At 32.8% G+C, this 138,595-nt stretch overlaps 9 protein-coding genes across 14 annotated transcripts in view; 4 read left to right on the top strand and 5 right to left on the bottom strand.

Annotated features, from left to right (window-relative positions):
• Positions 1–5,134, bottom strand: part of LOC108328885 (transcription elongation factor SPT6 homolog) — a 9,368-nt gene extending 4,234 nt beyond the window's left edge. The window contains exons 1-12 of the mRNA XM_017562769.2: positions 4,961–5,134; positions 4,767–4,865; positions 3,715–3,841; positions 3,230–3,302; positions 2,961–3,114; positions 2,443–2,578; positions 2,119–2,365; positions 1,822–2,031; positions 1,619–1,732; positions 1,136–1,522; positions 957–1,061; positions 103–882 (exon numbers count right to left, since the gene is read on the bottom strand). Coding sequence (XP_017418258.1) covers positions 103–882; positions 957–1,061; positions 1,136–1,522; positions 1,619–1,732; positions 1,822–2,031; positions 2,119–2,365; positions 2,443–2,578; positions 2,961–3,114; positions 3,230–3,302; positions 3,715–3,841; positions 4,767–4,865; positions 4,961–4,991 — 2,463 coding nt within the window. The 5' untranslated portion in view covers positions 4,992–5,134. The remainder of the gene's footprint in view (positions 1–102; positions 883–956; positions 1,062–1,135; positions 1,523–1,618; positions 1,733–1,821; positions 2,032–2,118; positions 2,366–2,442; positions 2,579–2,960; positions 3,115–3,229; positions 3,303–3,714; positions 3,842–4,766; positions 4,866–4,960) is intronic.
• Positions 5,135–20,847: 15,713 nt separating this feature from the next.
• On the top strand, positions 20,848–25,809 carry LOC108329502 (uncharacterized). Of its 2 annotated transcripts, none has more exons than XM_052873337.1 (5): positions 20,848–21,525; positions 23,065–23,177; positions 23,267–23,641; positions 23,956–24,799; positions 25,336–25,809. In XM_052873337.1, exons 1-5 carry the CDS (start codon positions 21,375–21,377, stop codon positions 25,404–25,406), a joined length of 1,554 nt encoding a protein of 517 aa, XP_052729297.1. In that variant the 5' UTR covers positions 20,848–21,374; the 3' UTR covers positions 25,407–25,809. The 2 variants fall into 2 exon arrangements, with proteins under 2 accessions (XP_052729297.1, XP_017419219.1); XM_017563730.2 differs by having other exon boundaries at positions 20,849–21,490.
• Positions 25,810–33,840: 8,031 nt separating this feature from the next.
• Positions 33,841–57,148, top strand: LOC108327535 (4-alpha-glucanotransferase DPE2). 3 transcript variants are annotated; one of them, XM_052872373.1, is made up of 25 exons: positions 33,841–34,113; positions 34,541–34,896; positions 35,521–35,635; positions 35,753–35,811; positions 35,953–36,080; positions 36,199–36,325; positions 36,414–36,610; positions 40,961–41,039; positions 41,132–41,170; positions 41,974–42,093; positions 42,438–42,539; positions 42,621–42,704; positions 42,801–43,043; positions 43,142–43,267; positions 43,404–43,478; positions 43,618–43,689; positions 48,971–49,036; positions 49,158–49,211; positions 54,110–54,229; positions 54,623–54,720; positions 54,899–55,058; positions 55,153–55,251; positions 56,202–56,399; positions 56,515–56,608; positions 56,715–57,148. In XM_052872373.1, the coding sequence occupies exons 2-25, from the start codon at positions 34,543–34,545 to the stop codon at positions 56,948–56,950; spliced, it is 3,045 nt and encodes a 1,014-aa protein (XP_052728333.1). In that variant the 5' UTR covers positions 33,841–34,113; positions 34,541–34,542; the 3' UTR covers positions 56,951–57,148. The 3 variants fall into 3 exon arrangements, with proteins under 3 accessions (XP_052728333.1, XP_052728332.1, XP_052728334.1); XM_052872372.1 differs by having other exon boundaries at positions 33,842–34,174; XM_052872374.1 differs by lacking the exons at positions 48,971–49,036; positions 49,158–49,211 and having other exon boundaries at positions 33,857–34,174.
• Positions 57,149–59,185: 2,037 nt separating this feature from the next.
• Positions 59,186–61,997, top strand: LOC108345159 (phosphatidylinositol 4-kinase gamma 1). Of its 2 annotated transcripts, XM_017583738.2 has the most exons (3): positions 59,186–59,406; positions 59,680–59,800; positions 60,222–61,997. In XM_017583738.2, the coding sequence occupies exon 3, from the start codon at positions 60,311–60,313 to the stop codon at positions 61,679–61,681; it is 1,371 nt and encodes a 456-aa protein (XP_017439227.1). In that variant the 5' UTR covers positions 59,186–59,406; positions 59,680–59,800; positions 60,222–60,310; the 3' UTR covers positions 61,682–61,997. The 2 variants fall into 2 exon arrangements, with proteins under 2 accessions (XP_017439227.1, XP_052729184.1); XM_052873224.1 differs by having other exon boundaries at positions 59,680–61,997.
• Positions 61,998–62,304: 307 nt separating this feature from the next.
• On the bottom strand, positions 62,305–66,032 carry LOC108346061 (cytochrome P450 98A2). The gene is made up of 3 exons (XM_017585004.2): positions 65,336–66,032; positions 63,206–63,603; positions 62,305–63,114 (listed from the first exon to the last, which is right to left on the bottom strand). The coding sequence occupies exons 1-3, from the start codon at positions 65,820–65,822 to the stop codon at positions 62,470–62,472; spliced, it is 1,530 nt and encodes a 509-aa protein (XP_017440493.1). The 5' UTR covers positions 65,823–66,032; the 3' UTR covers positions 62,305–62,469.
• A 4,594-nt stretch (positions 66,033–70,626) lies between these two features.
• Positions 70,627–74,469, bottom strand: LOC108344954 (70 kDa peptidyl-prolyl isomerase). Of its 2 annotated transcripts, none has more exons than XM_017583496.2 (12): positions 74,233–74,469; positions 74,055–74,141; positions 73,611–73,871; positions 73,351–73,428; positions 72,975–73,055; positions 72,688–72,885; positions 72,256–72,342; positions 71,953–72,119; positions 71,456–71,578; positions 71,189–71,335; positions 70,970–71,097; positions 70,627–70,854 (listed from the first exon to the last, which is right to left on the bottom strand). In XM_017583496.2, the coding sequence occupies exons 1-12, from the start codon at positions 74,393–74,395 to the stop codon at positions 70,755–70,757; spliced, it is 1,620 nt and encodes a 539-aa protein (XP_017438985.1). In that variant the 5' UTR covers positions 74,396–74,469; the 3' UTR covers positions 70,627–70,754. The 2 variants fall into 2 exon arrangements, with proteins under 2 accessions (XP_017438985.1, XP_017438984.1); XM_017583495.2 differs by having other exon boundaries at positions 72,975–73,067.
• A 6,713-nt stretch (positions 74,470–81,182) lies between these two features.
• Positions 81,183–83,590, bottom strand: LOC108344637 (WAT1-related protein At5g07050). The gene is made up of 7 exons (XM_052873873.1): positions 83,269–83,590; positions 83,110–83,172; positions 82,895–83,011; positions 82,531–82,787; positions 82,266–82,420; positions 81,943–82,094; positions 81,183–81,651 (listed from the first exon to the last, which is right to left on the bottom strand). The coding sequence occupies exons 1-7, from the start codon at positions 83,469–83,471 to the stop codon at positions 81,417–81,419; spliced, it is 1,182 nt and encodes a 393-aa protein (XP_052729833.1). The 5' UTR covers positions 83,472–83,590; the 3' UTR covers positions 81,183–81,416.
• A 36,799-nt stretch (positions 83,591–120,389) lies between these two features.
• Positions 120,390–122,411, top strand: LOC108344817 (cytochrome P450 CYP94D108). The gene has a single exon (XM_017583319.2). It carries the CDS (start codon positions 120,673–120,675, stop codon positions 122,191–122,193), a length of 1,521 nt encoding a protein of 506 aa, XP_017438808.1. The 5' UTR covers positions 120,390–120,672; the 3' UTR covers positions 122,194–122,411.
• A 12,514-nt stretch (positions 122,412–134,925) lies between these two features.
• Positions 134,926–136,605, bottom strand: LOC108345416 (cytochrome P450 CYP94D108). The gene has a single exon (XM_017584016.2). The coding sequence runs from the start codon at positions 136,596–136,598 to the stop codon at positions 135,111–135,113; it is 1,488 nt and encodes a 495-aa protein (XP_017439505.1). The 5' UTR covers positions 136,599–136,605; the 3' UTR covers positions 134,926–135,110.
• Between the last annotated feature and the right edge of the window lie 1,990 nt (positions 136,606–138,595).

Consider the following 138,595-nt stretch of genomic DNA (forward strand, 5'->3'; position numbering starts at 1 on the left):
TAAAATGAAAAGGTACAAGAATTTAAACAAAGCAGGGAAAGGTATTAATCCTACAAATAATTTCATCAACACACGCATAGACATAGAAACCAAGATGCTAACCTCATATATATCTTCCTTCAAACGGGTGCAAGACAAGTTAACTGCTCCTAAAACAACAACATGTGGTTGGTGATCTGTCATAAACTTCAACACTCGCTCCTGGTCATTCTTCTTCCGTTGTTGGTCACTAACATTCTGTGACCTAAAAGTAAGGGACCCAGTGTAAAGCACATCTAACACTTCTCCCGATGAATCTAACATTACAAAAGTTGTTTGTGGCTTTCCCGGGCCCCAACAGCATGCCATAACCCTTGGAGCGGCCTCCTCATCTGAGCCAAGATCATTTTCCTTCTGTTGATAAGGTCCAACAGAAACCTTATTCCATAATGCCTTCCCATACTCCATAAGTAACCAATTCTTTGCTTTACTTGCCAATACACCTCTTGCCTCTTTTTCCATTGATGGTAAAAGGAATCGAAAAATGGCATCATGCAGTATCAACTTCCTCTGTTCGTTCCACAGTTGAGCAGATCTGCTAACGCTGTCACTGATATAATATTCATTGAATTGGTCTATCAACTTATTAAGATACTCCTCAGGCAACTTAATAGTAACTTGAATGAGTTTCTCCTCTTCTGCCTTCTGAATAAGGAGCCATTGCACATCTTCAAACTTAGACAATGGCTTCTCCCGCAGCCACTTCACCCCAGAAAATTGATGGAAAGAATCTATTGCTGTATTCCCATCAGCAGTAGGACATGTTGACACAACCGCATGGTCAAGAAAGTGGGTACGAACATGTTTCCTAATGCTAGGCTCACAACTTATCTCAACAGCTGCCTGGAACAAAGTAACCAAAAAGATCAAACAAGATCTCCCTTATAATGATTAAGAACAAAGTTACAGATACATACCATGTGCCTGGCACATTTAAGTACTTCTTCAGGAGTATCATACATAGCACACGTGAAGTTAGAAGCCATCTCCTCAGGTGTTTCCTTTGGATCTTCCAACTCTTGCTACAGGGCATGGAGAACAAAATCTTTAGTATAGGGTCAAAACAAACAGCAGTTCCAAATCAAAGCATACTTACTAGGTTCACATCAGTTAGACAAAATCCAAGTTGCTCAGGACTACACCCGAACCTGCTCGCAACCTCCCATAGACCTGCCTTACTGAAAGTGCTATACATTGACTTCCTTTTTGGCCTCTTGTATTGCCCTTCATCAACACCAGCTTCACCTGGTGGGAAATGCAAGTTGAACTTGGAGTCAACATCATCAACCTCCCTCTCGGACTCTGCTTCCTTCAGAGATCTCATGACTGACTCAAACAATTGACTATTCAAGTTTAGTCTCGTTTCATCATACACACGACGCGACTCCTCTTCAAATCGTTTATTATAATATAACTTGAGGGCACTCTTCCTCTTCTGAAGAAGCAACCACTTCTTGTCCAAGTCCTGAAGAGCCCAGAGAACCTACACAGTGCACAATAAATCCATTAGAAAAATTTGAAAAAATTACCAAGGACGCATAATAGCAATAAAAGACTACCAAAATCAAAGTTCACAGACCTTGTGCCATTTCAGAGTAGGTGTCTTGTCATTCTCGTCAACAGCTTCAGGTTGCTCCAGGTCTTTTAATAGGCTTAAGCATTCCTCCTTCCGATACATAGCAATAAAAGGGATCTAAAGACAGAAATTTTCACCTTACGAAAATGAAGATATCATAAAACTAACAATAGATGCAAAAAACTGATGGATGATATATTACTGACATCTAACTTTTGCACGTGATGCAATTCCAAAAATCTGTTAATATCATCCTTGTTTATCGGTAGGTCATCCTTTTCATTATTTTGGGAGTTTGGCACCTTCTTGTAAATCCAAGGGACAGCTCCATTACCAAGTTGATTAACTATCCATTGACTCTCTTCTTCTATACTACTTCTATCCGATGGTGGGGCACCAGTACTTTCATCTGATATCTAAAAAATAAAATAAAAAAATGGTTCATAATAAGTACTTTTCATTAATCAGGAAATTTTGATCTATGTCCAGAGATCCAAGATGACCTGCATTCTCTCTGGAATATCAAGCTCCCTAATTTGGTCATCCTGCTCTGTCATATATTTCTCAGACAGAACAATAGGCTCAAATTCATCTTCAAGTCTGGTCTCTCTGTATTCACTCATTTCAAGATTTTTCTGGCGATTCAGAATCAACTCATCTGGATCACCAAATAATTCTTGAGCTTCTTGTAGAGCTGAGGAAGAAACTCCTGGAGCCTGCCTAGTTTTCTTCTTCTTCAGCTTCCTCTGCCTGTATAGAGAGCCATAACAGATCCTTAGATCAGATAATTGGTTCTTAATTTTAAAAAACTATAAAAATTAAAATACCTCATAGGAGCTCCGTTCTCATCAACTTCTTCTTCATCCACAATGAAGTCAGCCATTTCATCATCTTCTCCAATGTCAGCATCCTCTTCTTCCTCTCCTTGTTCCTCCTCTTCAGCAATGTCTTCAAGTGGAGCTCCTGTGATTCATGTAAGGCATAGTAAGCTAGTACTTGGTTATTGGAGCATGTATGAATGAGCATGAATTACCTTTGGCATACAAAATGTAATTCCATAAGAGGTGTTAGAATGTATTATACCAACTACAATGCCAAAAGCATACATTGAGAAACCAGAAAACATCAAGACAAATATTTTTTTGTAAAATGTACAATTTTCTATTTTGTCGCCACTAACATCTGAGGAAATTTTCAAATAACTTCAATACTATTTGAGTAATTTTAGTTTCAAAAAACATTTTAATTGCTCTTCAAAGTTAAAATTGCTTTTCAAAGTTAAAATCTTTATGATCTGTGAAAAGTAATCTTCCAACAACAACAAAGTACTATCACCAGAGCATACCTTCATCATCACCAAATAAACTGCGTTTAAGCTTCTCCTCAGCAGTTCGCCCAACTTTACCACTTCCAACAAACTCCTCCTCATCAGACAGCCCAGAAGGCTCCTCTTCCGTATCCCTCCGGCCTTTTTTCAGTCGCTTAAACTTTTTGCTTTCCTTAGGAATTATAAAAAAATTGTTAATTCAATTTGCACATAAAATAGAGCAATAATCCACTAAATTCAAACATTCATGAAAAGATTGAAATACATATGAACAAAAAATTCAAAACCTTCCGACGATGAATATTTATATTGTTGTCCTCCAGCAACTCATAATCATCTTCATCAAGCACATACTCTTCCCTAAAATAGTGACATTAATTCGTTACATATGTATAATGAAATAAAAGTACTAGCATCATTGATTTTTAAATTTTAAACAATAAATACAGACAATCAATTTTTTTCAATCATTTGCCTATCTCCCACCAAAGGGGTACAGAATGAAATAAGCGGTAGCAGGGGAAAAAGGCAGAAACCAGCCCATGTGCATGGAACTTTTAAAAAATGCATGACTTGTGTAGTTTAAAAAAGTCGGAAAAAGTTTTGTAAGAGGAAAATCAATCAGCTGCTCATGCAAGAGTGATTATCAAATATATCCAATTTATAAAAAATATTCATCTATTATCAGACATTCTGTTTGCTTCTCTAAACATACAAATACATCAACTTCGACCACAAGCAAGCGTTAAAAAAATGAGGACGGAAAACTGACTTTTTCTTCCTCTTTTTCTTCCTCTGTCGCTCATCATCACTGTCTGCTCTCTCTTCTTCATCTTGCTCCTCTTCGTCCTCAATGTCATCCACAATAAATCCATCATTTTCATACTCATCTTGCCCTTCTGAAGTGAGGAGGTAAAGAAAGTGTATTAGAAAAATAAGATATAATGCCCATCAAAGAATAAACCTATACACATGATTAGCTCCATAAAATAAGACAGCATCGGAGATCACATTCATATATCAAGCAAAAACAAAAGTGAAGAACATCAAAAACAAGAACAAAGCTAAACTCTCAACTGACCATTAAATGGCACCACAAAAGGGACTAAACCATAAAATTCTGATATCGTTTGAACAATCAAGCAAACAAAATCTAAAATAAGTATCACTCTTCCTAATGGAGACCACTGAACAACACTCAGAAGTCTGTCTACCACACCTTAGCTCATACAAACATTCTCCCTAGCCAAGACAAAACTTCGAAAAATGTGAGGGAAGAACACGCCTAAAGGATATAACACGAGTAGAATATAAAGACTTATGATTGACAAGGCTAACCAGAATTACACGCTCTCAAACATCGGAATACGAAAAAAAACTTAAAAAACTATTTCCTACGTTTCCCACGAATTGCCAAACCGAATTTTTAACATGCACGAGAATTTATACATCTCAAGTTTCATGCTCCAGCCAGATGACCAATTTAATTCTCAGAGAAATCCAAAACTCGTTTTGTTTACTTTGGCTTCTATCATGAAAAGATCATCAAGGCTGAAACTTTCCAAACATACAATATCAACCTTAGTACCTAAACAAAAGTGGCTTTCTCCATTTACCACATGCAACCAGTTCTTACTCCCATCGAACAGCACAACAAAAAGCAAACCCTAATTTGAAAACGGAACGTTCTAACAAACCCAAAAGCGCCACCACCACTGAAGAAATTTGCATACAAATAAAAAACTGAAAAAAAAAAGTAAAACAAAAAAAATAACATACACACAACGCATAGTTCAGAAATATCGACCCAATCAAAGAATATACCCTCTTCTTCGTCTTCATCTTCGTTATCCACATCCCGCCCCTCTTCCAATTCGTCCCCGTCAATGGGTTCCCTCTCTTCTTCGTCGAGCTCGACGTCGTCTGCGCGTATTGAACAACCAAAGGAACCGAAAATGTTAGAAACTTCGAAGGGAAATGAAAATGCCAAGAGGAATTAGGGAGTTTCTAGGGTTCACCTTCTTCGTCTGAGATTACGCCTTTGGCCATGATTGAAGGGCTAAGAACGCAACGAATAAACAATAACGATAGAGAAAACGAAACCGAAGGAAAGCAACTGCTATCAAATACGAACGAATCAAAATAAGAGAATGGAGAGAGTTGAGTTTGGAAGTGAAGAATGAAAGAGGAGGGTGTTCTCTTTATATTTATAATATTTCTTTATATTACAGGTGTGTTTGTTAGTACAATAAAAATTAGATCTTCATTTTCCAAAATGTAAATTTGAAAATATAATATTTTAATTATTAGATAGCAAATATAATATTTTAGTGTTTATTAGCATTAGGATTGCAAAATGGGTATGAACCGGCGAGTGGCCATAGCAAAATATGGTCCGTTAAATTTTCAACCCCTTAAACTGGTAGGTTAAAGGCGTGACCTGTGTAATTGGTGGATTAAAGGTGGAACGTAATGGCTTGGGTTGTTAATCTTTTTCTAATAGAAATAGAATTAAAAAATAATTTAAAGATTAATTTTGTGTTTTATATTATGAAAAAAATACTGATATATAATAAGATTGTAATTTAAATTATTAACACCTTAAAATTAAATTTTAATTATTAATTATAAGGTAATAATTTAACATGTATAATTAACCGAATTTTAAAAAATTAAAACTAAAAACTAAAATAAATTAAATTAAAATAAAAAATTTACGCGTTAATCAAATTTTGTATCAGTTTGCAGTTTAACAAGTTAATTAGATGGACAAGTTCAGCCTGACTCATTTTTAGTATGATGAGTCAAAGCCACTGGTAATTATCATGTGTTTGGAAGGTTCAAAAGAGGCGTGGAGGTAAGAAAAGTAAAAGGTTGTAAAAAATCTTCTCTATATAAAAATGCAAATAACAAATTGAACAACATAAAAAAGTAAAAATATATTATTCTATGTTTTCATTTATTCATATGCAAAATTAGAAAAATTAATAATACTACAAAAGAATTATTAATTATACATTTAGTATGATTAATTGTTTTTATTTAACACTAATATTACCTACAAAAATAAGTATATTGTTTAAGTTATCATATTATATATTATATATGTGACAAAACAAAGTTGCTTAATTAATTAGCATTGAAAATGTTTTTATATCTTTCTATTACATAGACTAAGATCATTTTTCACATAACTCTAATATATGTGCATTTTGGTTTACTCAAATGGTTTATACCATAGAGTGGGTCAACTTGGTCTTTATTTTTTATTTTATGTCAATTTTATCTCCGAATTCATTAATATGCATCAATCAAGTTATTTTTTTTTTACGTTATTTAAATTATTAACGTTGACTGATTAAGCATGTTTTTCATGACAATCTATGTTGACGTCACACATAAAGATTTTGCAATGCGGAAATTTGGATAGGTAAGAAAAATCTAAAAACGAAAATATTGGTGACTTCAACATACATACCTATCTTAAGTCGTGCACCACATAATTAGCTGAGGCGTTGAGAGGTCGACAAGACAGCCCAAGAGCTTGGCTAAGCACATGGAGAACTCAAACAGCTCAGCAAGACATCCAGAAAGCTTGATTAATTGCATGGAGAACTCGAACAGTTCAACAAGACCTATGTAGAGCTTGGTCAAGTGCTTGGAGAACTAAAATAACTCAGATAGACATATAAAGAGCTCAGTAAAGTGCATGGACAAGTCAGATAGCTAGGAAAAACATCCTTAAAGTTCAATAAGGTGCATAAAAAAGGTGGATGGATAACTCAGATAGTTCAGTAAGAAGTGCAGATAGCTTGGTCTAACTTGTCGAGCTTTCTCAATATCTGGTTGAGCTATTTGACTTTTTTATTCACTTTACTGAGTTGTCCATATGTCTTGTCGAGCTATTTGAGTTCTCAATACACTTAGATGAGCTATCTGGATGTCTTGTCGAGTTGTTTGTGTTCTCCATACTCTTAGCCAAACTCTTTGGATGTCTTACGAACCTCTCAACTTCTCCATTATACAAATACAAATTTTTACACATGCACGTTGTGATTTTCCATATCACCACACTCTTAACACCGTTATGAAAAACTAATAACAAGGACTTGATTGATGCACATTAATGAAATTGGGGATGAAATTGACACAATATTATAAGTGACGACCAAGTGGACACACTGGCAAAACAAAATTACTTAATTAATTAACATTGAAGATTTTTTTTATATCTTACTCATTATTATGTAGATGAAGATAATTTTCAATGTAACTTTAAGATATGCTCATTTATTTGTTTGGAAATAAAGTAAAAGTCTTTATAGTATGATATTGAAAAATAAAAGTAATTTGTTAGTAGTAGAGCTGTCGAAACGGGTAACCCGGCCCGACCCGACCCGACCCACCACGGGTTGACCACTTAGTGAGTCAACCCAACCCGGCTCATTTATTAGCGAGCCAAAAAAATTCGAACCCGACCCAACCCACCACGGGTTGGTGGGTTAAACGGGTTGGCTCATTGGTTCACTTAAGTAACTTTTTTTTCACCTTCTTCTTCTCAGATTCTTATAACATGTTACTTTGATCGATCAAATTAAAACAGTAATAATTGAACCAATTGATATAAAAGAAAATGAAACAAAAGAAATATATTGTTATATATATTCTAAGCTATGAAGCGTAAAATTTTGCCAATTTAATTTAGTGAGACATAGAAGAAACTACATATAGACGTTAACAAAAATATATAGCACAAGATAAAATTGTCATGCTTGTAGATAGGTCTAAAAACAAGATAAAACAAATGATATATTCCCGAATTATCCAATCTATAATATTATCCATCTATTAAATTGGAGTCCTGAATGGATAAATTCACAATATTATGCTCTCTTGAAACATCTTCTTCTTTATCTCCATCTATAATATTACCCAATCTATAATCTTAGGGTTTTATTTACGAAGGGGAACTTTTGGAAAGACAGCAACGCGAAATGCTCTATCGCTAAGTAAAGGTTGTGCATTTTGAATAATTAATTTAATTAATTTGATTTCAATAAAAAAATAGGTGGGTTGGTGAGCCAATCCGACCCACCACGGGTTCAACCCGTGTGAGCCGGGTTATTAGTGAGCCGGGTCAAAATTGGCTCGCATAAAAAAATTTGCATTTTTTTCCAACCCAACCCGGTTCAAACCCGTGGTGAGCCGGGTTGGCTCACGGGTTTCAACCCATTTTGACGGCACTAGTTAGTAGAAAGGTTGAGTTTGATTAAATCTCTATATTCATATAAAGTTTTAAGAGACATTGAGAGAAGCATTTTGAGAGTCAAAGGCTAAGAAGCATGTTGTCACATTTCTCATTCCACTTTAGATAAATAGTGCTTAAGTGGAGCAATGAGCACAATCTACTCTCTAATAAATTATTCTCAATCTATAGCCATTAAGTTCAAGACTCAAGTTAAGATGTGGTTGGCCAAGCCTGTTACTCACTCAAGCATTGAAGTTGTTTAAGATTCTTACTTACTACCATTAGATGAAGGGAAACTTGATCACAAGTCCAAGAAGGTAGTGTTAATGGCTATGAGAGGGGTCAAAGACTTTAAAGTATAGCCATTGTTTAATAAATCAGAAACAGACATTGAGTTTGATAATGTCTTTGTGATTTATACAAAGTTTAAGGATGTAAGACCCGTATGAAAATAAAAATATACTTGCATGGTGCACATATTTTTGGTGGGCAGAGGGAAAGGAATGTCCTTCTCTTGCATGCTTTATTTTGTGTTGTTTTCGAAGAGAGAGAAGAACTTTAAAAATGTGGTTATTTTGTGAACTAAGGGGAGTAAGAGTGTACCATAGCATCCCCTACATGTTTCATTTTTTTCCCCTTTCTTTGGGCTTTGAGGAAAGCATTTAACTGAGACTTTGTGTTATTCTAAGAGGGCTTTATTCCTCTTATTTTCCATTTTAACCACTTAACGTTGGGCACCTTCATTACCTTACAAAGCACAAATTATCATTAAAAGTAGAGTTTATTTTAGGAAGCTGGAATAGGTTAAAAAAGGAAATATTTGGTGGGGTTTTAACACAAAATATTTTGAGTAATGGGGAAGATCTTTTTTAGACCATATTAGATATTAGAGTGTGTGGGTTTTAGGGTGTATTTAGGGTAAACGTTGGTGAGGTTGGAGAGGAGCCACGTGAGAGACAAAGTAACCCTAAAGCACCTTTAACAAGAACTTAAGTAAGCGTTGTGAGAGAGATGGAATAACAAACTTAGGAGCTCCATCAAGGACAAGGCCGTGAGTGTGGAGCAAGGGAAAGAAGAAGAATTTGAGATTAATGTTGGGGACAAAAAATGCTGAGAGCTTGTTGGGAATCATGAACCTTTAGAAAACCCTATGGAGAACAAGGTAAAGGGAGAAACCTGATTTATGTGTTTGCGTATGATGGGGCTCTAGTATTATTGTATGATGTTGTGGTTGTTTTCGCATTGTTGCATGGGTTTCGTTACTTATTGTATATGAAAAGTGAGTAACCACGTTGTTTCATGGGAGGTGTGGTTTATGATGAAGGCATGTTGATTATAATGGTTACATTGGTTTCAATTGATATTGTGAGTATAACGCATTTGTTCTTGTAGAATTAATCGTTTTCCTTTTATTCCTTTGAACCGTTCCCTTTTCGCAAAAAAATGGTGATCAACGTGGGTACTTTACTACCCTCTATCACCCAAGAGTGTTGGGGTGAGGGGCTTGAGTTCTCTTCCTGTTAAAGGAAGAGAAAGGAGTGTAGAATTAGATCAAACACTTAATGGTCAGGAGAGTTCAAACTTGAGGTGAAAATGAGAGAATCAGGAAGGAGAAATATTTTTTTTGGTGAAGGGAAGAATGAGGGTATAATGGGTATTAAGTAAGAGAGAAAGAACAAAGAAAAGAAAATAAGTGGAGGGAAAAGGGGGAGAAGGCTTCAGTTTTGGTGGCAAAGTGAAAACGAGAGAAAAGTGAGTTGTTGGTACGGTAGTTGGGAGAGGAAGAAGAACGAACAAAGGTTTTGTTTCGGGTAAGTGAGAGTTGTGATCTTGATGAAAGAAATGAGAGATATGTTATATGTGAAAGAGGAAGATAAATGTTTATATGAGAAAAGAGATGAAGTGGGTGTGGGTGAGTGTAACCCATAATGAAGAATAGTGAGAGATGGAGAATTGGGAGGAAGTATTGGGTAGCAGGGGAAGAAGAAAGAATGGAGGGAGAAGTGGTGGTAGGCTCAGTCTGTAAGGGGGAAGAAACTAAATTCTTTGGAGTGTAATGGGTATTGTGTTTACATGAGGAATGGTGTGAATATTTTGCATGGGGGAGGAGTACATGTACAGGGAGCACTGGGAGAGAGAATAACGAAATTGAAAACATGAGGGAGATGGGTTTCGGCGTTTGTAAAATGGAAGAAAATTAAATTAAAAGAGAGGAAGAGAGAGGAGTTCGAGTTACATGAATAGAAAGAAAGATGATAAGTGAAAGTTTCTGTAATAGGTGGCCCACGTGGGTCGTCTTTCGTGTGTGAATGAGAAGATGGAAATGAAATATGAACGTGACTCAAGGTGCAAGGCTGAATTGGTCACTGTTTTTGTAATATGATAGTCCATTCTTGTGGTGTTATCCGTAGTTTCGAAGGGATGGTATGAGGTTTCTTTTAAAAGAAAAATGTTTCAAGGATGTTTTTCGATCCATGTTGACTGTTGGGTCTCGTGAGATGCAACTTGGTGATTTTGGTAGGCCAAGTGAGTCCACTTGCACGATCTTGATAAAAAATATTTTAAGTTTTATTTAATAAAAGAAAATAATTATCGTTGTGCTTTAAACCTTGTGCTTGGGTTGTTAATGTATGTTAAGGAGAATATGTTTAGAATTTGTGATGTGAACATGAATGATGTTATTTCCTTGTAATATTGTTGGTTGAGTGAGCTTTTCGGTTACTCACCCTTGCATGTTTGAGGTTGTGGTTTCCACCTATGATGATCATACTTGTAAGGAAGTAGATGATGTTGCAGATAAATTCGGTTTGAAGTAGTTGACGAGAGATAGGGAATGTTCATTCCGGGAGTGGTTTTATTTAGATTTCACTCAAATGTTTCAGACTTGGTGTTTTTGTAAAAGATCCTTATTGAGTTTCTTTTTGTATAGACGCAATTTAAAGTTGTGATTTTGCTTCCAAGATATACTTACTAAAGATTTTGATATATGAAGAAAATGTTTTATACTTTTGACGTTGAATTTTTTTTATACTCATGACATCTCATTAGGAGTGTTACAAAGGAGGTATAAGGAGAAATGCCTAGATATTCAAAGGATAAGGGGTATTATAACACCCTAATTTCTAGGGTATCACGGGTTATTCAAAAATCCTATATTTCAACTTTCTATCACATTGCATAAACTTATTTTGCAAAACCATAACATTCAAACATGCATAATTTATTCAAAGTATATGAGTTTTAAAAGACTTGTCCAATTACACTATTCAAATAATGGGAAAAATGAATGTATTAAAATAACTCCAACTACATTGTCTTAAACTAAACGAAAATAACTTTTATTAAAAATCCAAGGTCTGTTTTACGTCACCTCTTGAATCTATCATGTCTCAACACTATCTATAACATCATATGCTCACGTATAATACATTATACGATCACCGTCGATAATTTTATTCACAACACACAAACACAAACACGTATAGGGTAAGCTACCGATCAAACAATCATAATAATAACAAGATATCAACACACTGAATATATATATCAACCATAAACCACTGCATACCCAACAATAATAATAATTAGAGTCTTAATCCTTTAACATGACAACTTAATCACTATGAATTACTCAATTCTCGATTTCTGATCCTTGATCTTCGATTCTCGATTCTTGATGTCATTACTAACATTTCACACTCATAGACTATTGGTCTATCCACTCATTAGTACTTACGCTAATACTTACTATAACCGTTATAGGGACACCACTATCAACATAGCGTTACCTAAAGCATCTCCTATACTACGATCGTCATTATAAATACATCACCATCATGACTATCACAGTCATGAATAACACCATGAACATCACCGTACCATGAACACCATAGTGGAAAGAGTCAGTCTCACTCTTGTACCTTACCTTACCCGCTTGTAGTCGTTCCTACAGACCAATATGTAGCATCCCCTACTAATATGTTCGAGTAGTCCCGCAATCCAGCTAAGGAACATGTAATCTTGCCACACAAGGACAACAAAAACACCATCACCCCCACACAAGGAAGGTTTAATACCCTAACAACCCTTCCTATGCACAAAAGGCAAAAGGAAACACCAATTCGCAAACAGAACCAAGATTTTACTAGATACAACTAGTAGACTTATCCTTCACTCTCATGCTCATAAACCATATACTCACTACACCCTAATACTCACTCATGCTCTAACCTTAACCACAAGTCAAAACTGACCCTAAACATAACCATTAATCTCATTATCTGATTATTATCACGTTTTACAGCTCCTCAAGTTTGATCCACGTTCATTCTTCATCAAAACACGTTTTTCTAGTAAAACTACACTACAATAATCGATTATTCCCGAAACGTTTACATTTACACAAGATACCTTATGATAATTGATTATCACTTAAGATAATTGGTTATCTCAGTGGTTTTGACACAACAAATTATTAGATTCATAACATATGAAGGGATAATCAATTATCATCCTACATAATCGATTCCCGATACAAAACTCAAAGCGAATGCACAAATAATCGATTATTGCCGAATCGAAATGCATCTTGAACATAATTCAAGTGTTCAAAACACACATACATCAATCCTAGATTACGAGAAAAGATACCCAATACATCATGCATGCTTTCACGCCTCAGATACCTTATGAACAGACTTTAATGCATACATTACATTACTTGAATCATCCAAAACCCATCATTATGCAGATTACAACCTAAACAAACCCAACATATTGCATATGATAATCATATCATTCTTTACAATATATATTTGCATGGTAAAGACCTCAATCAACATACATTTGTCCTCCCTTAGTATCAATACATATTATCATGGGATAACCCATTAAAACTGTTGAGGCTTCGGCAAGTGTACCGAATCGTTCAAGTAATAAACCGGTAAGACCGGGTATCGTTTTCCCAAGAGACTCGTAATACTAGAGAATTGTGCGATTAACAACTCATATAGACTTAAGAACAAAACATCAATTTACAGAACAAGTGCAGAAATGTAAATTGATACATAATTACAAGGTTGGACTTTGGTATTGAAGGCACTTGGAAATGGAAAAGACTAGAAATGGTATGAAATGACATTGCTAAGACTAGTTTTCACCAATGCACTCTTGTGTATAACCACTTTCATCTCCTCTCTATCAATTTACTAAAGTCAATCCACTAAAACACTCTAGCCTCAATCCCTTAAGTGAAAGAGCCTAGGTTTTCCCTATTAAACTCCAATTCCTTGGACAATCTAACAAGCAAACCCGCATTAAAGAGCTAGGATCTTAAGACAACATGTGAATCATCTTCCATCCCTAGAATCAATGACCACAAGGACTCTTGTTTCAGTTCTAGGTTCCATCTTACGTCCCCATAATCCATGAAACCCCAAATTCAAGTCATGAACATTCCTATTACATGCAAGCTTTAAGATTGGAAACAAGAATACTAGCAATTGATAGAAAAGGCATATATATAATCAAATCAATCATCCATTACACAAGAATCCATAGGCTACAGCAATCCCTAACAAAACGAATCTGGTTCTCCACTTCCATGGAGAACCCTAAAGCTTACAAAGTGGAAGATGGAAGAAGAAGGAGACCCAAAGGTAGAGAAGTAGAGGAACCCAGCAGCTCCTCACGCCCTCCATGAGCTCCAGTAGAAGAATCGGACCTCCAAAGAACCAAAGACCCCAAGCCCTTCGCGTTCCAGGGTTAAATAAAGCGTTTCTGCCACATCACCAAAAAGTCGCGCCCGGCGGCCCGACAGACCGGCGCCCGGCGCGCCATGGGTCAGCTACCTCACGCCCGGCGCCGCCCAGGTCAGTAGGCGCCCGGCGTGAGTCTCTGCAGCAGCATTGTGTTTTCTTCTATTTTGTGCAGATCTGCTTGCTTCTGTGGTTAGTTCAGCTTTATACTTTTCGTGGAGGTTCTTCCAATCATTGTATTACTACAAAATAAAGGGATTATAGATGAAATCTCATCAATATAGCCTAAAACACATTTATTCATGAAACTAAGATAAAAGAGAGGATTTAGCGAGTTCCAAGCTAGAAAGGAGTTGATTTTGCTCTTAAATTCATGCTTAGATAATGGTAAGAATTAGCATTATCAAACTCCCCCAAACTTACAACTTTGCTTGTCCTCAAGCAAAAGTACTTCACCTAGCAAATAATTCAATCACAATGTTCTAGCAACTTTAAGCACACTTTCAATCAATTAAACAAAATCAATCATGCTTGCTCAACTTATAAATCACATTCAAGAGACAATATAGTCTTAGCAAGCTAAACTTCAATCATGGTGCTCACAAATTAAAAGTCACAAGATAGATGCAAATGATAGATCAATAAACATGGCAAGTTGTTTTCAATGAGTGCATGGAACCAATCCTCACCAAGGAAAGTGTTTCACTCAAGCACAATGGTGTATAAGGATGTGTGTCTAACTCTCAACTATCACAATGTTACACAAATCAACTTTGCCTTTCGTTTCAACAATTTCAAACACATTTACAAGCAAGTTACATCACAAGGACTTTGATTGGCTTGTATTGTGGCTGGGCTAAGAAGAAAAATTGGTTTTTCTGGACAACAAAGCACCTTGAGATAAGAGAACAAACAATTTCATTCATGATATAGCTTAGTATCTCTTTTTCTCCAAAATTGAATAACCCACTTCTCAACCTATTTCCCAACTCTTTTTCATTGAATTCATGTTTTTGTCTTTCTTCTTCTTTCTTCTTTTTCTTTCTTTTTAGCTCAACTTATTGTTTTTCTCAATGCTCCCCTTTTGATAAGAACTCCCCCAAACTTAAACCATTCTCCTCATTCTAACATATATGTTCATCTCAACTCAAGGTAAGGAGGTTAAGGATTTTTCAATAGGCTTAAGGTTTCGGAAATGAGAAAGTTTTCTTTAAGGTTCAAAGGTTATACATTGGCTTTTAGGCTCAAAATGTAGAAGAGGTGGAAGAACAAGATGGCCTTGATCATTTGTAACATGCAAGTAACTAGTTCAAATAGAGAAACTCAGGCAAAATCAACTGTGATTCCAAAGTAATAACATTCATCAATAAACTCTGAGGCACAACATCTCACAGGTTTACTCCGGTTCCAAAATTTGATAAACATCATGCCAAGAATATTGATCACAATTAAAGCTAAGCATCTATCTAAACATATACAAGCAACCACAATCTCTGTTCAACAGGCTCAACCACATAATCTCAATTAGATTTTCAAAACAATTCTCATGGATAAAGAGCAAGCACAACAGATTTGTATTCAATTCAAGCATAGAAAATGATTCACTCAAATCACCAGACCAATTGCACAAGAACTATCCATTAGGCAAGTCAAAAAGAAATCAAAAACACATAAGCTGAAAACAGATAAAACAAGAAATTAAAACTGAAAAACCGATTAAAATGGACTCCTTGCAGCTCCAGCAGTATAGGACACTAGCTTCACTTTCATCTGCAACATCTTCCTCCAACAGTAGCGTATACTCCGCAACTGCTCCACCTCCCCCATCAGTAGGGGCCTGGCCCCCAGGCCATGGTACACGAGCAGCAAATCTTCAAGTCATAGGGTGCTCAGCTCACACTTGGCTCAAAGGTTGGCCAGTGGTGGTTTTGACTCTTTAATTCCTAAGGAAGATCTTATCATGTAACAAGAAAGCTCAAAGCAAAATTAGTATCCCATAGTCAACAACTGGAGAGAAGAATCCATAAAACAAACTAAAAGAAATATGCAAAAGAAAGTAGCAAAACAATCAAAAACCAAAAACAAGCAAAAAAAAAATTTGTGCTTAAACCAGTGCTGCTGGGGCCGGGCGCCTACCGAGCAGGAGGCGCCGGGCGTGAACCGAGCCAGGTGCTACTTGAGCCGGGCGCCTGCTGAGCAGAGGTCTGCTTGAGCCGGGCGCCAACTGAGCCAGGTGCTGCTTGCGCCGGGCGCCTATTGATCAGAAGGCGCCGCGCGTGAATTATGCAGAAAACTGCAGAATTCTGCAGTTTTCGAAATTAAGCTTCCCAACTTGTGATTTTTGGTATATGACCCTTATTCACACTCAAATCAATCCAGAATATCATGTTTTCATCATTGAAACTTGTCTAAACTATAAGGAATGAAATTGAATGCATGAATGGGTGAATTGAATGCACATTTCCAAAGCTTTTTACTCTACAACTCAAAACTGTACTTATGCATCCAAATCATATTTAAGAACTTAAGATCACACCAAAACATCCTAGAACACACTGTAACATGTCATAACAGATTTAAGCACTTGAAAACACACCAAACAAACCACAAAAACACATTACAACTCAAAAATCACAACAATGCAAAACTACACAAACATGCAAAACATAAGCCAAAAATGCAAATAACACAAAAATCACACAAACACAAGTAAAATAGGTAATAAAACTGGGTTGCCTCCCAAAAGCGCTTGTTTAACGTCATTAGCTTGACGGATTACTCAATGAAGTGCAAACTTTGTTGTTGGTGTGCTCCTTCCACCAACTCCTCTTGAACCACATTCTAGCCACCAAATCAACTCTCATAGCTTGAATTCTTTATTTTTGCCCTTCCACTACCTTGACATCTTCAAACACTCAATCCTCTTGATCAAATTTTGCTTGCTAGGCTTGAGTTCTTTGTCTCTCATCCAAGGGTGGTGGTGACTAGTCTTTCTCTTTTCCTTCTCCCTTTCTTCTTCATCTTTCACTTAGCACTTGGAGCATCTTCAAGGGAGGAAGAATTTGGGGCAGCTTGTGATGCTCAACATAGTTGTCTCCTTGTGTCCTATAATTCCTTCAATCTCAGGGTCTTCATGATGCTTTTGAGGCTGCAGTCCTCCTTGTATGAACATCTCCCTGCATATACACTTAGACACAGCTAGGCTAAAGCCACAAATTAGCCCAAACAAAACTGAAAATCTATTTACAACAAAAGAGTTAGTTCTATATACAAAATCAAGTCTACATAAGTTAGAAACCTCACAAAAGTCTAGTATTGACACGAGTCCCCGGCAGCGGCGCCAAAAACTTGTTGAGACTTCGGCAAGTGTACCGAATCGTTCAAGTAATAAACCGGTAAGACCGGGTATCGTTTTCCCAAGAGACTCGTAATACTAGAGAATTGTGCGATTAACAACTCATATAGACTTAAGAACAAAACATCAATTTACAGAACAAGTGCAGAAATGTAAATTGATACATAATTACAAGGTTGGACTTTGGTATTGAAGGCACTTGGAAATGGAAAAGACTAGAAATGGTATGAAATGACATTGCTAAGACTAGTTTTCACCAATGCACTCTTGTGTATAACCACTTTCATCTCCTCTCTATCAATTTACTAAAGTCAATCCACTAAAACACTCTAGCCTCAATCCCTTAAGTGAAAGAGCCTAGGTTTTCCCTATTAAACTCCAATTCCTTGGACAATCTAACAAGCAAACCCGCATTAAAGAGCTAGGATCTTAAGACAACATGTGAATCATCTTCCATCCCTAGAATCAATGACCACAAGGACTCTTGTTTCAGTTCTAGGTTCCATCTTACGTCCCCATAATCCATGAAACCCCAAATTCAAGTCATGAACATTCCTATTACATGCAAGCTTTAAGATTGGAAACAAGAATACTAGCAATTGATAGAAAAGGCATATATATAATCAAATCAATCATCCATTACACAAGAATCCATAGGCTACAGCAATCCCTAACAAAACGAATCTGGTTCTCCACTTCCATGGAGAACCCTAAAGCTTACAAAGTGGAAGATGGAAGAAGAAGGAGACCCAAAGGTAGAGAAGTAGAGGAACCCAGCAGCTCCTCACGCCCTCCATGAGCTCCAGTAGAAGAATCGGACCTCCAAAGAACCAAAGACCCCAAGCCCTTCGCGTTCCAGGGTTAAATAAAGCGTTTCTGCCACATCACCAAAAAGTCGCGCCCGGCGGCCCGACAGACCGGCGCCCGGCGCGCCATGGGTCAGCTACCTCACGCCCGGCGCCGCCCAGGTCAGTAGGCGCCCGGCGTGAGTCTCTGCAGCAGCATTGTGTTTTCTTCTATTTTGTGCAGATCTGCTTGCTTCTGTGGTTAGTTCAGCTTTATACTTTTCGTGGAGGTTCTTCCAATCATTGTATTACTACAAAATAAAGGGATTATAGATGAAATCTCATCAATATAGCCTAAAACACATTTATTCATGAAACTAAGATAAAAGAGAGGATTTAGCGAGTTCCAAGCTAGAAAGGAGTTGATTTTGCTCTTAAATTCATGCTTAGATAATGGTAAGAATTAGCATTATCAAAAACATACATACTTTCATAGGGAAAACCCAACACAAATATGACATAAACCCTATCATTATGCATACACAAACCATTGTCCAACAACAACAACAGATAATCATAATCATATAATCATGTATCAACACAAAAATTTCGATACAAGAAAATCATAATGCATAACATACAACTAACAAAGGTAAACTTCTCCATATCTTGGCCAATACCAGGGCTTTATTTATACTCCAAAAACACCATTAATCTTCCCTTATATTTTTCGCAACTCTTCCCTTTCTCTCCTAGAAAACGTCTCTTCTCTTCCTTATCTTTTTTTTTTTCGTTTTTAAACTTAGAGTAATAATGTGCAGACCGTTGTTTCCCCTTCTCCTTTTTAACTTCTTTCACTCTATCTCTATCTTTTAGGTTAAAACAAGATCTCTCACTTTATCTCTAAGATTCACCAAGATTTCCACTCATATTTTTCTCAATCACTTTTTAAAATATCAATGACTACTAAATATTACTACTATTCAAGTAATCTCCTTTTTTTCATTTTTTATTTTATTTTGCATACCTTTACTTTCTACACCCCCTTAACATAATTTCTGCACCATTTACTAAAGGTAAAAAGACCATTTTACCCATAGTCCAAAAATACAATTTAAATCTAAGTTTCTATTAAAGTTTTCTCCTTAGGATCTGAACTTCATCCATTCAATCCTAAGCCATATCTTTATAAATAAACCAACACATTACATCAGTAATGTTACACACACATATGGAAGTTTAATCTTGTATAAAAGCAAAAACCACAATTAAACCATACTCTACGAAACCTTAAATCAATTCATTAAAATTCTCAATCTAGGAAACCACACTCTATAATATCTCACCATTTACATAACAATCTACGAAACCTTAAATCAATTCATTAAAATTCTCAATCATTCTTATCATTGAATTACATACAACAGTGTATACTTTAATAAGTACTCACCCACAAAAATCAAATTGCACATAATATTACTTGAAACTCTTAAACCAATTCACCAAGATAGACTATATCCTCAAAGTCATCTAATATTGGATTGTACAATATGTTGATCTAAAACCATGGATGCGTTTGAAAATTAAAAAACGAACATTGATATACTTATATACTTATCCAAACACCTAACCATCTCAAAAATCAAATTGCACATAATATTACTTAAAACTCTTAAACCAATTCACCAAGATGGACTCTATCCTAAAAGTCATCTAATATGTTGGATTGTACAATACATTGATCTCAAACCATGGACGTGTTTGAAAATTAAAAAACGAACGTTAATATACTTATATACTTATCCAAACATCTACCCATCTCAAAGCTTCATAATATATTGATCTCTAATTGATTGGTGTGCCAAAACTTAATGTCAAACTAGCAAGTGCTTCCAACGAAGAAGAAAAAACTAAATAAGAAAGGATAAAGGGATATATTTTTTTAAAATAAGGGTGCAAAAAGAAGTTACGGGAAGTGCAGAAAACAATTATCTTAGTTGAGCTTAAACCATTTTGTGTTGGGCGAATCTCAATATAGTAAAAAATGGTTTTCAAAACACATTTTGGTTCAGTTAAGTTGAATTCTATATCAGCTAAGTTCTCTTTAATTATTTATATCTTTTAACTTGGCTTATGAAATGCTTACAAAATTTTCCAATTTTCTTCTTTCTCAAATCCTTTAGTAAAAAGAGTTAACATAAATTGAAAAGGTTAAAAAAATACCAAATAAACGCATGTTCTTTTAAAATTAAGAACAATAAACACTTATCAGTATTTTTATGATTTGGTGAAACATTAGAAGTGCTAACAACAAAATGCATCTTGCATAGTCTTGAGGAAAGTTGTTTTAATTTGCTTGCATGCCTAACTTTTGAAGAAAAGTTGAATTTAATCCAATCTTCATTCAAGAAGTTCGAAGGAAGTCAATAGGTATAAACTGATATGAATAGAAGTATCAATATGATCACATCAAAATAAGTGATGTTCTAAGCTTGTTTTTACTAAAAACAAGTCTTAAAAAAAAGAAAATTTAGAGATTAATTTTTACCAATTAATGAAAAAAGTGATAGTTAAAAAAATATCACAGAAGACAATTAACAAGCGTGAATTAAGTTGAGTGTCTTAAAACAGACGTATAGTAATAAAAAAATTGAATAGAGTTTTTGGTTTTAAAATCCTTATCTGTTTTCACGAGCAAAGCATGAGAGAGAAGAAAACGTGGCGGATATTAAGTTGGAAGAGTCAAACCTTACCTCACTGCCCCCCCAAATGCTTTCTTCCTCGGCACAGCTTACCCCATCTTTCTAATTTCTCCCTCGATAGTGCTACCTCAGTGCGTAATTTTTAACAATTAAAAAAAAATGAACGCATTTTCTTTTCCTCTTTGCTTCCACTTCAATTTTTCAAAAATATAAAAAACAAAACCACACCATCTCTCTCCAAAGCAGAAAATGACACTAGCTGTCCATTTTGCTGCACAAGTTATTACTTCACTAATAATCACTATTTCTTCTTCTTCGTCTTCTTCCACTCCAACCCTTCTCCCTCAAACCCTAAAAAGCTTCTAATCTTCCCAACCCCACCTACCCTCTTGAAAAAAGATCCCATTTTCGAACTTAGCTTCCCAATGGGTGTACCCAATGCGAATGGGTTGTAACCCTCTTCCGGTTCTTCTGCAATGGGAAAGGGCGAAGAAGAACGGCAGCCTCTGCCTCCGTCCGAGGATCCTCCGAGGAATGCGGAGTGTCGGTGCCACTGTTCTCGGATTCGGACGTTTGTCGGCGCCAGATGCATCATCATACTGGTCCTGTCGGTCGCGTTGTTCCTATCTGCGGCGTTTTGGTTGCCCCCTTTTATGAGCCTCGCAGATCGGAGGAGCCTGCATGGAGGTTCCAGATTCAAAGGTGGGGTCTTGTGGCTGGCGGCATTGTTTCATGGGGTTAGATCTGTTTCTGCTTTTGGTTTCGGGGGAAATGGGGTTTTAGGTTTTCCGATTTGGGAGCATGTTGGAGAAATGCGGGTGAAAGGAGTTTAATTTTTAGCTTTGGGTTAGATTTTATCAGTGAAGGTGTGGAAAAATGACAAGGGGTTGGTACAGTTTAACTAGTTTTATGGTCTTATAGGTTTCAGCAAGATGGTCTACCATGGAAGAACGAAAAAGGAAAATTTAATTAGAGATTTTTAGTGGATGATTAATGTCTCAACGGGAAATAAATTCAGTTATTTTGTTAGTTATTTAATTTGGGTGTTTTAATTGGCTATTTCGTTTCCTAATTATGGCGGGTTTGTTAATTGGCCAATTGAAGGGATTTGGAAATTGTGGGAAAGAGAGCTTGTTTGTCGGATCGTGTTTTCTTCGTTTTGGGAAGTTACTTTAATTTTAGCTATTTCAAGTAAGGTTTTAGGAATTTTTCGAGCTTGTTTAGTTGCTTTTTTTTTTCTAAATGGTTTTGGAGATTTTTAGTTGTGTGGCTTTATTTTATTTTTTCTTTACATGCTATATTTGGTGTTTGTGTATTTTGCTGTTTTATTCACAATTCACAAACTAGGTATTTTTATTGTTTTTAGATGTTCACAAACGAATTATGGTTGTAAATTATACAATATAGAAAGGGATTTTCTTTCATAGTGAAGGGTATGCATTAAACAATTTTGCTGTCTCAGGCTTTGTGACGCTAGTTTTATGAAGACTTCTGTTGATGTCGGTTGAATGACTTGGTCTATCCAAGAATTGTATGCGTTGCAATGACTGAGATAGACATATGGCAATAAACTTTATTTGCTATTTTTTCGTAGTTTTCGTTTGTAATCTTGAAAAGTTGAAATTGTGAAATTTTTGCTTGAATTTGGGTAATTTAGTTACAATAGCCGTAGTATTATTACTATGGCACTGTGACACCATGTCCCCAGCCGCTATACGTCATTTCAAAATTCCACCTCATTATGTAGCCAATGTGCTCAGCATATTTTCCACCATAAGAGATTCTAAGTGTTCAATTGCCACGGATATTTTCTTACTAATGGAGGAGTGAATGAATAGCATAACATATAAGTGATTACCTGAAGAATAAGAAGGTCGTTTATTGGGGGATGAAGTAGCGACAAGTTGTGTAATACGAGGAAGTTTATTGTTTGGCTGGTTAAGTATTTTGGCTTTTGGAAATTGTTGTTCTAAATGTTTTGTCCTTCGTAATAATTATAATATACACGGTGTATTACCTTTGCTTAAGGTGGTTCATCAAATCTCGTTATTCAATTTCTATTCCTTTCTCTTGCGAAATTATAATAAGCATCTCCACACTCTTCACCAGCTTAGCGTGCTTCATTGGATTTTCCTCATGCATGTGTATGCTTCAATTTATGGATAGATTTTGAGAAGTTGCTGCCATACTCAGAGATTTACTATCAACAGCTACCTGAAAAGACTCTTTTAATGTTGTAAGCTCACTTTGCTTAATGGCAATGTTTACTTTTGCAGATCATGATATTGTTGCCAGCTTTATCGTCAATAAATCTGTTTCTTTGCTAGAAGATTACAAGTTCCAGCTTGCAGATGAAATTTTTGATGAGATTGATGCTCCCTCTAGCAAAGTACCACTCTTCATATTTCCCTTCCACATCCTTTATTAATGTTTACATGCTAATACTTTCTCTCTTCTTTTTTTGTTAAAATAATCCAGGTAGCTGTCGTTTCTCTAGAATCCTTACCTGGGCCAAACAAGACAAGAGTTGTTTTTGCAGTTGATTCTGAAGATAAAGGCACAGAAATGTCCTATCCTGTCATCAGTTTGATAAGAGCATCATTTACATCCCTGGTTATACGCCAATCAATTCTGCAGCTTACTTCTTCATCCTTGTTTGGAGATCCCTACTCTTTTGAAGTGCTGAAACTGAAGGGAGGAATTACTATAATTCCACAACAGAATGCATTTCCTCTACAGAAAGGGCAAGCAAAGTTTAGCTTTAAATTGAATTTTCCCATTTATCAAATACAATCCAATTTTAAGGAGCTCACCAGTCAGTTAAAGTCTGGATTATATTTGACATCCTTTGAGGTTGGTCCTTTTTTACTGTTTATGGTTATTATTTTGTATGGTTTTTGTTTGAGGTCAACTTTCAGTTCTTATTATGTGTTATGTGTCAATGATCACCACACTGTTCTTGTGTATTGATAAAATGAGGAAGCTTGTTTGCTAGTATGAGTATTGTCTTTATTGGTGTTGCAGAAAACTGTCCTATATGGGGGAATCCCTATACATAATAAATACAATTTACTATCCTCAGTACCTGTTGAAGATTCTTGAATGATGAAATACTAGTCATAGGATGTGTCATGCTGATTTTCATTGGGTTTTCTCGGTGGTTGCAGAACTTGTACATCAGCTTATCAAATTCTGATGGTTCAACAGTCGATGCTCCTACTCTTGTCCAGTCAACAGTTCTACTTGCAGTTGGGATTACTTCAAAAGAGAGGCTAAAGAAACTGGCACAAACCATCATGGGACCACATAATCTGGGCTTGAATCACACTGAATTTGGTAGGGTTAAGCAGGTCCAACTTTCATCCGTCTTGCAACACTCCCTTCATGGAAATGATGGTAGTGGCTCTGCGTGGTCACCTTCTCCTGCTCCTCTGGCACATCCTCCACACCACCACCACCATCGACACCGGCATCATCATCATCATCATCACCATGAGACCCATCTTTCTCCTGAAATTTCTCCTATACCCTCATCAACACCAGTACCGGCACCAGCACCAGCATCAGCACCAACACCTACACCAACACCTACAGCTAGACATGCACATACTCATGCACATTCACCCACACCTATGCCTGTATCTACACCCAGGAAGGGTGTGCCTCCACCCAAGGTTGGTTCTCCTACCGCAGCAAAAGTTGCACCTGCACCATGGAAAAATTCTCAATCTCAGCCTCCTAATTGTCGATTTGGTTTTAGAAAAAGGTCTACCCATAATTCTGGGAAGCATGCTCATCCTCCAACACCTGCAGTTGCCCCTATTATTAACACACATCATCCTGTTCCTGTTGCATCACCAAAATCGCATATCGATCCCCCTACACACGTCTCTCATTCAGAACCTGCATTGAGTCCTTTGCCGAATGTAGCTTTTGCTCATGCTGAGCCCCCTCCTAAGAATGAACTTGCCCCAGAACATTATTACACGCATTTTCCTGGGCTTTCATCATGTAAGTATGCTCAGTAATATGGCAATAGTTTGATAGTTTAAAGATTGCAATGGGTGTCAAATTTGTTTGTGTTGGAGCACATCTTTCTTGATTGCTTGAACCTTGGAAGTTGAATATCATATTTTCCTTGGATCATACATGTGTGCAACTCTTTTTTGGATATTTCTCGTATCCAAATTCTGCAATGTTTTGCATCTAATTCCAGGTTAACAAGCAAGCAGGATAACTTTTTAATTCTTCGGAATTGTTTTGATAATTTTCTCTAGAAGCTCAAAAGGGAAAAATCTAAGTAGGAAAAACAAAAAGAGAATGTTCTCTACAAGCTATTTGTAGTAGTCTGTCTTCTCGAATTAGTTTAATTCGAAAAGATGATTTTTAATTTATGCACAAGTTAATTTAGTTCATGGAGAATTTTTTTTATTCCTTCTATTGTTCTCTTTTCCTAAAAGTGTTCCTGAAGTAACTTATTCAACATATATGGCTATAAATCCATATTAAAGTATTGTTTCTTGTGTACTAATATTCTGTTTTTGCAGCTTCTGCAGGTTGTCTTGGAACTGCTAAATGGTCAATTTTAATGCTTATAGTACTTGTGTTACGGGTATAACATAGTACTGGAATTGTATCACTCGGCCAAACAAACTAGAGTACTACAAATATGAGCTGCGCAAAAGGCGAGCTTCTGCACAGCCCATCTAAGTGGATATAAGCTGTCATCATCATGCGTGTAAATAGTTTATTAAAGAGATCCACATGCTGTAAGTGTTTTCAGGTCAAAGTCCACAAGTGGCAGGCCTTGATCACACAAATTACTGCTCTTTTGTGATGTAAGATGAAAAAAAAAATGAAAGAAAAAAAAGAAGAAAGTAACGATTTTCTTTTGTTTCTCACCACCCCTTGCAATAAATTCTGTGTATGCTTCTGTAAGCCAGCCAAAGGCTACGTTGGCCGAGCATGACCAGGAAAAATGTTCAACCCATGATGGCAATGTAACACGGTTTTGATGTTAAGATTCTCTCTCTCCCCTTCATATCCTATTATCTCTGCACGAGCCAAATAGCTTACAACAGCAACAAAATATGCTTGTATACTGTTCCCACTACAAGTTTACAACAAATCTGAATAGCGGTGGCAGATATTAAATGTCAAAAACATAATCTGGGGTGCATGTGTTTTTAGTTAAGGGATGTGGTTGATCTGTTAAATTTTCTTTTTTTTTTGGGAAGCTCATGAGCCTTCAAATTGAATCGGTGACTACTATTTTGTATTTGATGCAATTAATAAGTTGCACATGATTCTTGTTCATAAAGTTAAAAGAAAATCATAAAATATATCCTTGTGCATACGGTTGCAAAGATAAGACAACAAGGCAAAAGATACTATCATGTGAATTGCCTTTGACTTTTTGGATTGATGAATGAAACCGACTTTTCAAAACATTGTAACAGGATGATCTTAAAGGGTGTTGAGTACCTCATCTTTATCTTCTTTGTTTTGGTATTTCTGATTTCTGAAAATTGGCTAATGTCTGATCAGCAAGTGTGTAGAATATTGATCGTCCAGAATATATTGTTCCAAACGTCTTTGTTTAAATATTCATCTGTCAAAAGTCTTGTCATTGCTTTTTACTAAAAAGAAACAGGCTCTCCAATAGATAAAATGCACTAGTTCAAAAAGTTATAGTTTTTTGTTTCTCAATCTACGCATCCGTGACTTTTTCATTATAGTTACTGAAATACATTGGAGACTATCGAAGTCAAGCTTTAATAATAAACTATTATATCATATTTATTGAAGACTAATATTCTGTTAATTATACTTTTTATCTTTAATATTTCAATTCGAAAAGTTGTTTATGGATAAACTCAACTTCATTCTAACTAATGTAATGTTACAAACTTTCCTTTACTTATTTTTTACTTTTCTAAAATCGAATTATTGAAAATGATAAAATTATTGTGTATCATTGAATTATTTATTCGGTTTTTATATTAGTTTATCTCTAAATTGAGTTATTTTCAATTATTGTCATCATTATTTGGGTTATAAAAAGTACGCTAATCACTTTTAACTATATCTTATTTATATTTTTCTAAATAAAAAATAAGTCTTTTTTAACATTGTTTGTTAACACTTATCATTCTTTACTTTCAACGAGTATTTTATAAATTCTATATTGGTTACAATAATAGAGTTGTATGATAATTTACAAGCAAACCTTTCTTATAAGAGGATATACAAATAAGAATTCCTTGTCAAGAGAATATACTTCATGGAATGAAGGTTTTGCAAAGGAAGAAACACTCTTTATTATTCTGTTAGATTTTTTTTATTGCATTTGACACAAGCACATGCATAATAATTTTTTTTTCATATATCATTAATATGTTTTGTGAGTTAAATGCTCCGTTTTAATCATCTTGAACCAAAATAGTAAAGCTTCCATGTAAATCTTTATTTTTTCCCTCAATGTTTTATTAATGGTTGTTATTTAACTAACACTTTTTTTTTTTATCGTAGTCAACTTGTTATGAAAATGACAACTTTTTTTCTAAACGAGATCTAAAACCTTAAATTAAACATATAATTAGGATAAATTGATTTATTTTGTTAGAATCAATGTTAGAGTGCGTGGCATCATATTGGTGAAAAGTAGATGATTTTGCAAATTTAATTTATGTCTTGCATTAGATATATCTACAACTTTTACTTATTGACATCTTTTAATGTTTATTATATAGTCGTTTGTATGTCGTCTAAGTGTTCTTATTTTTGAAGAGTATGATAACCTTTGCATGACCTCAACTTATTTTTTAATATAAAAGTTATTTTTTTTTCTTGATACACACACTTAGATAATATATGATCAAATCACCAAAAACTTAATAACATTTGTTATGATAAAAAACTATGGGTAATTTTAACAAAACCATATTGATTTATTAGGATTACAATTTTTATTGTATATCTTCTACCTATTATTAAAAGTTGATGCCTAAACAAGTATAATTGATCTAGAAGTTTAATAAATAACAATATCAATTACAAAAGATCAAAATGAGTGTTTCGTTAAAGGAGTAAGGTGTGTAGGCACCACTCCTAAATATTATCATACACATAGCGAGACATGTTATGAAGATACAAGAAGAAAAAAAACACTTTTGTTGATTTCTTTTTCTCCATTAGTGAGGTTATTTATGAAATTACTGAAGAACAAACTTTGATGACATTATAACTAAATTTGTAACTTCATGATGAAATCCATATTCAATAAGTTGTTGTTGAAGATACAACTCTTTGGATTGCAGATGAACGAGATTATGCCACTTAAGGTTCATCTTGGTAAGCTCAATTCAATTTCGATGAAGCTTTGAGACATAGATGCAAAAGTAGAAGATTAATATGCAATGATGATGTGATAGCCTTTTTTCCTTATTTTATGAGAGCTTGGTGAGCTATTTGAGCATAAGAATGAATTCCATTACGATTGAAGAGGTTAAGTCTAGGCTTTTTGAAAGAGTTTCTCCATAGGGCACATGGGGATAAAGATTCCAAATTAGCAGTCTTCAAGAAGACAAGAAAATTGAAAAGTATAAAAAGAATAAGGGTAATTCAAAAAACAAATGAATTTTCTACAAGAAAATAAGACACTAGAGGAAAGATCGTCCAATATTGGTTAATCAAGATCATGTTGAAAATATTGTTTAAAGGAAGGCCTTATCAAAGTTTGACTTAATACTCATTATTGTTTCTAAAAAACAATTATCTAATTAATGAATGGTTAGTTATGATTTCTCCTTTTATCAATTTCAGATGGATCTATTAACCACATTTGAAGATTTCATTTGTGGTAACATGTTAATGGCAAATAACTCTTCATTTAAAACAATTTCTATAAGATCTATTCATATATGGATGTTTAATGACATAGCTTGGACTCTAACCAATGTCAAATGTAATCCAAAGTTGAATAAAAACATTAAATCCAAATATGAAAGGTTATTTGTGTCATGTTGAAGGTGGATTGATGCATGTCATGAGGAGAAAGTGATGTAGGAAACTAAAGAAGAAAATTAAAAGGTTGTTTGTAGCGTTGCCTACTACAAGCATCAAATTTAAAGAGACTTTTACATAACATACATAATTATCATACATAGATCTTTTTAAGACATAGACAATTTATACAATATTAGACAAAAGTCCATATATGAATATTTGTCCACCTTATCACCAGAGGTTTTGATAATAATAAATAATACCAAATTTTGGTTTATTTATTAAATTCGCTAAGTATGAACCAAATGAAGGTTCTTTAAGCACAAAAAAATTAAGAAAAAAAATGTAATTTTTCAAACCACTAGAATAAATAGAACTCATAATAAGATATATTATGCTTAAACCACTAGACAAGTGAAGAAGAGATGATTTGACAACTAACACAAGAGGTGATGTGCTACTATGCCAAAGTGTAGACAACCATGCAAAATAATGTAGACACTCATGTCTTCAAACACATTGTCTAAAAGACCATGCATCACATCTTTCAAACTAGACCTGGACACATGCATAACCTATATCTCTAAGTGTTTTAAGCTCATTTCAGTTTCTTGGATACAAATAAAATAACTACTAAATTAAAGTAATTATTTTTATTAATAGAAAAATTGGATAACAATGTGCATCCACTCATAATTATTTATTTCCTTAAAAGCGTTTAAGTGCTTATAGTGTTGTCTTCTAGATAACATAGATAGGGACAATGATTTTGCTTGTAAATATTTCACATGTGTGAACTTATCTCTTAGAATATGAGGGCTTGCATTTCATATCCACTCATTTGAGTTTGAAACCTATAAACAATATTCTTCTTTTTTAGCTCGGAGATGCTTTGTATGGTCATGCCATACCTCAAGGGAGTTTAAGTGACAATTGAATAGACTTTATGTACTTGTTGTAAGTCGTAGTAAGAACTTGTAAGTATTTGATTATTCAATGAAACTATTTGTCATTTCCATTGGATAACTAGACGTAACCTTATGTAGCAAAAAAATATTTCTTAGATATTTGTTCTCTGCTTTGTTTATATTAAAATAAAAAATAATATCTATTAATGACTATTTATTGTTAGCAAACAAAAAGTCAATCCACTAAATAGATCCTCATTTCATTGAGTGGATCATTGAAAATCCTAATCCCATTTCCTTAAAAAAGTATAGTAGGAAAAAGTTTAGAGATGAGAAAATTTCTTGGTAAAATTGAACGAACAAAAAAAGAAAAGAATAACTAAAGATATTAATTTTTTAACTATCTAAATTTGGTAGTTCTTCCTACTTATTTCACACTTTAATAATAATAAAAAGCTCTTAATGAAGTTACATGTTAGCTTTATAATGGGAGGAAGGGTTACATATGGTTGTTTAAAAATACTTGCGAGAAACTTTTGTAGGTGACCTATTTGACATAAAGGGTTGTTTGATGGTTTTATAAATATTTTTCCTAAGATATTTTAAAAGGAGATACACAAGTAAGAAATACTTAGTAATAATACATAAATTATATTGATTTATCCAAACAAGGCTATATCTAGTTTTGTAAAGCTAATCAACAATGAGTTTTCCATTCAAAGTGTATTACAAGTATTATTGCTATCACTTGTGTCTTCAACAAGTACATAAAATCACTCTTAGTTATTTAAGTACATACTATGAGCATGCAAATATGATCATTTGTAGACGATAAGATTGTTTAACATTTTCTTTCTTCTTTATAGCATATTACTGTTAGTTATTGTTCACTTTGTAGTCTATCTAATACTTCTTGAAAGCTTTATCTAAGTATATAGCACTTGTCTATTATATTGTGGAATTATTCTTCATGGACTCACTCTTTTGTTATGATCAAGTGTTGCTTTAAGCTTATTCTTTTAAGCTTGTTTCACGTTAGTTAAACCATTAGACATAACAAAAATGTCTTGTTTATTATCATAGAAAAATCATGTGTTAAAAGTAAGACCTAAGGATATCTAAAACTTTTATCTTGTATGAACTTAACACATAATCACTTTAACACTTAATCATCATCATCATACTATTAATTAGTCATTCAATTGTCTTTCCTTTTTATATCTTATTCTAATGTAGTGTTTGGATGAAACAATTTCAGAGTAGTTCATTTATTCAGAAAATTTGAAATTCTCTAAAGTAAAATAACTTGTTTGGATGAAGAAATTAAAAGGAAATTGAAATTGAGAAATTTTAAGAAGGTATTTCGAACTTCGACCAGGATTGACTTGTCTTGATTTTCGATCAGGGTTAACTCGTCTTGAGCTTTGGCTAGGCCGACTCAGCTCGACCTTTTACCCACGTCGATGTGACCTTCGACGCGGATCGATATGGTTAAGCCTTTGGCTCGGGTGACTTAGGTTGACTTTCGACTCCGATCAACTCGACTTGACCATTGGCTCGGCCTAATCAACTCAACCTTTGACTTTAACCTACTCGTCCAGACATCGGCCTGTGCTAACTCGCTTTGGACTTCAACCATAATCGACTCATTTAGACCTTTAGCCTGGCTAACTCGTCTCGAGCTTCAGCTAGGGCCAACTCGTGTCGACCTTCTATCAATACCTATTTGTCTCAAACTTCAGTCAAGGGTGATTGGTCTCAACGTTCAAATGGGCCAAATTGGCTAGACCTTTGCCTGAGTCAAATTGTCTTGGCCTAAGGCTCGACCTTTAACCCCTGCCTAATCGGATTGACCTTCGGTCTAGATTGACTATTTTTGAATTTCGACCTAGTTGGACTTATCTCGATAATCGACTCATCTTGATCTCCGGGCAAAACCAACTTGTCTCAACCTTCGGTGAGGTTGAGTATTCCCGACCTTCGATTAGGACTGATTAGCCTCAACCTTTGGCTAGAGTCAACTAGTCTCGACCTTTGGCTAAGGCCGACTCGACTAGACCTTCCGTCCGAGTTGACTCGACTCGATTTTCGATGGATTTAACTCGACACGAGCTTTTGTCATAATTGACTTGGCTTGACCCTTCAACTCAGACTAACTTAGCTCAACCTTTGGTATTATAGGTTGAGTTGATTCAGCCCGAGGCAAAAGTTGAGCGAAGTTAACTATGGTTAGAAGTCTAGACTAATTTACTTCGATCGAAAGTCGAGATGAATCGATCTAGACCGAAAATTAGACCGAATGAGTCCAATCCAAATACTTACTGAGAAGTTTTGACATATATTTTTTATCGGATTTTCTTAAACTTAGAATGTTTTCATTAAATAAACTTGTAGCATATATTTCTCTGTCGGATTCTCTTAAACTTATTGAGAAATTTTTGTTAAACTTACTAATATATTATATTATTTTTACTTAACTATATTTCAAAATTTTTTATTGAAGAATTTATTTTTCTTCATTTAAGATTTCTTATTTTTATTACTAAAAGAGCAATTTTAATGTATACTTTTTTTAAAAATGAAAATGGGAAATTTATCGCATAATATCTCTTAAATGTAGGGGTGGGCAAAGTATACTGCACTGCACTATACTATAAAAATTTGCAGTTAACTATAAAACAGTTCTCCTAAACTAAACTGAACTGCACTGGTTTTTAGTCCACTCATAGTACAGTGCAGTTCAGTAAACTAATTTATATTACACTTTTATAAGGACACATGGCCCCCTTTTCTTACTTTTGTTGTCTGGAAAATAAAATAATATAAGGACACATGGCCCCCTTTTCTTACTTTTGTTGATTAAAGAATTTGTAAACGACAAACACATGGGAACTCATGCTGAAAGGAAGAAAAGAACACGGAGCAAAGAGGAGTGATGTCTCGTCCTATGGGATCCATCCACCCAAGAAAGTGATCTTTTTCATTGGAAAAGCCAGCCAGCATGTTCACGGAGGAGAAGAAACTTCACGTAAATTGCAGCTGGAAGAAGTGGATGCATGGATGGCTGTCCAAGGACCTTCACGGTCCAGCAACAAGAAGAAGACGTCCAGCAACAAGAAGAAGACGTCCAGCACCTTGAAGAAGACCTTCACGGTCCAGCAGCAGAGAAGATTGACATGGTGATTGGAGAGCTGGAAGAAGATCCCAGACAGATAAAAACACGGCTGCCACATGAAGAAGCACACAGCAGCCCTAATCCTTTCGAACTCTAGCTTCAAGGGTTTTCAACTTGGGGGTGAAATTCTCAGTTAGGGAGAAACTGTGGTTCACAGTTAACTGCACTTAAATTATGTAGAGTTCAGTTTGTTTTAACTGAACTGTAAAATAGTTTAATTAATTTTAGTTAAAATAAGTTTAGTTTTTTTAAGTATAATATAATTTAGTTAATTGTAGTTTCAGTACAGTTTGGTGAATTATGCTCAGCCTTACTTAAATGGTCAATTTCCTCTAGTATTTGAATTTTTAAGGTTAAAAAAACCATTAAAAAACTATAAATGGAGACGTCCTTAGACATTTGAGTGTTTATGTGTGGTTTAATATATGTTCAACATTAAATGGAGTGATGTAGTTAATGTTCAACATTTTATGGAGTGATATGATCAATATTCAACATCAAATATTAAATAAAGGTAATTGAACTCTAATTATATACTGTCAATGATTTTACGTGTGCTGATTATGCTTGCGCTTGACTATCATATATTTTTTCTTTATCTACGTTAAGTCATAAATTTTAGGGAACAATTTACATTTTATAACAAACATAGGAACTAAATAAGAGTATTAGTATTTTCATGGAATAAATTCATATTAAATGATCATTTACTCACTCAGTAATTCAGTGAACAAGAAATGATTTTAGAATCCAATTATTTATCTTCATTATTATTTTTTAATAAAGAATCGTTATAAACTACATAAATAGTAGTTTTCTCTATTTGTATTTTGAGAGAAAAAGAGAAACGTTTTCGTTTTTCACCGTTAATTCCTGAAGTCTATCATAGAACGAGGATTAGGGAGATTCAGCTGCCGAATTACTACACATCACATCACATCACATCAGTGATGAAACTCTGATGATGATTGCAATTAGCAACCCATTCTTGACAGCACTCATATCAAGAAATAAATATCACAACATCGTGTCTCTCTATCACACATAAACTACGTATCAATCCTCTCTAAGCTAGTAGCGTCTTTCTTCACTTCGCACGTTCTACTTTTCTATCAAATATCTCCCCACATTGTTTCTCTGTCGAACAAGACAAACGCTTCTCAAACACTTCCATTTTAAATATTTATATTCCCTTTTGAAGACCCGCAATATCATATCTTCAGCTTGAAGAAAAGGTGTGTTCTATCCCGCTCTCCCTCTGTTTCTCTCTCCACCCATCTTTGATTTCACATAAAGGTTAGATTTTTATTAAACTAATTTTTCATGGCGTGGCTTTCTTTTTCTGGAATTCTGTTAAATTTAATTATGTTCAATGGGCATGTGGTGTTCGATTCAGAATCCAAGGCAATAACATGTTATGAACGAAGTGAAGCATTTCATAATAATGCTAAAAGTTGTGGAACTTGAGTTTTGCCTAATCATTTCATTTCCTTTTCTTTCTGGTGAATCCCATAGAATGTGGGCTTAGTTCCCAGAACTGGCAATTTGATTCTGATCTTTCAGCAGCACTGATAGTTGCACTTGTTTTTTTTTTTCATTAAAAAAAACAATTTTTGGTCAGAAATTGAGTTGTTTTTGCTCTGTCATTATTGGTTTTCGAAGATATGGTGAATCCAGGATTGTTTTCTGGGAATAAGTCCGTGAATTCAGTGAAAGTAAGCTTCCGGATACCGTATTTTACCCAATGGGGTCAGAGCTTGCTGGTGTGTGGCTCTGTTCCAGTGCTTGGTGCCTGGAATGTGAAGAGGGGTGTGTTGCTCAGTGTTGTTCATCAAGGGAGTGAGCTCATCTGGGGTGGAAGCATCACAGTGCCAAGAGGGTTCCAATGCCAGTATAGCTATTATGTTGTAGATGATAAGAAAAATGTACTGAGATGCGAGATGGGGAAGAAGCGCGAACTGATACTACCCGAAGGTGTTCAAAGTGGACAGGAGGTCGAGTTCCGTGATCTTTGGCAGGTGCTGCCTTTCTCTCCTTCTACTTTTCTGTGCCACCATTTCAAGTAATTCTTTCTAAGGTTATTTTTTGTTGCTTCTGTAGGGATATGTCCTATTTTTACTGCCATTCCTGTTATAAATTTAGATTCAATTTTGTTAAATGATGTTACCCTGTAATAGACCTTTCAGTGTGTTCTTTACCCGGAAGCTATAAGAATGAAAGATATATTTTTAACAAAAATAACATTAAAACAATATACTCAACAAACAACAAATATCACTTAGAATAGTTCTAACCTAGCTCTAATATCATGTTAAGAAATAAATTTTAAGTCTAACTTAATTTCACAAAACCAACAACTTGTAAAGTGAGATTTGTAGCTACTTATATACTTTAAAGTAACCTAGAGACTTCCAACAATAATAAAATAATTCATTGATAAGCTATTATTCCTCGATCTTTTTGCTCTGAGTTTTGCCAAAATATTTCACTGGGCGCAATCTTTCAAAGTTAGTGCATAAATTACTTCTGGAAGTTATTAGTTGTCATTTGTAGTATAATTCAATAATTTTTTGTTAGAATAACAGTATTAGTTTCTAAAACTATATTCTCAAGATGTTTACGTTTTTTATTGTCATGTCCAGGCTGCCTCAGATTCCCTCCCTTTCAGAAGTGCTTTCAAAGATGTCATTTTTAGGCAAAGCTGGGATTTGAGCGAAGCAACTGTAGGAGACAACCACATTAATTTTGAACCAGAAAGTAAATGTTTTCAAATTAAATTTTCAATCTCTTGTTGGGACTTTTAGGTTGTGAATGTGTGTAGAGTGTTGGTTTATTATTTTTCTGTTAACTCCTTTTTTTTTTTCTGATGACTAGGAGAAGCTGTCTTGGTCCAATTCAAAATTTCCTGCCCTAATGTTGAGAAAGACTCATCAGTGAGACCTTTTTATCCCAAATGCCTAATGTTGTTTATCTGCATGCAGTGTAAATTCATTGAAAGCATGTATTATGTATATGTTACACGGATACATCTACCACTTACCTTGAATTAGTGACCTTTCTTTTAACTTTTGCAGATATATGTCATTGGTAGCAACACAAAGTTGGGTCAGTGGAAAGCTGAAAAGGGACTAAAACTCAGCTATTTTGGCGAATCTGTCTGGAAAGCTGAATGTGTGATGCAAAGGAGTGATTTTCCAATAAGATATCCATTTTGAAATTTTCATCATAAACTATATGAAGAAATTATGGTGTTATTAGTTTCATATGTTACAGCCACTAGTTTCATCGAGCTTTATATTTGTCCTTAACAGTAAATCCACATATAGATATGGAAAATATGATAGGAGTGGTAACTTTTCTGTAGAGAGTGGTTCGAACCGAGAAGTTTCTACCAACTCCACAAGGAATGATGTGAAATATATTTTTCTCTCAGATGGCATGCTGCGGGTAAGTTGCTGAAATTACATATTGTATGGAGATTATGCTTTTTTGTTTTTGGATTTTATAGCTTTAAACTGTTGGTTTTCTTTGATAGGAAACACCTTGGCGTGGTGCTGGCGTAGCTATCCCTATGTTTTCTGTTAGGTCGGAATCTGATCTGGGTGTTGGAGAGTTTCTCGACCTTAAGTTGCTAGTTGACTGGGCTGTAGCATCTGGTTTCCATTTAGTTCAACTTTTACCTATCAATGATACATCTGTGCATGGGATGTGGTGGGATTCTTATCCATACAGGTATGGCTGCTTCAAAATCATTGTAGAGATCAGATAATAATGTTGGTACTTTTTAAGTATCATTATAACTGGCATTTTGCAAACATGGATTTTACTCTTCACTAAATAGAGATATACAAAATTGATAAAACATTAGAACTTGGTCTTCCACTAAAAAAAAATGGAGACTAGTTTCTTAATTCAGAATTAGCCCAATTTAATAGAGTGAAATAACAATAAAACACCAATAGAGAAAAAAAATACTCCTGCTCCCCAATACCAAGAGTACTGCGTGGATTTTAGTTGATGGGTCCAGTAAAGACAACTCGGAACTTTGAAAATGGGAGGCTGAAGATGCGAGGATCACTTGAACCACATATGGTGGGCAATCTGAGATCACTCTCTACTGCGGAAGAAATATGGGAATATTTGAAACTGACTCATAATTAGGTCTAGGGCAACAGCGCATGTCTTTTCCAATTGGAATTGGAGACTGTAAATTTCAGCCAAGGAAATTTGCCTTTTGACCAGTACTATTCAGGCTTCCTGAATTTGTGAAGTGAATATTCTGATATTACCAATGCAAAAGTACCTAAGATGGCACTACCAACAACTCAAGCTGCTCAAGAGGAGAGAAAACGTGATCAATTTTTGATGAAGCTAGGACCATAATTGGAGACTACACAGGCTGGACTTAAACTGAAATCCTATCCCTTCTCTGGATATTTGTGTTGGTGTGTTGCTGTAATATCAGAAGCTATACTCACTCTCAGCTAACAAGCCACAGAGGAAAACACTCGTAAAATTGTATTATTGATGTCCCATGAATTGCACAAGGGTGTTTATTTATAACCGTTGATCCCCCAAAAGACCCTAGCTTCTTATTTTAAGAAGCTAATTACAAATTGACAACAAAGAACTTCTGTTTTTCTCTAAAACTAACTTTACTAACAGACCCTAGTACAACTTATTAAAATTATCCCTCACATCCAAAAGGACTTGTCCTGAAGGCCTTGTAGCACTGCAATGAAAATCTAGAATTTGGTGTTGCATAGCGTGTACCTCCGGCCAGAATGCATCTTTAGGTTGGCATGCTGCCATTAAATGAGCACCCAGTAACCACTTGATTTCCCTTTTCCATTTCTGAATGGCCTGGACTTTTCCTGGATCTGGTTGCACCTATTTAGAATAAATCAGATGGCCCAAATAATCAATTTTTGTTGTGCCAAAAGTGCACTTGTAGTTGAGAACCGGATTGTGTTGGTGCAATATTTGAAAGGTAACACGTAAGCAGTGCAAGTGATCAGACCTTTCCAGATAATCCAACAAAGTCCTTTCTTGCTTCAATCTTGCTAAACCAGTGATAGGATCATCAATAGCACCGAAATCAAATTGGCTCTCGTATCCTTAAGGATCTGTTGCCAATATTTCCCTTTAATATTAATATTTTGCATGCAATGCCTTTGCCAAGCAAAATCTTTCCATTCATGAACCATAGCAGCAAATGACTTCTTTGAGTTTCAAGGGTTCCCTCTAGTTCAAAAAACTGTTTTACCTTAGCTTTCTAGTCCTGAAAATTTGATCCATCAAATGAAGGAAACGGAATGTATGCCCATTTCAGTGGTGAAACAGCTGTGTCTATCGACTCAGCATGCATCTCATTCTCTGTTATAGTTTTCTTGGTTATCTTGAAAGCTGCAAATGCTGCTATGAGGCCTTCAATTGACAATTTTACCATCTCCAAAGCTTGGCGCACTGATTCTTGAAGATCGGAGAGGTTCTTCTCATAAGAATCCATGAATCTCAAGCTCCCTTGTTGTCACCATCATCACCCAGCAAAACTGATATCAATTGCAATATCAGAAGCTATACAAGCCACAGAGGAAAACACTATTTAAATCGTATTACTGATGCCCCATGAATTACACAAGGGAGTCTAATTATAACCCTTGACCCCCAGAAAGGTCCTAGCTTCTTATTTTAAGAAGCTAATTACAAATTGACAAATAACAACTACTGTTTTTCTCTAAAACTAACTTTACTAACAGACCCTCAATACCACTTACTACAGGTGCTGCAAGAATAACAACTTTTAGTTATTCATGCTGGGATGGATCCAGATCAAGTGAATTCAAAAGCAATAAATGTTGCTTATGTGGCACAAAGAAGTGGAAAATAGAAAGGATCCGTATAGTATTATTAGTGCAAGGATTTTGGTCACATTGCAACCAATTGTCCAAATCTTACACCTATCCAACCACCCAATACCAGTCAAGCCAGTCTCACACTTGAGATGGCTCAACAAATGATAATTGCAACACTTTTTGCCTTTGGTATTCAAGGTAATGATAAGAAAATTGTTCTTAGATTTTTTATTCAAGGGCTTCTAGTCACATGACCTGTAAATCAGAATTGTTACAAAATATTTGGTGTAACAGAGGTCCTCAGTATATTCAAATTGCTAATGGAAGTTATCTTCGTTTTCATGTTGTCGGGATATTGGATCTTCTTTTCATCTCAGAATGTGTTTGTTACCTGAATTACCTACTGATTTGATTTCATGCGGACAGCTCTTATATAATAGTTGTAACATCTCTTTCTCTAAAATAGGTGTCTTGTACAGAATCAAGTGTCACGGAAAGTGATCACTAAGGGACCTAAAGTGCAAAGACTGTTTCCTCTGTAATTTTGTATTCTTATAACTTTCTCTTTGACTTGTAGTACCATCACTAATCAGAGTGAGGTGTGGCATAAGAGATTACCTAACTCTCAAATTTGAAATCTTTTTGTTTCAACATGGCTTTCTTAGAAATAAAGATTAGACTTATGACTAAATTGTCTATTAATTGTATGCAAACTTGGCAAAAGCAAGATTTTACCTTACCTTCTTTACATGGTAATCGGGCTACCGAATGTTTTTATATAGTTCATTGCGATATATGGGGTATTATGTTGGTTTCTTCTCATTGTAATTATAAGTTTTTGTGACATTCATTGATAACTATAGTCGATTCACATGGGTGTACTTTCTTTGCTATAAGGACGTCTATTTCATATATTTTAGGGTTATATTTCTTATGTTGAAAAACAGTTTTCTAAATGTGAAGAAGTTTTCCAATCTAATAATTGTGGTGAATATGTTTCATTAATTTCAAGAATTTTTGAAAAGGGATCATTCTCAACGTTGCCTTTATTTGCCTCAACATGATGAAATTGGTTGAGTAAAAGAATTGCAATCTTTTCGATGTTACTCATACTTTGCTTCTTGAGTCCTTAATGCCTTCTAATTTCTGGGTGGTAGCCATATAAAATTCTATTCTCGAGGTTACACGAGTACACAAACCACTACTAGTTACCCTTCTTAATCTTCCCTTGAGATTAAAAACTCTCAATCACAGAAAAAACACCCCAGAGAAAGTATATCTTAAGCTCACTTAGAAAAACTTCATAGTGTGAAGGATTTACAAGATGTCTCAACACCCACAAAGAACAGAAAGATTACAATGATAGTTAGAAAGATTTGGTTCTAATGTGCGTTCTTCAACACACCCTTTCGTGCCATGGATTGAACATCTCGAGTGTGAGACTGAATATTTGAGAATAATCCAATAACAACTCAAGAGTGACTGATACGATATGTCCACCAAACCTTGCTAGAACAAGGTCTGATATCATCTTAGAAAGTGTACTTTAAGCTTAATTCAATCAATCTTACAAAACTGACCTGTAAGATGAGGATTGTACCAACTTAAATAATATAATTTGGCCATATCTCTAATTAACATGGGATCTCCAACACTAACCGTACTAGCACTGTTCAACTTGTTGCCGATCCCATGTTTCATGAATGTAGCTAACACATTGAGGTTGTTTGTCACTTTACTTGTGATGCTACCTCATTTGTCTTCTTCATGTATCTTCAGATTGTTTATGTCTTTACTAAGACCCTGTCTCGATCTAACTATCAATTTCTAGTTGGCAAATTGATGCTTCAAGATTCACTAACATCAGTTTGAGGGGGATGCCAATGGGATTAGCTAAATCCTTGATTAATTTTTTCGTTATTGTTCCCCTATAATTTATATACAGTATTGTTTGCTGATTTACTTGCTGTCTTATCTCATTAATCATTATTGAAAACTTTGAATAGCTGTAAATTAGTCATGAATTAAACTAAGTTTTCTTGTATAGCTATTGGCAAACTTTCCTTGTATAAAGCTAAAGATTCTTAAATGTGATTCTCAATGATAAGAGGCATTCAGTCCAATTTGATATTCATGATGATTTATTTTAGTGACTAATTGTTGTTTCAGACATTTCATACTAGCTATCGAGACTTGATTGATTGATATTGTTTTTGTTTCTTTTCAGTTCACTATCGGTCTTTGCATTGCATCCATTGTACCTAAGAGTACAGGCTCTTTCCAAGAACATACCGGAGGAGATCAAGGTTATGTTTAGGATATTTATTCTCTATTAAGTAGCAATGGTAACAATTTCAAAATGCTGATATTTGAAATGCTTTGCGGCTCCTTTAAACAGAAAGAGATTGAAAAGGCCAAACAGCAATTAGATCAGAAGGTAATGCCATCAAATCTTTATAGGACAGGATTCTCTAATTTATGAAATGCATCATTGAATGGCTGTTACAAAGTCTAAATAATTTGTCTTCTTAGTCACTCCTTATGTTTTAAATGAATTTCAGTTATTAGCAAACACCACTATATCCTGATTATTGACATAATAAAAAGGTTGTTCCTTTCTGCAGGTTTAATGATTGGTGGTAAAATAATTTCAGTCTTCAATGGAACCCCACTCTTGATTTTTTTTTTAAAGTGCAATAACACTACAAAACCTTTAGATGTAATTATTATCAGTTTTTTCTTTGAAAATCCAATTCCTGCCGTTAGTTGAATAGAATACATTTTTGATTCAATTCAAGGGTTGAAATAAAAGAAACCCAAAGCACATCCTTTTACAAACAATTATGAGATGTTGCAATCTTTACTTTTACCTGTATAAATAAACTTAGTACTTACGGAAATTGAGATAACTGTCTAAGTAAACTTCTACTATAGTCCCTGAAATTGTAAGGGTGGTCACTTGCTTCCCAACTTTTCAAATTCTCATTTTACTCACCAACTTCACCAACTTTTTGAGCAAAAAGTGCTAAAGTGAATATGGCATTTTGTTAAATCAAATATTGAAGTGAGAATTTTGTGAAGTCGGGGACAAAATTGACTGATACTTGGATTTTTAGGGAGTAAATTGGAACTGTACTTCTGGTTCATTTATTGCAAATATGTTGTTACTTTTGTCATTCTTTATACACAAAACATATTGGTAAATGACACTTCCTTGTGGTTGATATTTTCTCCCTACAGGATGTTGATTATGAAGCTACAATGGCCACTAAACTCTCAATTGCGAAGAAAGTTTTTGCTCAAGAGAAAGATTTGATACTCAATTCAAGTTCCTTCCAGCAGTTCTTTTGTGAGAATGAGGTATTACTACTGCATTGGGTTCCTGTTTAATATGTTGGCAAAAGATGCTTTATATGTTTTATCTTTTTGTATCTTGTACATTTTTTCCCTCTCTTCTATAGTAAACTTTCCATGATCAATTATTTCTTGCAGAAACTACAAAATGACAGCCTTTTACCTTTTCCTCACTAGGCAGGGTTAATTTCATGAATTAAACAACATCATTAATATTACGAATCACATCATATCTATTGAAAAACATTAATCTCTGAATTTTTGGTGGGTAGTTTTTTTGGATCTCCCTCTGCTTCTAGTGATAGAGGCCAACCTTCCATCGGGCTCAGCTTTTATCTTGATGTTAACAGGGTTGGTTGAAACCCTATGCTGCTTTCTGTTTCCTGCGAGACTTCTTTGAAACATCAGATCGTAGTCAATGGGGTCGTTTTGCCCATTATTCAGACGATAAGGTATATGCCATAGTGTAGTTTTTATTCTCTTTTCTTTTTACACGGTTATATTTGAGGTTTTATGTTTCCTTTTGTTTACAGCTAGAAAAGCTTGTATCGAAGGACAGCCTGCACTATGAGATAATTTGCTTCCACTACTATGTTCAATATCATTTACATTTACAAGTAAATTAAATTGAACCCTATCCTCTTTAAGTTCTTCATGACAATCATATTACAAACAAATAAAATCTTACCATTTACTTCTCATTCTGACCACAGTTATCAGAAGCTGCATTGTATGCGAGAAAGAAGGGAGTAATATTAAAGGGAGACCTTCCTATTGGAGTTGACAAAAACAGTGTGGACACCTGGGTCTATCCAAATTTGTTTCGAATGAACACTTCTACCGGAGCACCTCCAGATTATTTTGATAAAAATGGCCAGAATTGGGGTTTCCCTACTTATAATTGGGAAGAAATGTCAAAGGACAATTATGGCTGGTGGCGAGGTCGATTGACGCAGGTTTTGGTTTTGACTTCTTGATCTTATCTTTAAGTGGACAATATCTTCCAACTTAAATATATAGGCTGAAGATATTCTTTTCTTAAAATCCTTTCTAGATGGCAAAATATTTTACGGCTTACAGGATTGATCACATATTGGGATTCTTTCGAATATGGGAACTTCCGGATCATGCTATGACTGGTCTAGTTGGAAAATTCCGGCCATCTATACCTCTTAGTCAGGTATCCTCATGTTCTCTTAAATTTAAAGGGCGCTTGATGCCATGAATGTGTGCTGAGCTACTTTAACTTGCTTAAGAAACTTCTTTTTCTTGCTCTGCTTTTAGTTAATTTATATTTCTTGTCTTATTTTCTGTAGGAAGAACTTGAAAGAGAAGGGATATGGGACTTTAATCGCTTGAGTCGCCCATATATTAAGCGGGAACTATTAGAGGTTAGTAGTCTACCATTGTAGGCTATTACAACTGCATTTTTATGTACTAAATTTACCTCCAGGCTGGATTTCTGTAATGTGTTGCAGTCTTGTAAATGTGTTTCTCAAGGTAAGCTACATTATATTCATTGTTGTTCAGGAAAAATTTGGAGCTGCTTGGACATTTGTTGCAACAACTTTTCTCAATGAATTCGACAAGAACATCTATGAGGTGATAATCCTTTTTTGTATAGTTTTCTGTATAGTATTTATTGATTTCTGTTTGATCATAAACTTCCACATAGCTCATGCCTTTAGATTTGATCGTATAATTACATGAATGGACTTTCCTTGGTGCAGTCTAAACTAAGGTGGAACCTAATTCCAACAAAAAAACATGAATTACACATGATTGATTTTTCTAGTGTGTAATGTGCTTTGTCTTTTTTTAGTACTTTTTGTTGTTATTATTTTCCTGTCTTTTTTTTTGCTGTTTCTGTTCAATTTATTTAAGTGTGTTACTGATGCTTAGCTGTTTGAGGTAGAAAGAAATGAGAGTGGAAGTTAATGGTTGGGTGAATTTCAAAATAATGTTCATGTTTGTGGAGAAGCATGATATCCACTCTCTTCATGGGATTAAAAAGAAAACAGACTATTTTCTTTGAATTCTAAAGAATGTGAGTTCTGACCCAACAAGAAAGTTGTGCCTTGGTGACTGGTTGGTTGGGCTTTAAATTATGAAACAACCTCTTTGCATATGCAAGGGTAAAACGGTGTATAATGACTCTCGCATACATTTGAATATTTCGTAGTGGCAGATCTTGACCATTAATGTTGGGAGGCCAAAATAAGATACTCAAACTAAGTGTAATTTTAATGTCTAGTCTCCACGCAAAGCTACTAAAGTTCATTCTCTACAGATCACAAAGTAACATGGACAAACTTCTCTAATGACATCATCCTTAACCTTACGCGTAAACAATTAATATGTAATAATTGTACCTTCTTTAATCACAAACAACACTGACCCCTGACTCTACAGTCGGAGAAAATATTTCGAAAATGGTAGATTTGACGATAGAGTTGGGGTGTCATGGCTACCCTTGTCCTTTATAAACTCTGCCATTGGCCATTGGCTTTTGGCATGAAGCTATTTTATTTATTTAATTAATTTAGCGTATGAAACTTAAACCCATAGTTTCTTTCCTTAGAATATTGCAAACCTAGAAAGAAATGTATCCTTAGTGTAACACTGGAAGTTAACATTTTTCAAATAAATCTATTAATAATAGGTTTAATAGTCTTTTTTATCCCAATTTTTGTCAGATTTATTTAATGCGGTCCCTTAATTACTTTTCGCCTCAATGTAGTCATCATTTTTGTTAAAAAAAGTAAATGTTGTGGTAAAATTTTGTTAACACCGTTCAAAGGATGATGATGTGGCAGTATAAATGACCTGTGGCAATGTGTAAGCCTAGCCAGATGGGAGCCAAACCACCTTGATTTTTTATCAGGGGCATAAATTGCATAACAATAGAAAAAGTCATGTTAACCTTGTAAAATCATCAATAAAGGTGATAAACCACTAGTCCTTGAAATATTAAGAACATTACAGGGATCCTACTCATTTGTATGAATAAGATAAAAGGGAGAAGTACTGATTTTATTAATCATAGAAAAAGGTACACATTTGTGGTTTGCCAACTCAAACACCTCACAGTGAAGACTCTAGATTTAAATTTTTGAACAATGAAGGAAACAATAACATTATAACACGAAATGATGTTTTAAACGACAATGATACAACTAATTTTTTTTGGTGTTGGTACTGTCCGTCATCAAATTCAATTGCTATATAAAGAGTTGCTATATAAATCAACATTACATGAGAGATCCTGGGTAAATTTTTGTATATATTTCAGGTTTGTGAACAATTTAGGCACATGTTTAACATTTTTTAGAATTATGGTTGGGTTTATTTGGTAATTTCCATGACCAATTACAATTATCATGTTTCCGTTGTGGAAATTTTCTTGCTAGGATATGGGGAGTATGTAGAAAAGTATTTAGGGAGGGGTGTCACATGATTTGTTGCATGGAAGTCTAAAATCCAATAGTGGGTAAAGGGTGTATTTGAGACATTAAATCCAACAAAAAATGATAATCTACCAAAATATGTCAATGAACACATACCTGTGTATTTTTCTAGTTTACTAAGGAAGGACCTTGCTCTTTCTAGCTTCTCATGGTTGAGTTGGACAAATCCTCCTTGATTTTCAGGAATAGTAACAACATGGGAAACAACACAACATGAACTATTTGAACCTCTCTCTTTGAAGGACCTCCTTTGTATATGCAATCTTTGTTGGGTTTTCTATGCAACTTGTTGGTTTTTAGAGAATAAAAACAGATGAATATTGGCTGGCTGAAGTTTTTATCTTATTAAATGCAACTTAATTTAAATACATTTAGAAATAACTAACTAAAATATCACATCTCGTGATTCTAGCAACCACTACTAATGACTTGGCTGAAAAATAGGAAATAACTAACCCACTAACAGCCATTGACTAATTTAAAAAAATAAATCTGAAATCTTCCTAAATTCATGCAACTAACAAGGCAGTTCTCAACACTCCTCCTTGCCTTGGAGGGTGCAAGCTCCTAGCTTATTCCTTAGGAATTCGAACCTGTTGAGTGAAAAAGATTTGGTAAATATGTCATCAGCTTGGTCTTCCGAGCAACAGTAAACTAAACATGCCTTGCCACTTTCTTGAACTTCTCTTAAGTGAAACAACTTCACATTAAAATGTTTGGTCTTCCCATGAAATATAGGATTATGTGAGATTGAAATTGCTGCTTGATTATCAACAAAAACTTTTGTGCATTTATCTTGCTTCATACCTAAATCTGTTAAAATATTCCTCAACCAAATAACTTGATTCACAGCAGCTACAGCTGAAATGAACTCAGTTTCTGTTGTTGACTGAGCTACAACCTCTTGCTTCTTGGAGCACCAAGAGAAAACACCTGAACCCATACTAAAACAGTACCCTGAAGTACTTTTCATATCATCTAAGCTACTAGCCTAATCACCGTTAGAGAAACCAAATAATTTAAAGTTTTGTACCTTGTAATACTTAACTCCATAATTGACAGTTCCTTTGATGTATCTTACAACTCTCTTTGCTGCCTTTAAGTGCAGTTCACTAGCACAATGCATAAATCTTGACAGCAAGCTAACTGGGAATAAGATGTCAGGCCTTGTGGATGTAAGATACATTAGACACCCAATCAAACTTCTAGAATAAGCTTCATCAACTTTATTTGTTCCATCCTCCTTGATAAGCTTCTCTTTTTGATTCATTGGAGTGTTCACTAGTTTGCATTCACCAAGGTGAAATTTCTTTAGAATCTCCTTTGCATATTTTTTCTAGCAGATAAAAATCTCATTCTTCTTTTGAGTGATCTCCATGCCCAGAAAATAAGTCATAAGACCAAGATCTGTCATCTCAAAGACCTTTTCCATTTCTTGCTTGAATTCTTCAATTAGTGCTAGGTTGCTTCCTGTTATCAAGAGATCATCAACGTATAATGAAATAATTAAAGTATCAGCACCATCATGTTTGATATAAAGTGTAGTTTCAGATACACTCTTTTGAAAGCCCAAGTGCAGTAAATGATCATTAATTCTGCTGTACCACACTCTTGGGGCTTGCTTCAAACCATATAAAGCCTTTTTTAGCAAGTAGACTTTATCTTCTTGTCCTTTGATAGCAAAACCATCTGGTTGTTCAACATAAATCTCCTCCTGCAGAAAACCATTAAGGATGCTGACTTGGCATCCATATGAAACACTTGCCACCCCTTTTGTGCTATAATGGCAAGTAGTAACCTAATTGTATCATGTCTTGCTACTGGAGCAAAAGTATCTGAATAATCTATCCCAAATATTTGAGAATAACCTTTTACAACAAGCCTTGCTTTGTGCTTGTTTACAGAACCATCAGGGTTGGATTTTGTTCTAAACACCCATTTCACCCCAATGACATTTTTGTCATAAGGTCTTGGAACTAGCTCCCAGGTTTGATTTTTCTCAATCATGGACAGCTCCTCCTGCATTGCAGATAACCATTTCTCCTCCATAGCAGCTTCTTCAAAACTGGCAGGTTCACAAATAGTTATATTGCACAGTGATACATTGCTTTTTTGATAGATATCAGAGAGTAACCTTGTGCCTCTAATAGGTGGATCATCTACAGTGTCTTCAACCTCCAATTCAGTGTTCTGACTTTTCTTTGAATCACTCCAGCACCAGTTTTCATCTTCCATGAAAGGCACATCTCTGCTTATTAGAATTTTTCCAGTTTGAGGTTGAAAAATCCTATAAGCTTTAGAAATTGTGCTGTAGCCAATAAATAATCCCGCTTCAGCCCTTTTATCAAGCTTATCACATTTAATCTGAGGTATATGTGAATAACACAAGCAACCAAATACTTTAAAAAAGTCCAAAGAAGGTTTAAAACCAAACCAGGCTTGAAAAGGAGTTTGATTTTGCAAGGCTCGTGTCGGAAGCCTATTCTGGATGAACACAGCTGTATTTGCAGCTTCAGCCCAAACCTTCTTTGGTAATTCCTTTTGAAGAAGCATGCACCTGGCCATCTCCATGATTGATCTATTTTTCCTTTCACTCACTCCATTTTGTGAGAAGTGTAAGGAGCTGTTAATTGATGCTAAATCCTAGCTTCAACACAAAATTGTTGAAATTGATTTGCTATGTACTCTTTTCCATTGTCTGACCTCAAGATATGAATATGGCAATTGCTTTGATTTTCAACAAATGCTTTAAATTTCCAGAACACTGCAGCTACTTCTGATTTGTATTTAAGAAAGAAAATCCAGCACATTCTTGTTAGGTCATCAATAAAAATAATATAATAAAGACTTCCTTTTATGGATGGAGTTCTTTATGGTCCAGCAACATTAGTCTGAACTAGCTGCAATTTTTTACTAGCCCTCCAACTACTTTTAGGAAATGGTTTCCTTGTTTGCTTTCCGAATCTACAAGCCTCACATTCAGCTGGAACTCCACAAACTAATTGATTTTTCAGCATGTAGTTCATTCCCAAATAATGGAAATGACCCAACCTTTTGTGCCAAAGATTGACTGAGCTTGCTGTTACTGGAAATTCAATCTGCTCGTCCTTCATTGGATTAAATGAGAAACTCTTTCTCCTCATCTTGACTTTAAACATTTCAAGGCCTGTTGGATCTTTAATGGTGCAAACTTTATCTTCAAAGATAACTTTGAACCCTTTCTCTAGTAACTGTCCGACACTAAGCAAGTTTTGACTAATATTAGGTACATATAAGACATCAGGGAGGGTTTTTGTACCTGTGTAAGTTGTTATAGCTATTGAACCTTGCCTTTTACTGGAATTTGTTCATCGTTTCTAATTCTGACCCATTTGACTTCGGTCATGTCCAAACACTTGAACAATTCTTTGTCATAGGTCATGTGGTTTGTGCAACCGCTATCAATCAACCAAGATTCATTTGAACTGCTACTGGAGAAACAGGTAGCAGCAAAGAGTTGGTCTTCATTTTCTTGCGCATTTTGTGCATCAGCTTGTTGGACATTTGCTTTGCAAATTACAACTTCATGACCGATCCTATTGCACCTACTGCACTTTGCATCAGGTCTTTTCCAGCAAAGAAATAGTGGATGACCCATTTTTCCGCAATGTTGACAAGGTGGATAATTTTTCTTTTTACCCTTACCTTGTTTTTGATTAAATACACTATTTTCACTGCTTGCTGGTTGGAACCTTTTGAAATTTTTCTTTTTATTGGTTCCGACATTATGATGCTTGACAGGGAGTGCACCTTCAACCACACGATCTTCTCTCATTAGCCTTCGCTGTTCTTGGGCTTGCAAAGCGTGTAACACTTCTGCCAAAGTAATCTTGGATAGATTCTTTGTATTCTCCAATGAGGCAATAGACGCTTCATACCTTTCTGGCACTGTCACAAGGATTTCCTCGACAATTCTTGAGTCCGCAAAGTCGCTGCCCAACAACTTTATTTTGTTGGCAATGCCCAATAATGTGTTTGAGTACTCCTTGATTGTCTCTGACTCTTTCATCCTTTGCAGCTCAAATTCCCTCCTTAGGTTCAACACTTGCATGCTTCTTATTCTGTCATCTCCTTCATATTCTTCCTTCAAAAAATCCCAAATTTTTTTTGGTGATTTAAGAGTCATAATTTTGGTGAAGATCAATGTTGTAACACCAGAAAACAAGGACGACTTTGCCTTTGCCTTCTTTGTTTTTTGTTCCTTGTGATTTTTGATTTGGGCCATGGTAGGATTCTCCGGCAGCGGTTGAACAGAGTAATCCTCTTCCACAGCTTCCCACTGCATTTTTACAGCCCACATATCATAGTCTTCCCCATTAAAGATGGGAAGTGCTACTGGAAAGGAAGTTGACTCTCCTTTCATTCTACAGGTCCCTTAAGAAAAAGCTGCTCTAGATACCAATTGTTGGTTTTTAGAGAATAAAAACAAATGAATATTGGCTGGCTGAAGTTTTTATATTATTAAATGCAACTTAATTTAAATACATTTAGAAATAACTAACTAAAATATCACATCTTGTGATTCTAGCAACCACTACTAATAACTTGGCTGAAAAATAGGAAATAACTAACCCACTAACAGCCATTGACTAATTAAAAATAAAAATCTGAAATCTTCCTAAATTCATGCAACTAACAAGGCAGTTCTCAACATAACTTACAACGTTTATCTCTTGTGTGGCCTGGCTTGTTGCAATAAGTACATCACACTCCTTCATTTTTCCTCTCCATCCTTTTAAAAGAGCCCCATGTATCCATGGTTGTTGTTCCTTCAACAATCATTGTTGGATTTTCTGCAATAGGAGTCTCTAGCATTAGACTCCTACTTTCTTTACTCTGAATGATGGTCATGACTTCATTGAGTCCTAGAGTCTTCTCCTTTCCAAATATTTGAACCTTGACTTGATAATATTCTTGTTTTAGACCTACTAAGAAATCATACACTAGATCTTGTTCAATGTACTCTCTAAAAAAATTTAAATCCACATAACACTTGGTCTTAGTGACCTTGTAGTGAGAGAATTCCACCCACAAAGCATTAAGCGGATTAGCATACTTAGTAAAAATTTTGGTGCTCTATTCGGCTGTCATGGTTTTTACCTTCACATTATAATTATGTGCAACATCTTTTGCCTTTGAATACATTTGATTTATTGCAATCACATGGATTTTGCTGAATTGAAAAACATACATGTGTCACTGATTTCTAAAACCGTTGAGTTCCATAACCAAGCCATGACCATGGAGTCTTCTTCATCCCATGACTTGAAAGTAGGATCATCTTCAACTAGAGCATCATCATTTAAAGGACCAGCCTTTCCTTTTCCTTTCCAAATGATCTTAACGAGTTGAGACCATCTTAGATAATTTTTTCCATTCAACAGAGAAGTTGAATGAGGACTATAATTCTCATGTATTGAGGCTTGTCACCATTTTCCATTTCATCCATTACAATTTTGTGCAACTAAGGCACAGAGAAATAAATTGATAAGAGACGCACCCCATAGCTAGACCATAGGGGCACAACAATGAAGGCTGTAACATGCTTCAAGGTAGGGCAGCAATAAAGGCTGCAATAGGGGCTACAGAGGCAACAAGGAAGGCTGTAATCTACTTCAAGGTGGGGTGACAATGAAGGTTGCAATAGGGACCAAAGAGGTCATCAAGGAAGGCTGCATTTTTAGGGTTTACACAACAATAAAGTCTGCAATTAAACCACATGATCAGAGGCTCCGAAGGATAACGAGCTATGGTACCATCTCAAAACTAGAAGAAAATAATTTCTGTTATTCCGTCTCATTACAAACATTTCACACACACATATATATGTGTGTGTGTCTATATATATATATATATATATATATATATATATATATTGATTGGATAATTTAAGAAACAAGCACAACCTACTTTAGGAAACAAAATCCTAAGATTTTGGGATTGATATGCTAGTAAGAAAACCGAGATACAATCAATATACATAGTTAAAACCAAGAGGAATAAAATCTGAAACTTCCTAAAATATATTGGACAAATAAAATCTAAAACTTCCTGAAACATCTAGACATGTATCATCATATGGTCTAGTCACTAGTCCTGCAGATTTGGGATTTTTGTTCATCTCTACTCTTCTCCTTTAGCTTCAGTTTCAGTGCTAGTACTCTCTTGAGTTTTTGTTCCTACATTTTCTTCAATTGTTGGTCCAAAATACAAATTTGCTAATACCAAAGGATCATCATCTTCCTCTCTTAAACTCTCCCCTTGAATAACTTACTTTCTAATTAAAAGTACCATCTTTTGACACAATTTTTTGGAAGGAGCATAGAAACACTTATAACATTTTTGTGTGCCAGAGGACCCTTAAAAAACACATTTTATTGCCTCTGGGTGTAGTTTTCCCCTTTCATTTTTGTGCACATGGATAAAGGAGACACCCAAAAGATAACATAGGATGAACCTATGAGGTTATATTATGACAATAAATACGCAATCCATATAACTCAACCTAGTACAGCATGATAAAACTAAAGATATTGAAGTGGACAAACATTTTATTAAAGAAAACCTTGACAATGGCATGATTTGCACTTCATATGTGTCTATTCAAGGACAACTTGCAGCAGACATACTCACCAAGGGACTGAGAAGTAGTAACTTGTAGATAATTATATCCAAGTTGGGATTGGAGAACACCTATGCACCAACTTGAGAGAGAGTGTCAAAATATATTTTAGGAAGTTTCACATATTATCCCTATGGTTTTTGTTGAATATAGTGAAAAATAGGTATCGGAGTAAACTCCCTTATGTAGAAAATACACATAAGATACTATATTTATAATAAAGAGAATATGGGCTAAGTCTAAATTATAAATAATGATAAAAAGAAATAATAACAAAAAAACAAAAGATAAAAAAGATAAGGTATAAGATATCTAATATATCTAACAATTTTTAATTATGTGTATCTGTTGTAACATGTTTTTATTACTAGCATAACAATCCTGCAATCTATTGATTTGTTCCCTAGAATAGGTCGTTCTTATTTCCAAAATTATCCAACAAATGAATGTATATATATTAGATATATGTAATGAGATATAATAAGAAAAAAGAAATCATATCTTCTAAACTTGAGACCCTTCAAAATTTGAAGTCAAGTATAAGAAGGAAATTATTGTTCAAAAGGAATGAAAAATAAAAAATGGAAGTGTATACTGTGCATATTATGTAAGAGTTGTCACAGATAGGGAATCCACCTTAGTATATTGTATGTTTGTGGGTGAAAATTCGGTGACTTGGAGAAGTAAGAAACAAAAAGCTGTTGGAAGGTCTAGTGTAGAGGTTGAATTCTAAGTTTGGCACATGTGGTGTGTGAACTTATGGCTAAGAATTTTTCTAAATGATCTTGAAGTCATATGTCAAGAGTCTATGCCTCTTTACTGTGATAATAAATCAATTATTAGCGTTACTTGCAATCCAAATCAGCATGATAGGACCAAGCATGTTGAGATAAATAGACACTATTAAAGAAAAACTAAATAGTGGCCGTATTACCACTTCTTATGTTGCATCTGGGCTTCAGTTAGCATATTTATTTGCAAAAGGTCTTTCCACTAAACGATTTTATGATCTCAATGCAAGCTGGCAATGATAGATAAGTGATGATTCATAAGAAAATATAGTTAATAAGCTAAGTAGGATATTAAGTGTGTTATTAGAAGCTGTTAACAGATTCTAGAGATTTCTTGGTAATCTTTACTTTAGGCTTAAAGTTCTCTCTCTATATATAGAGGCTGATGTTCTATTTCAAATAAATAAATTGAATACAATTTTTTCTTATTCATATTAATCTTTTTCAAGTTAATATATTAGTTGGTTAAGCTTTATGAGCCAAGCAACATGTCTTTAGTGAATGATCTAAACAGCCTGAAAATCCACTACAACATTCCCTCCCAGTATTTAATTCAGCTTTATCAAACACTATACGTCTTGGAATGTACTAGGAAGACAACTTCTACAAAGTGCTATTGCTATGTATCAATCCTTATTGCATTAGAGATTAATCAGCTTTGAAATGGAATTCACAATTTGCATAAAATTCGGTTTTGGAAATCCAGTGGGTAGTATATCTTAACAAAACATAAACATGTTTGATGTTCTTTATTGAAGTGATAGAACAATATAGGTTGCATGGTTACTTATTTGTTAAGCAAGAGTGTGTTGACATTCAAGATTGAAGTTATATGTCTGTACCTGTGGGCAAACCTCATGCTATATTTTTGTAAAGAAGTGTAATCAATGTAATATGTAGGATTCAGTGGCACCAATCTGGGGGGTTTATAGATTGTCATGTATGATGTGATAATATATAATGTCTAGATTTATTGGTTAATTCTAAATATGCCATTCAATGACTACATTTGCTGTCTACTATTTTGCAACCATTCTATGTTCTATCCGAGTGTTGAAGTGTCTTGTTCCGTAATTTATTTTATTTTCAATAAATGGATTTAGTTCAAGGAGGATAGCAACACAGAGAAAAAAATTGCTTCCAAACTGAAAACTTGTGCAGAAAGTTCTGTATTGTTGGAGAGTGAAGAGAAACTGCGGCGCAATCTCTTTGATCTTTCACAGGTAGCTTCATCAAATTTGCTTCCTGGTTCATATTCCGCTTCTGTCTGTGTTTATATTTACTAGGAAATATAAAACTAATTAAGATTTATTTTGATTTTGACTTACAGACTTGTTAAGAGTTTTACTCTATCCGGTAAACCACATGGTTCTGTTGTTTTTAATCTACTTTTTCACTGAACTGAAAGCCAAAACCTTAGTTACTCCAATGATGTGCCACTTTCTTAATAATTAATTAGTAGCATAAAATATTTTACATTGATGGTAAATTAATTTTTACATTCTTCAATCTTAAATTTGTTTTTTTAATATATTTGAATTTTTATTCTGTCTTGTTATCTGTGTTCTTTTTGGTATTGCAAGTGCTACATTATGTTCTACGCTATTGGCTTGCAGAATATAGTTTTAATCCGTGATCCAGAGAATCCAAGAAAATTTTATCCTCGTTTCAACCTTGAAGATACCTCAAGTTTCCAGGATTTGGATGATCATAGGTACCTTAATAATCCGTGACTCGTGGGCGCTGTCTACTAGGATGGTTCCTACAATTATGCCACTTTTAATCCAAGTTCTATGCTGAAAACTGTTCTTCATCTACCACAACTATTTTTTTCACATTCTTCATGGAAATATCTACTCACTAGATCTGTTATTGCTTGTCATATAATACAGCAAGAATGTTCTTAAAAGATTATACAATGACTACTATTTCTGTCGTCAAGAGAATCTTTGGAGGCAAAATGCATTGAAGACCCTGCCTGTACTTCTAAATTCATCAGACATGCTGGCCTGTGGTGAAGATTTAGGCCTCATTCCATCTTGTGTCCATCCTGTATGCCCTTTATGACTTATCCAAAAGATCTTGAGAAAATTATATTTTTATTTTGGGCACATTAAAAGGATCTGTCTATAAATTTGTAATGCAGGTTATGCAAGAATTGGGATTAGTTGGGTTGCGCATTCAGCGTATGCCCAGTGAAGCTGATCTGGAATTTGGTATTCCTTCTCAGTACAGCTACATGACGGTAAGGCTTCCATTTAAGTAGTGAAAGACTGGATATAGGGTTAATTCCCTTTGTGTAAAAAATACACAGAGGGTGATATATTTATAATGAAGAATAATGAAGAAAATATGGACTAAGCCCATATAAGATATGTGCTATTGCTTGTCTTTGTCCTTTTTTCATTTCTGTGCTCTTGATTGAACTAATGGAAACATACTAGTTTTCTATTTTTATTGAGACTTCACGGTTGCATTTTGAAAAAAATAATAATACAAAACCATCCATAGGTTGGCAGGATGATGAATCTTAGAGAGTATTTGGAAAATTATCAGAATATACGAAGAACATCTAATATCTAGATTGTATCTTGAATAATTAATAATGTCTCTGATTATCTCATAGTTTCTATAAATAGGGCTAGTGCTTTGTGTTTTACATCATACTGTAACACATCATCAAATCATCAGAATATTCACTCTATTCTATCATTTTTTACTTCTCAAATGAAAGTTTATGTTGTTCAGAAGGCATGTGATTAGATAAGCAAAACAAAATGGTCAATTTGGTCTCAAAAAGTGTATAGCAGTTTGAAGATAATCCCTGAATTTTGTGTATTTCACACCTGTCCTTAGTTTAGATAGATTCTTTTATTTCATAATTAAAATGCAACTTAGTAGCTTTTAAAATAGTAATATATAAGGAGCATTTTAATGATAACATTCAAGAACTCATCTAAAAAACTAAGGATAAAATTGAAAAAAAGAAAACTACTTTCAGGGATTATTTTTAGTTTATCAACATTCAGGGACTAAAGCTTAGGGACCAAATTAGCTATTCTACCAATTAGATATTCAAGGTTTCCTTGTTATGATATGGTAAATCTAAATTCATCTTTATATAGAGATAACTTTTTCAACTTAGAGTGCTTTTGCTAGATAGCCATTTGATTGGATGACTTGGGCAATGTGCAGGTATGTGCCCCATCATGTCATGATTGTTCTACCTTGCGTGCTTGGTGGGAAGAAGATGAAGATAGAAGACTCCGGTTTTTCAAGAATGTGATGGAGTCCAATGAACTGCCGCCAGATCAATGTGTTCCAGAAGTTGCACATTTTATTATAAGGCAACATTTTGAAGCTCCATCAATGTGGGCAATCTTCCCTCTTCAGGTATTCTCACAGTCATGTTGATATAAAAGGGTGAAAGAAAACTTTGATTTATGGCTATCTGGACCCATTTTCTATTTGAAATTCATGCCCTTAATCTGGTGGAGCATGTGGACAGGACTTGTTAGCATTAAAAGAAGAATATACAACACGCCCTGCAACAGAGGAGACAATCAATGACCCTACAAATCCCAAGCACTATTGGAGATACCGTAAGTCCTAAGCTTTGCCCTAAGTTAACTCTGCTAGATAATCTGTGATTATTGAACTGCCTTTTGTAAAATTATGATCTAAGTGTGTGCTTTGGATTGTTGTCAGGTGTGCATGTGAGTTTGGAATCATTGATTAAGGATATTGACCTTCAAACCAATATCAAAGATCTTGTACGTTGGAGTGGAAGATCACTCCCTAAGGAAGAAGCTTCAGGAGTAGATGCCAGCGTAGTGGCAGCATTGTCAGTAGCAGAAGCTGTTACTGTGTTGTCAGTAGCAGAAGCTGTTTCTGAGAAACAGAAGTTTTCCAGTGCCACGGAAAAGCCTGTTCTTGTCAAATAAAAATTGTGGATGATGTTCAGCCCTTCAAATCATGTCCCATAACCTGCTAAGATGGAGTTAGTAATAAGGAGCATATGTGTTATGTTTTCATCTGTTCCTGTTATGTTTCTTAAAGAACAATGCAAATAAATCTCGAAGCATGTATTATTATCTCTAAGTTTTAGCTATTAAGAGAAATGATAGAAATACATTCTCTTATCAAGCTTAGAAATACCTCCATAAATTTTACTCTAACTTTTTTTAAAACAAAAATTTATAGACATAATGAAAGTCACATTGTTTTATAATTATAATAAGGCATAATTATTAGCTTGATTTTCTTGGTTACAAAGTTTTAAGTTGGTTCTTCTCTTTTTAATAATTGTGTTATAACTGTTGAAGTGTTTTAATTAGGTAATTTTTTTTAAATACTAACGATATTAATGATATATTACGAGTCAATTTATAACTATTTTTCTTTTAACTTTTTGGAAAAATATTTGATATAATAAATGTTATTGTTTTAATTTTAATTTAATTTTTTCTTTGATTCAATTATTTTTTAAATAGAATAATATTGTTTCTTTTTAAATTAAAATTAAATTTATTATTAGTATAAATATTATATTGATATTTTTTATTTAAAATATTTTTTTAATATATTAATTTATTTTATATTATTAATCCATATTTTTTTAATATGTATTTTTTTATAAGATTAAAACTAAACATAAGTATCTTGTTTTAAAAATTATTTATAAAAGTAATAAATTTGGTTTTTTTAATTGGAATTAAATTTATTATTTATATAAATGCTCTAATATTTATATTAAAACTTAATAGTGAAAATCATAGATTAATAATATATAATAATATAATATGTTAAAAATTTATTTTTAATAAAAATATTAGTATATATAAATAATAAATTTGGTCTTAGAAAGAAAAATAATATTGTTTCACTGTAAAAAAAGAATAAATTGAATAAAAAAATATAAATTAAATTAAAGTCAAAACAATAATAGTTAACACTGAATTTACACATGACAATGTGCTACTAAGTGACAAAATTATTGCAAAAGAAATTAAACAAAATCACATAATAATATGTGACACGCCTTTACGCCTTTGGTAATTTTTTTTTAAAAGATCTAATTAAAGTATTTTTTAAATTGAGACACAATTTAAACTTTTTCAAAAACAAAAATCAACTTAATTAGTACTTTCCAACTAAAGTAAAAACTAAATGAGTAATTAAGATTATTTGCTAATTTCATGATTAGTTTTTTAAAGCTCTGATAAAAGCATCTTTGGAAGAAATTAAAACCAAGTATTGACTTTATATAATAATATATGGCTGGAGAGTTTTCTCTTCTTTACCACAAAGACATCACATGGAAATATTTGAAAATACCATTAGAGGAAAGCCTTATCATAATTTCATCTTTCGAAGTCATATGATTGACACTAACATTGTTCGAAATACCCAAAATAATAGCAAAGAATTGGTCCAGACACCAAGCATCTTTCCAAAAGACATGATTTAGAATGTTGCAATGTCTTTCCTCAAATTTATTTTGATTCTTAAGTTACAGATTTTCACTTGAGCGAAAATGGCCAATTTGTCAAAAATATCTCCTTAAAATAAATAAATAATATTTATGGTATAAATTTCAAAAAGTTTTAAAAGTGTTATACGTGACCTTAAAATAAAAAACTAGTTTATTTTACAGAACTAAAAATATTTAGCCTATAATGTAAGTTTAAAAAACAATTGACTAAACTAAGTTTTGTGTCATAGCTAGCTGTCAATTTTGTTTTGTTTTCATTCCGTTTAATTTTGTTTTTGCGTGTTATGTTGAGAAAGATACATTGTTGTTTTTTGATTGTCTGAAATTAAACAACTCGAATTTGGCACAAAAATGAAGGTTAGAGAATCTGATTGTGAGGCAGTTTTTTGAGCGAAAGAAATAAAGAAGAAAATGCAGGGAGAAACAAGAAACCTGCGCTGCGGAGAGCCGTTTAACAGCCACAAACCAATAAAAGCAAAATGGCAGCATGCAACGTAACAAACTGACCACAACGTATTTTTGGGTTAATGTCAGATGTCACGTCGTGAAAGGGCCACGCAGGAAGCAAGAAGCCGTTACAGTTTAAGGTTGTTAGTTAAATAGTAAATTAAGAGGTTTGATATAACATAAAAAATACTATAGAATTTGTGAGGGAAAAAGATGCCAAGTGTCGGGAAAAATAGCGAGGTTGGGAAGGAAAAAGAGGAAAACGAAGTTAAAAAGAGGAAAAGGATGAAAAGGTGAGAGAAGGGGTTCGTGCTCAGAGGCGGGGAATATTAACGTCAGGAGTGGGAGTGGGAGTGGGAGTGAAAGTGGAGTTTTATTTCGATATTACTCCGGCGACGGTTTGATTCTCTCGCCCTCCCGTTGCTTCTCGTTTCCCTGAATACCTTCAGAGTGTTCAGGGTATAAACATCGTAAATATTCCTTTTTCTACTTTTCACACCAATTTTAGACATATACTTTCTCTTTCAAAATGCACCTTATAATCTTACCATGATTGTCATATGTCATTTTTTTTCATTGTGTTTCCTGATTTTCAATCATAAATGGTTTTAAAAATGGTGGCATTTTGGATGCGAGGGATGAATTTTGTTTGTTATATGACATGCTATATGTACGGTTCCTAATTTCGTTTCAGCCTTCTTTTTTACATTTTTCTGATTGGGAAATTTGCAGGTTATTAGGGATTCAAGAAAAAAATGTGCAGGTTAGCCAGCTTTTCTGCTAGTATGTTATCCAGAGTTTAAGCGATGACTTCACCATTTGAAAAATTTCCCATAAATTAAGCCAATACACGGTAAGAAATTTGGTTTTGCGTTTTCAATTGTTATATAATTTGTTACACTCAGAGACTCCCTTTTCATGCATAGATTCTGCACCAATGTTTTCCTCTTTTAAAAGCAACGGCAATTGTAGAGTCATTTTCATAACAAAATTTTCATCTGGTTTATCGTCTTTATTTCTTGTTCCATCAATGCTACGTGCATGTTATATTCTCACCGTAGCCATCTAAAACAGCATTGTAAGGAATTTTCGCGTGGAAAGATTCTAATTTGCATTGCCTGCACGAATTTTGTTTGTCTTCCATGGCATTCATCTGGTTAACGTAACTTTTAAAATAATAATTAAAAAATTGTATGATGCTATCTTACATGACAATCGATTTACGTAGATATTGCATGTGATTTGAAATTAGAAGCATGGTGTTTGTGATGAAGGTGCAGACGCCATCGTCTTGAGAAAAGTAGTTTGGTGAGAAGAAGAGTGTCCCTTGGAATGCAGAGCAGCAGCCATTCTCAAAATCTGAATGAGATTTATCAAAATGGCTGTGACGATTGACAGACATGAGGGGTTTGGGCCGTTTAGCCGATCCCAGAGATGCAAACTCCAATCTTACGGTCACCTTGATCCGAACGTTGTCGAACATAGCAAAAGTGGTGGTACTTTTTCACACTCCATTGAACTAGCATTTGAAGCCTATAATATTCACCGCAGTTTCTCCACTCCATGCCTCCCCCTGACCACACTGGTAGGGGAAGAGCTCACTTGTCACCCTCCAAGGATTGAGATTGTTCGTGGAAGTGGAGCTCCAGTACATGCTCTAGTTGTTGAGGTTGCCATAGCTTTGGCCTCAGGTATCAAACCAATACCCATCCCGAGTGGCCTAGGTGGTGCCTATGCTTTCCGCAACCAAAATGGCACCAACATCGCTGTAGCAAAGCCAGTAGATGAAGAGCCTTTCGCCTTCAACAACCCAAAAGGCTTAGGGGGTCAAATGCTCGGCCAACCTGGCCTCAAGAAATCTATTCGCATTGGTGAAACTGGTATCCGAGAGTTAGCTGCTTATCTTCTTGATCATGGAGGCCTTGCTGCCGTGCCTCCTACGGCTTTAGTCAAATTTTCTAATGCTGCATTCTTTGTCACTTCCAATGCAGCACCATCTGCTCTTCCAATGCCTAAAGTTGCCTCTCTCCAACGCTTTGTTGGTCATGGTTTTGATGCAGGAGAGTTGGGTCCTTCTTTCTTCTCAGTTGCTTCAGTCCACAACATAGGGATCCTTGACATTAGGATCATGAACCTTGATAGACATGCAGGGAATATGCTTGTGGCCGAGCATGACTCTAACAATGCTAGCTATGGTGGTACTGTTGCTGACCTTGTTCCCATCGACCATGGCTTTTGCCTCCCTGAGTGGCTGGATGATCCATATTTTGAGTGGCTACATTGGCCACAAGCCTCTATTCCTTTCTCTGACTATGAACTTGACTACATTTCCAAACTCGATCCCTTCAAAGATGCAGAGGTTTTAAGAACTACCATTCCTTTACTCGGGGAATCCGCAATACGTGTTCTTATTGTTTGCACCGTTTTATTGAAGCAAGCTGCTGCTGCTGGCCTTTGCCTTGCTGAAATAGGCCAAATGATAACTAGGAAATTTCGTGAAGGTCAAGAGTTACCGAGTGAAATGGAAAACATCTGCTTAAAAGTCAAGGCTAGCATCCACACCAAAAACCGCACAGAACAAGGGTCTAAATGTGAACGTGCTGAAATTTCCTTCGGAGACCTCAACCAAGTCCAGTGGGAAGCGTTCTTGGAGCATTTTGGTGAGCTTTTGCACAGTGTTTTTGAGGACAGGAAGTGCAACGCCAAAAAATTGGAACATCTTGGAAGTTACTGAATATTAGGAGGATAGGTTGCCAAAGCGAGACACCAATTACTGTCGCTTGTAGCTGTACATTAACACCATTCATAGTGTAGCTTTCAACTAATTCCATTCTGCAACTTTCTTTATCTTTTTTTTTTCCTTCAAACCATATATATATATTTACCCTTTGTCAAGTAGACCTGTATCCTATATTTCACCTGTGATTATGTAATTAATTACTTTTGTATTTTTATTTTCCCCATTCAAAATGTAATCAAGCATTCGTTATATTGGTCCTTCCCAATATAATGTAATGTTGCTTGTGTAACTGTTGCGCCCTTCAATTTTATAAGTTAAAAAATAAAAATAAAAAATATAATTCAAATATTAATATTTTTATTATTTGGCGTTTTCTCAAGGGTGTCACACTATCATTTTTTTTTTCCATTTCTGTGGTGCATGCATGCTTCAGGTACATAGTTGAAAAAGACACATGAAAAGAAGAAAATGAAGAAAGAATATAGGTATGACTACTGTGAATCCAACATATGATTTTGGGTTCAAATTGCATGGATGTTGCACTTTGAATATTAATTTTTCTCATTATTTTATTACAGGGTTAAAAAAATGATTTGTTAGAAAATGAATTTTTGATATATGGCAAAATATACTCATATATATGATGGGAAGAATTTCAACATTGAAAGTATGAAGAGAAATCGAAAGTGAGTCTTCCCTTAGCTGATTAAACTCTGATGGAAACAGTGGGAGAAGGGAAATTTGTGAATGCAACAGAGTGTGGAAGGGAAAGAAAAGAAAGATCAAATGTCGGCAGGCAGACGTTTGTACAAGTGTGAGGGGAGCCTGGGAGAAGGCACACCTTTTAGTGGTGTCCTCATGTATGTGACCAACCCAGGATTCTCACCCATGTCAATCTCTTCGGGCTTCACTCCCTCCGCCGGATTCCAACTGAAATGGTGCAAAAGGTGGCCCAACATGGAAGTCACCAAGTTGATTCCAAGTTGAGCACCGGGGCAAACCCGACGACCCGCCCCGAACGGAAGTAGTCTAAAGTCATGCCCTTTCATGTCCACATCCTCCTCCAGAAACCTCTCGGGTCGGAACTCCAACGGGTCCTTCCACACGGCCGGGTCACGGGCCACGGCCCACACGTTGACATGCACGTTGGAGCCTTTGGGGATGTCATAGCCTCCAACTTTGACATTGGCATTGGCCCTGTGTGGGAGCATGAGTGGGGTTGGTGGGTGGAGCCTCAACGACTCCTTCGCCACACATTGTAGGTATGGCAGGCTCAAGAAGTCTGCTTCGGTCATCACCCTTTCAAGCCCAATCACTCTGTCTAGCTCCTCTTGGGCCTTCTGCTGCACTCTTGGGTTTCTTATTAACTCCGCCATGGCCCATTCTACAGAAATTGCAGAGGTATCCGTCCCTGCCGTGATCATGTCCTGTGAAATTAAGAAAATATGAGCTCACTGTTTACACTTTTGAAACTAAAAAAATAGATAAAATTGAAAGAGTGTTAGAAGAAGGAGGTACCCAGAGGAGGCCAATGATGGTGTCTTCACTGAGGTCATATTTGTCTTGCAATGTGAGTAGGGCATCGACAAAATGTTGTTTGGCACCACCGGATTTCTTCCGTGCTTGGGTGTGCTCTTCCATGATCGCTCTGGTGAGTCTATCACGGCGAGCTCCGTGCTTGGCAAAAGCCTCTTCTTCCAGAGGGAACATCCACCGCAGCCAAGGGATGTGTTCCGCCATGGCCAGAGATGCTCCTAGCTTTAACCCATTTTCCACAACGCCCTTGAATTCCACTCCTTGTTCCTCTAATACACCTTCCGAGTTCACAAATCTTTTCCCAAATGCCAATCTCGTTATGTTGTTGAATGCCACTTCCCCCAAGAACTTCCTCACCAATATTCCCTTCCCCAAATTCTCTGCTCAATTACACATCACAAAAACCACTTATTTTTATTTTATTTTATTTTATTTTCACACAAATATAATATTATTCTTTTTCATTTTTTACTCTTTTTTTTAAATATAAAAAATTACTTTTTCATAATCATTTTATCTTTAGAATGTCAAATACACTTATTCTTTTTCCTGCCTTACTACACTACCGAGAAATTAGGTGGGAAGCAACAACTATATAAATTTTTGCACTGTTTGGGTGGGTAAAACTTTAGAGTTCCTTACAAAATAATCAACATAGCAACCACCCTACCAAACCATTAATTATTACGCAAAGCTTTTTGAAAGAAACAAGAAAGTTTTTCAATTCAATTTCAATCTTTTATTTTTAATCCTTATAAAACTTAATTATTTTTTTACTTTTTCAAAATTATATCATTTTAATCTATTACTAATGTGGTGACATATTAAAAAAATGCATGACATAACTTGTTAGTGGCTGAATTTGTTGAACTAACGTTATCCATAGATATATGTGGACCTAAATTCTTAAGGAAGGTACCTTTTTTTCTTTGCACACGAAATAGGTTCACTTCACCAACCACATCTACATAACCATAATTCATCGCATCGCATTTACGCCTTCACCACCTAATTTGTTGATTGATTGTTACTAATGTCCTAACAGATTTATATAATCAGCATACCAATTTGAAATTGTGTCTAAAAGTTATATATACGTAGTTTAAGATGAAAGGAAAATATGCTTGTTATGAAATCCATTTATTAAGCATTTAGAGGGTTTTTTTTTTTTCCTTTTATTTTCTATCCTTGGTTACCATTATAGTCTATTTCCTTTTCTTTCTTCCACTACTCTTTCCCATCACTCGAATTGTCTTGTATTTATGATTGCAAATACTTCATTTGGGGAATTATCAAGTTGCTCAATGCCAATAAATAAATAAATAAATGTAAATCAATGGAAAAGCGAAAACCACATGAGTCAAAGCCCAAATCTCGTGATTATATATGCAGAGAAAATAGTTGTTCATCTGTATTTTACTTATAAGTCATAATGATGTAGACATGGGAATCATACTAAAAGACTAAGTGAATTAAAATTATAATCACTACTATTTACTTTTATTCTACTTATGTGGATTTAAACTAACTGACATCTATATTTGTAACAAACTTTTTTTTGTCGTGACTTTTAATGAAGAAGATTATATATAACGTAAAAATAAGCATGTGTAAATATTAAACCCGATTTTAAAATAAACGCAAACCAATTTATAAAGAAAAAGAATGTGTTCCAACCAATTTTTTTCTAGTTTATCTTTTAATAATTTTAAATAAGATTGTGTTTCCTAAAAAAATAAAAATATCTTTTTTTTTTGTTAATAACTCGCGGGAGTCATGACGCGTGTCAAGAAATAGGAAAACAAATGAAAAATAGTATTCCCAGCAATGGATACTAAAGTGATTTTTCTTGCGTGGATGTAATAATAAAATTGAACTTTATAAAAAAAAAAACTAAATTGACCTCTCGCAAGTTCATAGAGGTAATCAGAGTGAAACTCTCTACCATCAGAACAATCCTGCTAGGTTGTTGTTGGAAAACTGTGTAAGAGATCATGTGTATGATTTCATGAAGTTCTTTGTTCTCGTGTTTTTTAATTTCAATAAGTTTATCATTCAACTAATATTGCCAAAGCAGAACAATATTGTAATTTTCGAGAAGGAGAAACGTACCAGTAGTGGTGCAGTGGTGGAAAATGGATTCAACCATGGCGGTGACCTCGTCTTCTCTAATGGGCCTGAGGGCCTCGAGACGTTTGGGGGAGAAGAGCTCTAGCGTGCACACCTTCCTCACTTTCACGTAGTGGGGTCCGTAATCGGCCCAGATGAGATCCTTGCCGTCGCGGCTGAACTTCGCCGCCGAGCGGCTGCGGTGGCGGTCAGCGAGGTGCTGGTCCTGCTCTTTCAGCACCTCCTTCGCCAGCTCGGAGTTCGAAACGATGACGTTCAGCGTGGAGCCGAACCACACCGATATGATAGGCCCGTATGACTGTGCCCACTCCGCGAAGCAGCGGAAGCGGACCGGCTTTATGTCGTAGAGGTTACCGACTACCGGCCAGGGCCGTGGACCCGGAGGCAGTTTGAAACTTAGCCTCTGGTACAGCGTGTAAGCTACCCAGACGGTGATCAGTGATAAGGGTAGAATGAGAAGAAGAGCCATTGCAGAAGAAAAAATTGAAAACGAAGTAAAGAAAAATATTGATTAATGGTGGAGCCTGTGCGGTTCCTGAAAGAGTAGGGGGAAGGTTGATCTTGATTTATATTCCATAACATCGACAGGGAGTTGGTGAAAATTGGATGTATGTGTGATGAAACGTTTCGTTTAATACATGCTAAGCATGCATAATGTTTTCAACTTCTGTTTAATTTCCGTTTCTTTATTTTATTTATGTGGCTATATATATATAGTTACCCATAATTTATTTGAAATTATCACGCCCACTATGCAAAGCTGTAAAGATAAAGCATGTGAAATTGGTTTTCGAAAAATTGGAATTAGGTCGATGTGTCTAATAATGAGGTGGGCTGAAACATGTTAATTCCTTTTGACTTTTGCACCAAACATATATATATTATAAAGTTTGGCATTTAATTTGAAAAAACGAAAATAGAGTTTGTGGATAGTAATTTTTTGTAATTGGGTTGATGGAAAATGATTAAATTTAGGTGTTTGAAGAGTTATATTATGATAAAAAAAATGAAAAATGAAGTGTGGTGGGTGAATGAAAGTTGGTATTTGGTGAGAAGATAATCGAAATTGAATGGGTTGATGTGAGGATGAGGATGTAGTGACGGTTGCAGTGAAGCACTGGACTATGCTTTTTGGGATGTTGCGGTTGGTGAGGTGAGTGGCTTTTGTGATTTAAAATTGAGGTATCCGAGTTGAACCCTTGAAAATTTTTCTTTATAGGTTAAAATAAAGCATGATTTAATTTATCAAAAATGATTGTGCAGGTCTTGAGCTTTAGATTGTGGAAGAATCAAAGGTTGGTGATGATGTAGACCCCTCCCTACTGTGCAGCCCACAGACATCTCAGAAGTGGAATTTTTCAATTTCGAGTGGAACTGGTGCTTATGTTTCAGTTTGAAGTTGGTCTAACCTCGATCACAACTTTCTATCCATCATCATCGATAAATATATATATATATATATATATATATATATATATATATATATATATATATATATATATATATATATATATATATATATATATATATATATATATTAGAAAAATAGTATTATAACACATTTTTATATTCACATTTTTATATTCACTTACACAGTATAAGGGAAGTAAAATGGTTATATAAAGTATATTTCTTTTAACAGAGAATTAAAAATATGAAAAGATAGTATTCATGTAAAAAATTTGAGTAGGTCAAACAATCATTTTTTATATATTTATTATAAAGCATGCCAATTTAGTTTTATAATTTTTAAGTTTAAAAAATTATATAATATCTAAATAACAGGGATAACTTCTGAGAAAGTATATCAATATCTATGTTTTTTAAAGGAGGTAGTTAAATGAACAAAAAGGTTAATATTGTGTTGTTTAACAATTAAGAAAGGTATAGGTAAGGATGGAGAACATTTATGTAATTTAATACAACTTCTATGATGATTAGTGTATTTGATTCTAATATAATGTATTTTAATAAGTGGCTTGGACTGTTTTAAAATTGATATTCTTGGACCTCCTTTGTCATAAATACACTCATTCTTTTTCAAGGGATTGGGTTGTACATAAAAACACCCCCAGAAAAAAATACTATTTATTTATTCATCCAGCGTTGTACAAAAAAAACACCCCCAGATATATATACTTTACAAGTGTCAAAACAAGTTTTACTCGCAAAATCATGTACTGCACGAAAATTAAATTATAAGACTGCAACAATGTTTACAGCATGTCACAATTTTCTATGATGGTTGTGAAAATAACCTATGGAGCAAACAAACTTACGTATTTATGACGATATATTCTAATCCACCGAAAAGATTACTAAACAATTTTTAATAATTTTTATATTGTCGAATATATGTCATTGGAATGGAGATTCTGTATAAATCGATACAAAAGTTTATGTTTTAGCTCACTTATTAATAATAAGATAATACTATTTAAAGTAATACTTTTATTTAAGAATGACAAACATATTTTTTTATAACAGTTCGAATTATTAGTATTTACGGATATTTAGTGAATATTTTTATATTCGTTTATAAATTAGTTAAGTGTTATATGATTATTTATTATTTATAAAATTTAAATTATATTTTATTAAATTTAATTTAATTAAAATTAAAATTAATTTATATTTAATTAAGTTAAATTTAATTAAAATTAATTTTTAATGTATATCTAATTTAATTTATATCATATTTTATAACTTTTTTTTGTAATTTTATTTAGATTTTATTTTAAAAATTAATAGAATATTTTTTATAGAAAATATTTGTGGTGCGGATATTCGTAGATTTTAAAATACTCACTATATTTTTTAAACATGCATCTCACAGATAATGTAGTAGATAATGGATAAATTTTTTTTATTGTGAATTGATAGCGAATTAACACTATCTGTGTTCGACTTGACTCATGTAGAGTTGCAACACAGGATACCTGTTGACGAGATCCAAAATAGTATAATCTTTCGGCTTCGTATCCTTCTCGAATCTATCTCCCTAAGCCATGTTTTTATATAACAAAATATTTTGAATCAAAAGTTAGTAAACAATTTAACATTTTGGTTAGCTAGCTTAAGGAAATTAAATTAAAGGACAATTAGAGATAAAAAACACAAATTTCAAATTTAGAAAGGGAGACAAGGATACTTGATTGACTCTCTTTGATCAAGTTTTACAATTATTTATAAGGGTGATGAAATGAGGTTTTCCTTTAAAGGAAAGGGTTAAGAATAAAGAGGTATTACCATATATGTGATTAGAACCACATCAATTATATATGATTTTTTACCTTCCATAGATTGAGAAATGCAAGATGTGGATGTACTTGGAGATTGAGATGTTTATGCCAAACTGTTAGACTTTAACAGTAGATACTTTTGATACTCTTCCTTAGTGAACTTAGAGTTAATAGGGTAGTTTCAGCCTTATTGGTTGTTTGTGAATGAAAATCATGCAAGGAGTAGCAATTTTCTTGAGTGTGACTCACCCTTTTGTAGTATGTGCACTACGGACGCCCCCGACCTCCATGTCCTCCTCTTCTAGTACCACGCCCTCATCTTTCTCGTGTGTGGTAACCATGACAGATGGTTCCCTTGGTTCATAAACTTCTTAATATTGAGACATCGGGACACGAAGAAGGCGTGTGGTCAAGGTTTTCATGGAAGGGACCTCATGACTGGTCAGAAGTTGATATCTTATATGATCAAAGTCTGGATGTAGAGCACGAAGGATCATCACCATAATATTTGAAGCTTCTTCTTGATGTCCTCCAAAGATTTGACTTCCAAGAACACTCTCAGCTCTTCCACAGCTTCTTGGACTTCAGTCATGAAAGAAACCATATCATGGTTTTCCATTTTGAGACATGCAAGCTTGTTTGTCATATCATAGAGACGCTGAATGTCGTTAGCATATATGTTTTGAGCTTTCTTCCAAAAAGAGTGACATGTTTTGAAAGCTATAAGAGATATCAGAAGCTGAGGTTCCATAGATTGCCACAATAGAGCACACAATTGAAAATTTGCTTGTTTTCATTGTTCAACTTTTTCAACAAGCACCTAACTTCCATCTTACTCAAGGTGGTCTTAATGTCCTTGGCCAAGAAACCATATTTCAATGGTAGTACATCAAAATATATAATTTTTTTCATTTAACTTCTTCGAAAGTAATTGAGGGACTTTCAAAGAATGAAAGAACACTTCCAAATGCCATTTATAAAAAAAAAAGTTGTGATGAAAAACTGCAACAACAAGGAACTAGAAAACCCTAAGAGTTTTCTTCAAGAGGAGCTTCTGAACTTCATCAAAGTAAAATTTTGAGTGTCAGAAGAGAGATAGGATCGACGACATTTATAAAAGTGGCATAGTAGTGTTCCGACAAACAGAAGGCGATGCATGAACAATAAATATTGAAAGAAAAGAGGTGAATAATAAACAACAACATGAAAGTGTTGAAAGGGAAGTTCAAAAGATGGAGGAGGATAAGATAAGGAAGGAAAGCAGGTTGAAAAACCTTACCTTATCTAAAAACAATTCTCACAGTTTATGGATCTCTTCAAGAACTAAGCATTACCATTCCTTTCTATGAAACTCTTCAACAAATACTTTCATATGGAAATTTACGAAGAAGTTTCTTACAAAGAAAAATAAATACCTTTTATAAAAAAAGACTTTAAAAATAGTACTTTTTTTAAGTTGAGTATTCGTGTAAAACTAAAGAAAGTTCGATAACAGGTAATAGTCGACAAAGATTTGATATCATTTTAAAAATTAGATTTTAAAGTTTAATTTAATATCATTAAAGATGAGATTTATATTTAAATATTTATTATTTATATTTTACTCATATTTTTAGTTTATATGACATTTTCAATATTTTTAGGTTTGTGCGAGTATCTACTAGTTTAAGATTTTAAATATATCTCTGTTCCTTAATATTTAAAATACATCTAAAGTAAAAAATTTTCAGTTCTCCAAATTTGGAAATAATTTTTAATTATATAATTTGAAAAATTACTTTTAAACTGGTTTTCCAAACAGTTTTGAGGAAAGATAAAATAAACACGTGGTAGGATATTTATTAATATAAATGTAAAATCAAAATGGGTTGCCATTAAAAAATATTATACTCAATAGTTTAAATAAAATATTAGCTTAAATATATATTTAATCCCCGTAAACATTAACGAATTATATTTTAGTTTCTAAAAAATAAATATTTTCCATCGCTATAAATTTTGGAACATTTTTTAAGTTTTTATAAAAATGTATGAATATTAACTTTAGTTCTTATATAATATTTTTCTTTGAATTTTACTCTTCTGAAATTTCAAATAACTATTTGAAGTCTCTAGTATCATTTTAAGACATAAATACTGTTTATTTTAAAAATTCTAAACTAGCTCATTCTTGAAACCATTGTGCTGAAGATGCCAGCTTCATATGCATTGTATTCCTTTTGCTTAACTTTGAGCTCTTTGTACTCAAGTTTAATGTCTCTGTTAATAAGCCAGGAGAACAAATAATCATTCATTTATCCAAGACAAAATAAAAATTGTCAACAGCAGATAATGAACAATAGAGCTTGAAAATGCAATGGATAGTGCTTGATACCTGTTATTTGGATCAATGGTCAAAGCTCTTTTAATGTCAGCCTCAGCTTTCTCCAAGTCTGATGTTTTCATGTATGCTTGGCATCTTCTATAAAGAGCCTTGATATTTGAAGGGTCTTCTTGTAGGACCTATGTATTTATCAAAAATAGGATTAATTTGAAGCATTCAACCTGTTGAAAATTATTGCCAAGCCAATATCTATATATGATCACAGAGAACCTTTGTGCATAGTCTTGAAGCTTCAATATACTCTCCCAATTTAAGTTTGCAGGCAGCATTGTTCAAGTTGCAGGATAAACGTAAGTTATTAGAACGATGCTTCTCATCTTCACCGAATGAGTGATCAAACTCAATGTACTTTACAGCCTACAATGTCAGTGAAGTTCATTCTGTTATACACCAAATCAAGTGCCATTGAGATCCTTCTACAAGAATACTCAATATAATCATTAGAATTAGCATGTAATTTAAAACAAATAACTCAACCTTTTCATATTTCTTAGATGCGTGCATGAAATTTTCAGCTTTGAACAGCAGATTTCCTTCATGCTTCTTTCTCTCACAGGCTTCTATTTTCTCTTCTGTGTTCATTTTCCAAAATGGTTTTTCCTGTTCACAACAGAATCATTTGAGAATATTATAACTCTACATAAATGTCGTTACTGGCTTCAAGTTTCAGGTTGTGTTATTCAAAACTAATTACAAGTCAAAGGGTGCACTTGCCACAGCCAGAACAATAGTTGTTCTACTGTTTCCAACTCTTGTCCAACGTAATCAAGTTTAAGAACATTGAGAAAGGCTTTACCTTGAGACGAGTAATCATTATTTTCTTCTTGGTCAGTTGATAGTCAGAAAATCTTCAATATATCGGCAAAGGAATGAGAAAAATGATTTGACCAAATGTGTGCTTAGAAAACCTCTGGTCATATTTCCCCTCGTATTTTTAATAAACTAATATTTTGAAACACATAGGAGCTACTAACCTTGACAAAATCAACCAACTCAACTTCATAATAAAGGACTTTATTATTTGCTGTGTTTCCCTGTGAATTATTAGAGCCGCACAAATATTCTGCATGGACGATTACAAGAGCTTGTTCTGCTTTTTTCATTGTCATTATTGCTCTTTCTAGACCCTCGGGTACTTGTTCTGAAAATGCATAGAGGAAAGCAGTACAAAGATTGAAAGCAGATGATAAAAAGGAGAACACATGCTGCCAAAGGTTCTTGACATTTTGCATTTAAATATTCATGATCCATGATCATAAACAACAGCAATTTTTTACCTTCTTGAGTTGTAAACTCAAAAGGTTCTTCCTCTGATCCTTTCCTCTCAATAATTATATCATCTTCCCCTTTGCACAAATATATCACTGCAGGAAGTGAAAACATTAGTTCAGAACCACAGGAAGCATTTGGTTCAATGTTTACTTGACATGTTTTCTGTTTAGGACAAAGTACACTATTCTTCTATGATTTCTTGAAATTTCTAATGATACTATTTTTTTTTTAACGCTAAGACTAAACTCTCTTAGTTGTTTGAAACACATTACACACCCTTGTTATCCATGTGTACCTGTAAAGAGAGTTAAAGCAGGCGTTAAGAGTGTGAAATTTCAAGAAACTACAAGAGTTTCAGTGTAATTTCCTCTCTAGTGTATGATTGAGAAAACAATTTCGTCTTGTTTTCAACATCATGTTCTTGAGATACAGTTTACCTTTCACTTGTGATCCCTCGTTAGGACGATCAAACCCCTCACCCACTTTCTTAATCTTTTTCAGTATCTTCTTGTCTCCTGTGACATCTGTAACAACTTTCCATGATACCAGTTCAAGCTTGATGCTAGTTAAATTAGAATCTGGTGGAGAAACACCATCTAGCTGAGTGGTCATATTTGAATTTTTACTCTGCCCGTCTGCAAGTTATGTCCTGATATTATTACATGGTTCGAATTATGGCAATACATAAATGTTTCATTCGAAATAAAAAGTGACTTTAACTTACAAAATAATCTCACTGCTAGTTCTGCCACTTCGCCCTTTCTCATTGTCTTTACTGCTATACTCATAGCAGGACATAGATAGCCTGTTCCAAAAACTATCCTTAAGCATTCCATAAATGCATTAGTTTTTTATGATTTTTTAAGGATAGTGATCTTAGTGTTATTCTCCCATAAAAATTGGGCTTTCACCTGACATAATGTAAACTTTTATCATAGAAATTACTTAGATGAAACTTTTAATTTTGATTGGATAATAAAACTACAAATTCTTGAAGAACTGCAACTTATTTTTTAAACACCTATGAAAACTTTTCAGAAGTTATGGATAATATTAGTGATAGTAAGTGCTGAAAGTATGTTCAACTTTTACTAACGTACCATAACTTACATTAAACTCCACTCCCTCCTCAGACTTTGAGACAAGCATCCCATTCTCCAGCCGTGCTTCATATTTCACTGCAAATTTCGATGTGCAATATCAATGATATATTTGCAAGTGGCCAGAGTTTATTTAGAGAACAGCATGTTTAGTTTACAGCAAACACACTTAAATATATGAATGATATTACCTAGCATTGTTATTATAGTGTAATTACCTAGAATTTATATAAAATCACGATTATTACTAGTGTTATTACCTAGCACCTCGTCATCTTCTCTGGGAGTGGCCCATCCTTCTCCCTCTCTTATTAGCTTTTTCATGATTCCTCCATCGCCAGTCAAATCCCTTATGGTGCTCCAAGACAGCATTTCAATTTCATAAATGAGAGTTGCATTGGGAGGAACCAATGGAGGAGAACCTTGTTCCCCATATGCCAAGTTAGGTGGTATTTTGAAGATTGCTCTCTCCCCTTTCTTCATGGTGGCAACTCCTTCATCCCATCCTTTGATAACTTCACCTGGAAGGAAATGAAAATAAACGTGCTCTGACTAATGGCACTTTTCCTCTCTACTCATGGATTGAACAGTAATAATAGCTAGCCATGCCAATTTCCTTTCATCAACCACATTGTACACATACTAGTTTATGATTTAATGGCCCTTTTTTCCCATTCAGTAATTAACGCAAACGAAGTGCTTACACTGGCCTAATTTGAAACGAAACGTGAACCCTTTATCATAACTGGATTCAAGAGATGCTCCATTCTCAACATGTCCTCTGAAATGAACTGAAAGGTTAAAACAAAAGGGTTGTGTTAGAATTCAGAGAGATACCATAAGCATGTGGCAGAGTTTGAGGGTGGTACTATGCTTTCGAACCTTCCACTTCATCTCCAGAGAATGGAGTTTGCCAAGAGACTCCTTTTCTGAGAATCCGCTTTGTGAGACCTTCATTTCCAATTTCCTTGAAAAAGAATTGTGAGTCTTCAGTTTTCAGTTGATTTTGATGAGAGTGGCTCAGATGAGAAACTGCCATTGGCATCACAGAAACAGCAAAAAAGAGAGCTTCAAGTTTCCAAAACAGGATAAGCCGTTATTGGTTTCCCTCCTTTGGAGCTTTCGGTTGAGAAGCCTTTCCTTATCATCATTTTTAATTTCCATAATTTCATGTTATTTTTTTATATAATTAAATTCATGATAATTTATTATTTTTAAATGTGTAAAATGTGTTTTGAATTTATAATAAATAATTTCAATTCTAATACAAAGTTACTTTTAAGTATTGTCAATTTTAGAAAATCTACTGGAATTAACGTTATAAATACACAGAGTACACTAAAAAGGAAGACAAACTGTTAAAAAAGTCAAATATACAATAGATAAGCAGAAAGGATAATTTATAATTATTGAAGATATTTTTTAGGAATTATGGAAGTCATTTATAAAATCAATATTATGTAATGTAAAGACGGTGGTGTGTCTAGCAGATCCATCAATTTGTAATTAAGTTGGTAGGATAAATTGACTTTTCTCAATCTGTTAATATATATCAATCAGAAAATAGTTTTTTTATATGATTAAAAATAATAATTATTCTGTTTAAATTAAAAAGTACTAAATATGCATTTAATATATATATATATATATATATATATATATATATATTAAAATAAAAAAATATCAAAATATTAAAAAAAACTCACATGTTTAGTTTGTTTTTGAAGTAACATATGATTTTAGAATCACAATATAGGACAAGTCATAGCATGGGACAAGCAGAGTATTTTTAGTCTCTTGTCACCTTATTTTAGTCTATTGTCACATTACTTAAATTTTTTAAAATCTAAATAGTTCTAGCAAACATGTTGTGTCTATTTCTTATATGTAAACTTGTTTATTCACTTTCTTTCTCTGTCTCTCCAAAAGTAATTTGCTTATTTGTATCTAATCTATCAAAAATATAGTTTCTTTATTCATATTTTTTCTTTTGTTTTGTTAATCTCAAAATTATTTCTATTTTCCATTGTACTTAAAATATAGGGTTAAATATGTTTTTAATCCCTTAAGTATCACACGATTTTGGATTTAGTCCCTACTTGAAACTTTGATGGTTTTTAGTGCTCATAGTTTTGAAACTATTATAAATAGTCCCTAATTTTGGATGGCGTTAACTTTTGTTTGACGTGGCTAACGACCAGCCCACGTCTGATACCAGGTATGAGTTTATTCTCTGCCACGTTTTCTGAATCTGGGATTGAGAGCAGTAATCCAGATCAAGTTCGAACAGCTTTTGATCCTTCTCTGGAGAATAATTCAAGGCTATCAAACACAGATGTTTCTGATCCAGGTACTTTGCCTGAAGAAATTGCTCTTACTGGGTGTTTAAATCTTCCAGAACAACCATCCACACATTCTGCTGAGGCTAATAATGGTGGCCAAATATGCTATGGTGACTTCAACTCTATGCAGACTATTCAAAAAGGTGGAATTCAGCAGTGTAGTAGCCATTACCTGGTGAAGTGGAAGCGCCACCGACATCTCCTTCAAATCGCGCCGTCATCGTCGAGAGAGAAAACCAGAGCCACCAGATGGCGGTTTCATCTTCATCGGACCACCTCGTGCAAGCCAACGCATCAACCTCCAACAACCTGCAGGAATCAAACCAAGAAGCCAGAGACACAAAAAACCCATCATGAAGCCACTATCCCCATTCTTGCAAGTCACAAAAAACCCTAATTTTAATGTTCCTTCTGAAGTGTAAACATTGAAGAAATTAGGGACTTGTGTGCAAATTTGGAATAAAAAGATTCAGAAAACGTGGCAAAGAATAAACTCATACCTGGCATTAGACGTGGGCTGGCCATTAGCCACCTCAAACAAAAGTTAACACCATCCAAAATTAGGGACTATTTATAATAGTTTCAAAACTATGAGGACTAAAAGTCATCAAAGTTTCAAGTAGGGACTAAATCCAAAATCGTGTGATACTTAAGGGACTAAAAACATATTTAATCCTAAAATATATAAATTACAAATTAAGAATATTACTTATTTTAATAAATGAGTCTATATAAATTATTATTTTTATTAATTTAATAAAATAAAAATAAAATTATTAAAAGTTTTATATAATGATTGATCACAAACTTGCAGGTCAAACGTCATGTAAGGTGAATTAGAAAAATTAATTTGCATTTTTTTATGGGAGGCAAGTTAGTATGCTTTTCATCACCAATCGAATGTTTAAAAGAGGAAAGATCGATCCACGTTACTAATGCTAAACGACATGACATATGGTCGTTTTGTCCATCCCCAAACTAAAACTGCTAGTAGTATTCTTAATTTTGAAATTTATATTTAATTTTTGTAATATTTTAAAATCGCCATGTGCTTGATTCACTTTATATTTCACTTAGGTATTTTAAAGCAATAATTCATGTAATACGAAAATGGTAGGATTAAATGGGACGGGTAAGGCCTAAAAATGGGGCCAGAAAAAAACTCTTAAATGCATCACTTGTGTGGGCCTTTGCATTAACACATTGTTATTCAAACCCTCTGAAACATTATTTACACTTCCTATAGTTAGTGATATACATGTATTTTGTATTTTACTCCTAAAAATACCCGTCCACCGAATACTTTTCGGGAGTGCTGCACAAATATTATTTTTTAAAGTGTTAACAAATTTAACATTAATTAGTTAAAACTCCAATTTCTGGAAGTCACTTATTAGGAAAAAAAGTTAGACACAATTATGTTTTAAGTTGTTACTTGTTTGCTGTTTATATTATAAGTTTATTATTTCTTAAATATTAATTTTGCACACATTTTTTTCTTATCCTTTAAGTAAATTTCAGAGATATAAACAAAAATATCTTACACTGTGGTTTCATTATGTATGTCGGCAAAATATAAAAGAAAATACAAGTTTTTATAAAGTGTAAGAATTTCTCTTAACAAAAAAGGTTTCCTTTGTATATAATTAACGTACAATTTTTTTTTATTTATGTGCTTTGGTTTTAATTTGGTTTTACAAAATTTCAAGTAGAATAATTTGAGTTGCGTATACATTTATTTTCTAATTTTATTTTTTAAAACTAAAATAGTTATTTTATTATTTTATTTTTTTAAATAACTGTCATTTTGAATTTGGACACTTTTTTAAGTTTAAGAAACTTTTTAATTATATTTACATAATAAATAAAAATTATTTATATTTAATTTTATAATAATAATAATTTTATTATTTTAATTATCTTTTAGAAAAATACCATACACATACCACATGGTTTTCATTATTATTTATAAAAAAACTTTCACGAAATATCTTCCCCTCTGAGTTTCTAGCCACAAGAATGAATCAATATTGGTTTATGACCTCAAAAATAAAAAGAATATAACACAAAAAGCAAAACTACATTTATCCACGGATGACCGTTTCTTCAGGTGACGCCAGTGACGTGTACAAGGTCTTGTCGCATGATTTAATTATTGCAGTTTTATTTTCAAAGAAAATATAAAAGTATAATTCCATCATATAAATTTACTTGGGCATAAATAGTTTTTTAAAGATGAAAAACAATAAAGAACTAAGTTTCTTCCATTCTATTTTTTATGTGAAATTAAACTTTTGACCTAGGATGATGTTTTTATTATGTCTAATAATTTCACATAAGAATGAAGACTTAAAATATTTTAAAAAAATTTTCATTTGGACCAATATCACAGAAAATAATTTTGTATAATAAAGTTGAACTCATTGCTGTTGTGGAAGCTCCAATTATAAGAATCATATTTTATTAATTTGTCGCCATATATTTGATAATTGATTGGGAAATATAAATCTAGGATGACATAGGCAGCATGATTATAAAAGTGAAGATGATTGGGTGAGACAAGGAGAAGAAAAATATATAATATAATAATTAATAGAGAAAAATAATAAATAAAATGAGAAGTGGTGGTGGGTGTAAATGTTAAGACTGTAGGGTGAGTCTCGTTAGTGTCTCCCGGATAGGGTTCTCTGGTGCTTTAAAAAAGAGCAAGTAGATATTAAAGAAAGAATATGTGGAAAATAGATGTTGCACAAATACTTCATTCCATTAATAACATATACAGTAACAATTAATTTCCAATATTACTCTAAAACATGTGAACAACTTTTATAGTGGTTGTGATGGATGATTTTTGATGAATGATTAGTATATCCATTGAAGTAGTGTGTGGTGCACTAGGGAATGAAACAGTGCTTTAACATGGCTCCCCACTCGTCTAATTATTTCATGGATCATTGTTGGTCAGATCGGCTTAAGCTAGGTTTTCTGAATGATTGATTATTTTAAGTCTTTCATAATTAGTGAAAATCTTGAGAAAAGAAAACACCCTTTTTACCCTTCTCCGTGTACAAAAGTGGATACACAATCATGTTGCAATACGTAGTGGACGTTGCATCAGATGTCTAATGCTAATTGGCCATCACACATCTCTCAAATAATTCAACATTTTGTTTTCATCTATGTTTTTATATTCATATTCATGTATAATGTATTCACCCTCAAGTTGTTAGAAGAATGATGCAATTATAATCATATATATATATATATATATATATATATATATATATATATATATATATATATATATATATATATATTTGTTAGATATATTATTTTATTTTTAATTAATTTATTATTATTTTTATTTATATTTTGGATTTATATTATTATATAAAAAATTTTAGTTTCATGTTGAAAGTCTCACGTTAATTAAAAATGATCAATTTAAAATATGTAAACTTCACTTTATAAACATGTTTTATAAAATTAGATAAGTTTAAAATTCATTTCATAACCTTTTTAAGACGAGATTTGCATAATTTATACAATGTAAATTTGTTTTGTTTCTAATAGATTCGATGTAGATAAACCAATCCTATGTGATCAATTAAATTTGTTATTTAAACATCTACTTATTCTTGACTTGATACCACTTAATTAATGTAACAAAATAGTATGATTCCTTTGGATTACAGACTATGGTTCATACATTCTCGAAGAATTTCAATGCTCGTTAATACGTATGATTTGAAACTATTATTTAGATATTTGATCTATGGATTCTTACGGCGATGGTACGTTTCTTTTTTTTTCAATGACTTTCTCAAAACACTAGCAAGATATTAGGTATGAAAATTTTGCATCGATTCATCTTAAGAAACTAGGTTAAAGTGCTGATTTGAGGCTTTAAATTAGGATTATTTTTAAAAAGAAAACTCTGTTTTTCTCCTTATCTGCTCTAAGTGATTACTTGGCGAAGATGTCTAAAATATTCAGATTCGTTTTTTTTTTCTCTTGAAGTGAGATTTTAATTAAATATCTATATTTTTTTTTGTTTATTTTTAGTGGGTGCTAGCATATAGGTCCATTATACAAAGTTATAATCATCCATTTATTTTTTGTATCTCTGTCATACTCTTTCTGTTGTAGATGAGAGCAAACATATTCTGAATCTACCACCAATAAAATAATGCTGCCTAATCATCCACTAATGTCCATTTCTTAGTTAAAGTTTCAAAACAGTTAATTAATCCAAGAGCAAACAAACTTCATCAAAATTTGTTTGGCAAATTCTCATTTTCCCTGTGCCTTTCAAGGTTGAATTAAATATAGTTCTAACTCTAAACAAAGAAATTGAGAATAACTTTGTCAACCAAGTTTAAACAAGTTCATCTACATTACCAAAAGAAAAACACAATGCTAATCTTCCACAAGAATCAAAGTTAGAACAAAACGAGACATAGTGGAAGTGTATCTAACATTTCACATTTCCTCCAATTTGGCCATTTAATTGACACATGATGGTGACAGAACCATGGTTTTGCATTTTTAAAGAAGTTTTGAGAATCAGAATGTTTTGTGCAAGCACTTTATGGAATTGTAAATCTGCATCTCATGATGTTCTCACACTTAATCTCACGGTTGCATCACTTGGAATCAGTGATGCAATTGCTCCTCCCTAGTAGATATTCAGTGAGTGAGGAAATGTTGTATCACATTCACATAATTGGATTCTCATTCATAAACAGATAGGAGAGAATCTGTTCTTGAAAAGAAGAGTGAAATATTTTTACTAATCTCAATTCATGATATAATCTTTTCACTAATCTTAAATATTAATTTAGAATAAAATCTTTCAGCTGGTCCACTGAAGGTAGAACATTCCTGATTTCCTGTCCCAGTTCTTCTTAGTTCTAGCTAAGTTGATTATTTTTTGGAAACTAAACTTTGATTATCTGGAACCAAAGGTTGACTAATCCCAAAAGGTTGATTAGTAATTGTAACATTGTGAAATCTCAGCCAGAAAATCTTGTAAACTTATGGGAAATGAGCATTGCCTTATGCAGAAAGCATTGTCTTTTCTTCGTATTCCTAAGCACGATTATACATCTAATGTTAAAACAACAAATTCAATGAATGATACAAAAGTGCATTTGCTTTTAAGTTGCCTAAATTTGATTCTGGTATAATTAAATTCGAGCCGTTAGATTGCTTAGATTGCTTTCTTTCAAGCATTCGCATGTAATCTTGAGGTTACTTTACTTTGTTCTTGTAATATTCTGCCAAACGAGGATCAGGGAACTTGTGTCTTGTAGGATTAGATAAGTTTCAGCTTCAATTAATCAATAAATTAATTAAGAAGGTAAAAGAAGCAGCATCTAATGCTTAAATTATAGAAATCTTTCATGTAGATTAGACCGTTTATGCCTGCAATTAGATGTCAGCAATTATCATTCTGCGAATTATTCTGAGAAAGGGAAAGAGGAAGAATTCTGCAATGTCAATTTTCCTTTTCACCAAAGTGTGCAAAATTTAAGTTACATTATGGACAGTAAGGTCCAGACAGAAGGTCCCAAAAAAGAAAACTCTAGTTAATTTTCCGAAAAAGATGGTGAGTACACAAAACAAAAACCCCTCGTAATTTCTCTGCTCTCCTCAGTTAACGACCCTTTTTCATTGCAGCCTCTATTATTCATTCCTCCATTTCTGATTATCACTACCACTTTAAACTTTTGGAACAACAATGGCTACCCTTAAATCTCTCGACGTTTCTTCACCCTTTTGCATCTCGATATCGTTGTTTGCTTCGGCTTCTTCCACCACAGTCTCCAACCTCCCATTTTCTGAACAACACTTCATCCCCTCAATGGTTATCTCCGCTTCTTTCTCCTTGTTCTCCTTGTATTTTCCCCACAGAACTGCGTAAAGTCCCATTACTATGAGAATAGCTCCCATGACCCTGAAATCACAAGTAGATGATTCCACATCAGTTATTGGATTAGCACCAAAAACATGTCCACCACTGTTTCAAAGTGTGAGCCTTTTATGATTACGATGTTTCGACTTTCATGTAATAAATACATAGCTTTTAGTTTATGATAAAGTGAACTGGCTCCGTTAAGACCAACTTATAAGCTGTGAGACGAAACCGCATGAAAGCGAAGTTTCTCTGTGGCTAAAAGCATGAACCGTTCAGTGGGAATGGGAACAGTGACTGGATGTGAAATTGTGAATGAGTAGGAGTACTTACCCTCCAAGATATATTTTTTCTGCAAGGATGAAAGCACCCATGATGGCTACGATAATCATCATCAAAGGGCTGAAGGCAGTTACAAAAACAGGCCCTTTCTTTTGCATGACAATCCCTTGAACATAGTAGGTGATTCCTGATGATATTATTCCCTGTTCAGCAAAGTATACGTCTATTTAGACTCTCGTATGGTTCACCTATACCCACCAAAATAGAAAAAAAAATGATTGTATTGTCTGAAACTACTGTGTCTATGCTCTTTATTTGAGCCACATGATTTCAGACAGTACAATAATTTCTCAGACAAAGTGAGAGAGACTTACAGCATAGGCTGCTGCAAGAAGGTTCATATCCCAGCCAATGCTCCAAACAGATGTCTTGTGTTCCATGACAAAGGTAACTGCAATCGACTGCAGTGTACCTAAGGCACACACAAGTGCTGTGAGAGAGAGCTGAGCAGGGTATTTCCTTAGTGTGACTGCCTGCATTAACCACAGCATAATGTAACAAGTCAGTCGCATGAATAAGAATCAAAGAGGTGGGTAAGCTACTCTCTCCCCACAGTTTGAGTTAAAAACACTTGATTACTTGCCTGAAGGATGAAGAAAGAAGCCCAAGCAAGGGTGGCAATTATGAGAAGAATAGAGCCCTTAAACCAATCCTTTTCCCCAGAATCAGTGGTGTTTTCTGGAACATAATTTCTGGGGTGATGCATGTACTGAGAACCCAAGAAACTGATGACTTGCCCTTTGTACAGTGTCATCAACATGGCCCCAGCAACCGTTACTATAGTTCCTATCACTTTTGCTTGGCATCTAAGTTTTCTCATGTCCAACTTTTCCATTCTAATTCATCCCAAGCAGAGAAAAAAAGCATGTCAGGTCAAGCAATACAAAAATTGTAATAACAGATGAAGAGAATTAATATTCACTGATAGTGTGCTTTAATATACCTGAAAATAGCAGCCATCACAAACGTCATTGCAGGGAGCATGTTGCTTATTGCACATGAGTAGGTAGGGGAAGTGAATTTCAACCCCGCATAGTATAAGTTCTGATCAATCACAGGCCTATAACAACAGAACAAAAAGGGAAAATTTTAGAACATGTTTTTCTGGATGCACCGATCATAATGAACATGGGTGTCTAGAGCAACAAAAATAGTTACCCAAGTAGACCCAACACGAATATTTGCATGAACATAAGAAATGTAATCTTGGGCCTCACTTTCCTGCCAATGACAAACAAAAGAAGATGAGAAGGTTGATCAGAAAACGATTCAAAACAACGAAGCGAATACTTTTCTATTTTCTTCTGTCATAGGTACCTCTCAAGAACAAGAGCAAAAGGAGCAATAGCCGCAGTAGCAAAGGCGTGTCTATAAACCACAAGCACATAGTGGCTCATCCCACGGTTGAGGGAGACCTTAGTGATTATGTTCATACCCGCAAACCCAAATTGCAGAGAAATCATAGCTATGTAAGGCTTGCACCTCTGAAAGAAACTCCCACAATAACCCTCTCCTTCCATTTTTTTTTTTTCTCTCTGATATGTGTACGAGGTAAAGGACGGTACTCTGAACTAGGAACAGGGTTGTGTACAGAGGAAGAACACTTGATGTTGCTTGTGTCTCCTAAGTGAAAAACGTTGCACCCACTATGGTATTTATAGCTTCTAAACCCTCCTCGTAGAAGTTGTGTGGCATAACGGTACTGAGAACTAACTATGGTTGAAAGTTTGTAACAAAGATAATTTTGATGTCTTTTTTTATATTTTGAAGCGTGTAAGAATCTCACCATGGAGCTCACACGTGACCCTGCTTTAGCACTAGGTATAATACGTAAGCCACAGGATATTCTTAATTGTTGTGTGTGCATACAAGAAACATTATGGATTCCACGTAGCGATGATTGGGTTGTTTTATTTACTGATAAAATTTAGGTAAATGGCAATCATTCTTTTAATGGAAGAAAATGTTTTTTTAAGGTTGCTTTCATGTTTAAATAATGTTCTTAAAATAAATTTAAGAAACAATTAGAAATATTTTTTTACCATATTCTCTTATCATCTTTTTAACATTTTAACTTAATTACACTTTTAGTGTTTTAAGTATTATAATTGTGCGATTTTACTAACTGAGATCCCGATTATATCAATTGGGTACTCAACATTCTGATGATTAGATTATTAAAATTGTACAAGTGTGATATATGAAACCTCCATACTGAGATTACAGATTTTGTTATTGAGCAATTTCATCAACACAATTAAAAACCCAAAAAAGTAAAATACCATAATTATAGTACTAAGTGAAGAAAAGACAATTAAGCTTAACATTTTTATATGTTTTCTAGGAAAAGATACTAACATATATTAGCAATTTAGAACAATGGAATAATGATATAATAAAAAAATGCTATTGGAATAGCAATCACAGTGGATTCCACTTATTTTAAGAAATAATAGTGCTTGTGTTTGATGATGGCATTAAGGTGGTGAAATTATAGGGGCGAATGGACAGGTCCCTCTCGAAGCTTCTCTGCCTGAGTTTGACGACGCAGCGAGTTTCTTTCACACCTTATCCATCGGAACGATAGGAACTAAACATAGACATCGATTTCTTGTATTTAATTTGTTTTGTCTTTCATTTTCACACTCGTGCATGCATGGTTAAAATTATTATTCTGGAATCCCAATGCAGAACTCAATTATTGAGAAAGCAAGTCTAATGTTGTATTGACATTATAAAATCATATCTTTTTTCATGTTTTTTTGGTTGGTTGTGAGCCATTACACTTCGCCAACTTATAAGTAGATTTTTTAATCACCCTCTCAACTGCTCTTACACACGTAGCACATGCGAAGTTTTAAATCATTGAGACGAGTTTAGTTCATGAAATAAACAAATTCTTTTCAAGTCTATGGTTCACAAAAAGCCAATAGATATATGAACCATGAGTTCAAGTAAAACTGTGCAAGGGCTTCATCGTCGGTTGTGGCAACGTGTCTATGTTGCGGCAAGCATAAAGGAAGTTCGTTTTAGAAAAAAAAAAAAAGAGAGTCAGAAATTAGAAGTGTCAGAACCCTTAAAACCCCAACTTAATAGATTACATGTGTAAGTGCAAGGGTGACTGAAATTCAGAAAGTGAAAGACAGATGTGTGATGCAGATTGGACGAACTTTTGACGGTAGGAGTAAAACTTAAGCTTTCAAATTTCGTGCCACTTTCTGCATGCACCCTTCATCTTCAACCTTCTGAATCTCCTTCTTCTCTCTACCATCTCCACCTTCTCTCTAAGGATTCTCATCCTTTTCTTCTTCCGATCACCACTCAGGCACCGTTTGAACTCTCTTGGCGTCAAGGGCTTTCATTTAAACCGATCGAGTTGTGGTTCTAAGTCGATGAGTTACTTTCTCCCTAGAATGTTCGTTTCCTTTCACATGCAAACCCAAATTTCTGGTTGCATGAGTGTATTATCTCATTCTGATAGAAACTTTGGTCTTGAATTTGGTTTAGTTTTAAATCGGTGGGCTCTAAGTGTATAAGACTGGTAGAGGTGAACCCTATTCTGCATCTGTGAGCGTTCGACTATGTTTAGAGGTAAGGGAAGCTTATATAATTTGATTAAGATTCTTGTTCTGAATGGTTGTATGTTTGTATGATACTTTGTTTGATTATTTGATGAATATGAAATATTCGTATTACTGCATGCTTGGATGTGTGGGTGGATGATTGATAAATGGTGTGAACTGAGTTGAAATAGGGTTTGATCTTCAAACTGCAGTATTATGAGTAAATTCTATAATTGTGGTCGAGCGTCATTCGTGATCGTTTGATTCTTCATGGAAATGTAGGGTCTTAACTGAATTCTCATGCTTTAGGGATATTGTCTGAGAGTCATTCTATAATACTCTGCAGAATTATGTAAACTGTAACCGAGAGTCAGTATTGACCATTCGGTTTTCCTTTGAGCGTCCGTCTAAACTAAATTCTTCTTCTGGAGAGAATTTAGTTAATGACGATCGTTTTATATTACTAGATATATGTAAATGAGTGTTCGGTCTAAGTATAGTTCTCTTTATATTTCCTAAACAGTTTAGTTAATGTATTCTATAATACGTAAAGTCGTAGATGATATCGTTATTTTTCATTAAAAATAAGTGTGACGTAATTGTATATATATATATTCCTTCATTTTATTTAAGTTTAGTAGTGCTCAGTCTTGGACCAAGTGTTTGGTTTCAATAGCGCTCGTTCTTGATAAGTGCTTGGTCTTGGACCAGCGCTCGTTCAATAGTGTTCGGTTTCTACAATGCTCGGTCTTAAACCAAGCGTTCGGTCTCGTCTCAATAGTCTATCATTACCGTTTTTAAAATAAGAGTGTTCGTCCAAACTCAATAGTGTTCGTTTCTTCATAGTATCTCGTCAGTTATTAGTATTTGGTGTCGAACAATATCAGTCTCTAAATGGTGTTTGGCCTAGAGTCTTAGTACTCGGCCTAGGCTTCGTGACGTTCGGTTTGAACTCTTAAGGGTCAGTGCATTGAAGCGGATCCATTTGTAAATAGCGCTCTGTCATGTTAGTTTCTAAGGAGTGTTATTCCATTCGGACTTGTGCTATGATGAGAAAGTGTGATCTGATTTCAGTTGAATATATTGATGATGAAGTATAAGGGAATTTGAAATGTGATATGAATGAAATAGTTTGGTTATGAAAGAGTATTCCAGGGAGGAATATCTCAGAAAGTGATTAATTGAATGGTAAAGTATGAATGTGGGCAAAGCTTAGCTGGCGTTTATCCTGATATTCCGTGATTACTCATTCTCACGTAGAGAGGAGTAAGTCATGTGTGGGAATGACAGGAAGTCCTAGTCCATAAGGTTAACTTGGACGGAACGGATTAACCTCGGGTGGGAGCTGTTGAGGGTATCACAGTTACTACATCACCCGGGTGCACGAATGTCGTAGCTACACAGAATTCATACAGTCTGGACAGTCAGAGTCAAGTAGTCGTTCTTTGCATGCCAGGATGTATGAATTATGATTTGGTTATTGTTTGATTTAATCATGAAAATTGTATGTTTTATTGAATTAATTAAATTACATAGGCTTACCCTATTTATTGTCTTGTTTGTGTTGTCTGTTTGATTGTTTATCCTGTTGCAATAATCATCCGTGTGGATGTGAGCAGAAGGAGAAGAGTTGCTGGAAGAAGCACTGAAAGAGGTGGAAGTGAAAGCCGAACCTTAGGAACGTTCGGTTATTATTGCTACTTATGTTCTGTAGAACCGTTCGTTATTGGTGTTTTTGGAAACCGTTCGTTTTAGGCGATAGAATTTTGTAAAGTTTTAAATTCTGTAGTATTTTGTAAGGTCGTTCGGCCATAACTGTGTTTCCGATCTTTTGTAAGACTGATCTGTAATATTATTAAAATGTGATTATTCTCTTATATAATTTATACTGTATTTTTGGGATGTTACAATAAGACATAAGTGTTAAATATGATAAGTATTTGATTTATGTAATAAATTACTTTAGTATGAAATAAATATTTTAAATAAATAATCATATTAATATTAAATCAACAAGTAAGTTAAGACGAACTCAAATATACATAAGTTAAACAAGATATATATAAAAACAATAGACACATGAAACACTATATAACTGCATCACAAACACACAATTAAATGGTTAGATAATTTGCTGCAATTAAAAATCTTATCGGTTTACATTAGTCCAATAAAACAAGAATTTAGAATATATGGCGTGTTTCAATGAAACAAATATCTTTAAACAAATTATAAAAGAATGAAAAGATTAGAGAATGACGATCAAACCATATAAAGAATTGACACTACTCCCAATCCAAAACTTTAAGATAATAAATTAATGAGTTTTCATTTATATGATGTTTTATTTTTTCATTTTTATTCAATGTGAGACTTAGACTTTTATATATTTTGTATTTTTTTATTTATACTTAAACAAATTTATTTTTTTATTTAATTTATAAAACTTAAAATTTGGTGCATCTAATTTAAATTTACTTTTGAGTTGGATATAAAACATGAGCTCTTGGTTAATTTTCTGAACCTACAAACGAAATATGTTAAATCCACGAATTTTATGGAATAAACTTAATTTCTCTATTGGTCATACTTGTTTTTAATAAGTTCACAAATTTAATAGACCAATTTATACTGATCCCGAATGTGGTTTCATTTCTAGAGATATTTTCAGACAACTAATTTAATAATAAATATAAAAATGTCTTTCATTATACATGTGAGAGGGGAAGTGTTTCTTTTTCTTTTTAAAGTAAATAAATAAAAGGTTTTCGAGTACTCTTGCATATATACACTTTTGGAAAGAAGGTGATTTGTACCTAAAGGTATTTATTTGATACTAAAAGGTGTGAAATTATGAGAAATAAAATTTAAAGTTTGTTCATGAATATGCCTTTAGTTCAAGGATGAGAAAGTGGAGTACTTTGTTCGTTAAAACGTACATGAAGGTTGTAGCATGCCCACAGCAAGCAATTTGGACTGAGAAAGCTTAACAACGCGATTGCCATTAGTTATAGGCATTGAAGAATCTTCCTCCTTTATGCATGAGTAGATGTTATCTAAATAAGGGGTTTAGTATAATGAATACACAATACACATGATGTTTTGCATTTACAGATTCTTTTAATTTTAAAAAACACGACTAATCCAGAGTACTTATAAGTATAATCTAGATTCCTTCAATAGTTGGATAGTACTTTTCAAGTTTTCTTTGAATGTATTATACATTGTTTTGCATTTCTAGTCTTCATTACAACAAACTTTTTCTGATATATATTTCCCATCTTTAATTTGATTAAGATTCTTAAAGATGGTGATAGTCCTTGCTTGAGTTAAGTATGGTCGTCTGAATGTTGTTAATTATTTCCATGGAGAATGACACATTATATAAGATTCCAACATAACAGAAGTTGGATATATATATATATATATATATATATATATATATATATATATATATTTAAAAGTTCTTTATATTTTTAAAAAATAATATATTAATGATACCGTCGGCCTAGACATGCCGCTGATGGTTTCTTTAGAAAAAAAAATTAAGAGCAAGTATCAATACACTAACAGAAAAATGATAATCTAACCAGAGAAAATCGTGACATACAAAATTGTATCATAAAGTTAACACTGGAATGAGTTCAACAAAGACAAGCACAAATTAACATGGAAACAAAAACAGAGAAAGAAAAAACACAAAATCAGAATTAAGAGGAATGACACAAGTGCAAACTGAATAGAAGATCAATGAGAACTCATAAAAGCACACCCAAAAAACTGGCAACTCTAGCTTCAAATTAAATGCCCAAGTGCCCGAATTCGTGCAAATATCGCAAACCCAAATGCCGATTTTTGGCTCTGTTTCCAGATTCTTAGTGGCTGTGGTGATTCTGATTAGTTCCAAAATATGTTGTTATACCTAAAAATATATTTGTTCAGTTTTTAATTATACTATTATTTTCCACCAACAAATAAATATGCTTATATTCCTCCTTTTCGGCTTGGAGGAGAATGGAGTGCTTAAACTGATTGCACTTGAAGATTTGGGTGTGCCTTGAATTTTCAGCATGATCTAAACCAAGATGTTTGGGTCTTATCAACTACAATGTAATCTATTTTCTTTCAGTCTTTTGTTATTTTCTGATGACATCAAGTACACCAAACTTAGCATGTCGTAAAAGATATATTGCTAGGACCTTCCATGATCTTGCTATAGATTTAGAATTCCTTATATGCTGTATTGGTTCTTGACAAGACACCAAATAGCCATGCATAAAAATCAGCCATTTTGCTTATTCTTAAAAAAGCATTAAGCAATTTTGATCAGAAGGAATTTCACCTATAAATCCACAGAATATTCGGTAAATAATTTCTTATATTGGAAATCAAAAGGTTTAACCCTATCTTCATTTGACAACATGTTAATGCTCTGTGAATATCACAATTCAGGAACTTCATCATGTTTCTTTCTCTTTACTCACCCTTTTGTATTTCTCTTTTTCCCTTTTTGAACACAAGATGATGCAATTGATGAGTTGCTACGATATATATTTGTGCATGTCTCTGGTGATCAATCAAGCAAATTATGGTGATTTTTTTTTTCTGTTTTGATTGATCATTAATAATGATAAAATATTTACAAGTAATCATGGAAATTATATTTATTTCTTACCGTTTTATGCACAATGTTTTTGAAGCAAAAGAGATGAATACTTTTATAATTATTAAGGAATAATCTTAGTTAAACTGATTGTTCAATTAATGATCAACTTTGACCTGCAATGAGAGGACATCAATGCCGTGGAAAACACTCTTTTTTTTTTCTTTAAAAAAACAACTTTTATGTTGGGATTATTGTAAGACCAAAATAAGAAAAATAATATAAAAATCATAATAAGTCATGCTGCAGAGTGTTTCCAAGGGAATCTTCTTACTTTTTCACCACACAAAAGAAGACGGAAATGAATATTATTTTCTCGATCTACTTTATCTTCTTTTTTCTGTAAAGGAAGCTTAGATTTTAATCATAATTTTCTCCAAGCACTTAAAACTTGATATGGTTTTGGCATGCTAGCTAATACATTGATATCTAATATAAATGAGCTATTGATTAAAGCAAAAGTAATTGTACTTAATAAATATGGTACTAATAATTAATGAAACTACTAATAATTAATGAAACATGTGTTACCCTTTATTTCTTAAACCGTGGGCATAATTCAGCCCAACATTTGCAATTCCACACAACTCATGCAAAGCTATTAAAAAAATCTTAACCTTTTTATAGCTTGAGATGCATGGTTCATGCATTTAAGATAGGGTTCTCTCAAAATCTTCTTCACCTAAATTAATGTTTATCAAACTAGCTAAATAAAGCCAAGGAAAATGAAGAGTATTAATTAGCGAGCAAAAAGTGCGCTTAAATAGATAAAGTGTAATTAATTAGTTGCAAAGGTGGTTGGACCACACAAGACATGTAATTAGCCTATATTGAGAGCAGAATTTCCACAGAATGGTTTGAAAGTGCACTGATTTGAGTGGTCACTACTAGTTGTCTGTGTAGAGTGCAGTATCTAAAACAAAGAAGAACACAACACGCACTTCCTAACTCATACGCATTCAAAAGTAAGCTCTTGATAGGACTGGCCAGCCATGGGTGTCTTTCCTTTGCTGGAAAGTGCACCAATTTTATGCCCAACCTCTTTGGGTTATTCATCTAAATACCCTTTTGCACAATCTACATATACTTTATAAAATAATCATCTTTTGAACTTTGATCTCTACAAATATCAAGAAATTCATTACCATCATAATAATAACACTAATAATGATAAATAAACTATATATAATTAAGAAGTCAAAAGACGAAAGTTTGTAAGTGTTAACAATTAGTTTAAAGTGTAGCCTAATTATAGGAAAGCCTAATTAATGTATATGATATATTCATGGCAAAAAAGTTATATAGCATTATCATCAAACACATTATGTATACTATGCACTTTATTCGCTGATTCAAGTGTGGATTTTGTCACTTGCAAACTTCGTGGCAACCAAGTACATGTCGGTTCACGTAGTACATTTCATATTTTCCAAATGGCTGTACTATATACAGTAAAATCTATATATGGTTAATCAATCCTTTTCAATATATCTATGTACTATAGTAAACTTTTACCTATTCAAAACTGAAACAGAATGAGAAAAAACGGTGGAATTGGAAAGGGAATGAGTTATATGAAGTTAATTAATCTGGCCTAGCACAGTGTAAAATCTTTCAGTAAAGTTAATTTACATTCTGTAAAGTCGATACCAGAAGATTTGGTTTCTATGTGCGTACTACACTTCTTTTAGTAAATAAGTAATTCTCTCTGCAACTTGCAATTTATCTTGGTAATTTGATAAGAACAACGCGTAATTGTGAAAGGTTTTTGAGTTAATTAGCTATTGGTCAAGATAAAGTGAAAACTAAATGAGAGAAAATAAACCAAATCAATATATCTCCAAAGAATGACACGTATCGTTAATGCAACTTTATACAAATAGTTCAGTGCTGTATAACTTTTTCCTTCGGCTAATGAAATATATGATTAATTCAAGATGTGACGAAATGAATTGAACCACAGAATGCAGAACATATATTTGACTTTCCTTTTCGGCCACAAAATTAGATTTTAACACACTTGATGAGTGAGCTTCCCATAGACAAATATCATATATGTATTCCAATTTGAAAACAATACATAGTTGTTACATAGTCTCCAGATTTTCTTTGTCCTTTTCTCCCAAATCAGTGATACCACGTATTCTCCAATGTATTTGTTTGCCTATGTCACGTTTCATGATTTGTCGTGGCCATCATTAACACCAACAAAAGTTTCAGACATATTGTAATATGCAATGAAAATCAAAGATCACAATATCCCCAAAAGAGGACGTGCAATGTTTTAGACCGCTGGATTAACAAAACCTCCTAATAGAATAGGGATTTCTCCTATGTACCCTATAGCCAGCAATCATAGCACACTTTACTTCATCAAAGCCACCATGCACAGTGCAAATGGCGAAGTTTCGGGGAGAAAATATATGCAACTTGTGAAATGACTTAAATTCCCTTCATCGTGTCAGCGCAGCAATTAGAGCAGTCCCCAAGTGACTGGGAATAGCTGTTTGAGCAAAAGTGGAGCATCACAGAAGCTAAATGGAGATCTAATCAGTAATCACATACCAATCATCACTACGTTTCTGTCTCCTAAACGTCACATGCATGTAACATATATAGCTAGGCCAACGACATAATTCAGTCACCAACTTGTAACATTCTGGTTTTGATCAGTATCTTTCGTAAGGACAACGTTGAAATTTTTTCTTTACTCTTTTCATCATGTGTCGAGAGTAAAATACCGTGTCTTTCTCTCACTAATCTCAGTTTAAGAATATAGTTTATCACTTTCATTCAGATATCTGTTTTCAAAGACGCATGCTTCATGTAACAAGTTTGAATTTCGGACATTATACTTAAGTAATTCGAGTTCAACTCCATGAGATCATATTAATATAGTGTTAATTTTGTTTTTAATCTTTTCTTTAAGTTTAAGAAATTGATTAAAAGTTTAAAACATGTACTAGGAAGAAAAAGAAAAGGTAGATGAAGGGACAAAGCATAGAGCTGTAACGGGTCCTCTCAAGTAGCAAATGTTGGAACCGAGTGAAGCAGTGAAGAGCCAATGAAGATACTCTTCACACAGGTTGTTTGGTGTTTTTCTGTTTTCCCTTTCCCTTTTGATTGCTCTTTTTCTCTCTGGAGTCATAGACTTTTCAACAGTAGGGTGTGCAAGATTCCACTACCAAAGCATAGCCCTCTCAACTGGTTTTGATAATGGGTTTGTGATGGGGTCGAGGTTCTCAAAAGCGACCTGAATATTTTTCGTCAATAGGGTTGATACTTTTGTTGTGTCAATTTGCTTCCTCAATTTTGTCGGTTTCTCAGGTGAAGTTGGATTAGGTTGGAAAATTTTCACGCATGACTGATGATGAATTGCTAGCAAGGAGAGCACTAGCACACAAGAGGACACACCATTCTGATCTTTTATTTGTTACAGTGTGGAAGTGAAGACAAAATCTAATCAGAAAAAAATTGTTTGTTTTATTTTATAATGGTTTAACACTCTTATCTTCTATTACATTTTCATCCTATTTTTGTTTTGGCCTTCTCACTTAAATTGTTAAAGAAATCAAAGAGAAACTTTAGGACCTAAAATATAAATGGATTTTGATCAGTACATTGCTGCCACTGTTACACTGCAGCAAGTACAAGACAATATGGCCACTGGTTTTACTTTTTAATCATTTCACTCGCCATTTCCCAAATGTACTGTGTCAACAATGCACTAAAACAAGTTGATAAAAATTTAAAGGAACATTGTTTTTTCTCTTACGATTTCGATACATAGGAATGCTCTTCTGATTATTATCATTGAGTTTGCTATTGAGGTTCTTTTAAGAACGACTGAAATAATGACGAAATTGATTTCTTCAGTGCACAGTTGATCATTGATGGACTAGTTTCATCGGTCTGATATAGAGTCTCTACTTTAAGTCTAGTAAGACAAAATGGTACAATATTCATTAATTATTTTTATCAACTTTTCTTTGTGTATATATATTTTTGAAAGCTTTTATCTCATGCACATGCTGCTTAATTTTTGTGTATGAATTCACATACTTAGCACCGGCCATAGAGCAATAGTTACACACGTTTTGGCAAAGTTAAAAAAAGTATACATATGTATCGATTAATACGGCTTAGGATAAAAAATGTGAGGACACAATTGTTGCTAAATTGTCTGAGACACAGTGACCTATTTGTGCACTCAAACTCTGATTGTAGTAAAAGAAGACTAATATGAAAAAAAAAAAAAAAACTTTGGTCGGTCAAGGTGCAATTTTGACTCATTTTGATCGTTGATTTCATTCAAAGCGCAATGAGAAGGAGAAGACAGTGTTCTTTTTCATTATCTTTTGATGAAAAAAACATAAAGGGCTTCCACTAAAAAGTATATAATAGTAATAAATCATGCACGCAAGTTTGTATCTTTGAAAACCAACCAAAACAAAAAGCCCTCTCACCACTTTTCTCTTCCACATTGTTTTGTACTGAAACACCATAGCTTCATTAATGTGGTAAGATGAATGAAACAAAAAACCTCCGAGTTGTCATTCCTTTGTAGCATGTAAGACTTCTCCTTTTTACTTTGAGCATTTATCTATCTTTCAAGTTGCTAAAACATATCCGTTTCAGCAATAAAGAGGGTCTATTATTGAAACCCACTTAGGTCGTCTTCTTCAAAAGTTGCTGGTCAAAAATCATTCTCACACAAAATGATTTGTCACAGCTCGAGTCCTTACAATCAATCATTCACCCAATCAAACATGCATCTTTATCATCTTTCTTTCTCTAATTTAATACGAATCATGCACCGTCTTCGCATAATTTACAGAACCTCTATAATGCTTTCTCTTTATTAGTTGCTTTGAAAGCAATGTTTTCTGTGCATTCAGAACACTAACCAAAGTACGTGCAATCTCATGCATGTAGCCCCCATCAGACGGAATTGTCGTCATAGAAGGTCACTGTTCAATATTATTATATGTTAATTCAATTGCTTATGTTATATATGTGAGGGATCTTAAAGCAATTCACCTAGGAAACTTGGTGCGATTGACCCTAAATTGTTGGGATCAGACTTTGTGCAAATACCTTATTGATAAACTCACTTTAAGGAGATTCATGATCAATCGCTATTAGAAATTTCATTTGATTTAATTTGTTCAAGTTATTCAAATTGAATTTGATGATGATTCAAATTTTGTAAATATTGAAATTTCTTAAAAAAAAATATTAGAATAAAATGAATATGCATGTATCTTAATAAAACATATATGATGACAAAATGAAACTAACATAATTTAATGATTTTTTTAATGATATAAATAGGTATGAATTTTTATGGTAATTTCAAAATATAAAGTGCATGAAAGTTAATCGTTGAAGATAAGAATATCACTTTCGCCTTTCTTTTTATGTGTGTTCACTACACGAATGCGTTTACTTTAAAGAAAGGTTTGATGAATTGATTTCAAGTGTAAGGTTTTCTTATATTATAACAGGATATTCAAAAGTTTCGTCAAATATTCTAACTTTTTTTTTCTCTGGACAAAATTGATAACTAGGACCAAACCTATGTTTTGATTCCACGTGTACAAATCTTGTCGTCGAATTGCCCAGCTTTCATGCATCATTCACTCCTACAAATACGAATTTTTGGGTTCTAACGTCAATCCCGCTCATCATGGATTTGAGCTGGGTTAGATTTGAAAAAAATATAATTTTTTTTATGTGAGTTAGTTTTCAACTTAGTTTACTTAGAACCCAGTTCATCGGATTGAATTCATAGTGAGTTGGGTTGAATCCATAGTGAGTTGGGTTGGCTCACCAACCCACCTAATTTAATTTAATTATTTATTATTTTATACTTCAATATTATTATTTACCATTTTTTTTATTATATTATAGATGGTAATAAAGAAGATGTTTCAAGAGAGAAACATTTATCTATTCAAGACTCTAATATTATAAATGAACAAGTGATACAAAAATTATCAATATTAAAAACTTATTTGTTCGTCTTTTGTACATGTTTTTGGATTACGTTTCGATTATATGATGCTTTTTTTTTATTTTGAATTGTCTTTAGAGTCTAACATCATTTTAGTGTTAGTGTGAGGTTTATTTAGATTTGAATTAAAAAAAATTATAATTTTTTTATTTGAAAAAAAACTTATAATTAAATGAGTCAATGAGCCAACATGTTTAATCCACCAACTCGTGGTGGGTCGGACTGGATTCGAATTTTTTCAACTCGCTAATAAGTGAGTCGGGTTGAGTTGACTCACTAAGTGATCAACTCATGATAAGTCGGGTCGGGTCGAGCCGAGTTACCCATTTTGACAACTCTACTAATGCATTAGTGCATTAGTATTTGAAAAAAAAAGTTGAAGCTCGACCAGATGAAGTAGGAAATAAAATAATTTGTGTTTTCACACACTAACTAATTAGTCAATTTTAAGTTATTAAACCAAGTAGTTAAGAATTCACATTGACTAATATAACCAAAAAGCCCCATTAGTTAGTCTTGATTTCTATAATAATTTTTTTTATAGATTTTTCAAAAGCAATCAGCTCAGTGTCTTGGAATCATTGAGCATTGGGTTTGGGTCATTGAGCATTAAACTTTCGGGTTTCAGGGTGTTGGACACCAAGTATAGGGCGTTGAGTGGCACCAAGTATAGTTCAACAATGTATCAGGCTGAAATTTTTACTTTGAGCTAAAACTCTCAAAGTAGTATTATTCCATACTTTTTTTCATTTTCTTAGTTGTATTCTTGATTAGGATTGTCAAGAGATTGTAGAAAATCTTCTTGTGATGAAATCTCACAAGATAGGTGCTCTTTAAGGTCCAAGATTATAATGTTATATATTTTTCTTGTTTTAAGGAATAATTTTAAAACTTGAAAATACTTTATTCGTTTAATGAGACTGATTAAGTAAACATAGTCTTTTTGTTTAGAGTGAACCAACACAACTCTTTTTGAGTGTCTCTCTTTCTGTCTCATCTTATTATTCTTCTTCTTTTTTTGTTAATAATAGCACTCAAATAAAATAAAATGTACTAAATTATTGGTGTATATAAAATAATGAAATTGATTAGTATGGATAATAATTTTTAATATATATACTAAATGTCACAGAAAAATAGAGGAGGCTTGACTATATTTTATTAAGCCGCATAATGAAATTAGAATAGAAATAATGTAAATTTTATTATAGAAAAGTGTGGTAACTTTAGATGTGAGGTTTTAGCTTTTGTTACGCAATTACTTTTGATGATACAAATTTCTATTTCCATTTATAAAAGACGGTTCTTTACTTTGTTTAATAGGATAAGAAGATGAAAGCATGCGTATACAACACTTGTTATATTATTATTACTCGAATGAAATGGATAATGATGTAACATAAGAAGAGTAGCTGTTGTGTGTGTGTGATTAAAGAAGTAGCTTGTTATATTTAATTGGTTGAACCTAACTGGGGCCTGTGATGAGGAAGGTAGTGGTGTTTTGAAATGAGAAGGTAACGAGTAAATGTAGAAGAAAAAGTGAGATGAGATGGGGAAAATTGACGAGGCTATTAAGTGCAAGTGCATCTAAATGTACGTGAGATATGAATATGATGGAACGGCTCGTGCTCGTGCAAAGCATAAGAGTTTATTACGGATAACATCATGAATAAGGATACGTGCAATAATTTAGATAAAAAAAGTTACGTTCTTTCACCCAACATGTGTCTTATTATGGGGTTTCGTGTTCAAAGGGAAATCCATTTCAGATGAAAAATGCAGATAGTGGTGTGTTCTTGTGGTTGATGTTGAGGGTGAAAAATATTTATAAAAGTTACTTAAGGAGTATATGCATTTTATAATCAAATGTCCACGTATTTTTATGGATTATTTTTGTAACGATATGAAAGAAATTTGTGTTTATATATACTCATTATAGCATAATATATTAGATTGACTTTGTCGATGTATTGATTAGATTAGTTTGTTTATGTATTAATTAGCGAAACCTAGCAATACACATTAGGTGATTTTTTCATATACTGATTAGAATAATATAGCAAAACAATTATACGAGTTTAACAATACACATTAAACGAGACTATCAATATAATAGTTAGACAAGAATAACAAAAAATTATTAGACAAGTCATTTCATACATTGATTACAAAGTATAACTAAAATTATTAGACATGTTTGTTGGGAATCCAAGTGAGTCTAAATCTCACATTGAATAGAAATGAGAAAGTAGAGCATTAAAAACATTAACCTATTGCCTTAAGGTTTTGGATAGGGAGTGATGTCTATCCCTTATATGGTTGGGCTCAGTCTCATTGGTGTTTGTGTCTCGCAAGTGAACCTCATTCTCGATAGACCCAACAATGTCTAGAAATGCATTACTTGGATGAGTAAAGAAAAATAATTAGACAATTTTATCGATGTATTGATTAGATGGGTATAACTATACACATTAAACGAGCATTCATATATTGATTTTAGACAATTCTAAAAGATAAGGTAAATGTCTTTGTATTACCTAATTGAGAAGTGATTCAGGAGGTTCAAAGGAAGTGATGAGAGTTCTCCTTGTAAGACCCATTACCATTAAGTCATGTTAATTTGTTGAGTGAAGCATTCTTATTAGTTTAGTTGTGTTGGTACTCTTACTTCCTCTTTTATCCTTTCAAATAGAAAGTTTTTTACTTCTTTAAACAAGAAAAAACTCTAATTAACTTGAAACAACTAGAAGGCTTAGCTTGAGCATGAACTTCTCTCAATTGTTTAGGTTTAATCCTTTCAAACATCTCTATTTTTGTAGCATCGTCTCAAGTAGGTCCTCGTATTGTAAATGTTCTCGATTAGGTCCCGTATTGTGAAAAATTGAATCAATTAAGGCCTCGCCGTTAGTTTCATACTAACACCGTTAAAGGGGGTGACACGTGTCAGTTCGTGATTTTTTTGAATTTTTGAATTATATTTTTATTATTTTTATTTTTATTTTTTATTTTATTTTTTATTTTTTTAAAAGTAAAATTTAAAAATGCCATGTGTCAAACGGATAGTGTGCCACGTGGCAATGGCAGTGTGACATGGCACTGACAGTGCCACGTGTCATTGTCAGGCCACGTGTCATTGCATTAGTCTCAATTTGGTCCCTGTATTTTTATTATGTCGCAATTTGATCCCTATATTTTTATTTTGTCTCAATTTAGTCTTAATTTTAAAAATTAAACAATTTTTCCCTCCTCAAATTCAAACAAAGTTTAAATTGTATATAAATCTTAACAAATATTTTTATGAAAATTGATATTTTTAATAAATATTTTTAACAATATTAAGTTTAATTATATTTATATTTACTTAATCATATAAATGTTAATTATGTTATTTAAATATACCTATAAGGGTTTAATAAAACAGTTACATAACATGTTGGTGTGAATTTTTCAAACGAGTTAGCTCATTGAACAAATTATTAATGTGAAATTTTACTTTTTTTTCAATAAAAAATTGGAGAAAGTTTTGTGACAACGGTAGTTAAAGGTAGTTTCTTCTTTCATGATTTTCCATGGAAACTTTCACTACAAAAATTCACACCAGCATGTTATGTCACTTTTTTTTAAACCCTTATAGATATATTTAAATAACATAATTAACATTTATATGATTAAGTAAATATAAATATAATTAAACTTAATCTTAATCTTGTTAAAAATATTTATTAAAAATATCAATTTTCATAAAAATATTTGTTAAGATTTATATACAATTTAAATTTTGTTTGAATCTGAGGAGGGAAAAAATTGTTTAATTTTTAAAATTAAGACTAAATTGAGACAAAATAAAAATATAGGGATCAAATTGCGACATAATAAAAATACAGGGACCAAATTGAGACTAATGCAATGACACGTGGCCTGACAATGACACGTGGCACTGTCAGTGCCATGTCACACTGCCATTGCCACGTGGCACACTATCCGTTTGACACGTGGCATTTTTAAATTTTACTTTAAAAAAAATAAAAAATAAAATAAAAAATAAAAATAAAAATATAATTCAAAAATTCAAAAAAATCACGAACTATCACGTGTCACCCCTTTAACGGTGTTAGTATGAAACTAACGGCGAGGCCTTAATTGATTCAATTTTTCACAATAAGGGACCTAATCGAGAACATTTACAATACGAGGACCTACTTGAGACGATGCTACAAAAATAGGGATGTTTGAAAGGATTAAACTAATTGTTTATTATTCATTAAACATATGGTAAAAATAGAAAGTTGTGAGCTTTTTGATGATAGAAAATTCTTATTCTTTTTCTATTATCTCGTCGACATAAATTTGAATAATAATAAAGTAAAAAAATTAATTTATGTATGAGAAAATAGTGTTTATTCTTCCATTTATAAACCATTTTTAACAAGAAAAGTATTTAAAAGTTCATATGAAGTTAGAGAAACTTATTTTAGCTAATAAAGAGATTTGTTTAATTTAAAAACATTATTAGAAGAAAAAATGAATTTTTATTTTAACATTAATTTTTATTCTGATAATTAATTATATTTTAGAAATACTTTTTTCATTAATGTAATATTGCTTAACAAAATATTATTTTATACACTACGGTGAAGAAAGTAAACCAAACTAAAGTTAATAATAAAAGATATACGCTTTTATGGGAGTGACATTTCAATGTGTACTTGAATTTATACTGCTATCATTAATACACGTTTATATGTATATCATAATCTTAAATCATTATCTAACTTTTTGTATAGCATGATAGCAAGTTTTATAAATACCTATTAAGAACGTGTACACCGACTCCATCAGTAAATGTGCTTCTTTTTGTTTAGATATAGATTTTCTTAGGATATTAATCATACGATAAGAAAATAAAAAGTGAAAGAAGTTTTATGTATAAGTTAGATTAATTTGTAATATAACATTTATTCTTTTAAAAAGACTGATTTTAAATTATACATATATAGGATCATTTTATTTTATAGGAAAACTTATTTCATTTTTTATTTTTCATTTTATATGGACAAATGTATCCTACTGATTTTTTTTTTTTGCATTTATACAGTAAATTCAAAATAGAGACAAGAAAATTAAAAAGACCCGAGTGCAAATGTTATGTTAAAAATATCTAATTAATAAATCACTCAATCATTATGAACAAGATTATAAAGAATGTCACGTTAATAAAGAGTATGAAATAATGACAGAAGTAAAATAAGAAATGGAAAAGAAAAGAAAATAATTGAGTTCCAATGAAACAAAACATGAGTTAAACTTAATTATCCAAGTGTATTTATTTCGTATTTATTAAAAAATTATATATTATTGTTATTGTGATTATTACATTTAAAACAAATCTTACGATTAAGTATAAATTCAATTATTTTTTTTATGCCACATATTATTAGACTATTAAAACAAAATCAACCATCATAGCTTGATGTGAAATGTGAGTTTTGTCGTATAAATTGGTCGCAATCCTCTTTATATGCTGTACAAATAAAAGATTAAAAGATTCGAGAGTTAACTGAACTTTTCTCCTTATATATGGCTGATGTTGCTCCTTAACACTTGGTGCTTGTGGCTAATATGAAAAGTGGTCAATTTTTTCTTCAGGATATCTTTCGTTTTTCCGAAGGAAATTATAAGCAACATTTTGAAAATTCAAATCTTACCAAAATACTCTTAATCCTAGCTCTTTGTTAATTTTAGTTGTGTTTTTTGGTATGAATGTCTGTACAAATTACGAAACAAAGAAGCAACGTAAATTGCTGCACTTTTCAAATTACTCTTAATTCAAAAAATGTATTTCTACAACTTTAATCTTAACTCTTATTGTTACAAAATTAACCATTAATAATTACTCTTCTCATTCTCAAGGTAAAAAAAATACACTTAATATAAGTTTTTATATATTATTTATCCACTTCTTTCATGAACATTTAACTGACACTACTTCTACGTAAATATAATCAAAGATGGTGTGTAGAAAATCATAAGAGAAGCTTGTAATAATTTCCATGATACCAATTTGGCATTGGATAGAGTCAAGAATTTGTAACCTTTTATAGAATTCAATAAACAAGAAACAACACAACCTATTGGCATGAAAAATTTCTTATTTTCAGTTGAGATTACTTGACATCATCCAAATATTTACTTCTCAAACTTGAAAAACAAGTGAAATGACAAAAAAAAGTATTGATGGTTTACATCTTATGATTAAGTTGGCAAGAATAATAAACCGAAAAACTGTTAGAAATATAAAAGCAATTAACCCAATTATAAGCATAGTGGTATATGGTGGAATCCACAATTCCATTTAATATCCAAGTGATTGTATTAGTGGTGCAGGAAGTAAGAAGAATAATGTAATGTTGTCACGGAACAGTATTGAGATGGCCACGTACGAGATGTTTTAGCATAACAACATTGATACACATGCATGTTGAAACCATTTTGAAAGAAGAAGATAACCCTTTAAATTACCTAACGTAAAGGGTTACGATTAAGTGGGTTTTCTTTAGGTGGACCAAAAGGACAATTATTTTCTGGAATTTGAACTTGGTAGAAAAAGTAACACCACCTAACCCACTAACCAATAATGACCACATCATTAAAATTCAACACCATCGTTTTTCCACGTCCCACTGTCGAGATCGTTCTATCGTCGGTGAAAAAATTGTTATCCAATGTATGACTTGTCGTTGTTTTACATTTACGATACCATTAGTTTTCTTTTGGCATATCCCATCTTTGTCATAATATATTTAGTATCAACTAAAGTATACGTGCTAGCTAGCTGTTTCATATATTGTGCCTCCATTTTAGTTCTCAAAGCCTCAAGAATTTATTCCATATTACATTGCCCATAGTGGAAATTGGTTTTGAGGATAAAGGAGATTAAGGTAATTTTCTAATTGAATTTTTATTTCTACTGAGTTAATATAACAAGTTGGTATAGAGAAATCTTTTGATTCAGATATTGACATTGTTGGGTTTATAGAGGAAGAGATTCACCAGAGAGAACAAATACTGTTGAGATATGAGTTCACCCATATAAGGATTGACTTCATTCTTTTCCCAAAACCTTAAGGCAACGGATTAATGGGTCTTTTATTTTTATATAGTGCTCTACTTTCTCATTTCTATCTAATATGCGACTTAGACTTATATTTGGATTTCCAAATGTATCTTCAACTTGAGTGTATAAAAAAAAGTTAAAAATTCATATTCATATATAGTCAAGATTTTAATTACCGTTCACAATACTGTTGTTTGGTTCTAGAAAGACAATTGAATTAGCACTACTTTAACCATTTTAATAAGTACATATACTTGATACAAGATTTAGTATAGTTTCCGATATTATTATTAATCAATGACTTGTAAACAAAGTCTTACAATATACAAAACATTTAATGGTTGATCTTGTGAGATTTGATTCAAAAATCATGTTAAATCAATTTTCTTATAAAAGTATATCTCACCTTATAAAATATTTAATATATAAGTGTTTATGGAGGATTTGAATTTAATGCTTATACTCTTTTAATGAATTCATTCTACTTAACCTCATTTATAGTGGATTAACAAACTTAGTGTTTTTTAATTGTGTTTTATGTATTTATTTTCAAAATAAATTTTACAAACAATTCATTATATTATGGATCAAAGTCACAAAAATCTTTAATTCATTGTCGCATTATATGGACTATAATCAACAAATCATGCATTTATATATTATATTTTTAGTACCTTTTGTTCCTTAAGGATGGACTAATAGAATAATCAAAATAAAAATAAGGTGGAGGAATGATAAATGAATAAGAGAGTGACGGAGGAGGTTTTGTAAGAATTTAAATTGCAAAAAAGTAAATTACTAATAATAAAACAAGAATTGAAAAATGAAATCGGTAAAAGTAACGATCCAAATTGTTACAATCAACATCGATGTTGTTATTTCTTCCTTGTGACTGTATGTTTGAAATTGTATTCACAATTTTGTCACCCTATTTTATATTTGACTATCCCTTATTAATATTTTTCTATTTGATAATTATTTGATATAAAAATATAAAAGAAAAATACATAAATTAGAATAATTGTTCTAAAACTATTTATAATGACAGATATAATATTTGCTTTCACATTTTATAGTAATTATTACATGTAATCTCTTTCTTGAATCGGTCTTAGTATTTATTTTGATCATCCTTTTTCTTGATATTTTTATTTATTATGATCTTAATTGAACTATTCTTTCAATGTTTCAACTTATTCTTTGTTCAATCTCTCCTTTCGATCATTCTTTGGACACATCCTTTTTCACTTTTTGCATGCCAAGGTGTTTATGTATTTTCTTATTTGATTATTTTTTTACACCCTCAAGGATACTACATTGTTTTCAATTTAAAATATTTTTTCTAAAAGAGTATAATAATAATATAAAAAATTGATGATTTATCTTGAATATCAATTCAAAAAAGAATAGCAAAGTATTCGGTAAATATATATATATATATATATATATATATATATATATATATATATATATATATATATATATATATATATATAATATTCATTCAAATATTTCTATATATTTTTTAATCTTCTTGCACCTATCTAACACTTAATACAATATTAATATTTTAATTTCTTTTACTTGATTCATTTTAATTTATTTTATATTTTAAAAGAAAAGTATTTTTCATGTTGAATATAGGTGTAGAATAAAAAATATGGTGTTTATATTAGACAAAATATCTTTCCTAAAAGTATCATAACAATGTTGAAACAAAGAAGAGCATATGTTCACTCAATTTTTTGTTAACTGACACGAAGATGTAAAAAACAATAAGTTTCATTAAATAATTAAGTTTGTTTCCTTAGTATGTAACCTATTACAAACTTAATACGATCAATTATTAAGTTTTGTAGAAATATTTTAGAAAAATAATATTTAATTATAAACGGGTTACTTAAATTAATTATCGATTATTGAATTATCCTTTCCCACAACAGTAGGGAAATAACACACTCACCATAGTCGAAAATATCTCAATATTTTTGGAAGTACTTATCTGTCAGTAGTTTATCTGATGTTTATTAACTAATAAACTTGTCAAGTTATCTAATAATGTCTAAATATCTCATCAAAAAATTTGAGAGTAGAAAGTCAAAGAAGATTGATGGATATTTAGATAAAAGTTAAAGAAGATGATTGTATATAGAAGTTTGACCAATAAATTTAATTAAAAAACTTATCAAATGCATTAATCAAAAGGTCATGTCATGAAAAAAACATTTAATAGAACGAAAATTGGATATTTGTAAAAAATATAGGTACATAAATATATATGGTAGTTTATTTACACTTGCAGATTGTAATGATTAATGTAGAGTAGATGTTGAATAAGTAAATTACAAAGTGGGTGTTAGATATGTTCACTTTAATCTTCAAGTCTCTTTTTACTTATCTTGCTTATCTTCAATTCATATTAGCGTTATCTGTTCTTTAAAGACAGGTACTTTATTTTATCTTTAATTGCTTTTTATTTCTTGGTAATTAGGTATAAATTTGTACTCATCTCCATTTACTTTTCCAAAATACTTTACTAATATGGGTGATCCTTCTATAATTTCCATTCCACAATGTCATTAAAACGTACTTCTTACATTACTTTTTACATGTAATATTTCCTATTATTTCTTTTTAAGCAAATAATTTCAATTAGTTTTTATCATTGAGGACAATTCCTCTAGTTTTTTCAAATGATTTTTTCCCTCTTAAACTCTTAAGCTTTTATGATAAAAGTATAAAAATAAACAAAAATGGCTAGAATTTTATTTAGGGTTAAATATGTTTTTGGTCTGTTAACTTTCAGTGAAAATTGAAATTAGTCCATTTTCAAAACTTTAGCCTAATTTAGTCCTCAAACTTTATAAATGTGTGAGTTTAGTCCTTTTAACTAAATTTTGTTAGGTTTATTTGATGTTTCAAGTGTGTTTCATGATATCATTTGAGTTGTTTACACTGTTTGACACATTTTTGCTTCAATGTTAACTGAGAAATGTGTTAGAAAATAAAATTAATTAACAAAATTTAGTTAAAATGACTAAATTCACGCGTTTCAAAGTTTGGAGACTAAATTGGTCAAAAGTTTCAAAGATGGACTAATTCCAATTTTCAATGAAAATTAAAGAATAAAAACATATTTAACCCTTTATTTATATTGTTTTACCCATGATGAAATTATGATAATTATAGATGCAATGTTTCAATTATTATAATAATGAATCAAGCGCTGAAATTTATTATTTTTATTTTAACCTATACATTCTCATTCAAAAGTCATTACCTCAATCGAAATTACAGAGCCTTACTGACCTAAAAAGAAACTTACATTCGTACTAATTTTTTTTGTTAAAGTTTGTGAATGAACCGGCACACTCAATGATTAAAGACCGATTTTTATGTGATAAAATTAGTTGATAAATAATTTAAAAAACCGTATTTAAATTGTGTCTGATTTCTAAATTATTTAATTGTGTAGTTAACGTGTGCATGTGAGCTAGTTTTGATATTTTGTTAGAGGAAGATATTTGATTCTAAGCTTAGGGGGGGTGGGGCTGAGAATACTTTTTGCTAGAGGGGTTTTTTTTTAAGATAAATGGGTTGTTTGTAGATTTGAAGTCTGGTTTGTTTGGGGCCACATCAGAAAATAAAACGTAAGAGTGGTGAGAGGGGGATAGCTATCTTTGCCCTAAGGAAACCCTCACTTCATTTTCTTTGTTATTTTTTCCTTTCAAGTTTTTTCTCATTTTCTCCTAAGTTTCTTATAAATAAAGTTATCAACTTGATCTAGATTCATAGATTAGCTCTAATTAATTTTTTAAAAAATTTCTTTTTAAGAGGTTTCCTCAAATGAAAAAAAAAAAGTTTCAATCCACAGTTTCGTTATCATAATTAAGGGTGTTTCACTCTGCACCTCCAAATATTTTATCCTGCATCTCCAATTTTTGAAAATGCCCCTAATAAATTAGGTGGTTATTTATTAATTTTTATGTTTATTGACTATTTCTTTGTCCAGAATTCTCCATGCACTCCTACATCCCCTGCATCCAGCATCCCATTTGAACTGCACATCGGATATCCATAACCGATGGAGCTTGAATTGGTTTTTTAGATCCGATAAAGCTCCAATCGCGCCTCTAAATCCGATAGAGTCTCAATCGCGCCTCTAAATCCGATACAACACATATCTGCAGCGAAACATCTTCAAATCATCTACAAACACTACCAATCATCTACAAACACTACCTCTTTATAGATCTATATCTACAACACACTATCCAGTTGAAAAAAAAATTGGCTCAGACCAACCTTTGGGTAGCAGCACGAACGAACAACACTGAGACGACGAAGATGTAGTGTGGTGTGCGCCTCGACTGTGCCTGGAAGCACTGGAAGAAGATGAAGTCGGTGCGTGCTGTGAGGCTGGAGCAACAGTGTGGTGTAGACTGGAGTGTTGCGTGCAAATAAAGGGAAGGGAGAAACGAAAGAGGAGTGTGCGTGCACGATGAGAGGAGGAATGTAAGAGAGGAAGAGAGAAAAAGGTGAGATGGGATTTTCAAAATGCACAGAATAATAACTGACAATTGAAAGAATTTTTTTGACCATTATTAAATATTAATACATTAGGGGTAATTTTGGTATTATGATAATATTTGGAGGTGTAGGGTAACATGTTTGGAGGTTCAAGGTGAAACACCCCTTAATTAAATGTGGGGTGACGAAGAGAGGGTTTCACCCTGCACCTCCAACCCTTCACTCTACATCTTCAAATTTTTCGAAAATGTCTAACATATCTCTAATTAAAAAGCTTTAAATATTTTAAAAAATCAAAAAGTGGTCAAAGATTCTAATATGTCAGTATGTACAGATATATTTTCTTACATCTCATTTCTCTCTATCTTCATTCTCACAGAACACACTCTCGCATCTCACTTCTCTCTCTCTCTCTCCATTCTCACTCACAGAATACACTCTCACTTTCCTCTCTCCATTCTCACTCACATAACCCAGTCTTTGCGCACTCTAGCTTTCCTCTTCCTCCTTCCATTCTCGCAAACCACTTTGCACACAGGCAGCCTTCGTCCCTGGTCATTGTCGCACTTCCCTCTCCCCTTCACGAAGGTGGGTTTTTAATATCTCATTAAGTGTTTGTGTTTGGATCTGGTTTGATTGTTTTGTTTCAGACTTTGATACACACAAACAAGAGCTTCGTGTTGGTTTTCTCCCTACAGCAGATCGCGTCGTCCCAAAGATTGATGGTGTTGTTGTATTTGATAACATTTGTTTGATAGCTGTGTTTTGCTGGTAAAAGAGTGTGGATCGGATATAGAGAGCCGAAAGGGCTAAATCGGATGTACATAACGGATTCAGCCTACATCCAGACACATATTCAATTATCTTTATCATTAATGGATTTCAAACAAAATTAATCAAATAAAAAAATTTACACTAAAACTATAATTTTTTCTTTTACACTAAAAAAAATATATGTCAATACTTATTGTAAACTGAATATTTACTCAACTTTTATAATCAAACTTTTTATATATTAATAACCGCAAAATGATTTTCTGATAAAGAAAACTCGTTATAATAGTTAAACATTTTAAATTTATTATATTAATTCGTAATTATTGTTATTGTTATACACTGATTTCGTTCTTTTATATTTATCTTCTCTTTAAAAAAAATTAATATATATCAATACTTAAACAAATATTTGGAAGTATTAAATTAATTAATAAGATGAAAACATTAAGTTAAAAAAAAATTATCTACTCAGCTTTGGTATAAGTAAGTGGACCCAAATGTTAACTCGTTAAATAATATTAATAAAAACATGAAATAAAACATTCATAACAAACATTAATAAAAATAAAAAGAAAAACACGACGAATCGGATCTCCATATTCGATCATTATTCTATCGGATATTTACATTCGATCAAGGTTTTCTTAGATCGGATATTGACATTCGATCAAGGTTTTCTTAGATTTTTATATCTGATAGAAATCTTCGTTACTTTAATTTTTCTAAAATATTTATATTAGATCTAAAAAATTCATAAAAATTATTTTTAACATATTATCTAATTAAATTATAAATTTATAAAAATTGATTTATAATTTTAAATATGATTATGAACTAATAAAATAATTATATAAGTAGTATAATAAAAATTTTATGTAAAATATTAAATATTAATCAGATGGACATTATCAGATGTGCAATTGTGCTAAGGTGTAGAGTTTCTTAATCCAAATGAAAGGGGGTGGAGGCTGCATGTTTGGTGATAGGGGGAGATAGGAGGTGTAGTCAATTCTAGAGAGAGAAATAGTTATTAATCATAAAATTAATAAATAATCATCTAATTAATTAGGAGTATTTTGGAAAATTGAAGGTGTAGATGAAATGCTTGGATATGCAACCTGACGAAGATTTATTTATAGTCTTGAGGTTAGAGGCCCATACTTAAGTGGGCCTTTGATTAACTCAATTATAAAAGAAAGCGTGGCAAATTGCTTGGTTTTTGTTGTTGTCACACCATGGTAGAAAAGCTATTTCTTCCTGTACTTTCATAATTTCAACACGTATTCATATAAATTTATTTCTGAATATATAATTTCAAATACAATTTTTATTTTATATTATGTATTTAAAAATAAAAATAAAAAATACATTCTGAATTATACAGTCTTTTTGTATTTCAATTAATATGTGACTGATCTCATCAAGTGTCAAATTGGGCCATCCAAATCTTCTTATTTGTGAGCTTCACCTTATTTTTTGAGCTTCCTGCATCCCTATATAATTACTAAGTGCACCTTCATAATTCTAAGAAAAGGCTTAAACACCTTTCACAATTGCACCACACCACCACTATCATCGCTTTCAACACTACAATTTCTGATTCAAAAGCAGAAGAGAAAGAAAACACCAGCACCTTAGGAAGAAGAGAGAAAATGAAAAATAAAATAAAATAAACTATTTTCAAAAAAACAAATTCCGTAACATATTCCATGTGTCAGGAAAAACTTTTTCCAAAACACATTTCATGAATATTCTGAAAGTTTCTTGGGGAAGTTTCCATAACATGTGATCCGGACGTCACTTTTCCAGAGAATAAAATTGTCATTTTGAAAGCTTGAGTTCTGCGAGGAAGTTGAGGGGTGCAGGAAGTAAAAAATATCTTTCTATACGGCTGTGCATAACTAACCTAAATTATAAATTATCTATACTATATTATACTCAAAAAACTAAAGTTCTTTTACCAAAAACTCACACTATATTATATTCACACTTAATTGTTTAAAGTGTGTCTTTAATTTTATCTTTATGTTCATGTGTCGTATTCATTTCATTTCTTGTTCAATCACCATGCATCTTTTTTTCCTCATTATGTCATCTTGTATGCTTGTGTCTGTGTAATTATTTCAATAAATACTTTTGTCCTTGAATGAATTTACAATCTCTTTCTCTCTGTGTTTGTTGATTAAACCAACTAAATATATACATATCTATAAGTACATGACTTTGGTTTCTTTCGTTATGATTATGGTGGTACATAATTTTTGAATCATGAAGAGATACCTTTTGCTCCTGAAGTTGTCCCGTATTGGACAAGAAATAAGAGTTGTCGGCAATGATAATGGTCATTTATCCTACAAAAAATTATTTTATTAAGTGAAATAATAAGCTATTTACTTTTTTATTATCTCAAAATATCATCTAGTAGTTAACCAATGATAAGGAATATAACTCTTGCAATGATAACAAAGTGAAATGTAGATGTGTGATGTAATATTATCATGATCACTAGGACAACAAGAGTCACATAGGACTATAGCACTTGCAATTGGAGGGTTTGCAGCTTTGAGTTTCTCAACTGATTGTTTGTTATATTTCTCAAGTCATTGTTGAAGTAAAAAGATCAAAAGTGTTGACAATTAGAGTGTATATATCATGCAACCTTGGTGGTTCGTGTAGAATTTATTTACATTCAAGCATATAACATCTTAGATTAGTATACTTGAAGGCCAAGTTAATTAGGAACGAAATGTGATAAATTAAGCCATAATTATCATCGTATTTTTCATTTTCTATAATTAATAATTAATGTGCTTTTAAGATGGGTGAATCATATGTAACTTGATTTTAGAAAGTGAAAATGTTGGACACATATTCCTACGTGGTGTGTGATAAATTTCTCATCTAGTGTACCTACCAAGGTACTTTTTTATTTAGATAAAAAAGAAAGAACAACTATACTACCATATCAAAAGTTAAAGATTTTAAATTTGAATGTAAGAAAATGCTTATCTTTAATTCCTTATCACATTATAATAGTCATATTCTTTTAAAAAAACTTAATTACATGTGCAAATGTATGAGTTCGTCTAAGCATATATTGGCAAATATAGTAAAAATACTTTAGCTAGAAATTTATGTGTTTTTTATATTGTTGCATGTAGCATTTTTATTCTCACATTACGTAAGAAAGTTAAAATCAATCTTGACATTGAATGATTCGGTTTAAGGAAGAGCACATTTGAAAAGAAGCCAAATAAAATAACACTTAATACTGAATTTGTAAAGAAACCCATCTTTTTTGTACTAATAGTTGTATGGAGAATTATTCCAATATATATATATATATATATATATATATATATATATATATATATATATATATATATATATATATATATATATATATATATATATATATATATATATATATATATAAAAGTGGTTTTTATTAAAGTTTTTTTTTATACTTGATGAGTCTTGAGTTCTTGGTATTTTTCTAGACTAATTTTTGCTGAACTTGTGTATACAACCTACTCCTACTACCTAAAGAAAAAGAACTAGCCGAGAAGCAATGTGATGTGGTTAATACTAAGATTTGAATTCACAATGGCTATATTGCCTCCTTAATCTATGTGAGAGACAACAATAACAATTATCAGAGCGAGCATTTAGCACAGGAGGAAAGGTGATTAGTTTATCCTAGGTGTCTAGTGTCTAAAATAGTGGAAGTACTTGTTTGCGTATAAGATTGGTTGAAAGAAATAATTTTCTCTATACTTTTTTATGAAGATTCTAAAGAACTTGATAAAGTTGAGTAAGGTGAGTTTATATGAAAAATTTATATTTTTTTAGTTTACATTTAAATTTTCAGAAATAATGAAATATTTTATTTTATTTTTCTAAAGATAATTTATCAAAACGAAGTAGACCTCCAAGTTCTATTAATTTGAATGATTGAAAATGGGTTGATAACTTGTATTTACAATGCAACTTATATTTGAATATGTATTAATTTTTTGAATTTTGGTTGTTTATGAGAGAACCTATATTATGGAGTAAAAACAATTTTTTCTATCTACTTAGTTTTATGTTTTTATATAAGGAACATATATTAGGAATAAAGTGGAGAAATACTTATTTTTTTAGTTTTTTAACTAAAATATATTGTAGTTTGGTTCAAAATTAGTCTAGTTCGATTAAAAAATAATACAGTTTGATTCAAAATTAGTATAATTCAAAAACATGTTAAAATACATAACAATTTAATTTATATTACAATTTAATACAATTTGATAGAATAAAAAATAGTTGAATTCATAACTACTTTTTAGTTCAATTGAATTAAGGTGAACTATTTTTTGTCACTACAAATTTTAATAATCAGTTAATTTTATTCATTTTTAATATTTATAAGTCATGTGTGTGCTTGACTAGATAATTATCTCTTCTTCATCTTATCTCTTCCTTTTGTTACTTTCTTTTCTTTCATTATTTCATTTTATCCTTTCTTATACCTTAAATACTTTTTATTATATATTTTTATTTACTATATATATATATATATATATTAATAATTAATATATTTAATTAATTAGTATATTTTTTCTTTTATTAAAAAAATATTTGATTTGTTTTTTTTATTTCATTGTTTAAACTTTATATAGATAATATACAAAAAACATTTTAAATTTTTTATGAGAGAAGGTAAAACGTAAGATTTTTCCATTATTCTTTTAAAATAAAAACAAATAATATAATTATATAAAAAATATGATGTTACATCAATAGTTCCTACAAATGTTCATGAGCTTCATGGCACTAATTTCTCCTTTGGCGCTATTTATTAAAATAATTACATGCTTAAATCAGCATGGCTAGATGATTAATTTGTATGCTTTAATTTTTTTGAGTTTTTTTTAGTGGGGAATGTAAATATACATGGTACTTACTTGAATAATGGATTTGGACATGTGCAGTTTTAGACTTCACTATTGACGAAGATTTTAGTCTCTTTATGTCGTAATTATTTCCTTTAGAAATTTTAATAATTAAAATCCATATTTGTGTAACTATGCATTAGCTAATTCTTTTAATATGAATTGTATTTTATTTTTATTTATATGTTACCTTAGTAAATAATGACTTCTTTTACTTATCCATGATATATAGTTTTTGGTTAAATTATATTTTTTATTATTTATAAGATTCACTTTTACAGTTACTCTTCTAAAAAAATATTTTGGTTCTTTATCTTTTGGTTATTTCTCTTTTAAATTTGTATAAATTTAACCTTTTCAAAATAATAATTATTTTGTTTTAAAACATGATTGGGAATATTTTTTGGAATGATTAAAACATTTGTCTTTAAATTCAATAACTGTATGACTTGTTTCTACAAATGTGCATTAACTAATAAATTAATTCCATAAACTGTTTTGAATTTTTCTAACTATGAATGAATTGTTTTTTATTCCATACCTTTTGAAATATTTTTAATTTACACATTTGCAATCAATAATTATATGATTAATTTCTAAATATTTTTCATCAATTAATTGATTTCATTAATTCTATTATTATCAATAAAATACATGTATTATTATTATAATTTTCTTCAATAATTATATTTTGTTTTAACTTCTTTTAAATATTAAATTGTGATTGCTATTATTACTATTATAATAATAATTGCTATTATATTTTGTTTTAACTTATTTCTTTAATTATCACTTTTAATATTAATACAAAATTGTGAGAACCTGAGAAATAAAGTTAAAAGAGTAAAAATGTGTATTACGTTAATGGAATCAGACTTTAAATAGATTTTTCAAACATCCTGGTCCATTAGCTTAAGCCTTTTATATCTCTCTAGAACTCAGTTCCTCAGATTCTCTCTACTTTCTCTCTACCATTCCTCCTTAATGAGCCATTTGATTTTCGCTCAGGTGGTGCCCAAGTATCCGCAACGTAGAGGACTCCGTATTTGACCTATCAATTTCTTCATTCTGACCGGTAAGTAGTTCTTCCTGTTTCCTCCGCTATTTTTGGAACCTAGAACATGCGGTTCTGCTAGTTGCATGTAACTAGAAACGTTTTCTCTACTTTGTTGTCAAACTCTAGCTTTAAGAGTTGTTCTTGATCACCCAGTGGTGGTTTGTAGGGTGTTGTTTAGGTTTCTCACCACTCAAGGTACTGTTGAGGAGTCTTTGTGAGCTGGGCAGTTCAACTTTGAGGTAAGGGGAGTTAGAATACTTTATTAAATTTGTGGTATGATATGTATGTATGCTGAAATTTAACTTGGTGTGTTGTTTTGGAGTGGTATTTTAGGTCTTAAGTATATGGTTTGGTATGTGCTGAAACTGAAATGTATGAAATTGTGTTGTGAGGTCTGGAATTGATTTGGATGAGTTTGAATTGTTATAATTGATCAAATTGGAAGTAATTGAAGTGTGGAATTTGATATAACTTTGGTTAGATAGAAAATTTGGAGTTTTAGGAGTGTTTCAAGTTACTTTGGAGGAAGTGAGATAGGGAAATTGAGAGTTAGGAGTCTAGGGCTCTTGTAGCTTGTTGGGTTAGTATAGGGAGGTTATTTGTGACTTGTTTGAGTCATTAAAATGGTCAAAAACATATTCATAGTAGTATAATTGGATTTGGGTCCCTAAGTTGTGGAAATTGGTGTTTTAGAGTTAAATTTTGAGTCTTAATCACTCTAGATTGGTAGTAAGGAGGGTTGGGATCATCTAGATAAGTTTAATTAAGTATAAAACACGAATTAGTGGAGTTAGAAGTTGGGGAAAATGACTAGAAATGGTAAAGGGTGTGTGAGTTGCATAATTCTGCAGAATTTGCGTTCTGCAGATTATGCAGATTCGCTATGCGAATGGTCTCGCATAGCGAGTCCCTATAGGGGGGGCTCTCTGTTTGAGTCATTCGCTGTGTGAGCTGGTTCGTTGTGCGAATGATTGGAGGGTACTGCTCTCTTTCTGGTGATTTGCATAGCGAATCTGGTCGCTGTGCGACTGGTGGTGGCCTGGAGCCTCTGCCAGTTTAATTTGAAAGGCGAATTGGGCGCATAGCGAGGGGTTTAGGGGGTTGGTCTCTGTATAGGCTCTCGCACAACGACCTGAGTGCGTTATGCGAGAGGTTTGAAGTCTGGTGCATTCTGCGAGTTAATTCGCATAGCGAGAGGTGTCGCTGTGCGAACAATTCCTATCTCACCTTGCGAATCAGGTGCGTTGAGCGAATCGTCTAAGTTGTATGTGCTTCTTAGTTCCTTATCTTGGTTTGGTTTTAATACAATGTTGTTTGAGATGTAAAGTGTAATTGATGTATATGGTTAAAGTGAAAGTGTATGAATATAAGAGTGATGTATATGGTTTAAAGTGAAAGTGTGGTTAATGGACGTAATTCCATGATTCTCAAGGAGAGGATCCATGGTGGTGCCCTTGGTATGTTTAGAATGATGTGCATGGAAGCTCAGTCTTGGGGGTTATCCTGAAGCTCCAATAGTCTTTCTTCTCACTTAGAGAGGATCGATCTATGTCGTGAGGAGTATTAGAAAGTCTTAGTCTTGGAGGCTTCTAGTATGCTCTAAGGCGTGGTATAGACTAACCTCGTGAATGTGGTAGGGTGAAACCCATTAGCAATGACTTTGCAAAGCAGTAGAAGCCACCACGAGTGCATGATCCGCCATAGCTCGACAATCATTCTAAGTCCGGACGAGTCAAGTTTTAAAGTGTAACAAGTTATGTTATGTGATCCAGTAACTTGGAATTAAACTTGTATGTTGTGTGTGATTGTTATAACATGATTTTTGTATATCTAACTCACCCTTCTGTTTGTTTTGCGTCTGCTTGTGTGTGGTGTGTCCTTTTTGCAATGATGATCCATTTGGATATGAGCAAAGGTAGGTGAAGTGCCTCTGGAGCAGGCCTTGGAGGAAGATGACGCCCCTGCTTAGCCTAATTAGGATTCATAGGCGTTTTGTGTATTTTTGAAATACTCTTTTGTGTTTGAAATTTTAAATTATAGCCATTTTGAGATGACAATAACCTTAAGACTTTATCTACAAGTCTTTTATAACTATTTTATTATATTAAAATATAGACTACTATATTATAAAATTTTATATAATTGGGATGTTACAAAATTATTATTATTATTTTAATAAATATTTATATTTTATTCAAACATTTTCTTTAATCATTAATTGGTATATTATTTTTGTTATTATTATTTGATTCAATAAATATATTTTATTTTAAATTATTCGTTTAATCATTACTTAACAAATATTTATTGGAAATGGGTAAGATTTATTACATTTTATTACTTTTCTCTACAAGGCTAGTTTCAATACTAATTTAATTTTATAATTACGATGCAGACAAATTATTTTAATACGTAACGGTTATATTTTACTTTGAACATAAAGTTCAAGAGTCCATTCGCATTCTCTTCCTTAATTATTGACATAACTATCATACAATTATTTGTTATTATAATTTTATTCAATGATTATATTTTATTTTAACATTTTTCTTCAATTATTAATGTTAGTTTTACTATTAGTATTGTTATTGTAATTATAATCAATCGTTATAATTTATTTTAATTTCTTTCTTTATTTATTAATTTATTAATGCTACTATTAGTATTATAATAATGATAATTATTATTTAATCACCAATTATATTTTTTAACTTATTTTTTAATGTATAATTTTAATTTTAATATTATTTTTATTACTATTATTTTAATAAAAATATTTATATTGTATTCAAGAATTTTCTGTAAATATTAATGGATAATACTATTATAATTAATATTGTTATGTTATTATAATTTGAATAAATAAATTCGTTTAATTATTAGTCAACGAATTTTGAATTTGTATTTATTGGAAATTGTAAACATTTATTACGCTTAATTATTTACATTTTTTTATTTAGATACCAACTAATGTCATTTTGCTAATATTTCAAAGTCTTTGATTGGATACACATTTTAAATTATTTTAATTGGTTCTAATTGATACTACGAAATTAAATTCATGCTTAAGTGAGAATATTATAAATTATAAATATCAAAACAATTTCACAAAGTATGAACAACCCAATTAAGTATAATTAATTTTTTTTTCTATTAAGAAAAAGTTAGAAATATAACAATTAAAGTCATTTAATTATTACAATTATAAAACAATTTTAATTTAGTATTACATATATTTTAAATTTGTAAAACTTATTTATTTTTATGTACTGAATTAAAATGTTTAATAATATGTAAAATTATTAACCGTTAATTTATTTAAATTTAAATATTTTTTTTGGATGGACTCCATTATCAAATATTATATAAAATATTTATATAATAAAAGATCTTTTATTAAACAGTGGTGTATAGATAAAAAAGGATTAGTATTTAGTTAAAAATTGAATGTATCTAACCAATATTTTATGTTCTAACTAGTTTATGACCTAGCTATATGGAGGTAGATGTTCTTCCACATGCAAATTTTGACTTTGTAAGTCAGAAATAAGTGGTACCCATTGGTGGTTTCGCATGGGACGGAGTACCCTAATAGTTTTTCTTACATGTGTTGTATGGTCATATTTGCATAGAAAAAACAAAGGGATGTAAGTTAAAACTTCACATGCCTAAAACAACATAACGTATTTCTGTGCTTCTAACTTTCTGTTTGTAGCTCATACTATTCCTTTCTTGTTCTCTTTTCATTTAATCCTTTTTCTTATTTTCATTTTATTTAAAGCAGTCCTTTTTATCTTTTGTTAAAATAAATCGAACTCAAGTCTTTTACTTTTCCATATATTTTCTTCATTTCTCTATTTATTTTCTATTTTGTAGGAAAATAAAGTTAAAAAAAAATGAGAAAGTAGGGTTTTGGGGTGGAACGGGGATTTTGAGGGATGAGTGAATAATGGATGGGGGCAATGACGATGAAGAAACATGATGAAGATCATTTCTAAGTATAGTATTTTTTATGATGGAACAATATGTTAGATTGTTTAATGTTTTTTAGGAAGCATTTTTCCTATATATATAAGAGACATTTTTATAATATTTTATGGACATACTGATCAAGGGTCACTTAACATAATATATTATTACTACTTAAATAATTAATTATTTTTTATAATAATAATTGTATTTAATTTTAATTTTGTTATGTCTTTAATCAACTATTTGATTATCGCATTATATATTTGTATATTTAATTGAATAACTTGAGAACATTTGATTAAATATCTTCACACTGTGTTTCTAAATGTAATGAAGAACACAATTTATTGACTATTTATAACTACAATTGATTAATTTTCTTATAGTTGTTTTCTATAAATAACTTTTACTATTCTCTTGAAAATATTGATTCATTATTAATGAATTCATACTTTTAAGAAACATTTTAATAAAATAAAAAATGCTCTCATTTTATATATTTTGAAGAAAGACATCAATACAGTGAAATTGTTTCCTTATGTTAATCTTTACATTGTTATAAGTGGTAATCTTTAAAACTTGTGAGCTGTGTGACCTTGTGAGGTGTATTTCTCTAGAAGAATTCTAAGTATAAGTGGTATTTTTGAGGATTGTTCATGAGATTTTAGTGTTTATTTTTGTGTTTGCATATTTTGCATGTCAAGTGTAATTGCAGTATGAATTAGAAAGATAGCGAAAAACATTTATCTAAAGTTGAGTAAATTGATATTAAATGAAAATTAGTTTTATTTGAACTATATAATCTAATATCTTTTAAGAAATCTCTTCTTCTCTTATCATTTACATTTTTCTTGAATATATTTGTATTTGCAAGAAACCAAATCTTTTAATTTGATTGTTTCAAGATCATTTTTTAAGATTGTTAATAGAGAAATAAAAGTTTTAAAACACCATTTCTTTCATCTCTTGCTAGTGTACATCCTGTGTTGTTGCAATGACCTTATAGCTTCATTTTCAACAGTCTTTCAAAACCAAAAGATCCTATTAAGGTTGGACAAAATAAAAACTTTGTTAAGGATGCCTATACTAACAAATCTATTTTGTGTGTGTGTGTGTGGGTTTTTTAAACTATTACTTTTGGAAAAATCACATGAAGATCTTTATTGAATGAACTGATAATATATAGTTTGGGATGTTGTTATTAATAGACAATTCATTTCCTTTAAAATTGTTGAACCACATGTAGATTATTACAAATTTCTCAACCTAGATAGTGTATGAGAAGAAAAGATTCATCACGTTGTTAAAGAAAAAAGCATGATATCATTTGTCATTACACTAGATGAGTTTTATGTTGGACTTGAAAAACAATTTTACATTGTTTATATATATATATATATATATATATATATATATATATCAAGTACGGTGTAGTTTAAAGAAATAAAGTTAATGTATTTTAAAAATCTTATTCTGGAAAAGAATAGTAATTAAAAGTGTATAACAATGTGCACTAAATATCAAATTAGGATGTGTTTCAAATTTCTATCTTTTTGTGTGTTAGTGATGATATATACAAATATTTTGTAAGGAAATATATAAAAGTATTATATACATATATTAAAATATTATATATAACGGGTATAAGATATTATTTTATTAGATGTGATTAAATGTTGGAGAATAAAAGACGTAATAAAATTGATAAAGAAATTGACAATAAATATATAAATGGATAGTAAAAACTAACTCTAGGGAAACATCTCAATCCAACGTCATGAGAAGAGTTTTAAAAAGGTGTAGATGTTGATGACAGTCTAAACGGGATCTTGTATAAACTGTAAACAAATAAAAATACATTTTCGATATAAATATATATGCTTTAAGAAATATTAATATTAAAATAATATCTAATTGTAATAATCAAATTAATTTTTAAAATATAAATAAAGAATTATAAAAATGTGTGCCGAGAGTGTCTTACCTGATCACATGCTCTCACATTATTTAAGTTTTAAGTATCATGATGAAATATTCCAAACCTTGAAAAGCTTATCACTCGGACAGTGGAGCCACTCATCAATATCTGGATATGGAGCTCTTTTCCTTCCTTTTCATTGCCCTTCTCTTCACTTTCTATCTCTATTTTGTTACAGGAAAACCCCGCAAAACTAACCACAAAGGCTTCAAACACTACCCTCTCATTGGAACCTTACCGGAATTCCTCAAAAACCGCCATCGCTTCCTCGAATGGAGCACCCAAGTCCTCCGCGATTGCCCCACCAACACCGCCGTCTTCTCCCGCCCCTACAGTTACCACGGCGTCATAACGGCCAACCCCGACAACGTGGAACACATGCTCAAAACCCGATTCCAGAACTACCCGAAGGGCGATCGCTTCATCCACCATCTACAAGACTTCCTCGGCAACGGAATCTTCAACTCCGACAGCGAACTCTGGAAGGTGCAGAGAAAAATCGCCAGCCACGAGTTTAGCACCAAATCACTCCGTAACTTCATTGTCAACTCCGTCACCACCGAACTCCAAACCAGGCTTCTTCCAATTCTCTTCCTAGCCTCCCAGACAAACAGGGTCCTCGATTTGCAGGACCTCTTCGAGCGCTTCGCTTTCGACAACGTCTGCAAGCTAGCTTTCAACGTCGACCCCGCCTGTCTCGGCGGCGACGGTACCGCCGGTGCCGAGTTCATGAGCGCGTTCGAGGCCGCCGCCGGGCTGAGTTCAGGGAGATTCATGAGCGCGTTTCCCTTCATGTGGAAAATAAAAAAGCTGTTGAACATCGGAACAGAAAGGAGACTGAGAGAATCAATCACCACCGTCCACGTGTTTGCTGACTCCATCATACGGTCCCGATTGGAGTCCAGGGATCCCGCCGGCGACGACGAAGATTTGCTTTCGCGTTTCATCAGAACAAAGGAGAGCTCGCCAGAGTTTCTACGCGACGTTGTGATAAGTTTCATTCTCGCAGGGCGTGACACGACATCGTCCGCGCTCACCTGGTTCTTCTGGATTCTTTCTTCCAGACCTGACGTGCGGAGAAAAATTCGCGACGAAATCGCAAGGGTTCGGTCCGCCACACGTGGCGTTGGCGCGTTTGGGTACGAGGAGCTGAGAGAGATGCATTACCTGCATGCGGCGCTTACGGAGGCGATGAGGCTGTACCCGCCGGTGCCTGTTGACTCGAAGAAGTGTCTGGACGACGACGTTTTACCGGATGGAACTCGGATTGGGAAGGGTTGGTTCATATCGTATCACACGTACGCCATGGGGAGGATGGAGAGCGTGTGGGGAAAAGACTGTACCCTATACAATCCTGATAGGTGGTTGGAGAATGGCGTGTACCGAACAGAGAGTCCGTTTCGTTTTCCAGTGTTTCACGCAGGTCCACGAATGTGTCTCGGGAAAGAAATGGCTTATATTCAGATGAAGTCCATTGCAGCTTCCCTCATAAAGAACTTTGAGATTGAGGCAGTGGATAAAGACACGTGTCCAGAGCATGTCCTTTCTTTGACGTTGAGGATGAAAGGAGGCTTGACCGTGAGGGTAAGGACAAGGGATACACAAGCCAGTCTCCACAGTAACACTGGTTTCTAGACCACAGCTTGCAATTTCTCCTATTTCATAATTAACAAAAATTGCAATACATTGTGTCTATTTTCAGTGAAGTTTCTAAGAGCTGATGGAATATATAAATATAATATATATACTTTGGTGCTTTTTTTTTCCTCTGTCAGATATCTATGACAGAGATAAATATAAACTTGTTACAAAACTATTTTCAGCAAATATCATGTTCCTTGTTTAATTTTGTACGTGTGTTAGTGAAAGAGCATCGTCAACGAAGAAGAAGACGATCATAGAAAAACAAATAGCAAACATAAAATAAAATGAAAAGTAACCGACAATGAGAGGGCCAAGTGAGAAGAGAAAAGTAGTGGAAGAGAGGAGGTAGACGAAAAATGTTATTTAAGTAAAATTACTTTGAAGACAAAACAAAAACAGGTACTATATCCAATATTATACTCACTTTTTCTTTTGTATTTTTCCATAATAATAGTCCTATATTTAATAAGTATTAGGTAAGTTTTTAAATTCCTATTTATAAAACGTCTTTAAAAGTATTTTGTCACTCTAAGATCTCTCCTACTCCTCTAAATGTCTTTTGTGTTAGAACAGGTTCAGTCTGTTTTATTTTTTCTGCACTATTTTGATATTAAAGGGACCGATTCAGGTCTAGTTTGGCCTTTTTTATATAGATTGTTGATCCACCTTTATCAATCCTACAAGGTTACACAGATCAACCAATGTGAGAAACTGAGTTTTTATATGTTTATAGGCAAATTTAAAATGAAATTACTAGGTAAAATCTTTTATAATTACAAATTTAAGCAACACACGACTTCAAATGAAGAAGTTGTATCTTCTTACATGATTTTATCCTGTCAAAGGTAAAATCGTGCACCTAAAAACGATTTTAGAGTATGATAATTGATTATCCGATCTTGTAATTGATTACTACATTTTTTTATTAAAAAATAATACAAATATTAAAGTTGTAGGAGTTAACAACTTCTTTTATTGAAGTTGTACACTCTACATACTTTTACTTTTTAATTTTTAATTTTTTTATTAATTAAAATCATTTATAATTTATATATAATGTTTTTAAATAAATTTTATAATTTTAATTATTTTTATAGCTAAATTAAATTTCTTATAAAATAATTTCAATTAAATAATTTATAATTATAATTATTGTAATTGTGTAATTAAAAATTAAAAAAAAATTATATTTCATTATAATTTATTTTTTTGAATTTTTATTATTATATTATAAATTTTTATGAATTATAATTATTTAACAACAATTTTTTTATTACAAACTATTTAAAATAATAAAAGTATTAAATATAAACTATTTAAATTAATAAAAATATTAAATAATTAAAATTGTAGAGGTTGACAACCTTGAAGTCGTGCACCCCACACTTTTTCATTTTTTTAATTTTTTTATTATTTAAAATGATTTATAATTTTTAAATAATTATTTAAATATATATAAAATATTTTAAATTATATATAATTAATAATTAAAGTTTTTTAATATTATTAAATAAATAAATTCATGGTTTTAATTATTTTTGAAATTAAATTAAATTTTTTATGAAATAATTTTAATTAAATAATTTCTAACTAAAATTATTGTAATTACATAAATAAAAATGCATACATTTATTTTATTTCATTATAATAAATTAATTATAATAAATTTTTTATAATAAATATTTGTTTAAGTAAATTTATTATATTAAACAAAATTAAATTTATAATGAAATATATTTTTTTTTGAATTTTTAGTTACATAATTACAATAATTATAGTTATAAATTATTTAATTAAAATCATTTTATAAAATAATTAAAACCATGAATTTTATTTATTTAATAATATTAAAAAAATTAATTATTAATTATATATAATTTAAAATACTTTATATACATTTAAATACATTATTTAAAAATTATAAATTATTTTAAATAATAAAAAAATTAAAAAAGTGAAAGTATGTGGAAGTCGTGCACCCTACAATTTTAATTATTTTTTAATTTTATTAATTTAAATAGTTTATAATGAAAAACATTATTATTAATTAATTATAATTCATAAAAAAGTATAATATAATATCAAAAATTGAAAAAAATAAATTACAATGAAATATATTTTTTGAATTTTTAATTACACAATTACAATAATTATAGATATAAATTATTTAACTAAAATTATTTTATAAAAATTTTAATTTAATAACAAAAATAATTAAAATCATGAAATTTATTTATTTAATAATATTAAAAAATATTATTTATTAACTAGTAATAATTTTAATTATTTTAAATACATTTAAAAAACATTATTTACAAATTATAAATGATTTTAATTAATAAAAAAATAAAAAATAAAAAAGTAAAAATGTGTGGGGTAGAGGACTTCAATAGGAGAAGTCGTCACCTCCCTACAATTTTGATACTTTTATTATTTTTTAATGAAAAAAGACGTGATAATCGATTATAAGGCTGGATAATCGATTACCATGTCCTAAAATCGTTTTTGGGGTGCACGACTTCACCTCTGACCATTGTGCCAGGGTGTAGTCGTGCAAGGGGGCACAAGTTCTTCATTTGAAGTCGTCTGGCCCCCCACGACTTGCCTAAATCTGAAATTGCAAAATTTATTACCTAGATCCGTAATTTTTTGTTTAAATTTGCCTATAAACGTACAAAAACCGAGAAACTGCAGTGACTAAATATCAGTCAAAATTGAAATTGTTTTTGTAGTTTTTACTTAAACAAGTATTTCTTTCTCTTTTATTTTCTTCCTTCTATTCATTGTGATGCAATGCAACACAAGTTGAGATTCACCTGCATGGGAATCACCACTGAGATTTGCCTTTGGGGGATCTGTCGCGTATGCCTCCTGATCTCGCTCTCCCTCTAGACTCGCATTGGACTCTTGTCGTGTTGTGTGGTATGTGTTGGCTTGGTTGGTCTCTCTCTGATCTAGCTCTCCCTTTCGACTAGCGTGATGTCTTCTTCTTGGTCTCTCACAAAATTCGAATGTTTTTTAACTTGCGTGTTTGTTTTTACTAAGCAAAAAATAAGACTCTCTTGTTGGTGTATAGATCTCGTTCTCGCGATTTTTTACTATCCAAGAAAATTTGGTAGAGTAATTACAAAAATAGACAAATTTAAAAAATATTACCATAATAGGTAGGTCCTACATCTTTCATATGATTTGAAATAGAGAAATTGTGTGCCCACACAACTTTTATTTTTGTATGTATTTGAAAGTGATTACCTCCTCTATGATTCAAATATAATATTGAAATCGTTGAAAGATATAACGACCTTCAATGTTATAAAAAAATAGTTTTGGGATAAGAAGACTTCCAATTTCGAAAATGCAATTGATAATATATTATAATATACTTGTAATTGATTACCGACAACCCAGCTTTCTAAAAAAAAATTGAATTTGTATCGTGACACTTCACATTAACATAACCCAACAACTTAATCAAGGTCTGATATAGCTCGACCAAGATTTTATACAGCTTGACCAATATCTAAAGCAGACCAGACGACACCTCGTTTCAGCAATTTTTAGCCTACGACTGATCGACCTAGGTTTGATACAGCTCGAATAAGGTCTAATATAGTTTGATCAAAATCTGCTACAACTCGGTCAAGATCTGAAATTGTTTGAATAGTAGTCTGACCAAGGTCTAATACATCTCGATCAAGATTTGAAACCTCTCAAACAACAGCCTGTTTCAACCCTTTTCAGTCCAGTAGCCCAACATTAGCCTGTTTTCATGTAAAAAATAAAAAATGTCAGCCTATTTTCATGTGTATTAGACTTTCGATGATTGAATAAAAAAATGGGTCAAACTGGGTTGTAAAGGTCTTGGTTGAGTTGTATCAAACCTTGGCCACGTCGGGCTGTGTTAATATGAAGTGTCGTGACGTATGTTCAATTTTTTTTAATGAAATCTAACTATCCGAGATGCCCCGACTGACTTGCTTCTAAAATTTGAAGTTGTACCCAAATGACTTTCTATTGAGATTAAAAGTCTTTAGGCTTCCAACGAATTCAATGTGATGTAATCGATTACATATTCATTATAATAAATTACATTACAAAAATAACTTGTTTGTTCACTGTGAGAAGTTAACAAAGGTATAAAACTAAATTACCGAGATATCTTGATAATTTCTTACCAGTCCTAGGGATTAATGATAAACATCAAGAAAATAATAAATTGCACGAATAAGCACTTGCAAAAATAAGCTTGTATGGTTATATTATAATTGAGCCTTTTACTATGTTAATGGACTCAATTCTAAGAGTTTGTTTAATGTTGCCTATTAATATAAAAATATAAAATCATTTAAATTACATTCTTATCATCTCTATTTTTAATAATTTAAATCTTTCAAAAAAAAAAGTTAAAATAAAAAATATTTTCAAATAAATAAGAAAATTATGAAGATTTTGTTTAATTATTATAGAGATATTAAGATATTGAAAATACCTTTATCTTAATAATATGTTATTTACACCACTTTCTTTCAAGTTGTTAATTGAAGATCAACCATTCTCAACTTTTTTACAATATCCTATAACATATTTTGAAGAAGTCTTTATTGAAAATGATTCCTATTTGAAATTTTGTAGAAACATGAGCTCTAACCAATTATTTGTGATAAATTATTTATTAATTTTAGTATGTTTAATTCTATCATGTTAGACTGGATTATGGAGATGTTTATGACTAACTTGTTATCACAATATAGTGTCATAGGAATGTCAACAATAATTTTAAGGTCATTGTATATGATCTTTATCAAAAGTTCTTCACACACTCTTTAAACAAGGACTTGCAATTCAACTTGTACTCTTTATCTATTTTTTACTTCTCTAGATGACTAGACTTTCTCCAAGAAATATATAGTACCTAGATGTAGATTTTATTTAAATAATAGAGCCTACATGTAATTTGCTTCAATATACATCTTCATGGTCAACATGTCTCAAGTATTGAAGAATTTTGTCTATTGCTTGCATGTCTTTCTCTTAGATAAGGCATAAGTTGACTTACCTCACTAAATCTGATAACTTTTTGGCAAGCATACCAAATCGTTCCAAGTAATACAGTGAATAAGTAAAAGTATCGTTCTCCCAAAGGACTTGTGCAACACATGACAATTCTTTTTTTTATAACTCAATTAGACATCAAAATGCACAAAACAACACAAGAAACTCTTTTTGGTATTTTTATCAAACAGTTGGTGTGCAAGGAATTATATTTAAAAGAAACTTGTTGGAATTGGGTTTCATGAATCATATGAATATAAAACTCTGTTCAATATTTCATTACTTTATTCAAACATTCACATCAAGGCATACTAGTCCTAATCCCTTAGCAACTAGTTCTAAATTAATATATTAAAATGATAATCCCTTAGTCAATTTAACATACAATTTGCATTAAGTCCGATGTTAAGAATGATCAAGTTATTGAGTCTATCCCTAGATCCCAAATCATTTAAGTGTTCTATTTATGTTCATGTTCAAAGTTACTTTCCAGTAATCAAATAACATTATATTTTCATACAATGATAATAAATTCAAGAAAGAGCATATGAACGAACAACGATATATTGAGTAGGAAAATTACATCACAGTGAGTTCATTACATCCAATCCCAACGAAAGAGAAATTTAACTACTCCTAGTCATCTAAAACGTACACATTTGAAGTAATCCCTTGCAACAATGGTGTCTTGATGCCTTGAAGTAGTATCCGGAAGTTCCTGAGATGTTTTCGTTTCTTTCTTTTGTCCGGAACGTCTTTTAAAGCCATTTAACTTCATTAATTCGCTCAGCGCACATGTACTGGTGCGCTATGCGAATTTTCTTAATTGCTGCACTTTATCTGATGTTATTCGCTAAGCGCACAGGTACTAGTACGCTATGCGAATTTCCTTCTTCTGGCAGTGCGAATTTTGGCTTTCGGTTTGTGAAAATTGGTTGACAGAGTCTAAATAATACACCATTTCCTGTACAATATTTTACATAACAATCTACTACCTATTACAACTTTTCAATGAGGAACAACATGAATAATTACAAGATTGAGCTCATTTATAAGTATAAAAACAACTCTTTTTCACACTTATCAAAATCCACGACCAATATTTTGTCTTGTGTGTTAAAAATAAGTTTTCCTATCAATCTTTGATATAGGATTTTTTTTTCTACCATGTAGAGCTTTCTTTAGTTCCTGTTTCAGTATATAAATGAGTAGGATCGAGAAACACACCTTTCTGTTACCACCTTATCTTCTTTCTCGCTTTTGAATCACTTGCTCCAACTTCTTCAAATCCAAACTGAGCGGTGGGTACCTGTTAAAGGCACACCGACGCTAAAGTCAGATTTTACTCAATGATCTTAATTCACAATTAAGTATCAAAACTCAATTAAGCTAACCTTACCTTTGTAGCTTAACCTTATATTTATAGGTATTTGGTGGACCTTAAATTGATGTTGGCCCAATAACACAAATATTCGTGTTGGCCCAATTGCAGCCTAACACTCATAGGTCCATTTCGCATGTTTAATAATTAACTTAAGGAATATATCGAACGGTTGTGAATATATATACCGTTCGGTTAATATATCATGTTTGTCGTCGGTGTTGACTTATTACGTAGCTTACCGACCGGATTAGACTCTATACCATACACATGCCCATCAAGTCTGAGTTAACCATAGTTAGCTATAGGACTTATAATAGGCTTGAGTATTGGACCTGACTCGAGGCATAGCACTATAACCGTTACTATAATTACCACGTAGAAAAAATTCATATACTATCGCATCCCTGAAAACAATAATGACGAAAATTATGCATCCTTGGATCAAGATTTTACACCATTGGATGAATATTTTATTTCTCACCCTTGGGGAAGTTGCAACGTCTTGCAAACGACTTCATTAGATCAATCTTCATCCTACGACCCTCGTTGGTTCTCATTCCGCAAGTTACTACCTATAAATATGGTAGGCCCACTACGTCATTCCAATTTTCTAGCAATTGCTTCAGAACACAGTGTTTGGCTTGCACAAATTAAAGGTAACAATGAGTTCTACTGTAAACTTATCTTCATCTGACGAGTCTTCGGGAGGGGGAAGGACAGGCAATGATGGTGGCGTATCACCTACTGCAACGATAAAATCATCATCTACCAGCAGCAAACCAAGTAATATAAAAGAGATAAAAGAAACCATGCTAAACGGTGAGATGACTTTCGTATATGATAATGTTCTGGTTGAGGTCCCTGAAGAAAAAGAGGATCCAGAACAAACCCTACCCAGCATTAGCGGATATGAGTGGCCATCTCACGACGTCAGTGAGTTTAGTACTTACTTTACAAATAGAGTAGAATTAGGAAATTGGGTTGAGAATAACTGCATAGTGAAAACCCTAGAATTTGGTCTTCTGATTAAGTTAACAATATGTAAAGGAAACGAAAGAATTTTCCATGGGAAGGGCAACCATCCCAATGAATTCTTTTTTGCATATGTCTATATGTTTCATGAAATAATTATGCGACTACTGTTCAGTACTTTTCAAATGGGTGTATTAAGAGCGTTAAACATAGTGCCCTCACAACTACACCCAAATAGTTGGGCCTATATACATGCATTTGCAATAATAGTATGTCAAGTGTTTGACTTCACACCAACCCCTGCTACTTTTTTGTATTATTTTCGCACTCGCCCAATTGCAAAACGAGGATGGGTATCCCTAATTTTCGAGCCAGGAAACGCTTTGTTCGAGCTTTTCTCCCTATCTTTCAAGGAACTTAACGATAAGCTTTTCAAAACAGAAATCACTGACCTAAGCCGACCATACTTCTTTGCCGAGGAGGGTCAAGCAAAATTTTCTCTTTACTGGACACAAAATCCTGTTAGAATAACCTCTTGGCCCCAATATGAAATGACGCCATAAGAATTGAAGACCTTGAATACGCTTGATAGTTTGCCTCGCCAACTCTCTTCCCAGAAAGTAATAAACTTCCTTGGATGGAACGACCTCAACTTTGAGGTGTTCGGTATGATACTTTCTGTTTATTATTTTGCTTTCTATGTGGTTATAACTAAGCTGAATCTCATGCGATTTCTCAAGCATAATGGGAGCGAAAAATTCAAAGATAAACTGGTTCAAGGCAGCCGCTAAGAAGTTTGGACTAGGAGAGTCATCTAAGCAACCACCAAGTACTGTTATTACTCAAGCAACGCCAAGTCGTGTGCCTACTCCTCGGCCGGGTCCAGAAGTTACCACTAAGGCAAGTCCACCTTGCACTCGAGCAGTCCGTCAACCAACCACTGAGTCAGCTGTTGCTGAAGCTGTGCCGATGAACACCATTCATGTCGCCACCTAGACCGAAAGGAAAAGGAAAAGTGGTCGAGACGCTGAAAAAGTTAGTTATAAGAAGGGAAGAAAGCCGCCTACTCTCCACGTCCACTTCCTGACAAGATTTAGAGTTCGACCTTCCTTTTAGGGCACAAAATAAAGTTTAATCTGGCGGACGATGAACAAGGTGTAGTGGAGAACATTTCTGAAAAACAATTGGTCGACTCAGCTCTTGAACTATCCTGCCGAACAGCTCTTGCTAATTGGCATTTGGCTTATGCCTCTGATAAGGGTATATTAAGGGCTCGGTTAAACGACTCTCAAAGTGAGAATGCAACTTTAAAGTTGATACTTGAAGAAGCAATTGTTGCTCACTCAAAATGTAAGGAAAAGCAAGTTGAGTCCTCCCAGTTACTGTTCGATGTTGAACGCATAATGGGAGATGCTAAAAAAATTGCTCGTGATCTTAAAAGACAAAACGAGGAACTGGAAGAAGCAGTCGAAGGCCTTAAAAGTCGAAACCAGGAGCTGGAAGAGACGGTTGTGACGCTGAAGGAGCAAATGAATGATTTACTTGCCTTCAACCAGAACCTTAGTCAAGCTGGGCGCGACGTCAGACGTGAGAGGGACACCCTGGCTTCCAAATTGCAAGCCTAAGACATACAAATTGACGAAATGCATAAAGCTATCTATGAAGAACATTCTCGAGGTTTTGAAAAGGCAATGAGGCAAATCCCTTACATGCTTAATGTGTCCATTGAAGAAGTTGGTTTCGATGTCATGAAGGACATATACAATAGAGAGTTGGTGCCTCTAAAGAACATTCCAGATGAAGAACTTGAGGCTGAAATTACAGTGGAACCAACTGAGGAAGTGGCTACTGAAGAAGGCAATGAAGGAATGGACGTAACAGGCGATCCAGAAGGAGTGAATCCACCAGAAAATGAAGTAGAGGACGCAGTCGAAGAGGAAATTAATATAATAAATTAACTTATGCCCACTTACATTAGTATTTTTGTTGCATTTCGGAAGTGTGGTTTAAACTTTATGGTTTGGTAGACATTGGTTGTGAGATTTATTACCTTAACTGCATTTCTAGTAGTTGGAAATTTAAGATGCCTGATTGTTAGTGAACACAATTATCTGTACTGCTTGCCATTATTTTACCAACTCGTGACAAATACGCACATTCTTGCAATTATAATATGTTACCTATGCTGAAGTTATTTGTACATAACTTGATAGGAATTGGGTAAATATACCTATTAGATAGGTGCATGGAGTGAACGAAAATTCACTTAAGTAGATATGCTGACTATGATCGTTTTTCACCGATCAGTTGACATTAGTCGTTTACGTAGAACATTTGGTAGGCTTACTTAAGAGGTAGAGAGTTCATGAGGAACGCTTCCTCCATACTCAACCGACGTTAGGAGTTCACTTAGAACGTTCCCTAAGCATTACATGAGAAAGTGAGAGTTCACTGGGAACGTTCTTCACTGCTTGGTTGATGCTAGGAGTTCACTCAAAACGTTCCCTATACTTAATGAAAGAGTGAGAGTTCACTAGGAATGTTCCTCACTGCTCGGTTGACGCTAGGAGTTCACTTAGAACGTTCCCTAGCCTTAATGAGAGAGTGAGAGTTCACTAAGAACGTTCCTCATTGCTCAGTTGATGTTAGGAGTTCACTTAGAACCACTAGTACAAAAACAGCGTACAACGTCGAATATTTTTGGCCTTTCACGTCGAATTCGAGAACGACGTCATATCGGGAGACGTTAAATTGACGTCGAATTTAAAAAATTTGACGTTAATTTAACGTCGAATTTTGTCAATATACGACGTTAGTTTAACGTCGAATTTTGAACATATACGATGTTAATCAATTTTTTTTTAAATTAATTGTAATCCTTTTTAACAACTCTACGAAACCTGAAAGGCAGAACTATGAACAGTAATATAGGATCAACAAAAAAATAAAAATAACAAACAAAAAACAAGTTCAATCAAACAACAACAAACAAGTTCAACCAAACAACAACAAACAAATTCAACAAAAATAAACAACAAACAAGTTTAACAAATAAGTTCTTCAAAACGAAAACGAAAACTAACCTTTAAAAGGTGGGTTCATCGGAATAAAGTGTTGCCACCAGTGAGAGAGAAAGCAAAATACGCCTATGAAGGACAAGAACACGAAAATAATCGGTGAAAACAAACGAAAATCATACCTAAAGTAGTTAATTAACATGTATTTGTATCAAATGAAAGAAAGATTACATGTGATGGTCGTCAAACTTCGTTTGATTAAAGTTTGAGCAGAGAAGACGGTCTCGCGCGCTAAGATAAAGTGAATGAATTTTCAATCTCCCGCTCAAATTTTTATTGAATTCATTGGCCTTTTGACGTCTAACGCTGAGACATTCGACGTTTTATATCGTCTTACATCGAATTATAATTCTAAACGACGTTTAATAATTGCATTATTTACAAAATTGCCACCGGTCATTTTTAACGTTGGTTATTTAGTGGTTAAACGTTAAACGCGTGACGTTATACGCTCCCTAAACTTTGAATGAGATGGTAATACAACACATAATTGGTTGAAACTATCCTACTTTACTCATAAAAGAAATGTACATACAAAAGAATTAAATTGAAATAACACTTAACAAAAGAATTCAACTGAAGTAAAATGTTGACAAAAGTATTCAACTGAAATAAAACTTGAGATGAGTTGCATTCCAAGTATTGGGGACAACTTTCCCGTTTAAGAACTCGAGTCGATAATCTTCATTCATCAGGTTGTCCGTAATGCGAAAGGATCCTTCCCAGTTAGCTGTCAATTTCCCGTGTGCACGGTTTTTCTTGCTTCTCCTTTTTTTCTCCACACTAAATCGCCCTCTCTTAAACCTCTCGACTTGACCTTAGTATTATATCTTCTAGAAATTAACCTCTTTTGAGTTGCAGCTCGAACTGTCAAGCCTAACTTGCAACTGATCATTGCTAAGATCACCTTCAGAACATATTGTGTCTCTTCCTCGGATAAACAGTTGAGTAATGGTGTTGAATATCCTTGTCTGTATAAGTCATTCCCAACAAGGAAAAAACAAACAATTCATTTGGAGTAAGTGATACTAACTTTTTTGCCACATTCTTGCTTTTTCATTAGGGAACAAATATCATCTCTCCAATCCACCTTATGTGACATTATCTCTGTGGTGAAGACCTCAATCATCGGCTTGTCTAGTGTCACCCTGAGAACAGAAGACAATTGCCCTTTTCCTTTGGAATGAGCCAACTTTGATAAGATGTCTGCCCTAAAGTTCTCCTTATAAGAATATGCACAATACTTACTTTGGAAAAACCCTTGAACAACTCACTAGCCTTACGGAAGTATTATGATAAGTGATTGTCTTTGACCTGAAAAGTTTCATTCATATGACCGACCACCAACCGGGAGTCCGTTCGACATTCGAGATTAACGATTTCTAACTCTTTCGCCTTGATGTATAACTGAGTAGGGCTGAGAAACACACCTTTCACCACATTCTCTTCTTTCTTGCTTCTGAATCGCTTGCTCCAACTTCTTCAAGTCCAAACCGAGCAACGGGTACCTACTAAAGGCACTCCGACGCTCAAGTCAGATTTTACTCAATGATCTTAATTCACAATTAAGTATCAAAACTTAATTAAGTATCAAAACTCAATTAAGCTAACCTTACGTTTGTAGCTTACCCTTATATTTATAAGTATTTGGTAAACCTTAAATTGATGTTGGTCCAATAACACAAATATTCACACTGGCCCAATTACAGTTCAACACTCACATGTCATTTCACATGTTTAACAATTAACTTAAGGAATATACCGAACGAATGTGATTATATAACGTTCGGTTAATATATCATGTGACGCTTACCTATACCAACCATATTAGATAGTGTACTAGTTAAATTACTATCATTCTTTAAGTCACATATAAAAAGTAAATAAATTAAATGTTCATTATTAAACTAACTTATTTGTTTACCACATAGTTCAATCAATGGTGCTATAATAAAAATTGGTGAAAGTATTTAATTGTTGATTTTTGGTTCTAGACTTACAAGGTCCCATGATTGGTGTCAAAAGTATTTACAAAATTGAGATGAACACCTTAATCGTCCTTTCTTACGTCGAGAATAAGAACACCTTTCAAAGTGGTATAATCTTAAGAAAGTGGTATATTAAGACGACTCCATGCTTCAATCAAATATAAATTTGTACCCCTTATATGGATTACAGGACTTATATATCTAGTAATTATGGCATTGGATATACATAATTTTATGAGATATTGTCGAGTTGAATACGAACTGGGGTGTGCATACATATTAATAATACATATTTAATATTTCTCCTTATACATATTTTAATTATTTTTAATTTAAATATCCTTAAAATATCATAAAATAGAAGTATGAGGAGAAAGCTGGTATCGAGGGTTGAAGCATGCAGTGGTGGAAGACAACGGTGAAGAGAAGCCAGCCTTAGCAGGCATCCCTTAGTCTTACCCTCACTGGGAACCCTCCCTTCATCTTCAACGTCAAAGAAAGCGAATGCGCTGGACACGTGTCTCTATCCGCTGCCTCAATCTCAAACTTTTCCACCACTGAAGCTGCAATGGACTTCATCTGAACGTAAGCCATTTCTTTTCCCAGACACATTCGAGGACCGGCGTGAAACACCGGAAAACGAAACGGACTCTCCATTCGGCACACGCCGTTCTGCAACCACCTTTCCGGATTATATTTGGTACAGTCTTTTCCCCACACGCTCTCCATTCTTCCCATCGCGTACGTGTGGTATGTTAGCAGCCACCCCTTCCCAACCCTCGTTCCATCGGGCAAAACGTCGTCGTTCAGACACTCCTTCGTGTCAACCGGCACGGGAGGGTACAACCTCATCGACTCTGAAATCGCCGCATGCAAATAATGCATCTCTCTCAGCTCCTCGTGCCCTAACGGGCCAACGCCGCCCGTGGCCGACCGAACCCTAGCGATTTCGTCGCGAATTTTTCTCCGCACGTGAGGTCTGGATGAAAGAATCCAGAAGAACCAGGTGAGCGCGGACGAGGTCGAGTCACGACCCGCGAGAATGAAACTTATCACAACGTCGCGGAGAAACTCCGGCGAGCTCTCCTTTGTTCTGATGAAACGCGAAAGTAAATCTTCGTCGTCGCGGGTGTGTTCCTTGGCTTCCAATCTGGACCGTATGATGGAGTCAGCGAATTCATGAACGGTGGTGATTGATTCTCGGAGCCTCCTTTCTGATCCAAAGTTGAACAGCTTCTTTGTTTTCCACACGAAACGTGACAAGCTCAGGAACCTCTCTGAAATCAGCTTGGTTGCATCCTCGAACGCGCTCATGAAATCGGTGCCAGCAGTGCAGTCACCGCCGAGACAGGCGGGGTCGACGTTGAAGGCTAGCTTGCAGATGTTGTCGAAGGAGAAGCGCTCGAGGAGGTTCTGCAAATCGAGGACCCTATTTGTCTGGGAGGCTTTTGAGAGAATTGGAAGAAGCCTGGTTTGGAGTTCGGTGGTGATGGAGTTGACAATGAAGTTACGGAGTGAGTTGGTGGTAAACTCGTAGCTGGCGACTTTTCGCTGCACCTTCCAAAGTTCACTGTCGGAGTTGAAGATTCCGTTGCCGAGGAGGTCATGGAGGGGGTGGATGAAGCGTTCACCCTTCGGGTAGTTTTCGAATCGGGTTTTGAGCATATGTTCGACGTTGTCGGGATTGGCCGTTACGACGATGTTGAATCCGTAGGGGTGGGACATGACGGCGGTGTTGGTGGGGCAGTCATTGAGGACTTGGGTGGTCCATTCGAGGAAGCGGTGGCGGTTTTTGAGGAAATCCAATAATCCTCCAATGAGAGGGTAGGGTCTGAAGCATTTGTTGTTGTGGGGTTTTTCTCTGGCGAAGTAGAGAGAGAGAACGAAGAGAAGGGCAAGGAAGAGGAAGGACAAGAACTCCATGTTCGTAGGCAGAGCAGATAAGGAGTGTTAATCATGTGTCTACATAAATATGGCAAAAACATATTTATGGAACCATTTCTATTTTGAGTGTTTTACCTGTACTTCCAAAATTTCCATCTGCACCTCCAAAGTCAAAAATATCCTTTAAGAAATTTTCGAACGCCGATTAAGTTTTTTCTTTTTCTTTTTAAAATTTACATTTTTTAATTTTTATTTAGTAATAATAATAATAATAAACAATTAATTAATTAAATACTTTTATATAATTATTATTATTTTATTATTATTTATATTTTTCATATAATTTAATAAATAATAATTATTATTATTATTAAATAAAAACAAAAAGAACTTTAAAAAAAACTTTAATCGTAATTGGAAATACAGTTAATATATTCAAATTAAATATAATAAAATATTTCCAGTTAACATATTTTATTCAAAATATTAAATTAATTAATTGTTTATTATTATTATTATTATTATTATTATTATTATTATTATTATTGTTGTTGTTGTTATTAATTAATTATTTAATTAAAAACGTAAAAAAAACTTTAACCATTGGAAATACTATTAATACATAATAATTCAAATTAAATATGTTAACCGTATTTTCGATTACGGTTAACATATTTTTTTAATTATTTTAATTCTTTTTCTTTTAATTTTATAAATTATTTATTTTTAATAATTAATATTTTATAAATTAAAATATTAGTTTCTATTTAATTTTATAAAAAATATTAAATTAATTAATTTATTATTATTATCAATATTATTATTAATTAATTAAAAACTATAAAAAAACCTTAACCTTAATTGGAAATATGGTTAACATAAAATTATTCAAATTAAATATTTTAACCATATTTCTAACTACGGTTAACATATTTCTTCAAAAAAATTTATTTTAATTTTATAATATATTTTTTTAATAATTAATATTTTATAAATTAAAATATTAGTATATATTTAATTATATAAAAATATTAAATTTATTAATTATTTATTATTATTATTAATTAAAAACAAAAAGTAAACTATAAAAAAACATCAACCGGCTTTTGAACGTCGATTAAGTAAATTTCTTAACTAGAACGCCTTTTAAGTTAATTTCTTAATTGGCATTCGAACGCCGTTTAAGTAAATTTCTTAACCGGCTTTCAAAGCTGGTAGAGACACTGGTGCAAGATAACAAGTGAGAAATGGAGGTTGAAACACTCTTATATTTTTAAGGACTATCATATGTTAATAACTTTTTTTTAACTACTTTTTGACAATAGACTATATGTGACTATTTTATTGGTCCGCATATTTAAAACAGATAAATCACAAGCTACAACATAGACCGTTGTAAATAAGTTGTAAAAAAAAGTTGTTAAAAAAACATTTTCCCTATTTTTAAATAATTATGTAATAAAAAATTATTATACTCTCATAACAATAAATATAAGAAAAATGTTTTTCTAACAACTTTTTTTGACAATTATTTTACATGTGATAGTTTGTGATTGGTCCATTTTAAATATACAAATAGTGACACTTAATCTATTATTAAAAAGTTGTTAAAAAAAAGTTGTTAATATATTATAGTCCTAGATATAAATATAGTTTAAAAATCAAATAAGAATATGTGAAAATATCATCTGACTCGATGTTTTTTTTACAAACAAAAGAGTTATTTCGTTTGAAATTTATTAAAATAAATAAAATTTTAAGAAATTTCATAAATGATAAATCATACACGGATAAAATGACTTCAAAAAGTGCAACTGTACTTCACGACTTCTACATTTTAAGAAAAAAATAGTTCTTTCAATACAACATTTTTAACTTTTTATTTTTTCTGTTCTTAGTGAAGTTGAATATTTTTTCTTTTACATTATAAATTATTTATTTTAATTTAAATAAGAATTTATTTAATTTTAAAGCTCACTTTTAATTATTTGATTAATAAATTAAAATTAAAATATAAATTTTTTTTTTATTATTTT

Source organism: Vigna angularis, chromosome 2 (genome assembly GCF_016808095.1).
Source record: "Vigna angularis cultivar LongXiaoDou No.4 chromosome 2, ASM1680809v1, whole genome shotgun sequence".
In the NCBI taxonomy this organism is placed as follows: domain Eukaryota; kingdom Viridiplantae; phylum Streptophyta; class Magnoliopsida; order Fabales; family Fabaceae; genus Vigna; species Vigna angularis.

Bases quoted from the DNA above. Each gene is read 5' to 3' on its own strand.
- LOC108345159 (XM_052873224.1), top strand. From the start codon at position 60,311: ATGAGATTTATCAAAATGGCTGTGACGATTGACAGACATGAGGGGTTT.
- LOC108346061 (XM_017585004.2), bottom strand. From the start codon at position 65,822: ATGGCTCTTCTTCTCATTCTACCCTTATCACTGATCACCGTCTGGGTA. The intron at 63,604-65,335 runs GTACGTTTCTCC...GTAATTGAGCAG, and splicing joins CCACCACTGCACCACTACTG to AGAATTTGGGGAAGGGAATA. The intron at 63,115-63,205 runs GTACCTCCTTCT...TTAATTTCACAG, and splicing joins CCATCATTGGCCTCCTCTGG to GACATGATCACGGCAGGGAC.
- LOC108344637 (XM_052873873.1), bottom strand. From the start codon at position 83,471: ATGGAAGGAGAGGGTTATTGTGGGAGTTTCTTTCAGAGGTGCAAGCCT. The intron at 83,173-83,268 runs GTACCTATGACA...TGTCATTGGCAG, and splicing joins TTTGCTCTTGTTCTTGAGAG to GAAAGTGAGGCCCAAGATTA. The intron at 83,012-83,109 runs GTAACTATTTTT...CTGTTGTTATAG, and splicing joins TTCGTGTTGGGTCTACTTGG to GCCTGTGATTGATCAGAACT.
- LOC108344954 (XM_017583495.2), bottom strand. From the start codon at position 74,395: ATGCCAATGGCAGTTTCTCATCTGAGCCACTCTCATCAAAATCAACTG. The intron at 74,142-74,232 runs GTTCGAAAGCAT...TTAACCTTTCAG, and splicing joins CTCTGGAGATGAAGTGGAAG to TTCATTTCAGAGGACATGTT. The intron at 71,579-71,952 runs GTTAGTAGCTCC...TGTTGTGAACAG, and splicing joins AGTTGGTTGATTTTGTCAAG to GAAAAACCATTTTGGAAAAT.
- LOC108345416 (XM_017584016.2), bottom strand. From the start codon at position 136,598: ATGGAGTTCTTGTCCTTCCTCTTCCTTGCCCTTCTCTTCGTTCTCTCT.
- LOC108344817 (XM_017583319.2), top strand. From the start codon at position 120,673: ATGGAGCTCTTTTCCTTCCTTTTCATTGCCCTTCTCTTCACTTTCTAT.
- LOC108327535 (XM_052872373.1), top strand. From the start codon at position 34,543: ATGGTGAATCCAGGATTGTTTTCTGGGAATAAGTCCGTGAATTCAGTG. The intron at 34,897-35,520 runs GTGCTGCCTTTC...TGTCATGTCCAG, and splicing joins AGTTCCGTGATCTTTGGCAG to GCTGCCTCAGATTCCCTCCC. The intron at 36,611-40,960 runs GTATGGCTGCTT...GTTTCTTTTCAG, and splicing joins TGGGATTCTTATCCATACAG to TTCACTATCGGTCTTTGCAT.
- LOC108329502 (XM_017563730.2), top strand. From the start codon at position 21,265: ATGGGAAAGGGCGAAGAAGAACGGCAGCCTCTGCCTCCGTCCGAGGAT. The intron at 23,642-23,955 runs GTTGGTCCTTTT...CGGTGGTTGCAG, and splicing joins TATATTTGACATCCTTTGAG to AACTTGTACATCAGCTTATC. The intron at 24,800-25,335 runs GTAAGTATGCTC...CTGTTTTTGCAG, and splicing joins TTTTCCTGGGCTTTCATCAT to CTTCTGCAGGTTGTCTTGGA.